Below are 106,652 nucleotides of genomic sequence, written 5' to 3'. Positions count from 1 at the left end.
GGGGACCTTTGTCTATGTGTATATGCGCGCACCATTCCTTTAACCCGTGGTGAATATTGCGCTGGAGCATTCCTCAATGTGACACGTGCCGTTCAAACAACTCGTGGGCCTAACGAGCTGTTCTCGGAAAGGGCAAGTCCTCAGAGAGCGCGCGACAGCGTGCGTGCTACGCTCGGCCGCTGCTTGCACGGCAGAGGGCCCTCTGTAAATCACTCGGCCTCTGGCAGCCGCCACCGGGAGTAGCGTTGTCCAAGTGGTTTTTTTTCTTCCTCGAGCGAAGCCCATAGCCCAGCTGCGCGGGTCGCCTGACAGCAGAGCGGCGGAGGACCGGGTGACTTGCCAAACTTGTGCGATGGATCTCCTTTTGTGTTTTCTCAGCTTGGCGGATGGGGTGTGGGGTAGAAATGACGACCCAAATGTACGAAGCTTTTTGTGTTTTAAGTGCGGCTATGAAACGCAGCAGTCTTGTGTGGACAGAGCTCCCCCCAAACCCCTCGCGAGAGTTGACCAGATGACACGGACCCTGAGGGAGGAGGCAGATTTCTTGGAACCGCGGGAGTTCACAAGAAGCACGTTTGGCTGCGGGTTTCGAGAAACTCGAACAGAAGTAGAAAATGAGTGTCGAGTCAAGCTGGGCAAAGTGGTGCGCGACACAGTTGAACAACACTTTTATAATAATGTTGTTGTTGTTGTTCATAACGCTTGGGGTTATTTTTTCCCCACCCAGGAAGGTCTCACTGAAATCTGAAAACTATCTGTCAGAAGAGTCCTGCCACGTTGTTGTTGTTGTTTACACTTGTAGTGTGCGATGCCGCTGTGTGACCTCCATGGAGTTATTCGCAGGTGGCTTTGTTTTAGCATTCGGATGTTTGGCCAATTACCGGTAACATGTTATGGGTTTTGTTGTTGTTTAGTTTTTGGAGGAAAACGGAGAACCCAGAGGAAACCCATAGAGAACAAGGGGAGAATGTACAAACGCCACTCCAAAAACAACAGCCGCCATTCGCCGCTAAGTTCAAGTTCAAGTTCATTTATTTAGGTATAGCCCTGTGAGCCATTCAGCTCTTGAATCGGGTGCAACCGCAACAAACAAAAAACAAAAACATGAACAAAAAACATCTTAAAGTGAATATGTGACTAAGTGCAAACAGAAAATTCAAGAAAAGACAGCAAAAATATTGCAGAAAAAACACCGTACACCAACGCTGTGTGCAAAAATCTCAGTGGGATGCAAGTCAAACAACAACAACCACAAGACAGCTTAGATTAAGGCCATCAGTCTAACTCTGTACTACAACAAACAAACATGGCTAAACCAATACACTTTTCGAAATCACCAAAATAAAGCCATGAAAGCAATGAAAAAGCAACCATAGGAACTGTGACGGAATTTTCACAATGGCATAAACAACATCTACTACCAAAACCGTGCAGCCATAGCTGGCTGCATGAGTCACTCCACAACAGCAGGAGCATCAATCGGAGTATTGTAATTTTTCAATGCACCTTTAAGATCAGCACACTAAATCAAAACACAGGTCATACTTTGTAGCGATCATCCGGAGCGAAACATTTAATTTTAGGTCACTGAATAGCACTGGCAGCTAGGGGTGTACAACTCCTCTAGAGCAGTTTTGAGTGAAGATCTCATAGGTAGTGACTCAAGTTTCAATTTATTTGCAACAGCATTCCAGACCCTGGGGGCATCAATAGCAAAGGCCCTTCCTCCAGTATATGTACGGCAATAGGGAATATTAAGCTGGTAAATGAGTGTAGACCTTAGGTCAAATTTGTTCTTTGAAACAGAGACGAGATTCAGCAGGTAATCTGCAGATTTTTTTGCAAGTACATCATGAATAAATAAGATCTGGTGCACAAGCCGTCGAACATTCAGAGATGTTAAGTTTGACCCAATGTAGAGATCACAGTGGTGAGTCCTATATGGGCAGTTCAATGCAAATCTTAAGGCCGAGTGATACATTGAGTCAAGCTTCTTCAGTACAGTACTTGGGGCTGATTTATACACAATGTCACAGTAATCAAATAGAGGCAGTATGGTAGCTTTAATCAATTCCAAACGGAACATAGGAGGGAAGCAGTGCTTGTGTCGATATAGAAAACCAATTTTATTTTTTGTCTTTTTCCCAATATAATCAATGTGATCTTCAAAATTCAGTTTTGAATCCAGGATGACCCCAAGATACTTATAGATCTTGACTTGCTCTATTTGATCATTATTTAAGGAATGTAATTGGGGGAAAATAACTTCCCGCTTTAGTCCTGGTGAGAAGCATAGTACCTTGGTTTTGGCAGGATTTAAGACTAGTTTAAGAGCAACTAGCTGATGTTGTAGTTTGTTGAAATCACTCTGGAGCTTAGCAATCACGTCATCCGGAGAGCGGCCAGCAGTAATTAGTACCGTGTCATCTGCAAAAAGATTTACCCTGGAATAATCCAGTTTAGTGCCCAAGTCATTTACATAAAGAGAGAACAAGAGGGGGCCGAGAATGGAACCCTGTGGAACCCCTTTTGTTATCTTAACACTGTTTGACCTCCAACCCTCTGTGAATACAGTTTGGGTGCGAGAAAAGAGGTAATTTTTTAACCATTTTACTGTGTTTTCGGAAAAACCGAGGCAACTTATTTTACTAAGCAGGATGTTGTGGTCTACTGTATCAAAAGCTTTGGACAAGTCAAGAAAAAGACAGGCGCAGTACTGCTTATTATCAAGGCTACTGTAAATGTGATTCAGAGAGTCTAATGCAGCAGATGTGGTGCTGTATTTTTTTCGAAACCCAGATTGTTTTAGATGTAATAGATTGTTGGCGGACAGGAAACTGCTAATTTGGTAGGTCAATAATTTTTCAAAAATTTTCATCAACGGGGACAAAATTGAGATAGGTTGGTAGTTATTTGGATCATCTTTAGGGCCCCCTTTGTGAAGTGGACGAACATAGGAATGTTTCCATTCTAGAGGAACTGATGCTTCTTTGATGGACAGGTTGAAAATATGGGCTATAGGTTTGTATATTAGGTGACCAACACTTAGTAGAGCAAAGTCGGGAATACTAGCTGCTCCGGTAGAGGAGGACCCTTTGAGGTAGGACAGTTGTTTCAGAACATTACTTTCGTGGATTGGCTGAAAACTAAATTCGCTTAATGTATGGATAGGGGTGTAAGAATTTGCATGAGCAGGGGTGACTCCCAATACATTATCAAATAGGGTACCAGCTTCAGAAAAATGAAGGTTAAAATTGTCAACTATTTTTTGGGGATCTGAAAAATATTCCCCATTTCGGTTAAGCTGAACGGGCAGATGATCTGTTTTGGATGCCTTTTCGATACATTTGATTGTTTTCCAGAAAATCCTGGCATTTCCATGAGATTCAAGGAGAGTGGAAGAGAAGTAGTTATTTTTTGCATGTCGTATTTTTTTGACGCATCTATTCCTTAAAATCCTGTATTCTAGCCAGTCATTGACCAAATTACTTTTCTGAGCACATGCCCAAGCCTTGTCCCTAGTTTTCATGAGCTTTGTAATCAAAGGATCAAACCATGGTGGACGGTTGCCTTTAGTTTTAAATTTAACCAACGGAGCATGTTTGTTAAGAATTTGGAGAAACGTGTACCTGAAGATCTCCCAAGCCGTAGTCAGGTTTTGAATATCACAGACCTTGTCAATATCCGAGTGAAGCACATCATTAGTAAATGCCTGAGTGCTGAAGTGTCTCATGGAGTGCTTCTCAACCAATTTAGGGGGGGCTTTGGGTCTGGCTGATGATCTCACCCCAAAAATGAAGGAGTGATCACTAAGGTTATTACCTAGAACACCAGTCAGTGCGAAATTGTGAGGGGCATTTGTCAATAGGACGTCAAGCAGAGATGACTGTCCCGGATTTTTTAGGTTGGGTCTTGTGGGGACATTTATTAATTGAAACAGGTTAAATTCATCTGCAAAATTTGTGGCCACGGCCGGCGGGTTTAGCCAATTCCAATTTAGATCACCCACTAAAACTATTTCACCTTTAGGGAGGCCCCCAAGAAGCTCTCTCAGTGCAGATGCAGCTTCAACATCCTTCCCACTAGGCGGTCTATAGCAGCACACTACCAATATGTGTTGATTATTAGGGAGAGTTATTCTGAGAGCCATACCTTCAAAGCAACATTGTTTAAACAAGGAGTGAGCTGGTGAACATGCAATAGTATTACGAACATAGATGGCAATTCCACCTCCTTTAGATCCTCGGTCAAGCCGAAAAAGATTGTAGTTGTCAATCGTAATCTGCAAGTCATTGACGGCAGGAGTGAGAAATGTTTCTGTTAGGCAAAATATGTCCGGGTCAAGATTTGCTACTTCTAGTTTTAGTTGACTTAATTTAATCAAAAGCCCTCTGATGTTGACATGTAGAACACCAACACCTTTTCTGCCAGAAAAATCTACAGAATTATATGAGTTCTTTACATTTGGTCCAGGATGAAGCTCAATACCACCCAGAAATAAGAAAAGTAGAATTAATAGTTTGCACAGGACATTTTCTGTGAAAGGATGAAGAGCGACGAACCTTGGACGAATAGCAGCAGCTCGCAGATGGTGTTATTTTTAAGAGCAGAATGAAGTTTGGAAGGAGTGCTGGTGAAGTAATGGGACAAAGATAGGGTTTAAAAGGATATAATGATGGAGTGTAGAAGTGTCTATAAGTTGTTTCATTAGCAGGTGTAGTTGCAAATTTAGCAATAAGTAACGCGGGTAGCCGTTTGTAGAGTTGAGTGTGGCACTAGATATGGCCGGGAGGGACAGTAGTAAGATACACAGCAGGTGAATTGACATCTTTAAAACACTAAATTTAAACACACACACAGCTCACTCACACGCAGCTCACCCTCACCCACTCTCACGCACAGCCCACACCCATGCAGCACAACGCACACGTGGCCGCACACGCCGCCGCCATCTTGCTGCTGTTGTTGTTGCAGCTGCTGTTGTTGTTGCAGCTGCTGTTGTTGCTGCAGCTGCTGCTGTTGTTGTTTCAGCTGCTGTTGCAGCTGCTGTTGTTGTTGCAGCTGCTGTTGTTGTTGCAGCTGCTGCTGTTGTTGCTGCAGCTGCTGTTGTTGCTGCAGCTGCTGCTGCTGTTGTTGCTGCAGCTGCTGCTGTTGCTGCTGCAGCTGCTGCTGTTGCTGCTGCAGCTGCTGCTGCTGCTGCTGCAGCTGCTGCTGTTGCTGCTGCTGCTGTTGTTGCTGCAGCTGCTGTTGTTGCAGCTGCTGTTGTTGTTGCAGCTGCTGCTGTTGTTGTTGCAGCTGCTGTTGTTGTTGCAGCTGCTGTTGTTGTTGCTGCAGCTGCTGCTGTTAGGTGCACTTTGAGGTCCCGTAAAGTCTCGAAGGCTCGCTGCGGGCAGGAGGTGACGGGACAGACCCAGGTGTTATGGGTTAACTGCCTGACGTGATTTACAGACGGACCTGCTGTGCCAACTTGCCGCTTTTTACCCGCCCGGTGAACTGCTCGTTGTGGGCGTCTCGCCTCTGCCCTCCGTTGTTATTGGAGGGAGACTGCCTCCAATTGCCCAAGTAGCGTCTTTCACGAGCCTCTACCTCCAATCTCCACTCACACATTCACAAAAGACAAAGATCCCCCGTATAGCCTTAACAGACTGTTGGGGCAAGTACTGTTAGCGAGCACTTATGAAGGCCGACACGACACTCGAGGGGGTGGGTGTACAGCAATACGCCCGGTCGCCTTTGTCTCCCGAGTGGCGATGTTTAGATACTGCACCAGGTACTCATTTGCGTACCTCGGGGTACCGGCCCAGGACCGGTTCAAATAATCGTCACTGGTATTGACCGTGGTCAGGAATGGAATTCGGGTCGCTGGGGTCATCGCGCAGCGTAGCGCTAACAGCTACACGACCGCTCCCCACACACACTCACACTCTGCAGGACAGCGGGAAACATAAATAAAACTACGCGCGAAAAGACGCCCTTTGTAGGGCATCAAACCCAGGCTCTTCCCGCTGTGAGGCACGAGTGTAACCAACTACACCGTCACTCTGCTGGACCTGGTGGCTCACGCCGGTGCTCCGGCGCTTTCAGAAGCAAGGATTTGGTGGATCACTTTGGGCGCCTCGGAACTCGCCAAGCTGCTGGGCTCCGAGCCGGCCGCCAGATTGCTGGCGTGCATCCCCTCGCATGCCCGGGGAGTTCTCTCGGCTCTCCAGTTTCCTTCAACATGAAGCCAAACGCTCGCTCCTGGAATTTGCCAAACGTCGCAATGCAGTCCTCCCTGAGTATCGAGACTCGGGGTAAGGGGTTTTATGAAACAATAAACGACACTTCGTGATTATATATACGAGAGGGCTTAAGAGTATCCTTCTGCTCTGGCATATACGTTCTGCGCCAGCACATACATTATATATATTCTTCTGTATACACACGCGCGGCACTAAATGTAGACATCGCTCAGCGGGAATCAAAATAAACCACTGAGCCCAATTGTGGATTTGAGAAACCACGTGCTGAGCGAGGGGGCTCGTATGGCGCGTGACGGAGCACGATGAGAAAAAGCCCCCCCTCCCCCGCTGTGAGTGAAGCGTTCCGTGGGTTGATCCCCCCCCCCCCACTCAGGAGTTGATTTGTTATTTTGCTCCGTTCATACTTTAAAGACAATTACGGCGGCGGCGACTCCTTCTCAGATCCCCGTGCGTGCGTGCGAGCGAGATCCGTGGTTTACTTGACTGCGAGCCTTAGCCACACAGATATGAGACGAGTTAACGTGGCGTGTGTGGTGCTGGCCACCCACCCACTCGTGTGTCCTGCCGGCCTTCATAGGTGCTCACTGACAGCACTTGCCCCAACAGTCTGTTTAAAAGCTATTCGGGGGATCTTTGTCTTTGTGTGGGGAGCTGTAGTGTAGCGGTTAGCGCGCTACGCTACGAACGCGGCCACCCGAGTTCGCTTCGCGCTCACGGCCAACAGCAGTGACGACAGGGGCGGTTTCTTCATTAGGGCGATTGGGCGACGCACCACCAATGTCATTCAACCACAGAGTCACGCTAGCCGTCACTGTCAGCCTCTGGATATAGTCCAATCAGCGTCATGTCACGTTCTGTGGAGTACCGCCTCTTTTTGGGCGATTTCACTCCGGCTGAGAATCGCCCCGAGTGGCCCCATAGACTTACATTCAAAGATGTTTTTTTTCGAACGGGGGCGCTGCAATGCATTCTCTATGGCTTCCGGGAGGGCATGCACTAACGTGCTTACGTCATCATACGTGCTAACGTCATCATACGCAAGCACGTTTCATCCAACAATATAATTTATTGCCACCTAGTGAAATCTTTAATAAAATAAACTTGAGTGGTTTGTTTTAATAGTGAGTATAGAAACAAACAAGATGTATTGTAAGAGTCACTTTATTTTTCATTAATATTAAAGAAGTGAAGTTGCCTTTACATGCTTAAGCTGTTAATTTATCCATTGCATGGGTGGACCTTATCCTTATCAATAATCCAGACATTTGCCCCCCCTGAGAGATTTTGCAGGAGCCGCCACTGAGTGACGATTATCTGAACCGGTCCTGGGCCTCCCTTAAGTCGCCTCAGCCTCAAACGAGTACCTGGTGCGGTGTGTAAACATCGCCCCTAGGCAGACAAATGCCAGGCGTGGTGCTGGCCACCCACCACCTCGTGTGCCATGCCGGCCTTGATAGGTGTTCGCCAACAACACTTGCCCCAACAGTTTGTGACGGCTATAAGGAGATCTCTATCTTTGTGCTTTCCCGATCTGCTTAGTCTGGGCTAAGTGCACATTGAACTAGAGACACACACACACGTGGCTTATAGGGTGGTTGTACACACGGCCGCCCACGTGTAAATACACGGATTAGGAATGCGCACACACAGCAGCAGATCGTCACACACAACCGTCCAAGTAAAAGAGTCTAAAGAACCCAAGACCAACCTTTGTTCCTGAGTGGTAATCTGGCGCGTGGGCTCAGGACAGTGAATGCATGATTGACGGTGACTTTGTTTAAATCTCCACCCGGCGTGGCACGGCTGGCTCTGGTGCAGGGAGGGCGCCGTCACGCGGCGGCTGTGGAGGCAGCAGCGTGGGGGTGGTGGATCGCCGCACAGATGGGCTGCACGACTCCCGTCCCGTGGGTGCGGAGGCGCCATGCCCTGGCTCGCGAGGAGAAGGCGGCACGGCAAGTTGACTAATCGCCATCTGTTTCCATCTATACGGGGACGGGCGTCCCCCCCCCCCCGTCCCACGTGTACAATACGCACTCTTCATTCATTGGCTGAAAACTTCTTAAAATGAAAACCCCAATGCCGTACCCTCGTGATAAAGAGTGCTATGATACAGCGTGGCTTTCCTGGATAAATGAGTAAATTGTTATCATAAAACATGGATAGTAATCACTTTAAGCTCAGAGAAATTGTCAAACAAAGTTTGGATGTAACATGTTTGGATGTAACATATATGTATGCATGTTGAATTTCTTTCGCACCCTACGTAGCCAACCGTGCTAATCGGAAGTGAGGGGAGTAAGACAACAAACTAAGCACTCAAAGCAGGCGTTATAAAGCACTGCAATACCATTTGCATTGCCGCACATATTGGATTAATGTGGCAGCGAAATGCGAAATCATTCTGCAGAACCCCTCCTGAAAAAGAGTCCTTAAATAGGTAATATTATTATATTTTTTTATCATAATAATATTCCAGCCGATGAATATTGTAATGAGGGTGAGTCGTTTGTCCTGAACTGGCGACCGTCTCCAGCGAATCTCGCGAAGCCGCTCCCGGGGTGGGAGCGTGTGGGGGGGGTCACGAAGCCAAGGCCCCCGTCCCGGCGGCGCCTCGACCCTCTCGACGCCGCGGCCCAACCGGCGGCAGCAAATCGTTCACGCGCAGCGCGAGCCGTGCCCGCCTTTTATTGACTCTCAAAGGCAGACAGGAGGGGCCCCTTCGTCATACCCCACCCCCCACCGCCACCACCAGCTTTGAATACATAGCACAGCACTGGACGCGTCAGGAATGCTCCGTTAAACACTGAGCTCTTAGAGGTAACTGGGTGGCTGGGTGACTGGATGTCTGGGGGACTGGATGGCTGTGTGACTGTGGAGCTGGAAGGCTGGGTAGCAGGATGTCTGGGGGACTGGATGGCTGGGTGGTAGGATGGCTGGGTGGCAAGGTGGCTCGGTGACTGGGTGGCTGGATGGCTAGGTGGCTGGATGGCTGCATAGCTGGGTGGCTGGTGACTGGATAAATGAGTGGCTGGGTGACTGGGCTGAGTGACTGAGCTGCTGGGTGGCAAGGTGACCGGGTGGGAAAGTGACTGGGTGGTTGGGTGGCTGGGTGGATGGTGACTCGGTGGCTGGGTGGCTCAGTAGCTTGGTGGCTAGGTGACTAAGTGATTGGGTGGATGGGTGGCTATGTAGCTGGATGCCTGGGTCGCTGTTGGCCGGGTGGCTGGATGGCTCAGAGCACTGAGCCAGTAGATCCTGAATTCAAATCCAGGTAAACCGGGCTCTCAAGAGTGGCAAGTTGATTGTCTCAGCCCAATCACCGATGACTAAACAACAAAATCACGTTCAATTGTATAAAAAAAATTTGGATGATAAATTCCAGCTCTAATAATTAAATACATCAGTTAGATTTCCATACAGTGAACATTCCTCTGTGGTAGGGCGTGTAGGAAATTACAGGACATTGCTCCCTAATGCGTGTGTAAAGTAGGAGCCGACACCAGATTGCAGGGGTCTCGTCCTTTATTCCTTTCCTTCCATCCACACCTGTCCCCAGCCGTCCCAATATCGTTCCCGCCAAAAGGCCCCTTCTTCCCGCCCGTTCTCTCCTTATATCTCCTCGATCACCCCTCCCACTAACCCATCTATTGGTGGGAATCCTTCCCCTGACACCCCTACATCACCCCCCCCCCGGAGAAAAAAAAAATAACCGTCCTCGGTTCTGCCTCCCCCATGGACCATTTAAGTCTCCCCATGCCTCCCATCACTGACAGTGACGACAGCCCTTACCCCCCCACAACCATACAATGCAATATAACACAACGAAATCAATTGCGCGGCCTGCCCAGGTCTCCAGCCAGCATCCCGTAACAGCCCGGACATCCACAGGCAGCAGATGACCGTGGCGGCCCCCTCCTTCGAAGGCCCTCTCGTCGCGGTCCCTGGTTCGGTGGTGCCGGTGTCGCCTTGCCTGGCGCCGCTGTCTCTCCGGCCCCCGCTCGTGCCGCCGCTCCGTCAGGCCTCACATGGGGTGCTGTAGGTGACAAGGGAACACAGGGCACCGAACCCCCTGCCGGTCGGCGCGTGGTGGTCGGCGACCTTGGCCTGGGTAGGGATGATGATGATGTTGGCAGTGATGTTGGTGGTGATGTTGGTGAAGATGACGGTGGAGAGATGTATGGCTTAAGGCGGGTGGGGTGTACAAACCATCGTCGCTTACCCAGTTGGACCTGGACGCACTGCGGTCGGAGTGCTTTAATGACCTTGACCGGCCCTTTCCAGGGTCGGTGCAGCTTTCGTGAGAGGCCAACCGGCACCTGAGGACAGTGTAGCCATGCCTGGTCCCCGACTTTGAAGGGCTTGGCTGTCACTGTCCTCTCCCGTATCCGTACATTACTCTCTTGGCTCGTGGCCGATGCGGCCTCGGCTGCTTGGCGGGCCTCTCTCAAATAAATGAGGGAGGTCTTTAGTGTCTTCGGCCATGCGTCGGCTCTTGCAGGAATGTCCGTCAGCTGCACCTCAATAGGCGGAACGAGATCCCGTCCGTACATCAGGAAAAACGGCGAGAACCCCGTCGCCGCGTGTGGGGCCACCCTGTACGCCGCTAAGACCGATGGAATGTGGAGGTCCCAGTCGGAATGGTTTCCGTCCACCACTTGGGACAGCATGGCCGCTATGGTGCGGTTAAGCCGCTCTACCATCCCATCGGTCTGGGGATGGTATGGAGATGTTCGGACCTTTTTAGTGCCCAGGATAGAGCAGACGTCCTTCAATAGCTGTGAGGAGAAATTCCTGCCCTGATCCGTGAGCAACCGCTCCGGTGCCCCCTTATCAAGGACATAGCCTCCCACGAAGGCATCGGCGATGGTCTGTGCCGTTTGGTCCGGGAGGGCCCACGCCATCGGCCACCTCGTGCAGTACTCGACTCCGACCAACAGGTATTTATTTCCCCGTGGCGTGACCGGCAGCGGTCCCAGGATGTCCAACGCAACCAATTCGTTGACCCTGGTCACCGTAATGGGCTGTAGGGGCGCCCGGCTTACCCGGGGTGGCGGCTTTCGCCGCGCACATTCGACGCAGGTAGCGACCCATCGATGCACGTCAGCGGTCATACCTGGCCAAAAGTACCGACCCTGTAATGTGTACAGTGTCTTCCACCCCGCCAGGTGCAGCAGCTGGCGGCCGTGTACGTCCATAACCAATTGTTGACGCAGCGACTCTGGAACTACCAGGCATCGCCGGCGCCCTGTCAGGTCCCATCGCATGCGGAGATTCTCCCATACGATGTACTCCCCCCCCCCCTGCCTCTGCTGAGGCGCGTAGTGTTCGCAGTGGGGCTTCCTCCAGCTGTAGCCGTCTCCAATCGTCCAAGGTCAGCCCCAGGTCGTGGTCGGCCAGCTGGACCTCACCCTGTGCGCCCTCCGCCGTGCGTACGGGAGCGATGACCGTCCCCTCCGGCCTCGCCTCCTTGCAGCGTGCCCCGCCTGTGGTGCATGCACAAGGGCCCTGGGGCGCCAGTCGGGACAATGCGTCTGCGTTGGCATGTCTGGTCCCTTTGCGATGCACTACTTGGTACCTGTACTCCTGCAGGCGCTCTATCCATCTGGCCAGCTGGCCCGAAGGCTGGTCGATGCGGAGCGAATACTGCAAGGCCGCGTGGTCAGTGCGGACCGTAAATTTGCGACCATACAGGTAGGGTCGGAATTGCTGCACGAAGTGAACGACTGCCAGGAGTTCCCTACGTGTGACGCAGTAGCGCTGCTCCGCTGATGAAAGCACGCGACTACCATAGGCGATAACCACCTCCCGACCCTGCTGGACTTGCGACAAAACACTGCCGATGCTCACATCGCTGGCGTCCGTGTCCAGGATAAAGGGGAGGCCAAAATCCGGAAAGGCCAATGGTGGTGCATCTGTCAGACGCGAGCGCAGCTGCTGGAATGCCTCTTCCTCCAGAGGGCCCCAATAAAACCTCTGGTTCTTCGCCGTCAACACGTGCAAGGGCTTGGCAATGGTTGCGAAGTTGGGCACAAACCGGCGGTAGTAAGAAACGAAACCCACAAACCGGCGTACCTCCGGAACCGTTGTGGGAACAGCCCAGGCCCTCACACAGGCCGTCTTTTCCGGGTCTGTAGCCACTCCAGACTCACTGACGACGTGGCCCAAGTAGCGTACCGACGACTGCATAAGGTGGCACTTCGACGGCTTGAGCTTCAAGTTCACGTTCCGGAACCGCAGGAATACCTGACGTAATCGGTCAATGTGTTCCTCGAATGATCGGCTGAAAACAATGACGTCATCCAGGTAGATGAGGCACGTTTCCCATTGGAGGCCTGCTAAGGCCAACTCCATTATGCGTTGGAACGTTGCCGGTGCAGTCTGGAGGCCCATAGGTAGGCAGTTGAACTCGAACAGGCCCTGTGGTGTCCGGAACGCTGTTTTAGGCCGGGAGTCCGCGTCTAGTGGGACCTGCCAGAACCCGGACAATAAATCCAGCGTACTGAAAAATTTTGCTCCCGCCAGTGCATCCAATGAGTCGTCGATACGTGGTAGGGGATATGCGTCGGCCAGCGTGACGGCATTTAGGCGTCGGAAGTCCACACAGAATCTCAGTGACCCATCTGACTTCTTGACTAGGACCACCGGTGCCCCCCAGGGACTCGAGGATGGAGAAATTATGTCGGCCCGCAGCATCTCCTGCACCGCTTGTTGAATGTGCCCTGTTTCCATTGGGCTCATTCTATATGTGTTTTGGCGCAGGGGTGCGGCATCTCCCGTGTTGATGTGGTGTTGCGACAGATTTGTGCGCCCTAGGTCGAACGGTCCACGGCTGAACACGTCCGAGAACTCCTGCAATAACGAGTGCAGCTGCTGTTTCTGGTCGGGCGGCAATCCCGGCTCAGGCCCCGCCAGCTGGTCCATCCACGATTCGGCCCCTCTGTCCTCGGACTGGCTGATGCTGCCTACAAGCTCGGGCTCTGTCCCTGGGGCTCCTAGTGACAAGGGATTAACGTGGGCCAGAACTGTTCCCTCCTGCACCGTCGCTGTTCTATCGGAGGTGTTCAGCACCTGAATGAACAGATGCTGGTTCCTCTGTACAATAGTTTCGGCTCCCACCAGCGCATGGCGATCCATGGCAGCTGACGCCGGAGACACCAGGATGGGTGAGTCTGGTCGGGCTGTCACGAGGGGGGACCGATATTGCAGCGGAACCAGCATCTGGGCTGCCGGGGGAATGGAGACAGACTTACTGACCAGAGCCTGCACGTAGGGTACACCCCGGCTGGCCCCCTCCGCCTTTAGGAAATGGAGATGCGTTCCCTGGACTTCCACCCGCCCATTGGCCAGATCGATTTTCATTGGCATCCGCCTCAGAAAGTCCGTCCCCAACAGGCAGGGTACGGGCAACGTTGCGGAGACAAGGATGGGTCCTGCTACCGAAAGCTGCCCAATCTGTATCGGGGCTTCAACCTGGCCCAGGAAGCCCATGCTGCCTCCATTTGCTGCAATGAACGTTGTCTTGACAGGGACTAAAGATCGGATTTTATCCGGCAGCATCTCGTGCATGGTGCTCGAGATGATCGTGGCTGATGCCCCCGTATCCACCAAGATACGTGCCGACACTCCCGCAATTTCACCGACCAGGACCGAGGTTCCTGACGTGGCCGCTACCACCCGCCTTGCCAGCTTCCTCCATTGTGTGGCTGAGTCCGGCCACTGACCAGGTGGCGTCTCGTTATCCTGTGGTGCATGGTGAAATGATGGGGGATGGATGTGAATGGACTGAAGATGGGGTTCCTCCCTTTGGAGTGCGTCGCAGCAGGGTGAACGCGCCCTTGTTACATAGTGTGGGCTTACCCCTGGGTTTCGGGCTGGGCTCTCTATGTGGTGCAAATTGCCCCCCCTTGGTGACGTAGGATGGGCCCCCCTTGTGGTGTGGGGGGCCCCCCCATTGTAGGGGGCAGTGGGGACTGGGGGGTGGGCCTTCCCGTGAGCCCCTCCCTTCTCCCCTCCCTTTCCTTTGTCACGGGGACGTGGTCCCCCTGGTTCCGTCTCGCTCTGCCGCAAAGCGGTGGTGAGGCGGGCCGTGGAACTGCTCCAGGGCGCAATGTCAATCTTGTGGGCTGCCTCCGCCCCCGGGCCGTTGCCCCTGGCAACTCGCCGGCGTCGCAGGTAACTGGTGACGTCACGCCCGCTGGCGACGTCACGCCCGCCCGCGAAACCACGCCCGCCGGCGACTTCACGCCCGCCCGCGAAACCACGCCCGCCGGCGACGTCACGCCCGCCCGCGAAACCACGCCCGCCCGCGACGTCACGCCCGCCCGCGACGTCACGCCCGCCCGCGACGCCACGCCCGACCGCGACGTCACGCCCGCCCGCGACGTCACGCCCGCCCGCGACGTCACGGCCGCCCGCGACGTCACCTCCGCCCGCGACGTCACTTCCGCCCGCGACGTCACGTCCGCCCGCGACGTCCCTCCCGGCCTCGGCGTGACTCCCGACGCGGTCCCCGGCCTTGGCGCGACTCCCGACGCGGTCTCCGGCCTCGGCACGACTCCCGACACGGTCCACGGCCCCGGCGCAATTCCCGGCGCGATCCGCGACACCACTTTTGGCCGCGACGTCACTTCCGGATGCAACGTCACGTCCGTTCGCGACGCCACTCCGGGTCGCGACGCCACTTCTGGTCGCGACGCAATCACAGGCCCCGGCGCTATCCCCGGCGCGATCCCCTTCCCCCGACCCGGACAATGGGGACCGGGGAACGACACCGATGGCGCCCACCTCGAGGAGACTCCCGGTAAGTTCGTGGCGTCGGAATTGTAATCGCTCGGCCCGACCGAGAGGCCGGGCGGGACGGCGTCACTCGCCTGGATCCTGTCGGCGTTCGGCCCCGGCGGGTTCCAGGTGACGTTGGCGGCCTCCGGCTCCGTGCGGCACCCCCTCACCACATGCCCCTCTCAACCACAACGGTGGCAGACCCACGGGGCATTCCGTCGGGGGGGCTCGGCGCGATGTTGTAGAGGCGGCTGCCAGCGACGCGGCGGCTGGTCGCGCCCCTGGTCCCTCTGCTCCGCCAGTCCCCGGATCGCCGCGTACACCTCCCGCAGCGATGGCTCCGTCTCCGACGTCGGGGGTCCGTCCCCAGCTGCTCCATAGGCAGCCTGTGGCGACGGTGCAGGTTCGGCGGTTGGTGTCGCTGGACCCAGTAGCGCCGCGGCAACGGCTCGGCTGTTCCCCCCCGCCGCGCCAGCCACCGGGCCCACGGGTGGCGCCCGGCCCATGACCTGTTCATGGGCTTGGATGGTCCGGGCAGCCCACAGCGAGGTGCGTTCCCCCGGCGTCACCACGGGCATTACAACGCCGGCGCGGCAAGCGTAGGCGATGAGGTGCTTGACCACGAGGTCCTCGAGCGCTTCTTCAGCCAGGCGAGGGAAAGCTCTCCTCGCCAACACGAGCAGCGCACCCCTGTAGGCTAAAGGGGATTTTTTAGCCCCTCGCTGGCGATCCTGGAACCGTTTAAAGGCTCCTTCCGCCGGGCAATAGATCTCCCCCAAAGCCTCGTAGGCCGCCTGTAGCGTGGTCTTGCTGTGCGAGGGAAGGGAGGTGTAAGAGGAGAGTGCTTCCTTGCCCAGAACGGATGGCAGCGCTCGTAGTGCCTCTTCGTCTGTCCACTCGAGAGCGTGGAAGGCAGCCTCGAATCGGCGGACAAACTCCTCCCAATCTTCTTCCTCAGCCACGAATTTGTCGACGGGCCCCAGCCGACGCGGCCGTCCGGCCACCTGCTCTCCGTGTTGGGTGTTTAGCCCTGGGGGTTTTGGCGGGAGCGGCGGCGGCTGGCGTGACGAGGTTGGTTGCGGCTCTTGCCTGGCCGGCTGGTCGGCCTCCGGGTCCCGTGGCCTCTCCTCCCGTAGTACGCGTGGGGGTGGGGGTCCCGGTGCTGGCGGGCCCCCCATAGGGAGCCTCTGTAGTAGCTCCTGGAGTGCCCTCTCCACGCGGGCCATGCGGTCCTCCACGGGGTCCTCCAGGCGATCCGGGCCCCCTGCTGCTGCTTCTGATAGCAGGCCCCCTTGTTGCCCGGGATGGGAAGGATCCCCGGCCCCTGCTTCCTCCTCCCTTGGCTCTTTCCCGCGGGGATTTTTCTTTGTAGCCATTGAAATCCCACCGCTGCCACCAGATGTAAAGTAGGAGCCGACACCAGATTGCAGGGGTCTCGTCCTTTATTCCCTTCCTTCCATCCACACCTGTCCCCAGCCGTCCCAATATCGTTCCCGTCAAAAGGCCCCTTCTTCCCGCCCGTTCTTTCCTTATATCTCCTCGATCACCCCTCCCACTAACCCATCTATTGGTGGGAATCCTTCCCCTGACACCCCTACACGTGGATAAAAGTTCACTTGAACGGAGTTTTGTGATATCTCCTTCTGTGGGCCGTTCTCTGAAACGTCGCTGCTCGGGTTCTGAACCGACGCTTCGGGTCGTGACAGGACGCCGACAGAACCACTGGAACAACAAATCATGGCAAACGCACTCAGTTCGTTGTGAATTTCCCTGGCTCTGCGATGCTCTCTCTGTCTTGGACACAAAACAGCCTCCTCTCGGGTCATCACCACCACCACCAACAGCAGCAGTAGAATGACAACCATCGTCATCACATTTGTATACACGTATGTTGAACTTCCTTCGCACCGTACGTAGCCAAGGACAACAAGTGAAACACACGTTTATTTAATGTACAAGTCACAATCCGATTTAAACAACAACAAAAAGCCACACGTAAAAAAAACAGGCACATGTTGTGTATTGAGTGTAAACCCGTTGAGATTGTTGCCAAACAAATGCACGGCGAAGGAGGCGTCAAAGTGAGAGCACCAACAACGCTCAGGGACGCTCTCACGACAGGGCACACGCGTGCACAAACAACAGTTATGGGTGATTCACGGTGCCAACGCCTGTGGGATTGGCCCTAACATTGAATAAGTAAATGTTTCGCTTAGTTTCTTTTTTGGCTATCCAGGCAGGCAATGGAGTCAATTCCACGGGGCGGGGGGGGACAGCATTCCACGCTTATGCAGCTGCTGGGATGGCTGGGTGACATATGTGAAGAAGAGTTTCATAGCTCATCGGATTCCTCCAGTATGAATACAGATTCTGATGATGTGGGTGCAGAAGGGGAGTTGGCGATGGTGAGGCCCCACAATGACATAAGCAGGGCCCCGAGACGCCGTGACCTTAGCCCACGCCTGGCCTCCCTGCATATAAAAACCCCACGTATCCGATTGCTTGGCTTCTCAGCCCTCTGACGCTGATGTTTATAGAAATCCGTGCCCCGTTAGAAAAAAAAGACTCCACGCGCAACCCCCAGATGGTCGAGGTTCCCTGATCCCAACAGCGCAAGGACTTCTCGCCACTGAAGGCGTGAATCCAGAGCGGCTTCTCTCTGCACCCCACCACAAACCCCTTATTGTTGTTGTCACCACGAACCTCGCGGAATAAACGGGCGCGGCGAATGCGCGCGCACGCCCGCGTGCGACGAACGCCGTGCCGCACACCACGTGATCTATATTTATACGCACCCAGTGATTCCCCCTCCCCCCTGTCCTCCCACCTCCCCTCGCCCCCTTTTTGCAAATCGATATTGAATTACATTTCATGTGCAGAAGGGAATGGATTCCTACCCCCAACGCCCCACCACCCCCCACGTTACAGCTGCAGCACGGTGTAATGCAGACAAATACGCTGGTGGCCAAGATAGCGATCTGTCGAGAGTAGCATGTTTACCCTGAATAATTGCTCTTTATTTTAGCCCAAAAGCGGCACCCGCGGCGCTAATTCATCACGATAATGCCCTTTATAGATTATTCCACCTTTCGCGCTGCCGTGACCTGAAGGGAGAGAAATATGTGGGGGCCATCTGTCGTGGCCACGCCGCGAGTTTGAGAAATGCAACCCCGGGTTATCGCGCCGTTATTAATGGGGCTGTCTGCTTAGCAAACATCGCGGTGCCAATATCGCGTCGCGGGATCGCTGGCGAGCCGGCGTGGGCCGAGCTGCGGGGCCCGCTGCACTTGATCGGAGGGGTTTCAAGGCGTGTGCGTGCCCCCGCCTGGTCAAAGGAAACTAAACTATTTTATTTCATTTGACCAGGTCACGGCCCACTGAGCTATGTAGATATTTTTCAGAAGCGACCTGGTTATCACAAATTATCGATCAACGAAGTGGGCTTATCATGTGGAGATGTATAGCAACCGGAGGACCCGGAGAAAAATCCACGCGACCACGGGGAGAGAGACACGCAAATTCCAAATATACTGCAGCAGGCGTCAGGGTCGGGATCGAACCCATAACCTCATGTATACCAGGCGAGGTAGTTGACACGTTAAGAGTGCCCAGACCTCCTGTATACCACGCGAGGTAGTTGACACGTTAAGAGGGCCCAGACCTTCTGTATACCAGGCGAGGTAGTTGACACGCTAAGAGTGCCCAGACCTCCTGTATACCAGGCGAGGTAGTTGACACGCTAAGAGTGCCTAGACCTCCTGTATACCAGGCGAGGTAGTTGACACGTTTAGAGTGCCCAGACCTCCTGTATACCAGGCGAGGTAGTTGACACGCTAAGAGTGCCCAGACCTCCTGTATACCAGGCGAGGTAGTTGACACGCTAAGAGTGCCCAGACCTCCTGTATACCAGGCGAGGTAGTTGACACGCTAAGAGTGCCCAGACCTCCTGTATACCAGGCGAGGTAGTTGACACGCTAAGAGTGCCCAGACCTCCTGTATACCACGCGAGGTAGTTGACACGTTAAGAGGGCCCAGACCTCCTATATACCAGGCGAGGTAGTTGACACGTTAAGAGTGCCCAGACCTTCTGTATACCAGGCGAGGTAGTTGACACGCTAAGAGTGCCCAGACCTCCTGTATACCAGGCGAGGTAGTTGACACGCTAAGAGTGCCCAGACCTCCTGTATACCAGGCGAGGTAGTTGACACGTTAAGAGTGCCCAGACCTCCTGTATACCAGGCGAGGTAGTTGACACGCTAAGAGTGCCCAGACCTCCTGTATACCAGGCGAGGTAGTTGACACGCTAAGAGTGCCCAGACCTCCTGTATACCAGGCGAGGTAGTTGACACGCTAAGAGTGCCCAGACCTCCTGTATACCAGGCGAGGTAGTTGACACGCTAAGAGTGCCCAGACCTCCTGTATACCAGGCGAGGTAGTTGACACGCTAGGAGTGCCCAGACCTCCTGTATACCAGGCGAGGTAGTTGACACGCTAAGAGTGCCCAGACCTCCTGTATACCAGGCGAGGTAGTTGACACGCTAGGAGGGCTCCCGGGTTTGCTGGGAGAGTTTGAGAGTGCGCGGTGGGCTGTGATGGTGCGGGCTTGGCGGTGTTAGGCGACGTGACTTGGGGATTACTTGTTTTTGCTCGCGGCTTTAACGCCAGGCTCGAGAGGGCCGTTTTTGAATGAGCATTTGTTAACATCGTCGCGGGAGGCCACTCAAAAACGATTAAGTTGCAATGGACAAATGTGGCCGGAAGCCACAATGTTTTCAAAATAAACTTTTGCAGAAAGTTGACAGGCGCTCAGGGGACGCTGCCGAAACTCCGTCCAGAAATTGCAGCTGTGGCTCGTTTTGTATTCGTTTTTTTTTGAGTTCGCTAATTTGCCTTAATGCTCGATTTGTTCCGAGGGTGTAACGGATAGCTTTTGCAGTTCACCCGTAGAATGTTCCAGACGACCCCTGTAGAATCATAATTAGCCCCAGCGTGTACGAGTTGAGGTAACACACCGCACACGGGAGTGACTCCCGTTGAGCTGGGAATGAGACGTCATGGAAAGTCCCTCCAAATGATGACGACGGAGATGGACCACTGAGAGACACGTGCTCGTACAGTCAAGACACGGCCGCACGACTCCGCCGCCGGTTTTTCATCAGTGCCGGATTTCCCTCGTAGCAGAAGTAGCTACACATGTGTAGTAGCTACACATGTGTAGTAGCTACACATGTGTAGTAGTACATGTGTAGTAGTACACGTGTAGTAGCTACTACACATGTAGTAGCTACTTGGACCCCGCACTTTCAAGGGTTCCGCGCTAAATGCTTTTAAGCTTTCAATTGCGGTTCAGTGATTCTGCACTTGCTCTATTACTATAGTACTATACTGCCTTCAACTTTTATGAACGACTGGGTGTTTAAGGTTAGCGATTTGTCGTATTATCTGGCTGTATTGCAAATGAAAAAATACAATTACTTTACTATACAAGTAAAACATGTGTTTTAAGATTTATGTATTTATGCATTTATTTAGGGCCCCTTTATAACATATTCTACAGGCCCCGCACTAGCTTAATCCGGCACTGTGTTTCATACATGTATGTACTGTACGTTGAACTTCTTTCGCGCCCTACGTAGCCGACCGTGCTAATCGGAGGTGCGGGGGAAGGACAACAAACTAAACACAAAAATGCGTTCGAAAGAAATGAGTTTTCAATCTAGATGATAGCTCCAGTGGCTTCCAAATATCTGAAGGAAGAGCGTTCCAGACGGCTGCGGTGACCGTCTTTGTTCGATGGTTCGCCAAAAGTCGCTACGAGGATGACTGGAGTTTGCGTGATGGTTTATGCCAGTTCAGAGAGGTGAGTTTTCAAAATAAACTATCAATGTAGCTAACGACTCTCATTGTCTTATTAGCCAAGGCAAAGCGTTCCAAAGTTTAGGAGCTGCACTGACGAAAGCTACCCGACCAGCCCAGGTGAGCCCTGACCTCGGAGTACTGAGCAGACGGCGATCCAAAGGGCCCGCGTTGGGGATCGACTCAGCCCGTCATCCCTCCAGGGTCACCAGAGTAAGTGTCATTCTGCAGGAAGTCAACAGAGGGTCACCAGAGTAAGTGTCATTCTACAGGAAGTCAACAGAGGGTCACCAGAGTAAGTGTCATTCTACAGGAAGTCAACAGAGGGTCACCAGAGTAAGTGTCATTCTGCAGGAAGTCAACAGAGGGTCACCAGAGTAAGTGTCATTCTACAGGAAGTCAACAGAGGGTCACCAGAGTAAGTGCCATTCTACAGGAAGTCAACAGAGGGTCACCAGAGTAAGTGTCATTCTGCAGGAAGTCAACAGAGGGTCACCAGAGTAAGTGTCATTCTACAGGAAGTCAACAGAGGGTCACCAGAGTAAGTGTCATTCTGCAGGAAGTCAACAGAGGGTCACCAGAGTAAGTGTCATTCTGCAGGAAGTCAACAGAGGGTCACCAGAGTAAGTGTCATTCTACAGGAAGTCAACAGAGGGTCGCCAGAGTAAGTGTCATTCTGCAGGAAGTCAACAGAGGGTCAGCAGAGTAAGTGTCATTCTGCAGGAAGTCAACAGAGGGTCACCAGAGTAAGTGTCATTCTACAGGAAGTCAACAGAGGGTCACCAGAGTAAGTGTCATTCTGCAGGAAGTCAACAGAGGGTCAGCAGAGTAAGTGTCATTCTGCAGGAAGTCAACAGAGGGTCACCAGAGTGTCATTCTGCAGGAAGTCAATAGAGGGTCAAGGCTACTTTGTTTAGCCAGGCGAGAACTCAAGAGACCAGTATGAGCCTCATTTGCAAGAGTCACTTGGGTCACCAATGTGTCGTCTGGATTCAACATTTTCTATATTTTTCGGGTCAGATCACGTAAATGAAATGTATGTCTGTCCATAAGTTGTCTTATGGGTAGACTCGCCCTCACCATGCGAATGTGTAATTTCCACCACTGGCTCAAGACTGTAAACAGGAGATAAGCGCCGATGCCTCGATGCTCATTGCGCAGAGAGTCACATTGATCACGAAATAAAATAGTGCGGATGTGCAAGGCTTAACGCAACAATTCCTCAACGTAGAGCCTGTGTATTATGCCTTAAAGTATTAACATACCCTCATGCTCAAACTAACTAAAACTAAACTAAATTGTTTCATATTACCATGTAGAGTCCACTTCGCAAGTAACAATCTGACCACACTAGGTAGCTCGTCGAAGCGGCTCGTATCGTCACCACACGTGGGAATTTATAGCAGCAGCCAAATAATCTATACGGGTGTTATTTATAAATGTGGAGGGCTAAACCGAAGGAGCCCGGAGAGAGAAAGAACACGCGGTCTTCAAATGACTATACCAGTCATCGCCAGGGTCCATGATCGAACCCACGCACCTCCTGCATAGCAGGCCAGGGCGATCACATCTCGCACAAACAAGCAACGACCAAAGATCAAAATCAGACCACGTGTGCGCATCGTGTTCGCCGGTGCTATTTTCAACGTTTTGGCGGCGAAAGCCCTTGCGGTACGATTGGGGTCACTCGGGAACATCCGCGCGTCCATCACACAGGAAACTAACGTGGGTTGTTTTTAGCCTCTGCATGGGAAAAATAAAACCCATAAGCACACACGGCCCAATATGAGAACTCTGGCTTCCTTGAATTAACTTGAGAATTTTTCATAGAGGTTTTTTGTGATTGTATCGTATAAATATAAATGTGTCGTTCAGCCCGCCACCACCCGACAGTCAATTAGTAAGGTTTGTCGCATAAACAAAACGTACCAATTCGTTACTAGTTCAGCACACCGGAATGTTGCAGAGTAAACCCACAACACTGAATTAATTGGCATGTTTTGTAGAAGTGACAAACCTTACTAATTGGCTGTGTCGGGTGGTAGCGGGTTTAACGACGCATTTATATTTACGCAATTTAATCTAAAAAAAAAACTTATGGATAATTTTGTTCGCGAAAGCCCTACTAGGTGTTAAACTAACTTGAGAATGTCCAGTGTGGTCAAATTGACGATGGCGTTGTAGAATAAATATTTGAGGCTGCATGTTGCGGGTAAAATTGGTGTTCACGCGCATTGTACAAAGCTAAAGGAAGCAGCCCAGCCATTGCTTGTTCGTGCCAGTGCCGGCAGAAGAGCCTCGACGAAAAGGAGTTTCTTGAAAGTCCCACTGGAGGGTGATTGTTTTTTTTAGCCGACACTTCCATGCACGCTGACCCCCCCCACCACCCCGCACCACTCCCCCCCACCACCCCGCACCACCACCCCGCACCACCACCCCGCACCACCACCCCGCACCACCACACCGCACCACCACTCCGCACCACCACTCCGCACCACCACCCCGCACCACCACTCCGCACCACCACTCCGCACCACCACCCCGCACCACCACCCCCCCCCCACCACCCCGCACCACCACCCCCCCCCACCACCCCGCACCACTCCCCCCCACCCCCCCGCACCACCACCCCGCACCACCACCCCGCACCACCACCCCGCACCACCACACCGCACCACCACTCCGCACCACCACTCCGCACCACCACCCCCCACCACCACACCCCCCCACCACCCCGCACCACCACTCTACACCACCACCCCGCACCACCACACCCCCCCACCACCCCCCACCACACACCACCACCCCACACCACCACCCCACACCACCACCCACCACCACCACACCACACCGCACCACCGCACCACCAAACCGCACCACCACACCCCCCACCACCCCGCACCATCACCCCACACCACCACCCCACACCACCACACCACACCGCACCACCGCACCACCACACCGCACCACCACACCGCACCACCACACCCCCACCACACCGCACCACCACACCGCACCACCACACCACACCGCACCACCACCCCGCACCACCACACCGCACCACCACCCCACCCCGCTGATTCCGTGCTCTCGTTACGAGCGGACAGTCGCCGTCCCACTGCTGCAGCCGCTCACGAAATTCAGGGCAAGAATAAAACAAGAGTCGAAATGTCAAACGGGCAGCGCGTGAAGCGCCAGTAATAAATCAATAGGGGTTGCGGTAATAAAAAGAGAGCCCCGCAGACAGAAAAAAATGCATATTTCATGAGATCGGCTCGACCATTTTTTTTTCTCAGCGTGGGCTTAAGACGATGCCCGAATTATTCTGCTTCGACTTGGCCAAACGCCGCTGTCGCGCCAGTGAGTGATTGTGGGGAGCGGTAGAGTAGCGGTTAACGCACTGCGCTATGAACCCAGCGACCCGAGTTCAATTCCCACTCACGACCGATAAAAGTGGGCGACTATCTGAATCGTTTCGTAGACCGACTCAGCCTCAATTGAGTCTACCTTGTGCGGTGTGTAAACATCAGCACTTCGGAGACAAAGACGGCCGTGCGTGGTGCTGGCAACCCACCCTCTCGTGTGCTGTGCTGGCTTTCATAGGTGCTGTGCTCGCTAACAACACTTGCTTCAACAGTCTGTCAAAGGCTACATGGGAGATCTTCGCCTTGTCTGGTGCCGCGCCACACCGGTGACGACGTTGGGCACGGTGGCGCGATGTTAACTACCTCGCCTAGCATACAGGATAGTCGTGGGTTCGATCTCGACCCTGAGGGCTGTATATTTTAAGTTTGCGTGTCTCTCTCCGTGGTCGCGTGGATTTTTCTCCGAGTCCCTCCGGGTTTTCCCTCCACATTTAGAAACACGCGTTTAGAGTATTGTGTTTCTATAGCTTTCCACATGATAAGCCACTTCGTTGAGCTATAATTTGTGGCCAGGTCGCTTCTGAAAAAGAGCTACATATCTCAGTGGGCCCTACCTGGTAAAATACATAATTAATAAATAACGCATTGGTAGTAATACGTAGAGAGAGAGAGAGTTAGATACAGATTTACTTAGGGTCTCAAAAATAGTGCGTGGGTTAAACCAACTACACGTTCTTCATTAGTCTACATTGTTACGCATTGTTACGCATTTGTGCAGTTATACGCCCAAGTGAACTGAATAAATCGCCAGCATCTGTAAGTTTTCTCGAGGACTTCTCTGCCAAACCGTGTATTGCGTGGCTGCGTCTGCACAATGTCCAAGGTTCACGTGGGCGAGCTCATGGCCGTAGCTACGTCACGTCAAGGCCACATGTGTAACCTGTCCTCCAGTATTATACAAATGTAGTGAGTTCAACTGAGTCGCAGACGTACTCTTCAGGGGCAACACATTTATTGATACTAACACAAAGGGGTAACTGCCCCTTAACCAGATAACAACCTATGGTGGTCGACCACCAGGCTAACTATACACTATAGTGGTGGACCACCAGGCTAGCTACACACTATAGTGGTGGACCACCAGGCTAGCTACACACTGTGGTGGTGGACCACCAGGCTAGCTACACCTTATAGTGGTGGACCACCAGGCTAACTACACACTGTGGTGGACCACCAGGCTAGCTACACACTGTAGTGGTGGACCACCAGGCTAGCTACACACTGTAGTGGTGGACCACCAGGCTAGCTACACACTGTGGTGGTGGACCACCAGGCTAGCTACACACTATGGTGGTGGACCACCAGGCTAGCTACACACTATGGTGGTGGACCACCAGGCTAGCTACACACTATGGTGGTGGACCACCAGGCTAGCTACACACTGTGGTGGTGGACCACCAGGCTAGCTACACACTATAGTGGTGGACCACCAGGCTAGCTACACACTGTGGTGGTGGACCACCAGGCTAGCTACACACTATGGTGGTGGACCACCAGGCTAGCTACACACTATAGTGGTGGACCACCAGGTTAGCTACACACTGTGGTGGTGGACCACCAGGCTAGCTACAAACTGTGGTGGTGGACTACCAGGCTAGCTACACACTATGTTGGTGGACCACCAGGCTAGCTACACACTGTAGTGGTGGACCACCAGGCTAGCTACACACTGTGGTGGTGGACCACCAGGCTAGCTACACACTGTGGTGGTGGACCACCAGGCTAGCTACACACTATAGTGGTGGACCACCAGGCTAGCTACACACTGTGGTGGTGGACCACCAGGCTAGCTACACACTATAGTGGTGGACCACCAGGCTAACTACACTAGCTACACTGGGACTAGCTACAACAGACAGGACCCCAGCTTGGGTCCAGCTCCACGTGTTGGTGCCTCTTCTTGGACGTAGAACGTAGACCGAAGATTCTTCAGGATAACCACAGCAGCCGGTCCCTCTCGGGGACCCGGCTTATATCCTCTGTGGCGGGGCTGGCTCCGCCCTTAGCCACAACCACCTTCGAGAACCCTCGAGCAGGATCTCGACCCTTACACGTGACCACCCCGAGCCTCCACCTGGGGGCCCTGTGGAGACTTTTATGGTCACGTGTCCTTCGGGGTCAACCAGAGTGCCATGGTTCTTAGTAACCCCATTCCCATGGCCGGCACTCTCACACCCAACCCTGGAGGGGTTGGCACTGCAAGCAGAGCGTGGTGCCATCCAGCACTGCCAGTCAGCGCTCACCGAGCCCCTCTAGGGCCGCTACTGCACCCACATCCACGTGGTGCCCGCAATGTCAATACACAGCACACCGTGCCTCTCTAGGGCCGGCCTCACACAGTGACATCCGCGATGTCACTACACAAACTATTACAACTCTAAACTGTTTTTTTATTTAATTTTACCAGGTAAGGCCCACTGAGCTACATAGCTCTGTTTTAGAAGCAGCCTGGTGATCACAAATGATAGCTCAACGAAGTGGCTTATCATCTGGAAATGTATTGCAGCCATATACTCTAAACGCATGATGTTGATTCGAAATGTGGAGGGAAAAACCGAAGGACCCGGAGAAACATCGACGCGACCACATCCTGGTAGCATCATGGTCCCTTACCTTGGCGATCCACTGGCCTCACTGAAACTTGCCACCGCCACCTCTTTTAAAACTTACTTCACCAACGAGCTGATCACCATTGCAATCTCCTGCACGTCCCTCACATCGCACCATTGTACCTCGCTCCCGTTTCTGAAATTGTATTGCACTCGCCCAAACACCTTTCTAACCACGTTCAAGCCGGTGTCTTCAAACGACGTTTTCTCTTTGATTCAACCACTTCACACGAAGTCATCTCCACTCGGCGTCCTCCCAGGTTCCTTTTTCAAGCAATGTGTTCCAGAACTCGCCATCTTGATCAGGAACATCGCAAATGCCTCATTCTCGATGGGGTGTTTTCCGTCCAACCTCAAATCTGGCCTGGTTTTCCCCCTGTTAAAGAAACCAAGTCTCAACCCTGATTACCCGTCTAGTTATCGTCCCATCACTAATCTCTCGAACCTCTCTAAACTCCTCGAAAGACTCGCCCTCGCCCAGCTCAAACCCCACATCACATCCTCCCCAAACTACTGCTCCTTCCAGTCGGTTTACCGTCAAAACTACTCCACAGAAACAGCACTCACCAGAGTGCTCGATGACATTTTAACGATTATTGACTCCGGCTCCATCGTTGCACTTGTAAGTCTGGACATTTCATCAGCCTTTGACACCGTCAACCACTCGCTCCTTACTTCCCTCCTGAAATCCGACTTCGGTATATGTGGCTCAGCACTCAAGTGGATACTGTCGTATCTTTCTGATCGGCAATCCTCAGTCAGGGTGGGCTCGTCCACATCTCCTGAAATAAAAGCATTATGTCGCGTCCCCCAGGGCTCCGCCCTCGGTCCCCTGCTGTTCACAGCCTACACTTCGCCGATCGGCCGCCTCATCGCAAGCTTCGGTGTTAAGCACCACTCATACGCGGACGACACTATTCCGTTCACCGCCATCAATTCTAGCAATGCGTCTGGATTTGAGAGGCTCTCGGAATGCACCACTGCCCTGCAACAGTGGTTCACTGCACACAACCTAGCTTTTAATCCGTCAAAGTCAGTGGCCATCATGTTAGATACGAGGCAACGTCTCAACTCATCCGCGCTCCCAACACACAGACACATCTTTGGTCACAGCATCAGGTTCACCGATCACTTCAGCTACCTCGTTGTCATCCTATATTAAACTTTATCCCTGGACCGTCAAACCAATCATATCATCAGTTCATGTAACTTTCACCTGAAGGCTCTCAGACACCTACGTCCTCTCATCTCCACTGAAACTGCCTACACATTGGCATGTTGCATAGTTGGGTCTCGCCTAGACTATTTCAACTTCATCCTAGTCCGGTCCTCCTCTGGCAACCTCAAAAAACTTCTAAGAATACAAAACAACCTGGCACGCGTCATCATTGGCCGCACTCATCCCCGTCTCGACTCACTTGCCTGTCTCCATGCCCTCAACTGGCTACCCGTTGCCAGCAGGGTCATATACAAGATCGCCTGCCTCTGCCACCACGCCTTCACATCTGCCTGACCCCCGTACCTCTCTTCATTATTGACGACTTGCAGCTCAGCACGCGGTAGATGCCTGCGCAGCGCGACTCACGACCTCCTCTTGATACCAAGATCCAGGATGGTCGTGTCTATGCGCCGCTTCTCGGTGGCTGCCCCATCAGTCTGGAACACAATCTCCTCTGCACATTCGCAGCATCACCTCAATCGTCTCCTTCAAGAGACACTTAAAAACTCACCTCTACAACCACGCTTTCGAGTGACTCTGCGCATGGCTCTGCGCCTCTGAGTTGCGGCCGTTACGTCCGCAAATTTCTGCGCGTTATAAATTGCATTATTATTATTACTAGAGAGGGACATGGAAACTCCAAATATACAGCAGCAGGTGTCAGGGTGGGGATCGAACCCACGACCTCCTGTATACCAGGCGACGCAGATAACATCTCGATAGTCACTGGTAGGTCTGCGCAGTGGGCGAATTTGCCCCCGGAAACCCACACACAAATGGGCCCCTTTCTTTTGGTCCGTAAAAAAGAATAATTTTACATTGCGTCGGTCGTTCCTGAAAATTTGCATTTCCCATTCTTATTAGGAACCACGGACAACGAGCCGGCAGGCAGCAGCCAGGCTGTGAACCAGCACTACCAACAATTGCCCATGCTCTGCAGTCCTCTATATGTTAAGACATTTTCAGACAATTCATGAGCGCTTATCTATATATATGTAAAAGGGAATTCTAGATTTGAAGCTTTCGTGACTGCAAGGATTCATACCCTTAGTTATTTCGGTAAAGTCACGTAGGTAAAATTAATAAAAATAAAACAATAAAAATCACGACGTTTCGGAGGCAACACAAGCTTCCGTCTTCAGGTGAGACCGTCACAGCAAAATATCTGTACCTTATATAGTGGTTAAGGGGGGAGGAGCCAGGAAGGGCAGCGGGGGAGGAGGAGTTGTGAAGTGGTCAATTACTGCTTTTGTTATACTGCTGGGTGGGTAAATGAATTAGATACGATTAAGCCGCTCTTTGTTATACTGTTTGTGCGCAAGTCACTGTGGGATGAATGGACTCGTGGTCAGGGACGTGTTGCGCAAGTAACTGTGGATGTACATAATAGAAAAGGGGCGGAAATGCCCATGTTTATACCAGTGTTGGCTGACAATAAAGAGTACTGTTAAACGTTAGGGATGTTAACACTCGGTGAAGTAAAATAGTGCCCGTCAGATAAGATGGTCCAAAATGTGTAATTAAATCTTTTTTGCATGGTTGATAACATCTTTCCAATGATTACTAAGTTTGTACCCATCATCACGGTTGAAATTATGTCTGTGTTTGTATATCTGAATGGCTTCGTGTACAAACCTTTGATGGTAGCCAGAAGGCTTGCAGAGCACCTTAGTCTCGGAGAAAACAATCTCATGAGAGCCCACCGAGTTGTAGCAATGATCGGCAACGGCGGACAACTCAATTTTGCCGTGTTTCAAATCTGACTTGTGCTCGCGGCCACGATCAGAGACATGACGTTTCGTTTCCCCAATGTAACAGTCTCCACAGCTGAAACTCAGTTTATAGACTCCAGGGTATTGCAAGTCAGGGATTACATCCTTCTAATTCCATCTGTGAAGGTTTGTACACGAAGCCATTCAGATATACAAACACAGACATAATGTCAACCGTGATGATGGGTACAAACTTAGTAATCATTGGAAAGATGTTATCAACCATGCAAAAAAAAAGATTTAATTACACATTTTTGGACCATCTTATCTGACGGGCACTATTTTACTTCACCGAGTGTTAACATCCCTAACGTTTAACAGTACTCTTTATTGTCAGCCAACACTGGTATAAACATGGGCATTTCCGCCCCTTTTCTATTATGTACATCCACAGTTACTTGCGCAACACGTCCCTGACCACGAGTCCATTCATCCCACAGTGACTTGCGCACAAACAGCATAACAAAGAGCGGCTGAATCGTATCTAATTCATTTACCCACCCAGCAGTATAACAAAAGCAGTAATTGACCACTTCACAACTCCTCCTCCCCCGCTGCCCTTCCTGGCTCCTCCCCCCTTAACCACTATATAAGGTACAGATATTTTGCTGTGACGGTCTCACCTGAAGACGGAAGCTTGTGTTGCCTCCGAAACGTCGTGATTTTTATTGTTTTATTTTTATTAATTTTACCTACGTGACTTTACCGAAAGAACTAAGAGTATAAAAGGGAAATTTGTGAATGTGTCTGTTTGAAATGTTTAGCATACTTCCCGACATGCAACAAACTTAAAATTTGGCATGTGGGTAGCTTCCAGACTGTACACAATGCACAAAGTATAAAAATAGACTTTTGTATTTTGGAGTGGGGGGGGGGCGCAATAATAGATATCCTTTGCACGGAAAGTGAGCGATGACGTCAGATCTGTGATGTCGCCCGCATGCGGAAGCGTCACGCAGTGTCTGCTGACCCCCCCCCCCCACCCTCCGCGTAGGCCGTATATTAATCCAAGATAAGAATCCAAGTCTCGGGCGAAGCCGGGTAGTAAAGTTAGGACATCATAAATGTGGATGTCCCACGCGAATGGCATTCTGCTCAGGGTAGTCCCAGAAGTGGTGAGGCTACAGAGGTGTTGCCTGCGAATGGGAATCGTCTTTACAGCAGCGGCTCGGCTATAGGCAGTGACGGACACGGTCGGTGAGTGTCATGAGCGGCCTTCCGACATGCGACGACCGGTCCGTATCACCGACGCGTTCGTTATCGCTGGATGGTCAACCTCCACAGTAGCGCCACAGTGGCGAGATGTTGACTACCTCGCCTCGTCTACAGGAGGTCGTGGGGGTTCGATCCCGACCCTGACGCCTGGATATTTGGAATTTGCATGTCTCTCCCCGTGGTCGCGTGAAAATTTCTCCGGGTTTTCCCCCCATATTTAAAAACATCACACATTTAGGGTATAAATGTCCACTTCGTTGAGCTGTCGTTTGTGATCGCCAGGTCGCTTCTGCAAAGGAGCTACATAGCTCAGTGGTCCTTACTTGGTAAAAACAAACAGCTACTGTACTTAGCAATAGGGTTTTACACTTTCAACTGGTACAAAAACTGACCAGTTGAAAGGGTAAAAACCTATTACTATATTTTGCCACTGGTAAAGGAGGTCTCCTAGTGTAGCTACTGTATTTGTATAAATAAATAATGAATAAGGAGCGCAACAATCGCAAAGGCATCATCATGACCACCTCGTGGCAGCCGCACCGGCACTGCCTCTCCTCGTCCCCTTTCGTATCGCCGAGCCTCGGGGTCTCGCCGCCTGCGTGGGACAGCCAGCGAGCAGGGCCCAGGTCCTGGCCCGCCTCGACCCTGCGTGGCCATTGGGGTGGAAGCCGTCGCTAGCTGGGAGCCCTCGGCCCGGTAGGTGCCGTCTGCCCGCCCCTACCCCCCTGTCCCCCCAACCGCCTCCCCCTCCCGTCCTACACAAACTTATCCTTCACTTGGGAATTTCTAACTTCTCACATTTTTTTTCACGGCCTCAAGTTTCTGTTAACAACTGAACGATGTGTTCCAGAAGGGCCTAGCTGTAATAGCGCCATGTTCCAACACTATACATTATTTATATGCGGGTCCGCTTGTAAATTTGAGCAATGGAGATGAACATGACAGATTATTAACACACGCACCGTACGCCGGGAATTAATCCGCCGCGAGCGCTGGCGAGAAGCTGAAAAATTAATTTGGCGGGCGCACGAAGAAGCCAAACTGATCGCTGAGATTCAACGTTTTGAGATTCAATGCTGATATGTTTCATTTCGCCCCGTTCCTCCGCCATCCTTTCTTGTTTACCAACCCCAGCCACCGAGCCAAACCCACCCCCCATTTAAGAGTATTCCGAGAGGAATCTCGAAAGCCGTGGGTGGTCCAGAGCTCATTTGCATGAGATGGAGACTTTATTTGTTTTTATTGCTGCGGACTGACAGGGGTGGAAGAAGCAGTTCTAGCGCCCGTAGCTCTTCTATTAAACCCAACAATTTTTATTTTACTTTACGAGGTGAGGCCCACTAAGCTATGTAGCTTTTGTCAGAAATGACCTGGCTATCACAAATGATAGCTCAACGAAGATGGCTTATCAAGTGGAAATTTATAGCGGTAGTCAAATAATATAAACGCGTGACCTTGATTCTAAATGTGGAGGGAAAAACTGGAGGACCCAGAGAAAAATCCACGCGACCACGAAGAGAGAGACACGCAAACTCCAAATATACAGGGTCGGTATTGAACCTATGTGCCTCCTGCATACCAAGCGAGGAGTTGTGAACAGGAAATCTAATCTCGTTAAAAATTGTCCACAAAAACGCAGCCGAAAAATTCGAAGCTGTAAAAAATCAGCCATCGGCGCAGGCGCAGGGGGACTCGTTGCCAACGAGAAAATGGCCCCACGCAGCCGTTCGCAATGGCCGTGAAAAAGAAAGATTATGAAATATTAACGGGAATTAATGCGAAGCGAAAGTGGCAACGTTAACCACCAGACTTTGTAGTTTTTTCTCTCTCGTCACCCATCCCATAAAATGTCAATCGGCGTTCGACATTTGCGACTTATTTGCTCTTTGTTGTCCGCGACGCTTTCGTGCAATGTGCAGATCTGCCTCGTCCGCGACGCTTCCCTCTCGACGGCCCCGTTGAGCACGACGGGCGTCGTCAGCAGCGCGCAGCCGAGACGAAGAAAAAGAAGAAGAAAAAATCCACGCGGATTGTTGGCAGCGGAGCGCCCATCTCAACCGCTCCGATTCCTCCCGACAAAGCGTCCGGCATCGACGAGGGCGACAGCCGCTCTCGCGCGAGATGAAGCGGTGAAATGAGACCCACGAGCGCAGCGCACAGCAGCGCGGCAGAGCAACGCGCGGGCTCCACCGCCTCGCGCAGTATACCCTGGGGGGGGGGGGGGGGGGGGGGTTGTCTCGTCTGGGTCACCCACTGACGTGCCCCAGGCTTACGCAAGCGAGCCGGGCAACGTTCAGCGAGAGCTTTTTTCTTCTTCGTCCTCTTCTGGCTGGCGAGCACTGTGGAGTCCCGCGGAGGTTCCAAATAGAAGCCTCATCGACGATCCCGCAGTTGCCCCGCACGACTTTGATCTGCTACGAAAACTAACGGTGCTCCATCTACCGCTTCAGAACAGCAACCGGTCGCTACTGCGCCCCATACGCCTCCTCCTCCTCCACAAGTGGAGAATTAAAGGCAACCCACACGGTGCGACTGCAGCCACCCGAACCAGACAATAGAACCGCCGTATCGTGAACCACTGCATCATCCGACGCCCGCTCTCCGCCACACTGAGCAGTATTAGTCGCGATACCCCCGAAGCTATCGCACGGCTCGCAGACTTGAACTTGTACGTGAGGTTTGTACATACAGTACTTGCCATACGCGAGCAGCGTTGTTGATCACTGCGCGTCGCTCGGCATTACATTATTATTGTTGTTCTTCTTACGCTGGTTTACCCAGGTAAGCCTCGCTGACTCTCAAGTGCCTTTTTAGGAGGGCCCTGCCAAGCTTTTGCAGCATCTCCGATGGTGCAGTGTGTAAACATGAGCAGTGGGGAGACAAAGGCGTACGGGCGTAGTGTTGTGCCACCCACCTCCTCGTGTGTTATGTTGGACTTCACAGGTGCTCGCTAACAACACTTGCCGCAAGCATGTTGGCCTATATGGGGGATCTTTGGCTTTGGCATGTCTCCGTGCATGCTGTGTGCGTGCGTGAAGTTTTCAAGGTGGTCGTGCATGTCCGATTAGCACGGTTGGCTACGTGCGGTGCGAAAGAATTTGAAAATACAGTACATACTAAAAAACACTACTTTTTATTTCACCAGGAAAGGCACACTGAGCTACAGAACTCGCTTTCATAAGCGAACTGGCCACAAATGATCGCTCAACAAAGTAGCTTGTCACGTGGACATTTATCGAAGCCAAATACTCTAAACGGGCGACATTCTAAATACTCTTTGGTTCTTTCGGTAAAATCATGTAGGTAGAAAATAAAATAGATCACGACGTTTCGATCGCAACACGAGCAATCGTCTTCAGGTGAAAAAACACAGCAGCGAAACTGCTGATACAGGCTGTTGTAGTGTATCGCAGTGTAGTGTATGGTAGTGTATAGTGTAGTGTATGGTAGTGTAGTGTATGGTAGTGTATAGTGTAGTGTATAGTGTAGTGTGTAGTAGTGTATAGTGTAGTGTGTAGTAGTGTATAGTGTAGTGTGTAGTAGTGTATAGTGTAGTAGTGTATAGTGTAGTGTGTAGTAGTGTATAGTGTAGTGTGTAGTAGTGTATAGTGTAGTGTGTAGTAGTGTATAGTGTAGTGTGTAGTAGTGTATAGTGTAGTGTGTAGTAGTGTATAGTGTAGTGTGTAGTAGTGTATAGTGTAGTGTGTAGTAGTGTATAGTGTAGTAGTGTATAGTGTAGTGTGTAGTAGAGTAGAACCCCTCTTAACGACCACCCCTGTTAAGAACTAATCGCTTAACGACAGGTCTCCAGAGAGCCCAATGTGTAGTGTATAGTAGTGTAATGTGTAGTGTATGGTAGTGTAATGTGTAGTGTATAGTAGTGTAATGTGTAGTGTATAGTAGTGTAATGTGTAGTGTATAGTAGTTGTAATGTGTAGTGTATGGTAGTGTAATGTTTAGTTTATAGTAGTGTAATGTGTAGTGTATGGTAGTGTAATGTATAGTGTAGTGTATAGTAGTGGAGTGTATAGTGTAGTGTGTAGTAGTGTATAGTAGAGTAGTGTATGGCAGTGTAGTGTATAGTGTATAGTAGTGTATATTGTGTAGTGTAGTGTGTAATGTATAGTAGTGTAGTGTATGGTAGTGTAGTGTATAGTAGTGTAGTGTATAGTAGTGTAGTGCCTCCATAGAGCCTAATGTATTCGCTTACCGACAATTCCCCTGATAACGACGGGCTGTTGTAGGTAGAGTAAATACTAATTAATGCATTGATTTACTGTGTTTCTTTTAATATTATGTGTTTATAATGGTGTTAGTATCTTTATATATTAATATCCATTATTAAAATATTATAAAGTGCGTTTTTTGGGTGCAAAATGGGGTAACTTTCGATGGAACGATTGAAGCCTTTAACGCGCATTTTCTACACTCGCTTAACGACCAAATCACGTATCGACCGGCTTCGTGGAACCAACGACCGTCGTTGGGAGGAGGGGGTCCTGCGGCATTGCCACCGTCACCGTGAGGGGCCCCTCCGCGTAAGTCTGTCCTGAAGCGCGCGTGAGCGCCTGGCCGCCCGGGACATGAGCCGCCGCGGTCAAAGCCGAGTCGGGAACACCGCACGGATTCCGTGACGCTTCCCAAAACGCGGTTGTCGACAGAGTTGTTGAGTGAGCATCGTGGCAGGCACCACGGCTCGCAGCAGCTGTCAGGGCTAAACACTTTTGCTTATTTTGAGTCGAGGCATTTTTGGGGCATTAAAAGTATTATCCCCTTCTTCGATGTTGCTTGTTGTGTTTAGTTTGTTGCCCCCCCCCCTCCTCGCACCTCCGATTATCACGGTTGACTATGTACGGTGCGAAAGAAGTTCAACATACAAATATATACACGTTCTCGGTTATCTCCAGGGCGAGTGAGTGCCTCTGAGCAACGCGAGTTGACCCTCCAGCCGCCTCCATACTCGGGGCATCTGAACGCGCGGTGTCGTGCCCCCCCCCCTCCCCCCGCTAACCCCCCGCCCCCCCCTATCACCACCGCGTTACAGACAGACGGACGGATCCGCTGCATTTACACTTTCAATGTCAAGTTGACAAAACGTGAAACATCTCCGGAGCGATGAATCCGCGTGGGTTTTAATGAACGTAGCTCAACACGAGCCCAGTACAGAGCACGAATTGCGCGCAAACTCCGCGAGCCACGTCCTCGAGCTGAGCGCCCGTCCTGTGGTGAGCGGCGGGGAGATCACGAGGCGCTCATCGCCCACGTGGGCAGGAGGACCGCGAGCGGGACGGAGGCGACGGGGTGTGAATCTGCATCGTTACAATGAAAGTGAGGATCGGTGGAGCGCGTGAAGAAGAGCAACGAATGTGGCTGCGTCTCTTCGCTACCGGCGCGGGTGGGGGGTAGTGGGGGGGGGGGGATTCCGCGATGGAGACGTCTCACTTGCTTGGCGCATTCACGACGGCCGTACGATCGATGTTTACGCACCGCTGCTGGCTCGCCCCGATGGGGGTGGGGGGGGGGGGTGCCCTCGACCCCGGAACCCACGAACCAACGCCGCTCATCGCAGCCGCAGCCGCGACGCAGTTGGGGTCCACGTGGCCGGAGCAGGAATTGGAGACGCCCCAGGCGACAAAGACGTCGAGTGGCACTGGCGAGCGAGTGAGTGACAACGTTTTTAATGGGGCTTTCTTCTCTTCACCTCCACACATCCTCTGTGGCTAGAGACCTCGTCAACAACACAGGGATCTGCCGCTGTCTCAGGGGGCAGTGAGAGGGGGGGGGGGGTAGCTGCTCCAGTGGAAGTCGCTGATTCCTGCCTGTAGAAAATACTTCGAGCGGGAATATCCCACTTCGTTTATAATGTAGGGAAACATATCACCGAAGATTTCGCATATTTTAATTACCTTCGAGTAGCGGTCACTAGGTCAGGTCCATGCACTGGTGGTGAGCATAAATACATAAACTAAATTCAACATTTTAACATTTTCACCAGGCAAGACCCACTGAGCTACATAGCTCTGTTTCAGAAGCGACTTGGCCACAAATGATAGCTCAACGAAGTGGCTTATCATGTGGAAATTTATAGCAGCCAAATACTCTAAACGCGTGATGTTGATTCTAAATGTGGAGGGAAAAACCAGAGGACCCGGAGAAAAATCTATGCAACCACGGGGAGAGAGAGAGAGACACGCAAACTCCAAATATACAGCAGCAGGCGTCAGAGTGGAGATCGAACCCACGACCTCCTGCACACCAGGCGAGGTAGTTGACATCTCCTAGCCACCGTGGCGCGTGGTTGCCACGAGAATTAAATACGCGGGGTTGGGGGGGGGGGGCAGCTGAGCTGTGGCCCAGCGCCTGGACCCCTCGCGCCCCGCGGGCCCCAGTTCAGTCTCAGGCCCCTGCGCCCTCGATAGCGACGCCGGCGGCGTGAACGCGCGTGGGGTGGTGACACACGGAGCCAGCTCAAGGGGACAGCGCTGTCTGCTGAAGACTTATTTACCTGCTTGCAGGGCTGCATAGCTGGGGGTGGGGGCGAGGCGGGGTGGGGGGGGGGGCAAGAGAGGCAATTTACCCCTGGGGTCTCACACAAAAGAGGGTGGCCAGAATGGGATGGTGTTTTGTCGCGAATGAATGAGGCGCCCACCCACCCACCCAAGTGGCGTCCAGGCCCGCCCGGGCCTCCGCGTGGGCACGAGCCGTGTTCGAGCGACGCCCGATCTTGCCGCGTGAACCCCTTCGCCACGGAGTCGAGCGAGCGTCGGGTTGGGGTCGCCGCTCCCCCCACCCTCCCCCTGCTCTGGGCTGCTCCGTCACGCTGAGCCAGGAGAAACAAAGGCGGCAGGGCGGGTCGCAGGTGAATGACTGCGACACGGGGACACGGGGACGCGTGTTTGTGTATTCTTTTAGCCTCGCCAGGAATAAAGACGGCGACGACAACAAAACATCGAAAAAGAAAACTATTTTGGTCAGCGCCAGGGTCGTTCGTTATGATAAACATTTGTCTTGACTCCGAGCAAGGGGGGGGGGCACGCACGCGCACATCCTGGTGGCGTTCGCTCAGCCCGGATGCTCCGACGGTCTTCACTCAGCTTCTCCCCGATGAGACGGCTCAGAGCTTGGCTCGCCTGGCGCGTGTGCCGCTGACTTGCCGATGTGAAGGGCCGAGCCCAGGGGCGGCTGCGGAGCCGCGTGCGGTGGCTCTGTAAGGGCCGCTGCTTCGTGGCCTTACTCATTCAGGACCCACCGTCTCGTATTCACCACAGTGCACTGCGGCGCTTGCACTATTCATTCAAATGTTGACTTAAAGCTTTCGTGACTGCAGGAATTCATATTCTTGGGTCTTTCGGTAAAGTCACGTAGATAGGTTCAAAGAAAATAATAAAAAATAACAGACAATGCCGTTCGCAACACCGTAGTTTTCTGTTATTTTTGATGATTTTCTTTTAACCTATCTACGTGACTTTACCGAAAGACCCAATAATAAAAATATTAAATGAGTTTTTACCGAATAAAAAAAACGGATCTTCCTGTTATTTTGGTTGCTAAGCCAAAACTCGACTCAAGTAAAAATGTCTGTCCAATCAAATCGATCACAGAGCGGTGCACCTCTCTCACGCAGCCCCTGTGGCCTCAGTAGAAATTCCACATTCCCACGAGGAAGGGGTCAAGTACCTCCACAGGATGACCAGGTTGATTCCTAAGGTGGGTGTTGACTCATCATCCCTTGAAGATCGAATGGATGCACTGGTCCCCACCGTAGGAATGTGGAATATGCTCTTCTGGTTCAGGGTAGATTGCTCATTTGAGTGGGGAGGAATGTTGATTTTGTAAATATACATCGTTGGTGTCAGACGGCGTGGCAGTAGTTAGCGCAATGCGCTATGAACCTGACCGCCTGAGTTCAACTTTCGGCAATGGCTAACATCAGCGTCGAGAGAGATCTTCACCAATCCGCGATAATGAGCCTGGTGAAGTATGGTCCTCATCCAGCAGTGGCAGCTGGCGACCTGGCCGAGGAGAGAACATCTCCAACTCATTTTCCTCCCCCCTCTCTCCTTACTCAAGGCAAAGACAAAGTTCCTGAACAGACTTTGTGGCCAAGTGCTGTTAGAAAGCACCTATGAAGACCAGCACGGTACACGTGGGGGTGGGTGGCCAGAACCACGCCAGAACGCCTTTGTCTCCCCAGTGGCAATGTTTAAACACCACACCACGTACTCATTTGAGGCTGAGTCGACCTAGGGGAGGCCCAGGACCGCTTCAGATAATCGTCACTGGTATTGGCCTTGAGCGGGGATCGAACCCGGCTTGCCGGATTCGTAGCACAGCGTGCTAACCGCTCCGCCACCGCTCCTCACGCACACTCCTTGTTTACGCCGTTCGCATGAAAACGGCAATTATAAATTAAGAGTGCTACTTTTCTTCATACCACAAATGTAACGTGGTTTTATTCACGCGCCCTCGCTGGATGATTTGTGTCACGGACCAACGTCCCCATTGGTGACCCGGTCCCCGAAATCTGACGCCGAGCGCGGGGACCTCTCAAAGGCGTCACCTGGTGACGCGGCCATCGAAGGCCGCCGCGGGCGTTCGGGGGACGGCCGTGAAGTCCCGCAGCTCGCGGCCGCCACTCGTCAACCTCGCACCTGAAAGAGGTGAAAGCGCTCTGCGGCGATGGCGAGTGATGTTGGCCGCTGGTCTGATCTTGGCAGACGGGGGCTCTAAACGATTCAACAGTCGGCACGTGACAGCTGACGACCGGAATAGCGGCGTCGTCACTGCGCGCGAGTCGGCCGTGCCAGAGCGGAGGCGGGCGAACCAAATGCGCGTGTGGCCTGCGCGAGCCGTGAGTATCGCGTGGGGAGCGGTGGTGCAGTGGTTAGCGCCGCGCTGCGATACGAGCCCGGCTACCCGAGTTCGATTCCCGCTCACGGTCAACACCAGTGACGATTATCTGAGCCGGTTCTGGGCCTCCCCTAGATCGATTCGGACTCAAATGGGTACCTGTTGCGGTGTGTAAATATCTTCACTCGGGAGACAAAGGCGGCCGGGCGTGGTGTTGGCCAACCACCCCTTCGTGTGCCGTGCCGGCCTTCATAGGTGCTCGCTAACAACATGTGCGCTTAAGGTCTGTTAAGGCTTTACGGGGGATCTTTGTATTTGTATAGGTATGTGTCTCCGTGTCTGTGTGTGAATGCAATTATGTCTGTCTCTGTGATTGTCCCCTTGTCTGCATGTGTCTCTGTCTGTGTGAGTCTAATCGTGCATGTGTGTCTCTGCGATTGTCTCCGTGCCTGTGTTTGCCCAACTGTGCAGTGTGCGACCGATGGAGTTGAGAGGGCCGGCGGTGGTGGTTGACGGCTGGAGAGAGAGAGTTTGGGGGCTGGATCGGACACTCAACAGCTGCTGCGACTTTGTGGCGCACCTCCACAGTTGCTAGGCAACCATCTACATCGTCAGCTATTGATCTTCAGTCGTTTTCTCCGTCGTATATCATCCATCGCACGTACATTTTGTTTTATATCGGGGGACGTGACGTGACCCGGATTCACCGGCTTTACTGCACCTACGAAGACAACTATTTATTATTGTTTACTCCAAATTTTTGTTACATTTTATATGAGCAGGTAAGGCCCACTGAGCTGTGTAGCTCTTCTTCAGAAGCGACCTGGCATCACAAATTAATTATAGCTCAACGAAGTGGCTCAACACGTGGACATTTATGGCAGGAAAATACCATAAATGCGCGTTGATTCTAAATGTAGAAGAAAAAACCCGGAGGACCCGGCGAAAAATCCATGCGACCACGGGGGGAGAAGTAGAACAAACTCGAAATATACAGCAGGCGTCAAGGTCGGGATCGAACCCACGATCTCTTGTATACTAGGCAAGGTAGTTAACATCTCGCCACCGTGGCGCCAATAACTCCGTGGCCTTACAGAGAAAACGTATATAACTCGTGATGTTTTGGGCAATACTACTTATTCAGAGCACATAACTGGCCCAGAAGGGAGACGGAGTGGATAATAATCGGAGTTGGAGACCACACTTTGCACCGTGGCGGCCTCGTCAAAATGACATCAACAAATTTCTTTCCGATGACCAGTTTTATAAATTGGCATGCGGATAGTGCCCTAACAGTAGCTGTCGAGTCACGGAAACACACTTCGATAGCCAACAACTATCTCCAACAAATACACAAATTTAATATTGAAAGTAACATTATGAAACTATATATTAAACGTTCTTTATTCAACTCGACATTTCACCGTAAACCCTCGCGCCCAATCAGCACGGGCATCGACCACAAGGCTCGGCACCGCTGTCACCACCACCAAAGATAAAGGTCCCCCGTCTAGCCTTAACAGATGGTTGGGGCAAGTGTTGTTTGCGAGCAGCACCTATGATGGCCGGCATAGCACACGAGGCGGTGGTTGGCCAGCACCACCACCAATGAAACCAATACCGAAGTGACGGTGACGTCACCACGGCGCCTGTGCCAGCCGAGATGCACTTTGAGGCCACGTGCCATGGGTTGCCTGATGCACTTGCTGTAACCCCCTAATGTGCCAACTTTCTGCATTTTAGCTGCCCGGCGCTCTGCTCGTTGTTGTGAGCGTCGCTCCCCTGACCTCCGTTGTTGCTGGAGGGCGACTGCTTCCAACTGCCGAGTAGCAGCAGCGTCCTTCACGAGCCTTCTCTATAGAGGCCGATCTTGACACCGAAATAAGCTCGTGCACCACCACCGTCACCACCACCACCACACAGCAGCGCTCGCATTCATCATCGGCTAACGGGCGCCGTGCATCCGTCACCCAAAGCCCACCAACTGCTCCCCCCCTCTCCCCACTCAAAATAAAAATCAACACCTCCCCCCCCCGCAAAAAAACCCCAAACCATCCATTTAACGATCCGTCACAATCGCAATTTCCACCGTGAGTTGCAGGCGGGTCCGCTCGGTGTTTAATGCGCGGAGCCAAATCAATAGTGGGTTTTTATTTATTTTTATTGTATCGATGCTGGAGGGTTACGGAGCCGTTTCAATCACGGCTGCATTGACTTCGACTGCACCGCCCGGGCGGTCAGGTTCCTCTGGCCGCTGCGAGGATGTAAATCTCCACTCGCAGTCTCATTGCCCGCAGGCTGTGCTCTAGACGCGTGGGTTATTGCTGCCAGCGCTGTATATGGGGGGGGGGGGGGGGGGGGAGATGTGCTCCGAGCGGGAGGCAGTGCAAATCATGGCGCGTGCTTGGGTTTACATTCAATGCAATCTCCCCCTCTCCGCCGCCGTGCCTCTCCGCCGTAAAAGACGTCGCCGGGCCGTGCCGCAGCGAAGTCGTCCGGAGTCGCGGCGCTCGCACGGAGGTCGCGCGACGAGAGCCATGTTGCGAACCTCGTTGTTGTCAATGACGAAGACGATGACGATTTGTTGATTAATGACGGCGACGATTAACAACAACAACGACGACGACTGATCAGCGGGGCCCCTGCACACTCCTCCACGTTCATTCGACCAACGCTGCTCATTCAAGGCACTACGCGGCAAATTAATAACTGGTGCAGTGTGTAAATATGACCATTGGAGAGACAAAGGCGGTCGGGCGCGGTGCTGGCAATTCATCCCCTCGTGTACCGTTCTGGCCTTCATAGGTGCTCGCTAACAGCACTTTCCCCAAACAGTCTGTTAAGGCTATACGGGGGGCCTTTGTCTTGAGTGGTTGTGGGGAGCGCTACGAGCCCTGGCAAGCACAGAAAGGGGCAACACGTGGAGGTGCCCAGGCCTGGCAGTGGCTCCAGCTGCTGCTGCTGCCCGCGTGCTGCCTGACCCCTGCCCCATGCCGACAACCTCCCATTGGAGAATATCTGCCAAGTGATCATTTGGGATGACATATGTGAACGTTGTACATGACTACAACATCTCATCAGGACCTTGTTGAAACAGAGTTTTGAGACTCGGAGAGGCTTTCCTCTGTGAACGAGCACAATGATATGAATTAGAAGAAAGCTTCAATCATCCATCACGTCTAAGTTTTCATCTCGGTGGGGGCTCCACTCGGTTCGTGTCGACCATCCCTCCACGATAAACACAAGTCCCGCTTTGTGGGAATTTGGCAGTGGTTGACTTGACGAAAACGCTGGTTTCTGCCATAGTGACGTGGAATTTCAACCAGTGGTTCAAGGCCATCACAGTTAGACGCGCAATGCCCCCCCTCCCCTGTGTTCGTTTTGCGGAGCGAGACCTTTGGACTTTTGATTCGCAGCTCTGCCCACGGTCTCCCCGCTCCTACAGCTGGTGAGCTGCACAGCCTCACGACTCCGCGAGGTGCTCAGCTCTGAGCTTGGGGTGGGATGGACCGCCGCGGAGCCTGCCTCCCACGCTATGGTCCCAATGCACGCCCGCCCACTCGTCCACCCACCCGCTCGTCCACCCACCAAACCGCCCGTCCATTCGCCCGCCCGTCCACTCGTCCACACACTCGTCCACCCACCCGCTCGTCTACCCACACGCTCGTCCACCCACCCACCCACCCGCCCGTCCACCCACGTACCCACCCGCCCGTCCATTCGCTCGCCCGCTCCCGTGCCGTGACGTTGACTTATGAGTTGCAGCGTCCGCGGCAGTGCGACCCTAAATAATGCGTTATCGAACGGGAGTTAGCGAGAATTCAAATGCACTCATTTTTCGCTTTTATTATTTCTTTGTCTTTACGGCGTCGTACATTCTGTTTTCGTAAAGCACCTGACAGCCTCATTAGAGGTAATGGCCTCATCTGTCCAACTGACTTGCCCTTAAGCATGTGCGTTAGCACGTGCTCGCGCGCGCGCGTGTATGTGAATGTATGTGCGTGTGGTGAGGAGCGGTAGTGTAGCGGTTAGCGCTACGCTGCAATACGAACCCGGTGATCCGAGTTCGATTCCAGCTCACGGCCAACACAAGTGACGATTATCTGAACCGGTCCCCTAGGTCGACTCAGCCTAAAATTAGTACCTGGTGCGGTGTGTAAATATCGCCACTGGGGAGACAAAGGCGGTCGGGCGTGGTGCTGGCCACTAACCCCCTCGTGTACCGTTCCGGCCTTCATAGGTGGTCGCTAATAGCACTTGCCCCAACAGTATGGTAAGGCTGTACGGGGGATTTTTGTCTTGGTCTTGAGTTGGTGTGGGGAGCTCTACGAACCCTGGAAATCTGAATTAGAAACCCGCTCACGGTCAACACCAGTGACGATTAACTGAACCGGTCCTGGACCTCCCCTGAATCGACTGAAATGAGCACCTGATGCAGTGTGCAAGCATCAGCTCTGGGGAGACAAAGGCGTTCGGGCGAAGTATTGTGCCATGTGTCCGTGCATGCTGTGTGTGCGCGTGTGTGTCCGTGACATTCCCAAGGTCGTCGCGCACCTACGTACGGTGCGAAAGAAGTTCAACATACACATACATTGTTTAGTTTGTTGTCTTTCCCCCGCACCTCCGATGAGCATGGTTGGTTACGTACACTGCGAAAGAAGTTCAACACACACAGATTTGCACGGTGGGGATTATTCCTCAGCACTCCGACGCAGTTGGGACATAGAGCCGGGTCAGCCAAAATTGCCATCGCCCCACCTGCCAAGGCACTTCCCAGACAGAGGGGGGCCCTTTTAAAAACATCACTAATCAGCCATAACGATCGATCATTCGTCCTGGCCAGGGCCAGCCAAGATCATTAACCGTGCAAAATTTGGGCTCTAAAATTGGCCAAAGGCCTGCCAAGCGTTCTCTGTTCAAGCGGCCCGGACGTGAAGAACACTCTTGACGGCTCGGGCGTCATTTGTCGCGCCAGGACTGATTCCGCTGTCTGCCTGCACGGAGCGCGCGTGTCGGCGCTTGTTTTAGCCGCGCGCGCGGATTGCGCGGCTCAAAACACCTGAAATGAACGCGACTCGGTGAGAATATCGTAAAGGGCACCCGATCGCCCACCCGCTTGCTCGCCCGCCAGCTAGCCCGCCCGCCTGCTTATTTATAAACTTATTTGGCGATTTCGCGTGCTGGAGGTGATACATTAACGAGATGGGGTGCTTGGACACGGTGGGGTCGGTGAGGAGGGAGGGGGGGGGGCATCATCCGCTGGGAGAGGGTGCCCCCTCCTCTAATTGCTGACTTAACGAGGCCGCAGACGCGCGTAATTGATGCTGTGACCCCCCTCAGTACCCCCCCCCCTACGCGATCCAGAAGCGGCAGGGGGAGGAGGGACACGCACTGGACGCCGGCCTGCCCGGCTCGCTTCTCTGACCCCACAGCTGCTTAGACATCCCAGTACGTGGCACTCGGGTGGTGAACCCACGACCCCACGTGAAAACGGGATGAGACCACGGCATCACAAACACAAGGATGAGAGATTGCATCTCAAAGCCTCTAACGAGACACCTCGTCTCATCCATTCAATGTCCCTACATGGCGATGTGGCCTGGGGACCCACAGGGTCAACTGACCCTACGTGGCACAAGGTGCGCGCAGCACCGGCCTGCAAATGGGTAAACGTCTGCCATCATCATATGCGCTCATTTTGAGGAGCCTCTTCCTGGGAAGACGTTGAATCTCGAGTCCCATGGAACACGACCACCACCAACCACCGCCATCTCCATCCCATAAAGCAGCTAATTTACATTTTAATCAGCACGCGCCAGGCAGCGGGGGGGGAGTGGGGGCGGGAAGGGATGTGGAGCGGCGCTTGAGAGGCCCATGTTCTATGTTCATGAATTACACCCCCCCCCCCATCATTCCATTAAAAACGCCGAGATTGCGATTTACTAATTCATGAGCGCGCATCACTCTGCGGTCAGCCGGTAATTTATTTTGTTCCCCCCCACCCGGTGCCGTCGCTGTGGTCGGTGGGCGGATGAGTCAGTCCCGAGCTGAGTCCCGTGGCCCCTCGGAGGCACCGGGGTTGCCGCTGCTCTGATAAAGCTGCACCGGCGGTCACAATTAGGGCGATCGATTTCGGCACGGCGGGGGGGGAATTAAGAATGTGAATAAAGCTCGATACAATTCTTGGCAATGGCTGTAGAAGGGTAGAAGGGGTGCAACTGCCCCCCCGCCACGTTATTCCACCACCTTTGGTCGGTGACATAGGCTGGGCTGGGCACGGTCGCCGATGGTTGCAGAATTTCCCAGTTCGAATCCAACAGCCACCCTGATTTATCACTGCGAGTGAAATAACTGCAATAAAACAACACGCCCGGTGGTTCACAGTGGATTGAAATGTCGCCGCTAAGTCATCCGCGAGAGAGGGCCCGTTGTGTGCCGGGATCAGGGCCTAAATTTGCCAAATTCCAAAATTACACCGCAAATTACTCAATTGGGATTACACACACGACAAACAACGCTCCCTACAGGCGCACAGATGCCCCTCCCAGGTCACTCTAATAACTGAGATTCATCCTCGTGCCTTGAGGTCTCACCTGGTTAAATAAAATAAACTTGAAACCTTGGATCTGACCGTCAATTAGTATTGCTAATTTCGCACCCCTCAGCCATGGATTTCACTAAAATGAAGCTGAATGATGACGCACGCGTTCAACCGAGCGACTCCGAGGTTGAGTTGGTGGATTACACAGGGATGAGTCATGAATCGTGGCTTATATCGAGTGCCGTCATGATGAAAATAATTACGTTAATGTATTTACCCAGGAAAGCTTAACTGAGCCTTAATATTTTTTTCCAGGAGGGTCCTGGATTTGGATGTTTGATCACTGCCATTCGTATATTCTCTTTTATATGCGGAAGTAAACTGAATTACTTAATTGAGTAATTTGCGTAGAAAAACTAATTCCAGCATAGAAAATTTGGGCACACAACGGACTACTTTTTTTGGAATGACGTAACGCGATCTTTAACATCCACTCTGAAGCAGGCGTCGCATAGTATTTCTGCATGCATACACCCGCGGCATTTACCAGGGTGGCCTGCCCGGGTGCGAACCGCGAAAACCTTATGCAACTAAGGGGCTCCGCCGGACACAGGCGGAGCCAGAGGATCTGTCGAGGCGCTGGAGACGCGCGGATTTTTTCAGATGTTTCCTCTCGTCACGGCAACATCCCGAAAGCGGCGTCCCAAGAGCAATGGAAGGTGGGGGGGGGGGGGGCGGGATGGGGGGGGCACCGTCAGCGCCCCCCACCACAGACGCGCGACGCTTTTAACACAAAACTCGTGCACATTTAAAGTGCGTCGCCAAAACCACTTAATATTACAGCGATTCATTTTAAGGCTGCAAGCTTTTTATGTTATTTCGAAATCCCATAAATGTCACGGATTGCTTAATTATGAATTAGGGAGTGGAGTGGCGGCATTGGGGCCCCTCTCTGTCCTGTCTCTCAGTGGCAGCCGTGACGCTCAACTCCTCGCTCCTCCATCTCTCTCTCTCTCTTCCCTCTCTCCGCTCTGATGAATTCCCTTTCTCCAGGGCTGGGGTAATGAGAGCAGAGGGGGCATCTGTCAAAGGGGACACCTCGCGCGCACGCACGCATGCATGCACGCACACGCGCACACATGTACAAGCATACACAAAGACAAAGATCCCCTCGTATAGCCTTCACAGACTTTTGGGGCAAGTGCTGTTAGCGAGCACCTATGAAGGCCGGCACTGCACACGAGGAGGTGTGTGGCCAACACCACACCCGGTCGCCTTTGTCTCCCCAGTGGCGATGTTTACACACCGCACCAGGTACTCATTTGAGTCTGAGTCGACCAAGGGGAGGCCCCGGACCGGTTCAAATAATCGTCATTGTTGTTGGCCATGAGCCGGAATATTTCATGAAAGGACGCAAATAAATGTTGGCCTCCTCCTGTAAAAACTTAGCAGGACAAAGAATCTTGAGACTCAATGTGAGGCTTCTTGAGTAAACAAAGCATAGCAACCACAATCATGATGATACCACAACGTTACCGGCCTGCAGTGTTGCGGTATCATCAGGGTCGCCTTCCATCATCAGCACCATCACCACCACCATCAATTAACAACATCATCGTCATCATTGCTGTCACAGGCGTCATTATCATGGATTCGGCAAAATGGTGAAAATGATCTCGATGTGAATCTCGCGACTTTCTCTCTTTACCACTCCTGACCCGAACCATCAAAGCTGACCCTTACCATGCCCTTAGCCCTGACCCTAACCATGCCCTTAGCCCTGACCCTAACCATGCCCTTAGCCCTGACCCTAACCATGCCCTTAGCCCTGACCCTAACCATGCCCTTAGCCCTGACCCTAACCATGCCCTTAGTCCTGACCCTAACCATGCCCTTAGCCCTGACCCTAACCCTGCCCTTAGCCCTGACCCTAACCATGCCCTTAGCCCTGACCCTAACCATGCCCTTAACCCTGACCCTATCCATGACCCTAACCCTGATCCGAACTCTGACCCTGAAAGTGGAATCTACCGAGGCGCGCCTTTTGCTCTGCTCACACGCGGCAGCTCGGCTGAAGGGACATCTGATCGGGAATTAACTCTTTAATCAATCTGGCTCTCCGCGATCAATGAGTCCATTAGTGATAACGAGACAACGAGCAAGCTTAATTCAGAAGTAATTAATTGATGGTTTGTAGCTTTGTGAGGGTAAAAAAGAATAGCGCCCTCGATTTAATATCACGGGAATTATTCTATATCACCGATAAATACCGTAAGAGAATGGATTTGCACACAAACAATAACCAAAGGTGATTTGTTTCCATTGAGTGTGCTAATCATTGCACTGGGGGTGCAGTATATGATGACAAATGCTTCACTGTGTATTGAAAGAGACATACGGATGCCTTCCGCTTTTTATGATCAGCTGACAACTTTTGGGTTTACATAAAAATTAAACGAAACATTTTACTGACGAGAGGGCGATTGAAGAAAAGCAAACCTCAAAAATAGCATAATGTCAACTTGTAACACGCCGCCGCTGCACAATATTCGCCCGCTCTTTAAGAGAGAGGGCGCCACGGTGGCTCGGAGATGTCAACTACCTCGCCTGGTATACAGGAGGTCGTGGGTTTGATTCCGACCCTGACGCCTCCAAATTTTGAGTTTGCATGTCTCTCCCCGTGATGGCGTCCTCCGGGTCCCCCCCTACATTTAGAATCAACCTGATTAGAGTATTTGGCTGCTATAAATTTACACATGATAAGCCATCTTCGTTGAGCTATCATTTGTGGCCAGGCCGCTTCTGAAAAAGAGCCACATAGCTCAGTGGGCCTTACCTGGTGGAATACAAAACAGTAGTAATAGTACAAGAGAACGAGGCGGGGATGCAAGGAGGAACCATCGACGACCAGAATCGGAATCTTTATTCATTCTGGAGGAATCCGATGAGCTATGAAGCCAGGCGGTGAGCTGGCGTCAACAGGTCACTGGATTACAGGCAGCCGCGTGCAGCTAAATCCTTCCAGCATATAATCGGGTTTTTTAAAATGGGATTTTTATATTATTATGTAAAGAACATTTTTAAACTGCACGTAAAATTAATACGGGAGGAACACGCGGCAGAGACAGCGTTTGGGATACAAGAAAAACAAAGGAAATACAAACTTTACACATGTTTAATAATGACAGCCACTTACAAATTAACAGCATGGCAAGAATTGTTCTCCTCTGTTGCAAGGGTTGTACCGGTTCACCAGGTGACCCGGATTATGGTTTATAATTTTATTTATTTATACATTTTCAATCGGAAAAAAACAATCCTGGCCCGTTATTCATTCAGTCGGAGTGAAATCATTTGCCGGCTGATTGAAGCTGAGATTTCAGCTGGGCCAGTGCTGCGATGGCCCAGCCCGCGGGTCTGGCTTCCCAGGGAACAATTCCCGGCTGCCGGATGGCGACCACCTCGTTTTGCCTGCTTCCCGGCCCCGGATGAGAACTCCCACGCGCGGCCTGAAACGTCGTCTCCGCTGGGGTGAGAATCCGCTCAATTCCAGCCATCCCTCCAAGCCGCGATGAGCCGTGAAATTATAACTGGGGGTGGGGGGGGGGGGCACAACCCAAAACTCTCGCAGCTCTCCTCACAGTAGCGCCACACTCAGGGAGTGTGTGTGGCCGGGCGTGATGCTCGCTAACAGCATTTGTCCCAGCAGTCTGGTACAGGCTATACGGAGATATTTGTCTTTGTTTGGTGCTGGTCATCCACCTCCTCATGTGCCGTGCCCGCCTGCATAGGCGTTTACTAACAGCACTTGCCCTAACAGTCTCTGAAGGCTATACGGGGGATATTTGTCTTTGTTCTGGCCGGTTGTGGGGAACGTCTGAGTAGTGCTTAGTGCACTGCGCTTACGAACCCGGCCACCCGAGTTCTCTCCCCGCTCACGACCCATAACGGTAGTGAATTTTTGAACCGGTGCTGGGCCTCCCCATAGGTCGGCTCAGCCTCAATGAGTACCCGGTGTGGTGTTTAAATATCAGCACTGGAGAGACAAAGGCGGCCGGGCGTGGTGTTGGCGACCCCACCCACTCGTGTGCCATGCCGGCCTTCATATGCGCTCGTTAACAGCACTCACCCCAACATTTGCCCCACCATAGGAATGTGGAGTTTCAAACACTGCCTTGTAATCTGTAAACAGGGGATGGGCATCAATGTCTCAATGATAATTTGAAGAATTCATTTTTGCTTGACTCTCACCCTGGGGTTGGTTAAGGACCACCATCTCGTATCCACGACCACCACCACCACCACAGTGCATTGCGACTCTTGAAATAGAGATATCTCCTCGTGCTGCAAAGTCATGAACTTATTTCACACCATACGCAGCCAGCCGTCCGAATCGGAGGTGCGGGGGAAGGACAACTAAACAGAAAAATCAGCTCTAAAGAAATGAGTTTGCCAATCTCGATTATTTAAAAGTGCGTAGCTCCAATGGCTTTCTAACATCGGAAGGAAGAGCGCTCTGAAAGGGCGCAATCACTGGCGGAGCCAGTGGGGCTGGGGTGGCACGTGCCCCCCCCCCCCCCCCCAATGATCCGATCGAAATCCCTAATTTCGATCGGATCATTGGGGTTTATTAGTAATAAATCGGCATTTTGCGACCCCCACTGCCACTGTGTAGCATATTATTATGTGCCAGAGACTCTGTGAGATGATAGGACAATCTGAGCCAATAATTGGCACTAAGTAATGGCAAAGCGGTTGCGTATACAGTACACGACTTCCCTGAAGGAATTCACCTTCAGCGAGCGCGATGCCGATCACACGACGCGGTTCGAATTCGACCCTCGATCGATGGCTGCGCCATCGCCGCACACACGTCGAATAAAAATCAAGGGACAAGTCCTTACTTACTAACAACTCCTTACTCACTAACAACTCCTTATTTACTAACTCCTTACTAACAACTCCTTACTTACTAACAACTCCTTACTAACAACTCCTTACTTACTAACAACTCCTTACTTACTAACAACTCCTTACTAACAACTCCTTACTTACAAGCAACTCCTTACTAACAACTCCTTACTTACTAACAACTCCTTACTTACTAACTCCTTACTTACTAACAACTACTTACTAATAACTCCTTACTTACTAACAACTCCTTACTTACTAACAACTCCTTACTTACAAACAACTCCTTACTAACAACTCCTTACTTACTAACAACTCCTTACTTACTAACTCCTTACTTACTAACAACTACTTACTAATAACTCCTTACTTACTAACAACTCCTTACTTACTAACAACTCCTTACTAACAACTCCTTACTTACTAACAACTCCTTACTTACTAACAACTCCTTACTCACTAAGCAACTCCTTATTTACTAACAACTCCCTACTTACTAACAACTCCTTTACTAACAACTCCTTACTTACTAACAACTCCTTATTTACTAACAACTCCTTACTCACTAACAACTCCTTACTTACTAACAACTCCTTATTTACTAACAACTTTTTATTTACCAACAACTCCTTACTCACCAACAACTCCTTACTTACTAACAACTCCTTACTTACTAACAACTCCTTACTCACTAACAACTCCTTACTTACTAACAACTCCTTATTTACTAACAACTCCTTATTTACTAACAACTCCTTACTCACTAATAACTCCTTACTTACTAACAACTCCTTACTTACTAACAACTCCTTATTTACTAACAACTTTTTATTTACCAACAACTCCTTACTTACTAACAACTCCTTATGTACTAACAACTCCTTACTTACTAACAACTCCTTACTGCACTAACAACTCCTTACTTACTAAAAACTCCTTACTTACTAACAACTCATTATTTACTAACAACTCCTTACTCACTAACAACTCCTTACTCACTAACAACTCCTTACTTACTAACAACTCCTTATTTACTAACAACTTTTTATTTACCAACAACTCCTTACTCACCAACAACTCCTTACTTACTAACAACTCCTTACTTACTAACAACTCCTTACTCACTAACAACTCCTTACTTACTAACAACTCCTCACTCACTAACAACTCCTTACTCACTAACAACTCCTTACTTACTAACAACTCCTTACTCACTAACAACTCCTTACTTACTAACAACTCCTTACTCACTAACAACTCCTTATTTACTAACAACTCCTTACTTACTAACAACTCCTCACTCACTAACAACTCCTTACTTACTAACAACTCCTTACTTACTAACAGCTCCTTACTTACTAAGAACTCCTTACTTACTAACAACTCTTTACTTACTAACAACTCCTTACTTACTAGCAACTCTTTACTTACTAACAACCCCTTACTAACAACTCCTTACTTACTAACTCCTTGCTTACTAACAACTCCTTACTTACTAACAACTCTTTACTTACTAACTCCTTACTTACTAACAACTCCTTACTTACTAACAACTCTTTACTTACTAACAACTCCTTACTTACTAACAACTCTTTACTTACTAACAACTCCTTGCTTACTAACAACTCCTTACTTACTAACAACTCCTTACTCACTAACAACTCCTTACTTACTAACAACTCCTTACTCACTAACAACTCCTTATTTACTAACAACTCCTTACTTACTAACAACTCCTCACTCACTAACAACTCCTTACTTACTAACAACTCCTTACTTACTAACAGCTCCTTACTTACTAACAACTCCTTACTTACTAACAACTCTTTACTTACTAACAACTCCTTACTTACTAGCAACTCTTTACTTACTAACAACTCCTTACTAACAACTCCTTACTTACTAACTCCTTGCTTACTGACAACTCCTTACTTACTAACAACTCTTTACTTACTAACTCCTTACTTACTAACAACTCCTTACTTACTAACAACTCTTTACTTACTAACAACTCCTTACTTACTAACAACTCCTTACTTACTAACTCCTTGCTTACTAACAACTCCTGACTTACTAACAACTCCTTACTCACTAACAACTCCTCACTCACTAACAACTCCTCACTCACCAACAACTCCTTACTCACTAACAACTCCTTACTTACTAACAACTCCTCACTCACCAACAACTCCTTACTTACTAACAACTCCTTACTTACTAACAACTCCTCACTCACCAACAACTCCTTACTCACCAACAACTCCTTACTCACTAACAACTCCTCACTCACTAACAACTCCTTACTCACTAACAACTCCTCACTCACCAGCAACTCCTCACTCACCAACAACTCCTTACTTACTAACAACTCCTTACTTACTAACAACTCCTCACTCACCAACAACTCCTTACTCACTAACAACTCCTTACTCACTAACAACTCCTTACTTACTAACAACTCCTTACTTACTAACAACCCTTACTCACTAACAACTCCTTACTTACTAACAACTCCTTACTAACAACTCCTTACTTACTAACAACTCCTTACTAACAACTCCTTACTCACTAACAACTCCTTACTCACTAACAACTCCTTACTTACTAACAACTCCTCACTTACTAACAACTCCTTACTAACAACTCCTTACTAACAACTCCTTACTTACTAACAACTCCTTACTTACTAACAACTCATTACTTACTAACAACTCCTCTATCATTTTTCATTGCTGGAGAGGTTTCCCCCCCCTACCTGAAAATCCTGGCTCCACCATGGGGCGCAATGCGGTTACCACCGTCTTTGTTCGATGGTTAGCTAACAGCCATTGCGCGGATGGATTTCGCGTGATGGTTGACGCTCCTTGATGAGTTCAGCAAGGTATTTTGTTTCATTTGTGGCAAGCACTTTGTGTGTAATGAGTGTAACCTTATTAGGCATTCGTTCGGCAACCGGAAGCCAATGCAGCTCGGATCTTGCAGTACCCGTCACGAGGCGTGCCAGAGATATTTGGCACGTCATGTGGGGGGGGGGGGGGGGACAGGTGGGGGGGGGGGGACAGGTGGGGGGGGGAACAGGTGGGGGGGGACAGGTAGGGGGGGGGGAACAGGTGGGGGGGGGGGGGGATGGACAGGTGGGGGGGGGGCAAGTGGGGGGGGGGGGCTCTCTTCCTCTTCCCGGCCACGTGGTCTCTGCACCACCGTCCATTAGTGGCATCGCTCCACACGGGGGGCGTTGCACTTGTTTCTCCTCCGGTGGCCAGGACGGAGAGACACCGTGATGATGGGTACAGCTCAAGGATGCTCACGTGCTTCTTTGTGTGTAGAGTTTAATCACTCATGGCTTGGCTTCGCGAACGAAGATCTAGGAAGGACATCCACGTCTTCAGCAGGCACGCTGGTGGCTGACGAGGCCTCTGCGGGACAAGCAGGTCCTGCCACAACGGCTGCAAGTATAGGTCTGATCTGGGATGGGTGCTGTCCTCCATACGGGCCCTGCAAGTATCTTCGAAGAAGGAGGTGGCCTGGCGGACTGTGTGCTGCCAGGAGTTGCGATCAGCTGCTTGTGTTGCCCACTGACGGTGATCGATGCAGAAAGCAGTGAGGGACTTCTTCAGGGAGTCTTTGTATCGCTTTCGTGGTGCCCCTATGTCGCGATGGCCAGAGGACAGTTCCCCATACAGCACAATCTTAGGTAAGCGGTGGTTCTCCATCTCTGTGAGTCTGTCAGTCTCTTTGAGTCTGTCTCTGTGAGTCTGTCTGTCTCTGTGAGTGAGTCTCTGTGAGTCTGTCTCTGTGAGTCTGTCTCTGTGAGTCTGTCTCTGTGAGTCTGTCTCTGTGAGGATGCCTCGGGCACTGCTTGCTGCTCACGTGCCGAACCACACGAGCACAGCGAGACACACTTCCCGGCTCCGCAAATAGCGATGTCCCCAGTCTATTGCCAAAGCAGTCCCTTCGTATCCATAATAAAGGTTTTTATTTGGGTCAGATCGCGTAAATGTGTCATGAACCCACCACCACCCGACATAGCCAATTAGTAAGGGGAGCACAACAAAGACAAAGAACCCTCTCCTGGCCCCGCTCCTTTAGCCTTAACAGATATTACGGGGCAAGTGCTGGTCGCGAGTAGCGCGTACGAAGGCCGGACACTAAACTGGAAACTAAACTATATATTTTTCCACCAGCTAAGGCCCACTGAGCTATGTGGCTCTTTTTCAGAAGCGACCTGGCCACTAAAGTGGCTTATCTTGAAATATGTATAGCAGCCAAATACTCTAAACGCATGTTACTAAATGTCGAGGGAAAATCCCGGAAACAAATCCACGTGACAAAATGGGGAGAACATGCAAACTCAAAATATACAGCAGGCGTGACGGTTGGGATCGAACCCATGACCAACCTGTAAACTAGGCGAGGGAGTTAACATCTCGCCAACGTAACACACGTGGAGAGGTGGGTGGACAGCACCACGCGCAGCCGCCTTGTTTCCCCAGTGGCGATGTTTACAAACCGCACCAAGTACGTACTCACTCAAGGCTGAGTCGGCCTTAACGGAGGCCGAGGACCCGTTCAGATTGAGCGTCAACGTTGTTGGTGGTCATGAGCGGGAATCAAACCCGGGTCGCCAGGTTGCTAACGCACTGGCACTAACCACTGCGCCACTGCTCCCTCCAGACCACACAGACACGCGCACGCGCGTGAGCTTATTCCAGCGTGTTTATGTACATTTTGTTTTTACATAAAAACCGGCTCCAAAAACAATAAACAACGGACGAAAAGTTTGGGCAATCACGGTTCACACTATCAATCATACAAAACGGCACGCGCAGATCAAACGACAACATTTGTTTTAAAAGTCGAGTTAAAAGGATAAAAAATGGCCACCACCACACGGGCCACAAAGACTCTCGAGCCAAGACAACCGACCTCCAACCCGCCACAAAAAACCTGCCACAAGGCCGCCACGGTGCCGAGACCTCGCCCGGGGCAGCCGGCGTCCAGGGGAGATGGCGTTTAGAAAGTTGTATCGGCCACTCCGGCTCGCCGACCTGCACGGACGGATTCCGTTGGGACGGTGGACACGGCAAACGCGTTCCTTGGCAGAGCCAATGGCAGGAAAAGTCCCGACGGTGCCTCCGGTTGAGCCGGCCATGGCCGGCAGGGTACAGGAGTACGAGGGCGGAGCCTGGCGTGGTCCTGTCACTGTCCCTCCTCTTCCTCCGCCACCGCGGGTTTGGGTAGGCAACCGCCTTCTTCGTCTTGGGGGCTCGGTAATCAAGAGGGGCGTGAGAATCGACTGTGGGAGGTGGAGACGTCGCTCGAGAGCGGGGGCACCGGGTGAGAAGGGAGAGGTGGGTGTAGCGGAGGGGTGTGCTGGGTGGTCGGCAGAGCGCATCGCGGTTTTAGCATCGCGTGATGTCCGGTGACGACGAGTCGGGCCGACCCCTGATCCAGCGTCGCGGGCAGCCACGGGTCGCGATCGCTCCGTGGGCGAGAAGCAGACAACAGGTGAGTGTTGGGGGGAGATACAGAGGCAGCGGACATCTCCCAGCTCCAGCCTTTACACCGTGCGGGAACTACCGCAAGCTGCAGCGGCTGCCGACGAGTCGGGGGGGGGGCAGCTCTGGTCCTGTTCGCCGACGCCCTCCCCACACGGTGAGGAGGAGCGTGCCGGACAGCCGGTTGGCTGGGAAGGGCGGGGAGACCCGGAGGGCCGGGAGGGCCGGGAGGGCAGCTGTAGCAGGCAAGCAGGAGGCTGTCCCTAATCCGTCTCAGTAGATGACCTCGTACAGGGTGGCCTTCTTGTCCCCAGAGCCCGTCACGATGTACTTGTCATCCAGGGAGATGTCGCAGCTCAGCACGGACGATGTTTCCTTGGACTGAAACGAAAACGACGACAATGACGGCGGTGAGAGGCTCGGGTCTGGACTGGTGTCGGGGTGTGCTGGACAGAAGGACAGATGGACAGGTGGAAAGGTGGAGATGCAGGCGGGTGGTTCGGTGGTTGAATGAGAAGGTTGGTGAGGTGGCCAGTGAAAATAAGCAGTGGGTGGGTGTGATTTTATTTGTGTGTGCGGTAACCAGGTGACCCAAGTTTAGTTCCCGCTCACGACCAATAACAGTCACAAATAAATGAAACGGTCGTGACCCTCCCATAGGTCGACTCAGCCTTAAATTAATAGCTGGCGTGGTGTGTAAATATCACCACTAGGGAGACAAAGGCGGACGTGTGTGGTGCCGATCACCCACCCCTTCGTGTGCCCTGCTGGCCTTTTTAGGTTTTTGCTAACAGCACTTGCCCCAAAAGTATGGTGAGGCTATATGGGGGAGGGAGGGGCACGGGGGAGGGGGGGCACGGGCGAGGGGGGGGGCGCGGGCGAGGGGGGGGGCACGGGCGAGGGGGAGCATGGGCGAGGGGGGGGGGGCACGGGGGAGGGGGGGCACGGGGGAGGGGGAGCACGGGCGAGGGGGGGGTCATGGGTGAGGGGGAGGCACGGACGAGGGGGTGACACGGGCGAGGGGGGGGGCATAGGCGAGGGGGGGGCACGGGCGAGGGGGGGCACCGGCGAGGGGGGGGGCACGGGCGAGGAGGAGGCATGGGTGAGGGGCAGCATGGGCGAGGGTGCGGCACAGGCGAGGGGACGGTAAGGGTGAGGGGGCGGTATGGGCACTGCGTCGTCACCTGGAAGATGCTGGCTCCGTACGGGGTCCTCCACGCGTTCAGCATGTTGTCCTTCCCAGTGGTCAAGAACCACTTCCCTGGTGAGGGAGGGGGGGCGGTCGGGTGGTTGAGAAGTCAGAGCGTTGAGATCCTGATTTCAAATCCAGGCACCGTAATTAAAGTGGGTTCTTAACTGTGATGAGGTTGATGGTCTCGGCCAAGTCATCCCACACCCCAAAGATTGTACACATGTAGTGGGTTTTATTGAGACGCACTCTTGAGTATGGAGGCAACACATTTTATTTACTAACACAACACAGGCAAGTCTACACTCAACGGGATAATGACTAAGGGTGGTGACCACCCTGGATAGCTACATGACACTCACGGCGCCCCTGCCGGCTTCTCCGTCCCGCTTATATCCGCTCCGGCGTGGCTGGGCTCTGCCCCTGGCCGGGCTCTGCTCCTGGCCATACCCCATTCCAGATTCTTCTCGAGGGCTCTGGTTTCCCATCACGTGTCCTTCTCGCCCCCCTTGGGGGGTACCCCCTTCCACCTCATCCGGTCACTTGTCCACCCAAGTTCATCCAAAGGCCACGTCCTCAGGCACTCTGTCACCGTTGCCAGGGCCATGCCCCTACAGCACCCCCGTCACTGGGTACTATGGCTACCCTCTAGTGACGTCTAGTATGTCCCTACATCACCCCCCCCTTCGTAAAATACAGCCGTCCCAGCTGTCACCATCTGCAAAAAGATAAGAGTGTGCCTCCCAACAACAATTAAGAACAACCGACGAGCGAACAACAATAAATAACCACAGTACACACAATAATCACAAAGCCGAATAACAACAAAGCAAGGGAAAGTTAGCAATATACAAGGCCCGGTTCACACCCCCTCCCACTTCCAGCATGACCCTATGCCCGCATATGTGGCAACACCCATGAGCACACGAAGAAGCAGGTTCAGCCAATGAATCCCCTGACTCGTGAGTATGGCAAAAAGCAGGCGGTGCAGGGGAAACAACACAGTGGAGGAAAGTAATTTGAACCGGTTAGTCTTTGAACGAGTTCCCGTTGCCGGGCCCCCAAGTGACATGGGCTTGAGCTCCTTGGAGGGCCCGGGGGAAAGTGAAGAATGGCCTAATGGGCGCGGCCCCTCCTGGGAATAAATGACGGCAGCAGGAGGACGAGTGGGCGATGGTTGCTTCCCCCTTGGTGGTCCGTCCGTGGCCGGCGCAATCGGCGACGGCAAGGGCATCAGGTGCTTTGATCCTGGGGGTGGAATCACAGAACTTTCCTGAGGCACAACCTCAGCGGATGCCCACCCCAGCTCGTTGGACACACTAGACACTTGACACTTGAAAGGTGAAGATGAAGGGAACGCGCGAGGCACAACAAATGGTTTTAGGCATGACAGGTTTACGAACCAGCGTCGACGACCGAACTGAATCTGCACACATTGTGGCCTGTTAGCTTGTATCACATCGACCGGGCCTCGCCATGGCTTGTATAACTTTGGGGACGTACCCACCGGTGCCTGAGGACAGTGCAACCAGGCTCTGTCCCCCGGGGTCCACTCTGTCCCCTGCACACGTAGCCCCCTTAACCTCTCATTTCCCGATTGTTGTAAGGCCGAATTCTCTCTGGAAACTTCCCGTGCTTCCGACACATGCTGAAGGTTAAGGCGCATCGGGTCAGACATATTACTCTTCGACTTAGACCATCCCGTCTCAAGCTGAACAACAATCGGAGGATCCTGTTCCCTCCCTACATAAAAAAAAATGGCGAAAAGCCGGTGGAAGCGTGAGGAGCCATTCGATAGGCTGCGAGAACCCCTGGGACATGCAAGTCCCAATCACATTGTGATCCGTCAACCTGCTGACTCAAAATAGACGTCAGGGTCCTGTTTAGACTTTCCACCATCCCGTCAGTCTGGGAGTGATAGGGCGACATGTGAACCTTTTTGGTGCCCAACAGATCGCACATTTCCTTCAGTAATTTGGACGAAAATGTTTTGCCCTGATCCGTCAGGAGGCGATCCGAAGCCCCCTTATCCAGTACATATCCATTAAAGAATGCCTCAGTAACAGCCGTAGCTAACTGGTTTAGAAGCAGCCAAGCCATCGGCCAGTGAGAAAAATATTCAACCCCCACCAATAAGTACTGATTACCTCGCGGTGTGGTTGGAAGCGGTCCCAGGACGTCATGCGCAACAAGTTCGTTTATGTGGGACACAGAGATCGATTGCAATGGCGGACAGCCCAATTCCGGAGGGGGTTTCCGATGTGCGCATTGCACACACCCTTTCAGCACGTTGTATACATCCCCCGACATGCCAGGCCAGAAGAAATCGAGCTTAACGGTCGCAAGCATTTTCTGCACGCCAAGGTGCATGAGCCATTCATGCACCGTCTAAATTACTCTGCCCCTCAGGACATAATATTGTAGTGACGCAACCCGCTGTCCCAGTGCATCAACAGACCCCCTTTCAGGATCACCAGGACCACCCCACGTCGGTCCACACCCTCAACAGCGTTTGTGACCCGTCACCTTAGCCTCAACAAGGAGAAATCCTCCACCTGGAGGCGTCCCCTTTCTGCACTGGTCAACCCCAGGGTGGTATCACCCGCGTCCGACATGGCGGAACCATCAGGGGGTGGAGCGTCCACCAACGCCACGACAGGGGTAATCCCGCATCCGCCAGCTTACAGCGCCCCGCGCCCATGAGACATGCACACCCGATACCCGGCGGCAAGCGTGACAAAGCATCGGCATTTACATGACGAAGACCCTTTCGATGTGACACTTCAAACAAATAATCTTGAAGGACTTCCAGCCATCGAGAGAGCTAGCCAGACGGCTGATCGACACGCAGCGCATATTGGAAGGTTGCATGGTCAGTGCATACCTCAAAGCTCCGACCATAGAGGTACGGGCGGTATTGTTGGACAAAAACCACAATAGCCAACAACTACCGGTGTGTCACACAGTAACATTGTTCGGCCGGCGACAACACTCTGCTTCCGTAGGCCACGACGCTCTCCACGCCCTCCACGACCTGGGACAACACGGTGCCAATACCAGTGTTGCTGGCGTCTGTGTCCAGAATGGAAAAATCGGGATATCGAAGGGGAGGTACATTTACAAGACCGTCCCTAAGCGTGACAAAAGCGGCCTCCTCCTCTGCCCCCCATCAAAACTTTTGCCCCTTGGCCATCAGAGCGTGAAGAGGTTTCGCGGTAGTGGTGAACCCGGGCAAGAAACGGCAATAGTAAGAGGCGAATCCAATAAAGCTACACACGTCCCCCACCGACTTGGGTGTGGGCCAAGTGCGCACACACGCCGTATTTTTCGGGTCCATCGCTATCCCCGACGCACTGACGATGTATCCCAAGTATCGCACCGATCATTGGAGCAGGTGGCATTTCTGCGGCTTAAATTTCAAGTTCACGTCCCGCATCTTTAGCAAAACTGCACGCAACCGTTGCAAATTCTCTTTGAACGTACGGCCAAAAACTATCATCTAGGTAAATCAAACAGGAGTCCCACTGGAGCCCCGCCAACACCAGCTCCATAAGCCTCTGGAATGTGGCTGGCGTGGAGTGGAGCCCCATCGGAAGCTGGTTAAATTCAAAGAAGCCACTCGGTGTCCAGAACGCGGTTTTAGGTTTCACGATCGAGTTGCTTCCGTAGTTTCAGGGGCACTAGTATCTGCGCCCCGGGTAGAATTTTTACAGTCTTACTCGCCACAGCCTAGACTGTGGCGTTAGCTGTGCGCAATCGAGTTGGGGAAGAAAGAAAAGCCAATTGGCGGCCCGATGGCAACTTGATGCAGCCCTGATCTATAAGGATTTTCAGGGGCAATTTTCCTAAGAACCAGTAGGCAGGGCACGGCCTAGGATTTCGAAATTAGCACCGGCCCGGTCAACTGGATGTCACCGATACCGATACATACTGTCATGGTAATTTGACCGGTGATCCTTAGGGATCCCCCCGTTCGCGGTGAAACACGGAACGGCGACAGGTTGAAGAACGCAAGAGTGTTTGGGCAAGATGTTAAAAATCAACTCAGAGATAATAGTAGCGGACACTCTGGTGTCGATGAGCACTCTTAACCTTGGACTGTTCCTACACTCGCCGATGAGCCTGCCGCCGCGGCGACAACCTTGATGTGCCTACTCCGACCATTGACGAGGTCGATGTGGCCAAGTATTACACGGCAATCCCGGATGCCCACGCTCTTTGACCCGATCTGAGCCGACACCGCGCGAACCCGCACCGACGTTCGAATTAGATGAATGAGGTGGCGTCACGACTTGCCTGGGGGCCCGGTAGAGAGGAGGACGACCGGGTGGAGGACGATGGTGGTCCAGGGAGTCCTCCTCGCACAGAGAGGTAGATGACGGGGCTGCTCCTTGGGCAAAAGAAGGTCCCTCTCCGCTGGTCTCGCCCTGTTCGTCGCCCCGCGTCGACCCTCCATCGGTCATCGTTGCTCGACGTGCATACTTGAGAATCTTCCACATCTTCGGGTGCATCCAGAGCAAAGAAAGAACCGGTGCACGCCGCCACCCCCACTCAGCGTTGAAGACTAAGATGTGCTTGGAGGCATCGTGCAATATAAATAGAAGATAAATTTACGTCCTCTGTAACTGGCAGAACAACATGAAGTTCCTGAGCCAATGCCAGCAAGTGCTCCAGCACTAGTGAGTCCAACCCGTCCTGTTCCATTCTTGGAAATGCCGCCTGTGCCAATGATAGCAAAGCGCTGCGGAACGCGAGAGGCGTCTCGGATTCCCCTAGAGACCGCGCGGCAAATTTCTGATGAACGTTGGATGATGGATAAAAAATCACTGCCATCTGCATGAAGGCCCGCAGCAACGTGTCCCTGTCGGCGGATGGAATGGCGTAGAACGCCGCCAAGGCGTTGTCATCCAGTGCGGTGGGGAGCGCAGGGAGCGCCTCCACCTCCGTCCAACCCGCCAACTCACAGTTCGCCATGAAGCGCCTCCTGAACGCTTCCCTGTCGCCATCCGACGCCATAAACTCTTTGATGAATGGAAGTCGTCGCCGAAAAGGTGGAACCGCAATCGTCGCCGGTTGTGGAGATTCAGAGATGGCGGGAAGATCTTCCTGCCCGACCGCCAAAATGGCGGTGACGCACGTGGGCTGCTCGTCTAAAGATTCCCGCGCGTGGGAAATGGCGGCTCCGGCGTCGACCACTCTCAGCTTCGGCGCTCCGGTCTCTGGCGGCGGCTCCTCGTGGCCCAGCTCAAAGACCAACACTGCCGCAGTCTCTCCCCGACGGCGGCAAGGCTGCGGCGTAAAACTCTTGCCGCTGCTCCGCCGGCAGCACCGCCTCACTCTCTCTTTTTTCTGCAATATTTTGCTGTCTTTCTTGGATTTTCTGTTTGCACTTAGTCACATATTCACTTTAAGATGTTTTTTGTTCATGTTTTAGTTTTTTGTTTGTTGCGGTTGCACCCAATTCAAGAGCCGAATGGCTCACAGGGCTATACCTAATAAATGAACTTGAACTCTCTAGGGCTGCAACAGCATGGGCTGTCTGGGGCATGATCCCTTCTTCATCCTCTTCATCTGACGAAGTCTTCGTGCGTTGTCGTCTATGAGTAAACATTTTCTCCTAGTCTAAAACTATCACTTAGTATGGTTAGCCACTTCTGAAACCAAATGTAGTGGGTTCTATTGAGACGCACTTTTGAGTATGGAGGCAACACGTTTTATTCACTAAAACAACACAGGTAAGTCTACACTCAACGGGATAACGACTAAGGGTGGTGACCACCCTGGATAGCTACATAACACTCATGGGAGCACTATATAACCTGCCGGGGCAGCTAACACGTTGCCCGGATCTTGATGACTACTCTCATGCCCGAAGACCGAGGATCCAAGACTTGGCGGGCGGGTCCCATCTCTCTTCAACAGCACTCCAACGATGGCGCCCCTGCCGGCTTCTCCGTCCCGGCTTATATCCGCTTCGTCGTGGCCAGGTGCTCTGCCCCTGGCCACGCCCCATTCCAGATTCTTCTCGAGGGCTCTGGTTCCCCATCACGTGTCCCTCTCGCCTCCCTTGGGGGGTAGCCCTTTCCACCTCGTCCGGTCACGTGTTCTCCCGAGTTCATCCAAAGGCCAGATCCTCATGCGCTCTCTCACCGTTGCCAGGGCCATGCCCAGACAGCACCCCCATCACTGGGTACTATGGCTGCCATCTAGGGACGTCTTGTATGTCACTACACACACGTAAAAAACCCGACCAAACAATATTTGGTGCTGAAAATTTTTTTGCCAAATTCTAGCTCTCATCCCAAATAGACGATTCTTGGATGAGACGAATAAGTAAACAAGACAACAAAAAAGACGAAAGAAGTCAGGGATAGCGATGTCAGCGACGACGACGCTCACCGCAGTGGGCGAACTTGAGAGACAGCACGCAGCTCTCGTGCAGGTGCAGCTGGTACTTGTCAGGCTTGCTGTTGTGCAGCACCTCCACGCTGCTGCTCTCCATGCCCACGGCCAGCCACTCGCCCGTCGGGCAGTAGCCCAGCGAGAAGATCTGCCAAGGGGCGGCCGGTGCCGGCGTGAGAGATTGACCGGGGCGGAGCGGCTGTGCCAGCCGTCTGAAAACTTACCGACTCTGCCGCTAAAACATTAGCAAACATCCGGCTGGGTGATGCCCCAAGGTTAAAGTGATGGGTGAGCAAATGGGTGAGTGAGTGAATGAGTAAACGGGCGAGTGAGCAAATGAGTGGGCCAGGGAGTGGGCAGGTTAGTGGGTAGATGAATCAGTGGGTAAGCGAGCGGGCCAGTGAGTGTGTGGGTGGGTGGGCGAATGAGTGGCCGTATGAGCGATTAGCCAAGTGAGTGTGAATATGACCGAGTGAGCGAGTGGGCAGTCGACCATGGCCCCGGTTGCCCCTCGTTACCCCGGCTGTCTTGGTTACCCCTGGATACCCTGGTTACCCTTGTCCATGGTTACCCAAGTTGTCCCTAGTTACCCTTGTTGTCCGTGGCTACCCTGATTTCCCTAGTTATCACTCATTACGATTGTCCCATTTACCCTGGTTAACATGGTAACCCTGATTACTCCTGTTACTCCTGTTACCATGTGCACCCCAGTTATCCTGGTTGTCCCAGGTAACGCCGGTTACGATGGTCACACCCCGTCCCTACCACAATTACCCCCAGTTACAGTGGCTCTGGTTGCCACGGCGACCCCCCCCCTGCCTGCCCCGCCCTGCGGGCGCACCTGCGAGGTGAAGTCGTGCTGCTGCAGCTGCCGTCCCTCACGCAGGTCCCAAGATCGCACCGTGTTGTCCAGGCCGCCCGTCCACAGCTTGGCGCCGTCGTGCGAGATGTCGATGCAGCTGGCGCCATCCGTGTGGCCCTGGAACTGCCTGCGGGGGACGGGCCGGAGGAAGCGGCAACGGGTGTCCGTGCGGACGTGATGGTCATTTCGGCTGGTGTGTAGGGAGGGGATAGTGATGAGGATTCTGGCACAGAGCTATCACCACCATGGGGGTGGGGGGGGGGGGGGTGCCTGACCCAACAACAAAACGAGTGAGGATCGTTTTCAGAATTTGGTTTCCGGTTTTTCAAAAGTCGGGAAAGCCCGAAACGGATTGAGGAGGAACGTTCGTAAGGAACGCAACCTCGAGACCCAGGAGCCTTCAAACGGTTCGTTGTTTCCCTTTGCGGGCGATGGGACACCAGGTTGAATCAGGGCGACTCAAGCGCGGTGGTGGCGAGATGTTAACTCCCTCACCTAGTATACAGGAGGTCGTGGGTTCGATCCCAACCCTGATGCCTGCTGTATATTCGGATTTTGTATATCTCTCTCTCCTCACGGTGGCGTGGATTTTTCTTCGGATCCTACGTTTTTTCCCTCCACATTTTGGAATTAAATTCATTTCGAGTATTTGGCTGCCGCTATAAATTTCCACGCGATAAGCCACTTCGTTGAGCTATTATTTGTGGCCAGGTTTTCTTCTCAAAAAGAGCTACATAGCTCAGTAGGCCTCACCTAGTAAAAATAAAAATATTTTAGTTCATAGTTTAGTTTTACCCGGTGGTGATGAAGGAGTCACACGCGTGGTCGCACTAGAACCAAGTTAGACCGTGAATCCTACCCTCACCCCACACTTCCGATTAGCGCGGTTGGCTACATGCGGTGCGAAATAAGTTCAATATGCATACGTATTGCCCACGTATGCATGCATGTTGCGGGGTCGCGGGGGTTAGAAGTCATAAGTGGGAGCGGTGGGACAAACCTGACGAGTGTGTGGTTGTGCAGGTTCCACACACCGAGGTGGGGGAGGGGGGTGGGGTTGGGGTGGAGGGGTGGTCCTGGTCGCGAGAGGGGGGTGGGCAGAGTTGGGGGGCGGGGGGGTTGCGGGGCCGGGGCGGGGGACAGAGGTCACGGGTGGGCGGCGGTGGGAGCGGTGAGACGAACCTGACAAGCGTCTGGTTGTGCAGGTCCCACACGGCGACGTTGCCGTCGCTGCAGCAGGAGAAGCACACCTTGGAGTCGGGGCTGATGGCGAGCGCGTAGCACGCGGGCGCCGACGACGTGAGCTCCGCCTTGATGCGCGGCGTCGGCGCCGCCAGGTCCCAGATGGAGATGGTGCTCGCCTCGCCGCCCACAATCAGTGTGCGCTCGTCCGGCAGCAGCTTGCACGAGCGGATGTAGTTGTCGCGGTTCTGTGCGGCGGCAAAGGCATCGCGTTCGTGGACCGGACGCAGTCCAGATTAGCGACACGTTCGCACCAGATTCGGGAATGATTTGGCCAATATTCGTGACTGATTTGGCCCAGATTGCTAACCGATTTGGCCAAGATTAGTGATGGATGTGGCGCAGATTACTAACTGATTTGGCCAAGATTAGTAACTGACTTGGCCCATATTAGCACAAATTCGACCAAGATTATAGCGAGTGAGGCAGTGAGCGGTCAGTTGGAATGGGGCTGTGGGTAGTAGTGGTGAGCGGGTAATGAGGGCAGCTCAGTAGCGAGTTGGGAATGAGGGCATGCGCGCGAGGAGTGGGTGAGCTGCTACAACGACGAGCGAGGGGGCACGAGGACAGGAGCGGTTGACTGGTGGACCAGTGATGCGGCCGTGTTGGTGGATACGAATGCCAGCACGTGGGTATTGGGGGGGGGGGGGGGTGGCAACAGGGCGGGTGTGAGAGTGAGTGGCGAGTGGTCACGCGGGCGGGGCGAGCGAGCGCGCACCAGGCAGTCGAGCTGCGACACGGGCGCTGTCTTGCCCCCGTGGTGCTGCTGCTGCTGGGCCACGTCCCAGATTTTAACGCAGCCCTTGCCGCCGGTGAAGACGCTGCGTGCGGCGCTGCCGATGGTGACGGCGCACACCACCTCGCCGTGCGGCAGGGCGCTCACGAGCCGCACGCGCCGTGGCACGCCGGGGCCCGCCAGCGCGTCCCCGGAGAACGCCACCGGCTGCATCTGCCCGTCGGCGCTTACGTGGAATGAGTAGGCCCTGCTGGCACCAGCAGGGAGTGGGTGGGTGGAGGGGGCAGAGGGCAGGAGGAGGGGGAAAGGGGGTGGAGGGCAAGGCAGCACACGTGTGGATCTAGAAATGTCTCAAGGCCGGGGGGTGGTGATTCATAAATATCAAATGAGTTGAGAGGGGAGATGTAGGAGGGGTGTAGAGTGAGATGAGAGGACAGAGGGAGGAGGGGAGTAGAGTGAGGGCAAGTCCATAGGATGGTGAGTGGAGTAAAACAAGGCTGCAGTGACCGGGCCGTGGCCATGGTGGAGGAGGAGTGGAGGAGGAGGAGTGGAGGAGGAGGAGTGGAAGAGGAGTGGAGGACGAGGAGTGGAGGAGGAGGAGGAGTGGAGGAGGAGTGGAGGAGGAGGAGTGGAGGAGGAGGAGTGGAGGAGGAGTGGAGGAGGAGTGGAGGAGGAGGAGTGTAGGAGGAGGAGTGGAGGAGGAGTGGAGGAGGAGGAGTGGAGGAGGAGTGGAGGAGGAGGAGGAGTGGAGGAGGAGGAGTGGAGGAGGAGGAGTGTAGGAGGAGGAGTGGAGGAGGAGTGGAGGAGGAGGAGTGGAGGAGGAGGAGTGGAGGAGGAGTGGAGGAGGAGTGGAGGAGGAGGAGTGGAGGAAGAGGAGTGGAGGAGGAGGAGGAGTGGAGGAGGAGTGGAGGAGGAGGAGAGGAGGATGAGGAGGAGTGGAGGACGAGGAGTGGAGGAGGAGGAGTGGAGGAGGAGTGGAGGAGGAGGAGGAGAGGAGGAGTGGAGGAGGAGTGGAGGAGGAGGAGTGGAGGAGGAGGAGAGGAGGAGTGGAGGAGTGGAGGAGGAGGATAGGAGGAGGAGTGGAGGAGGAGGAGGAGTGGAGGAGGAGTGGAGGAGGAGTGGAGGAAGAGGAGTGGAGGAGGAGTGGATGAGGAGGAGTGGAGGAGGAGGAGTGGAGGAGGAGTGGAGGAGGAGGAGTGGAGGAGGAGTGGAGGAGGAGGAGGAGTGGAGGAGGAGGAGTGGAGGAGGAGGAGTGTAGGAGGAGGAGTGGAGGAGGAGTGGAGGAGGAGGAGTGGAGGAGGAGGAGTGGAGGAGGAGTGGAGGAGGAGGAGGAGAGGAGGAGGAGTGGAGGAGGAGTGGAGGAGGAGTGGAGGAGGAGTGGAGGAGGAGGAGGAGGAGTGGAGGAGGAGTGGAGGAGGAGTGGAGGAGGAGTGGAGGAGGAGGAGTGGAGGAAGAGGAGTGGAGGAGGAGGAGGAGTGGAGGAGGAGTGGAGGAGGAGGAGAGGAGGAGGAGTGGAGGACGAGGAGTGGAGGAGGAGGAGTGGAGGAGGAGGAGTGGAGGAGGAGTGGAGGAGGAGGAGTGGAGGAGGAGTGGAGGAGGAGGAGTGGAGGAAGAGGAGTGGAGGAGGAGGAGGAGTGGAGGAGGAGTGGAGGAGGAGGAGGAGGGAGGAGTGGAGGAGGAGGAGGAGAGGAGGAGGAGGAGTGGAGGAGGAGTGGAGGGGAGGAGTGGAGGAGGAGGAGGAGTGGAGGAGGAGGAGTGGAGGGGGAGTGGAGGAGGAGGGAGGAGGAGGAGTGGAGGAAGAGGAGTGGAGGAGGAGGAGTGGAGGAGGAGGAGTGGAGGAGGAGTGGAGGAGGAGTGGAGGAGGAGTAGAGGAGGAGGGAGAGGAGGAGGAGTGGAGGACGAGGAGTGGAGGAGGAGGAGTGGAGGAGGAGGAGTGGAGGAGGAGTGGAGGAGGAGGAGTGGAGGAGGAGGAGTGGAGGAGGAGTGGAGGAGGAGGAGTGGAGGAGGGAGGAGAGGAGGAGTGGAGGAGGAGGAGTGGAGGAAGAGGAGTGGAGGAGGAGGAGGAGTGGAGGAGGAGTAGAGGAGGAGGAGAGGAGGAGGAGTGGAGGACGAGGAGTGGAGGAGGAGGAGTGGAGGAGGAGGAGTGGAGGAGGAGTGGAGGAGGAGGAGTGGAGGAGGAGGAGAGGAGGAGTGGAGGAGGAGGAGTGGAGGAAGAGGAGTGGAGGAGGAGTGGAGGAGGAGTAGAGGAGGAGGAGAGGAGGAGGAGTGGAGGACGAGGAGTGGAGGAGGAGGAGTGGAGGAGGAGGAGTGGAGGAGGAGTGGAGGAGGAGGAGTGGAGGAGGAGTGGAGGAGTGGAGGAGTGGAGGAGGAGGGGAGGAGGAGGTGTAGGAGGAGGAGTGGAGGGGAGGAGGAGGGAGGAGTGGAGGAGGAGTGGAGGAGGAATGGAGGAGGAGGAGAGGAGGAGTGGAGGAGTGGAGGAGGAGGAGTGGAGGAGGAGGAGTGGAGGAGGAGTGAAGGACGAGGAGTGGAGGAGGAGTGGAGGAGGAGTGGAGGAGGAGTGGAGGAGGAGGAGTGGAGGAGGAGGAGGAGTGGAGGAGGAGTGGAGGAGGAGGAGGAGGAGTGGAGGAGGAGTGGAGGAGGAGGAGTGGAGGAAGAGGAGTGGAGGAGGAGGAGGAGTGGAGGAGGAGGAGAGGAGGAGGAGGAGTGGAGGAGGAGGAGAGGAGGAGGAGTGGAGGACGAGGAGTGGAGGACGAGGAGTGGAGGAGGAGGAGAGGAGGAGGAGGAGAGGAGGAGGAGTGGAAGAGGAGTGGAGGAGGAGGAGTGGAGGAGGAGGAGGGGAGGAGGAGGAGAGGAGGAGGAGGAGTGGAGGAGGAGGAGAGGAGGAGGAGTGGAGGAAGAGGAGAGGAGGAGGAGGAGTGGAGGAGGAGGAGAGGAGGAGGAGGAGTGGAGGAGGAGGAGAGGAGGAGGAGTGGAGGACGAGGAGTGGAGGACGAGGAGTGGAGGAGGAGGAGAGGAAGAGGAGGAGTGGAGGAGGAGGAGTGGAGGAGGAGTGGAAGAGGAGTGGAAGAGGAGGAGTGGAAGAGGAGGAGTGGAGTGGAAGAGGAGTGGAAGAGGAGGAGTGGAGGAAGAGGAGTGGAAGAGGAGGAGTGGAGGAGGAGTGGAAGAGGAGAGGAGGAGGAGGAGTGGAAGAGGAGGAGTGGAGGAGGAGGAGTGGAAGAGGAGTGGAGGAGGAGGAGTGGAGGAAGAGGAGTGGAGGAGGAGGAGTGGAGGAGGAGCGGAGGAGGAGGAGTGGAGGAGGAGTGGAGGAGGAGGAGTGGAGGAGGAGGAGTGGAGGAGGAGTGGAGGAGGAGGAGTGGAGGAGGAGGAGGAGTGGAGGAGGAGGAGTGGAGGAGGAGTGGAGGAGGAGGAGGAGGAGTGGAGGAGGAGTGGAGGAGGAGGAGTGGAGGAAGATGAGTGGAGGAGGAGGAGGAGTGGAGGAGGAGGAGTGGAGGAGGAGGAGTGGAGGAGGAGGAGGAGTGGAGGACGAGGAGTGGAGGAAGAGGAGTGGAGGAGGAGTGGAGGAGGAGGAGTGGAGGAGGAGGAGGAGTGGAGGAGGAGGAGTGGAGGAGGAGGAGTGGAGGAGGAGTGGAGGAGGAGGAGTGGAGGAGGAGGAGTGGAGGAGGAGGAGGAGTGGAGGAGGAGTGGAGGAGGAGGAGTGGAGGAAGAGGAGTGGAGGAAGAGGAGTGGAGGAGGGGGTACGCACGGCTTGGTGGCAAGGCCAGCAGTGAGGCCCGGGGTGGCCGCCGCGTGGACCCTCATGTGTGGGTGCGGATCAAACCCCATCTGCGTGCGACAAACGGGAGACGAGCACCAACGAGAGTCCGCGAGGGACCGCGCACCGCTCGGTCGCTCGCGACGACGACCTCGTACAACCGGCCCTCCGCCCCTCCCCGGGACACCGACCCCACTGCTCACGTGGCCTATGGACGTGCTTGACGTTGGTGAATTTAAACGGCCGTGAGACAGACAAGGGAGGCCGGATCCGTCCGCCGTACGGACCGCCCCACTACCGAGAGCGGAGGAATCGTCAGCGTGTGGTGGAGTTGTGCGTGTGGCGAGGAAAAAGCTGCACACACGCACGCACACACACGCACGTGAACGCACGTATAGACATGAGCTGGATAGATGGCGGGGTGGCGGCGGGAAGGGGCGTCCTACGCCCCCAAAACTACACACTGCTCAAATACAGCAAGCAAAGCAAAGCTCCCCCGTATAGCCTCAACATGATGTTGGGGCAAGTGCTGTTAGCGAGCATAACACACGATGGGGTGGGCGGCCAGCACCACTCCCGAACGCCGCATTTGTCTTGCCAGTGCTGATGTCTTTACGTAGCACACCAGGTGCATTTTAAGACTGAATTGACCAAGGAGAGGCCTTGAACCGGTTCAATTATTCGTCGCTGATACTGGCTGTGAGCGGGAATCAAACTCGGGTGGGTGAGTTCGTAGCGCAGTGCGCTAACCACCGTGCCACTGCTGCACACACAAAAAAAGACAAAGATACCCCCTATAGCCTTAACATACTGTTGGGGCAAGTGCATGTGCACGCACACACAAACACACACACGAGCACCACCCCACACGCGCACACAGCAGCACACTCGAATGCACGCACGCTCAGACACCCGCACGCACGCACGCACAAACGCCCGGGGTGCGATTTTTAATCTCACGCCTCGCCGATCAATTACAGCCTCACGCTCGGGAGACTTAAACCCTCGTCTCCACCGCGTGCCCCCGCCCCCGCTCCCTCCCCCGGCCCCTCCTCCCCCCCAAACCCCCACCCCACCAGAAAACCCATCGGTGCCGCGAGAATAACCACCGCTCGGCCCTGCGGGTGGAAACAGCGTGTGGTGCGATAAGACTCCTAATCGCACCACCACGGGGGTGGGGGGTGGGCGTGGAGGGAGGGGGGGCACCAAATAAATTATTCACCTCCTTAATTACCGGCTTCCAAGCCGGCGCTCCGGTACCGGCGGCACACGGAAAGAGGCGCGACGACGCGACGGTGGTGAAATTGCGCGGAAGGTGCCGGTCTCACCACGGGCGAGCGGCCGTAGGTGCCGGCCGTGGCAGCGGCGAGGGCGCTCGTGTGTGGGGCGAGGCCGTGCAGATGGACGCCGGGCGGGCCATAATGGCCGGGCCCCGGCGCGCCCGGCTCCCCGTTGGCGCCCGGGTAGGGAGCAATCCCGAAGGGGGCGCCGACGCCACCGACCCCGACGAAGGGGGGGCCGCCCCCCCCCGCACCTCCTCCTCCGCCTGCCAGGGGGACCCGGAAGCCACAGCCAGCTGGGGAGGGGGAAGGAGGACACGTGGGTTAGGGTCAAGAGGTCGTCACGGCCACTGCTGGCGAGGCCGCTGGGCCTCGCCAGGGGGTCAGCAACCAAAATAAGATCCGTTTTTTTCGAATCCCGTAAAAAATGCCCTGTGGTGAACACAAGCCGGTAGGTCCTTAATGAAGAAGGTCACGAAGGAGCGGTCCTTAAAGAGCCACCGCACGCGGCTCCGAAGCCGCAGGTTGCCGACCTCTGGGCTACGCCATTTGGCCACGTGCTGACACTGATGCGCAGCAGGCGTGCGATGTTCAAGGTGTGCTCGTGCAGAATGGCACACTTGCATATTCACGAAGTGAATGACGGCACTGATTTCATAATGAATAAGTAACGCAGTTATTTATTTATTCAGGGAAAAGACTCGCCGGAGTTTAATGATTATTTTTTTTCAGGTGGGTCCTGCTTGGATTTCACCGATCATCTAGTTGTGAGCGACACGTGGCAACTTAGATGTTAACTTCCTCGCCTGGTATACAGGAGGTCGTGGGTTCGATCCCGACCCTGATGCCTATATTTGGAGTTTGCATGTCTCTCTCCTCATGGTCGTGTGGATTTTTCTCTGCGGCCTCCAGTTTTTCCATCTACATTTAGAGTCAACATCACGCGTTTAGAGTATTTGGCTGAAATAAATTTCCACGTAAAAAGCCACTTCGTTGAGCTATCATTTGTGATAGCCAGGTCGCTTCTGACAAAATGCTATACAGCTCAGTGGACCTTACCTGGTTAAATAAAAATAGCTTAGTTTAGTTTCACTGGTAAGTTTTAATTTTTTTTTTTTTATACTAGGTGATAACTCAAAGAGACAAGGAGATGGGGCACTAGAGTGATCCGGGTCACTGAAACGAAATAGAGATCCAAATAGACACAGAGAGACCAACAGAGACACGAAGGAATACACAGAGATATGTAGAGACTCACAGAGACACAGAGGAGCACACAGACACAAAGAGACCCAGAGAGACACAGAGGAATACACAGAGATACAGAGACCCACAGAGGAATACACAGAGATCCACAGAGACCCACAGAGGAATACACAGAGATACATAGAGACCCACAGAGGAATACACAGAGATACATAGAGACCCACAGAGACACAGAGGAATATACAGATAAGTAGAGACCCAAAGAGACACAGAGGAATACACAGAGATACATAGAGACCCACAGAGAAAGAGGAATACACAGAGTTACATAGAGACCCACAGATACACAGAATAATGCACAGAGATACATAGAGACCCACAGAGACACAGAATAATGCACAGAGATACATAGAAACTCACAGACACACACAGGAATACACAGATACAGAGAGACCCACAGAGACACAGATGAATACACAGAGATACAGAAAGAACCACAAACACACAGAGGAATACACAGACTTTCAAATTGATTTTGTTGAACCAGGTGGGTCACCAAAAATGACAAAAGTAAAATAAAATAAACAAGAACAGTAGAATACGATGATGACGTAAACATAGAAATCGGCACAACTGTATCACACGAGAAATCGAAAATATTGGACAAACATAAATTAACGTTGAATAACAATATTCCCTGCAGTGCAAGTCGGCTCAGGCAGATTAAGGTTAGACTGATCACAGCACAATTAGACTAATTGAGAGAGACATTCAAACAGACACGGGGCGACTGTGGCACTAACACATAAGCGGACACGGATATATGATGCCAAATGATGTTAGCGCAAAGAATCGACAGCTCGGCATTAAATTGTAACTGAGATGGGAGAGTAAACAATCCGCAAGTGGGCCAATCAGAGGGAATATTGGGCACTGGCCAGAACAGTGTAGACCAACACACATTCCCCCAACCGTATCTAATTTCACTTTATATTTATAGAACGCCTTCACCGGAGGCGCTTAACACAGCTTAAAAGAAATGGCGAATGATTTAGATGGCAGGGGCGTGCAAAAATTGAGGAATGAGCGATCGAGCGGTAGTTAGGGGTCACGAAAGGGCTACAGAGGAGAGACGGCTTGGCGTGGAGGGGCGAGGAGAGGGAAGAGGATGGGCGAAGTGTGCCAGCCACCATTCGCCGTGTGCACTACCAAGCGGGGATTCAACGTCAAACTCCGCCGGGAGATCAGTGGCGGGGGGGAGGGGGGATGAGGCGGGCACAGCGGGGGTCTTGGTAGGGGCGGCCACGGCCCTTACCGAGGGGGATGGCGCCAGGCGGTTTCCCCAGGAGAGGCCTCAAGCTGACAGCGCCTCCTCCTCCGCCGGCGCCGGCGACCCCAAGGGAGTCTCCCAGCGCCGACACCGGCGTGATGGCCTTCTCCACCTGCCGGCGACGACGACAAAGCAGCCGCGGCCGAGGTTAACGCCATCGTGGGTAACGACATCATTGTCATCGTCACCATCACTGTCATCATCGTCGACGGCTCACATCCGGACTGCGCCCGGAATGTAGCAAACGTCTCAGGGAGTAGAGAGACAACGCAAGAACCGGAAGGGAACCGGGAGGGAGCGAGCGCGGAAAGGAGAGAAAAAGGGATAAATCAAAGTTGTGGATGAAGAGGCCTAGTGATAGATAGATGACCAGAACGTTTCCTTCATCAACCCACACTGACCAGAATGGTCAAGTATGGTCAAACAAACCCCATGACCTCCATGACTGACAGGAAATGGCGAATTAATGGAGAGAATAGTGAGATAGGTGGGGGGTGGCGTGGTAGCGGGCGGCACCTGGCCAGCATCTTTGCAGCGTGACGAGGGGGTGCTGCTGCTGGATGCCACCGAAGCGGGGCTTTGGGGGGGTCCCCCGCCGCCACCGCTGCCACCGCCGCCCCCCTCCTTCCGGCCCCCGGGAAGCCGATCGAGGCCGTTCTCCTGCGGAGGTGCCACGCTGACGCCCATGCTGCCGGGTCCCGGGCTCCCCACCCGGGGAGAGGCAGCCTCCTGAATGGGCCGCAATCACGACGTTGCCACAACGTCGCCACAACGTCGCCACGACGTTCCCGGGCCCAGAGATGGAGTCAAGTTATTTTGGCGTAAGGTCTGGTTTAATGTGTGGTCCGGTCCTGGGCTTTGCTTTATGGGGAGGTGACGGAGGGGAGCACGGGGAGGTGAGAAGGGTACCAGTATGGGAGGGGGCTACGGGGAGGTGGGGCATGGGGGGGCAGCAGCTCACTTGGGCAGCGTCCAACACCAAACCCCGCTGCTTCTCCACAATGGAATGTTCCAAATTCAATGTCCACCGTGTGGATTCTGATCTCAAAACGGACTGTTCTAATAACATATTTTCGTGGGTCAGTGTTGAAACAAACCAGGCAGGTGTGTGTCCGGGTGGGTGCAGATGTAGAGGTGTAATTGTGCATGGCCACGGATGTTGAGGTGTAATTGTGCATGGCCACGGATGGCTAACAAACACAAGGGGCGGGGTTACGGCCGTACACAGGGGAGGTGCTCGCACCGACGTCCGCACCTGCATCCCCCACGGGCCCCTCCCGGGGGCCGAGCCCTATAAAAGGTGGTGAGCCGGAGGGCTCGAGGTCGGAGCTCAGCTTTAACCAGAGAAGAAGGAAGACCTGCTAGAATAGGCCCCAGAGCTCCCCTGGCTCGCTGTCCTTATAAGGGCCGACCAGGGCAAGCCGGTGGCGTGGCCCCGAGAGCCCAGACCGACGAGCAGGTCTGGAGACTCAGGGTGCCGGGATCCCAGCTTGACCAGGGCTGGGATAGATAGCCTCCCCTAGCTCCGTAGTGGAGGACTTGGGCATAGGTTAGCGGGGTTAGCTGTTGTGTATCCCTGTAGCCAAGTAACCCGTAATTACTGTGTATGCACAAGTTGGTGTAATAAACGAGAGTGCCTCCGATCCTGTCGTCAAGCCTCCTACATACTTACTACACATGTGTGTTTTTGAGTTGGTTGAGTAAGTGGCTGTGTGGTTGGATGGTTGGCTGTGCAGTTAGGCGAATGACGAGGCAGGTGTGTGTTTGGGTGGTTGGGTAGGTGTGTATTTTAGAGTGAGATTGGGTGAATGGCCAGGTGGTTGGGTGAGTGGGTGAGTGACTTGGTGGTTGGGTGAGTGGCTTGGTGGTTGGGTGAGTGGCTTGGTGGTTGGGTGAGTGGCTTGGTGGTTGGGTGAGTGGCTTGGTGGTTGGGTGAGTGGCTTGGTGGTTGGGTGAGTGGCTTGGTGGTTGGGTGAGTGGCTTGGTGGTTGGGTGAGTGGCTTGGTGGTTGGGTGAGTGGCTTGGTGGTTGGGTGAGTGGCTTGGTGGTTGGGTGAGTGGCCCGTCCCCACGCAGTGCCTCACCTCGTTAGAGATGTCCACCACGAGGTTGTCGTCACTCCTGGCCGCGTCGCTGTCCTGAAATACACAGTGGTGGTCGCACAACAGCCACTACAACCGCCATTCGCCACTAATTGGTGGTGACATCCCCACGGCGCTTGTACCAGGCTATGTGCTCGTTAAGGCGACATGAAGTGTCGAGCGCCTGCTGGCAGAAGGTCACAGTACAGACTCAGGTGCCTTGCGTCAACTGACCGAGATTACAGGCTGATGCACCACCTGTGTCCCCTACTGTGCCACACACGCACACACACACGTGCTCACACCCACGGACGTGCTCGCCATTCATCTTCCCGCCCAACACCCATACAGGGTAAAGGCGCAGCCCTGCAATTGCTTACTCACGCCGCTGCACCTGGCAGAAGGGCTTCCACTCGAGAAGAGAGAGAGACTTTGGAGCTCCATGCAGACAGTATTTTTCCTACTCTTCCAAGCCGGCCAGACGCCTTGGAACTGTTGAAAGTTACCCACGCTTTACCCCACCGCACGCAACCTGCCGATCGCCTGCGCGTGCCGAGGCTCATGAATGATGGTACCCACGTGACCGACCGCGCCGCGCTTCGGTGAGTGCGACCGATCGCCCGGGGGACGTTTGAACAAATCATCCGCGCTAAATTATTCTCTTCGTGTTTCGTGCGGGTGGAGGCAGCCCCCCGAGGTTTCGTGGAAAAAGCCAAGCACGGGACAGGCGCAACTGCACTGAACTCCCCACAAGAAAACGGCCCATGTGGAGCCCGCCCCTGCCCCCCGCACCACCCTCCCACCCCTCACCCCCCCCAGCACCTCACTCCCCTACTCCTCACCCCCCCGCCCCTCAACGACCACCACCCCTGCCCAGTGCGCGGCAAGAAATTGGAAAGCGCGCCGCGTGGAAGCGCGAGCTGCGGGGGAAGGGGGGGGTAATGACACTGAGGGGGTGGGGGGGTTGAAGGAAGGGGGGGGGGGTGTTGCAGCCCCTGGGTCAAGTTCCTGCCGCTTGTCACTGGGGTGACATTTTTACAGAGGATACGTTGAGATGTTCATCGCGAGCGAGGCGGCTTCAGCGGTGGCTGCCAAACTCAGCGAGGGGTGAGTTGGGGGCTCGCAAACTCACGGCCGAGCCGACGTCGAATCGTGCGCTCCATAAACAATGATGATAACAACAACACACAATCAACAATGACAACAAACATCAACAAGAACGCCGATGAATGACAACCGAACGACAACAACCATGATGACATCATCATCATCACCAATAAAAATTATTATTCATAATTCGTTTATTTAGAGTTAGATCAGAGTGAAGGTATAATGGCAATTTTTCAGCTGTACCCTCCAGCACCAGACGGAGTCAATCAAATTAATTTGAGGTGCCATGGTGGCGAGATGTTAACTACCTCAGCTGGAATACAGGAGGTTGTGGGTTCGATCCTGGAGCTGTATATTTGGAGTTTGCATGTCTCTCTCACCGTGGTCGTGTAGATTTTTCTCCGGTTTTTCCCCTTCACATTTAGAATCAACGTGCATTTTGAGTATTTGGCTGCTATAAATTTCCACACAATAAGCCACTTTGTTGAGCTCTCATTTGTGGCTATGTCGCTTTTGAAAAAGAACTATGAAGCTCAGTGGGCCTTACCTGGTAAATTAAAAAAGAATATACATCCATAATAGAGGTTTTTTGGGTTAGATCGCGTAAATATATAAATGTGTCATTAAAACCCACCACCACCCGACAGCCAATTAGTAAGGTTTGGTCACGTAAACAGAACGTGGCCAATTCGTCACTAGTACAGCACTAACTGGTGTGTTGGAGAGCCAAGCTACAACATTTACAATCTGAGTACGACGTTTTGCCAGTAATTACAACCAGCTTCATCCAGCGACAGCCAGATTTGTGGAGAAGTTAACCAATTCCGTTCCTTAAATAGAGGTGTAGAAGCCTATCTGTTAAACCAAAAAATATATAATTTCGTTGGCGATGACGCCCAGCGTCATCGGGTGTTCACGGCAGTTCGGCTCTCGCCTTTTCACAAGGACAACAACAAAACAACAATATCAACAACAATGTCCTCAAGGGAACATGCCCGCGGGTGGGCGGGCGACTCACATAATGGTTGGCCGCCGGGTCCTTGATGTCCACGCGGTGCTTCTTGGCCTCGCCGCCGTAGTCGGCCGAGAGCCGAAACTTCTCCGCGTCCCTCAGACTGCCCGACGGCGAGATGGATTTGCTCTGAGACGTAAACAAAAAGAACGCATGCACACGGACACAAAGACAAACACACGCACAAATAATTAAAACTCCAGTCTGCTTTCGTCGCATCAATCGGGGCAGCTTGCCCTTCACGCCTGTGTCTCCCACGCTCCACGACGATTGGCCAGTGAATGAGTTGCCTCTGAATATTAAGAGTTGCCTCTGGGTAATAAGAGTTGTCTCTGGGCATTAAGAGTTGCCTCTGATACGGGGTGAGAGTGTTGGCGCCGCCCCGCGTGACTGCGAGTGAGGAGCGAGCGGTGTGCGACTCTCACCACGCGCATCTCCCGGTCGCTGTCGCCTTCAGCGGATGTCAGAGGCAGCGGCGATGCGGCAAGGGTGGGGGGATGGGGGGCAGACAAAACAGTGGGCGGGGTATAGACAGAATAGAACCACCCACACCGTCACCTTGTCCATGCTGGAAGCCAAGGCTCAAGCTCCCCTGTCATCATCACACTCGGTCCACCCTTTCTCCCCCTGTTCAACTTTGTTTTATGGCTGAGCGAATACAGTGACGTCATCGCTTTAAATGCGTGCGTCCCCGGGCGTCCGACACGACCGTTTGGGGGATTCACATTCACGACCTCGCCCCAGTTGGCTCGCCGATCACTTTGACTCCAAAACGGTCCTCGGATTTCCGACGGCGATCGTTGCCCACCCCCGTGCCCCTCCCCCTCACCCCCCCTTTCATACTTCTTTCGTACCTCACGTAGCCAACCATGCTAATTAAATCCTGACTGCGGATCGATTGATGCGGCTCTGCCCCCCTCCCTCTCCTCCTCCGATTCCCCTCCAAATGTTTAATTCCATTTTACCGAGCTGCAATATATGGCAATGACTCTCCGTAAATTATAGACGGACTCAAGTGTCATACTCCTATTATATTATACATATAATATCTAATTATATAAATAATCGATGCCTCGAGTTTACTATCTGGCTTCTGGCTGGGCTCCTGTGACTCCGTTGTTGTTAGTGGCTGCTGGCGGGGCCGTTACCAGTGAAGCCTGCTGGTCACCTGACGAAAGGAGATCGGCGGAAGAAGTTTGGAAGACGTATAATTGATTAAGTCTATTATGATTTGTTATGTGGATGAGCACCTGTTTAGCCAGTTGCCCGGCAGCAAGGGAGTCGACCGACATTGCCGAGGCAATAAACAGCATCACCGACTGGCACGGTAATTATTTCACCAGAATATTCTTTAAATCCTCCAGAATATATATATAAACCCTCACAATGCATATCACCTTGGCATGTTATTGTGACGTAACAGAGTGGATTACTGTTCGTGCTCTGAGTTTAGGAGGGTCTCGTGAGAATCAGAATAAAAATATTTACTCATACTGGAGGAATCCTATGGGCTACAAAGCTCTTTTACACAGATGTCCAGCAGAGCACAAACACGACAACCGTGCCTTTGGATGCAGAGCAACAACGCAATCTCTACTCGTTGATATATAAAAAAAAGATGAGATACTTCGTTCCGAATTTCTTCCCCCGCACAGGCCCCCCCCCCCTCCCACCACTGCAAGCGTTACCACCGTGCCACCGTCCTACCGCCCGTCAAGGGTTATTTAAACGGCGCTGTCGCCCGATTCGACTTTATTCGCGAACTGAAGATATTGCCCCAGCCTCAGGTGGCAACAAGGTCAGGATTGGGCCGGGCACCCACAGACTAAATCCTCGGGTTTGGGAGCTTCTGTTCTCACGATCGCGGCTTGAGTCCCATCTCACTAGTGTTTAGCTTCCAAATCATACCTCGCTGGCCACGCTCTCCTTGCTGTTGCTGCTGCTGGTGGTGGTGCTGCTGCTGTAGGTGGAGCTGTCCCTGCAGGAGGCCATGGTGGCCCTTGTCGGCAGGTAGCTGGTGCAACAACGAGGCTCCTAGCGGGCCCGACAGCACCATCAGTCCACCTCCACCACCGCCGCCACTTCCGGTACCGTTGGCGCCGGCGGGCGGCGTGGGCATCGCCGGGGGCGGCAGCGGCGACGCGTGGTGCTGCGGGAGAGCGATGGCGCCGTGGGCGTGGACCAGGTGCTGCGCCTGCAGCTGCTGGTGCTGCGGGGAGGGCGGGGTGGGGGAGGAGCCTCTTGAGAAAGAGCCTTGAGACTCAGTGGAGGCTTTCCTGGGCAAATAAACGACATCGTTACGACCAATTACTACCGCTGCGGTGAAAGGTGCTGGGTGAACGATGGCGGTGGAGATGGCGGTGGCAGGAACTGTGCGGTGGTGGTGGTGTTGGTGGTTGCGGCGGCACGGTCAGCAGTAGTGGTGGTGATGGCGGTAAGGGCGCTGATATTGATGGTGGCAGAGACAATGCGAGTGCAGGTGGCTAGGAGGCAGCGGCAGATGTTGCAATCGGCTTGGTGGTGTTGTTGGGTGTTGGTTGTAGGGGCAATTGCAGTAGTTGTGATGGGGTTGAAGGCAGTGGTGGTGATGGTGGCGGTGGCAGGGATGATGGTAGTGGTTGTGATGAGGTTGACATTATGTGGTGACAGTGGTGGTGGTGATAGCAGGGACAATGGTGCTGTTTGTGTGCCGGGGTTGAAGGCAGTGGTGGCGATGGTGGTGGTGGTGTGTGCTAAGGGGGCGTGCGGGGAGCTGGGCACGTACTCCGATGGCGGTGTTCAGCTCCGCCATGGTCACTTGCTTGGCCCTGTCCACCGCCTGCAGCACCTGCTGCTGGTGCTGAACAACGCACACGCGCACACATCAGTACAAAGATCCCCCAGTGTAGCCTTAACAGACCGCTGGGACAAGTGCTACTAGCAAGTAGGCCCGGCCGCCTTTGTCTCCTCAGAGGAGATGTTTACATCCTGCACCAGTTACTCATTTGAGGCTGAGTCGACCTAGGGGAGGCCTAGGACCGGTTTAGATAATCGTCACTGGTGTTTAGCTGTGCGCGTGCACACATGTGGATGCACGTAAATGCACACACACACAGAATCATCATGTTCCCATTATGGTCTGTGGTTCTCGTACGTCCATGGTCTGTGTGTAAACAGCAGTTCACGCCATGGCAGGTGCTGAATGCTCTGTGTGTGGTTCGTGCTGCTTGCCGTGAAAACTTTTCCACAATAGTCGGCTGGCCAAGTAAAAGGCTGTTATAATTATGTATCAACTAATCAATATCAAAAAGACAAAAATCCCCGTATAGCCAACACTGGCTTTTGGGTCAAGTGCTGTTAACGAGCACTGATGAAGCCAAGAATGGCGCAACAAGGGGTTTGTGTGGTATCGTGCCCGGCCACCTTTGTCTCCCTAGTGCTGTTGTTTACACATTTTTAAGGCCGAGTCGACCTAGGGGAGGCCTGCGACCGGTTCAAATATTTGTTGGCGATGTTGGCCTTGACCGGGAGTCGAACGTGGGTTGCTGGGTTTGAAGCGCAATGCACTAATCACTGCGCCGCCGCTCCTCACTACACACGCGTCGTGGAGGCAACCCCCACACACTTTCTGGTGCGGTGCACCAACTCCCTGCGCCTTCTCTCCACCTTCTAGCAGCAGACAGAGGCTCTTGCCTGTCCGAGGTGTTTAATGGGTGACAAAGAGCTGAGGGTGTTTGTGACCCATGAGGGGACTTGGGGGAAGGGCCTCTCTCCACAGGTCCTCACGAGAACTCGGCACTGGCTCGGTCCTGGCACAACAACAACCGCCATTCGCCACTAAGTGGCGGAGACGTCACCACGGCGCTTGTGCCAGGCTATGTGCCACGTGAAGTGTCGAACGCCCGCCAGCAGGAGGTCACGGGGCAGACCCAGGTGCCATGGATCGACTAACTGAGATGACTGGCCGATGCACCACCTGTGTCCCCTACTGTGCCACCTTGCTGTGTTTTAGCCGCCCAGCTCCTCTGCCCTCCGTTGTTGTTGGAGGGCGACTGCCTCCAACTGCCCAGGAGCATCCTTCACGAGCCTCCTCTACAGAGGCCGATCTTGACACCGCTGGTACCAGTTATTGGCAAGTCCACTCAGCTCCACCGCCACTTGTACCACATCACTCCACTGATGGGAACGGGTCCAGATCTTTCAATGATTTGTGAGCTCCTCACACAATCCAGCCTGGTTAAACCCAGGATGGGTTGTAGGCAGGCCAGCCTGAATTTTCTCACCGGCGAAGATGTCCCATTAGGGGGGTCCACGTTTCACAAGCATAGAGAAGGGAGGGCATGACCGTGGCCAAGAAGACCCGAAGCTTTGTGTTGAGCGACAGACCAAGTAGCTTCCACACAGCATTGTGCAGCCGATGAAAAGATGTTGCCACTCGACTGATTCGGAGTGAGACTTCTGCTCTCAAACTGGAGCTGGTCATAAGCACACTGGCGCGCGCACGCACGCATGCATGTGTGAGCGTGCATGCACACGCATGCACGCGCACCCACACACACGCTCACACGAACGAACACGCATGCACGAGCGCACACACACACGCTCACACGAACGAACACGCATGCACGAGCGCACACACACAAGCACACACGAACGAACACGCATGCACGAGCGCACACACACACGCACACACACAAAAACATACTGAGCAACCCATCCATCCCGTCGCTTGTGCCGCTGCCAATACCAGGGGCCCGACCCCCCGCTTCCCGCTCGTCAGAGGGAAAGCACTTACTTCTGGAGCGAGGAACGGCATTATCTGCGCACATATCGCGTTGAGCCTCTTCACGATCTCCATCTGAAAGAGACGGAGGAGGCGAGCCTGGCGTGAGTGCTCACGCGAGGCGACACACGACTGCCAGGGGAGGGCGGGGGGGGGGGTTCGTTTGTTTAACCAGCAGAAGGAGGATGTTAGTGATGATGATGCCGGGACTCAGGGAAGTAATGAGGTTGGCGTGACCCGTGCCGTGGCAAGCCTCCACTCGTGAAGACGTCCCTCGGGGATGGCTCGCCACCGCCGCTGCCGTGCCGTCGGGGTCATCACCGCGCGCGTCGCGAAGCGACGACGGCTCGCCAAATTACGCTCCGTGCTCTGGAGGCGTCTTACAGGAGATGAATAGGGTTTAAAAAAAAATTGGCTCGGATCTAATCGGTTCACGAAAAAATTGTCGGCAGCAGTGCTCCGAAACGTCGGGGGCGCGCCGCGCGTCCCAACGAGGTGCGGTGCGGCGGGAGAAAAAAAAAACCCTCTAAACCTCCGTACGCCGGGGTCCGTAATGTGCGCCAGTGTGGAGCCAAGGAGTGAGTCTGCGAGCGCCAGCGAGGGGCGTAGAGCTTAAGAGTGAGATATCACTCTGAAATATCACTCCACCGCCCCACTTAACCACTTTTCGCTATACTACTGCCTAGCCACTTAACCCTATTAATGCCTTTTTTTTTGTATAACCCACACAAGACGATCGCGGAAACTATATTTGAGCAATCGCGTGTTTTTCTGTGCACGAAATGTTAATGACAACCGAGGATAAACCTACTGCCCGAAACAAACCCTAGGGGACCCACTCACCCCTCTTAGCGGGGAGACACCGACACCCACCCCACAGCCCCCCACCCCCACAGTCCCCAGCCCCACTCACCTGCTTGTGCATTTCGATGTTGAGGCCGTAGGACATCTCGTAGTACTACCGAATAAAACACAAACACACGCAAAGACAAAGATACCCGGTGTAGCCTTAACAGACTGTAGGAGCAAGTGCTGTTAGCGAGTAGCACCTATCAAGGCCGGCACTGCACACGAGGGGGTGGGTGGCCAGCACCACTCCCGGCCGCGTTTGTCTTCCCAGTGGCGAGGTTTATACACCGCACCAGGTACTCAATTGAGGCCGAGCGGACCTAGGGTAGGCCCAGGACCAGTCCAGATAACCGTCACCGGTGTTGGCCATGAGCGGAAATTGAACCCGGGTCACTGGGTTCGTAGCACGAACCCTCCCCACACACACGCGCACACGCACACGCGCGCGTTTGGCACACAAGGGGGGATGTTGCGGGCATCCCCGCAGGTGGCCGCCACGGCCCCGGCCCCCTGAGCTCACCCCAGACCCATGTCCTGTTTGCGACGCTCGCTCGCTCGTCTCCCGACACGGGACTCACGCTCCCTTCCTGCTTTGGCAGCAGAAATCGGTGCCGAAGTCAAAGGGAGCGCAGAGCGCACGCACCCCCCCCCCCGCAGAGGAGTTCGTGCGAAGCTGGTTTCGCTCACCGGCTGAAAGCCGGGCGGCCCATCAGTACCATCACAACCCCACCGTGCTTTACTTTTTGAAGATAATCATCATTTGAGCGCATTTTCATCGCAGCGGTTGATTCTGAGGAGGGGTTGCCATTCCCAAGGCCTCATGAAATAAATCACGCGATTTTATTTGACGTGATGGTGAACGGTTTGGTCAAATCGTGCTGTGTCACATTTACCGCCCGTACCTTCACCGTGCCCATCTTGTTGTTTCACTGTGGAGCTGTCAATACTTTTTTTTTCATCAAAATGCGAATTGCAATTGTTCAGCATTTTGAGACGTATACTGCACAACCGACACCAGAGTATAAAAAAAACGTAATTATTCGTACGTAAAGAGTTTTTGTTTATTTTGCCTTTGCGAATAAAAGGGAACGGTTCATAATGGGCAGCAGCAGCAGCGGAGTGGCGCTGCTGCTGCTGCGCCGTATGATAGCAGATACATCTCCGGCTCCAGGTTGACTCTAACGGCGGGTCACGACCCACAGGGTCAGGGCTAAGCTGTCCTGGATCAGTGTCAAAAGTTACAAATGGTCAGGAGCTGAATGCCAATGTCGAGGTCTGCTGGCCACGAGAGAGCTTCGGGAGAGACTTCGTGCAGTTTTGCCATTCCTCCTCCGTTTAAGGAGTGTAGGCTACAGTGATTTACTGTGCGGTCCACAGTTTGGGTTGTACGGTTAAAGAAGCACCGCTGTGGCTGGTCTTCATTTTTGCATTTTATTTATGAAGCGGATGTGGGCAGCGACCTATTGATGTTCTGATGCGGTTGATGGTTCCACCACCGGAGTCTTCGAGCAGAAATGTCAAGGCCCGGAGGTGCGATGTGTGGATATCGAATGAGGTGTTTATTCGGGACCTCCGTGTTATTCTGCGTTGTTCGCCAGCCTTCTTCCAGATCTAGGTTGAGATTCTAGGATGGTAACAGCAGCGCGATGCCAGCAGGGGGGTCGTGAGGTGTACAGTCAGTCCTCTTTGCGTTCCTGAAAATGTCGCGTTGCGTGAACACGCGACGACTTGGCCTGAGCCTGAACATAATGGGTTGATGAGCATCGTGCCGATTAGGCGTACGAGAGAAACGGCATCTGGTGATTTTTTGACAACTTCAGCAGTAGGCCACGACGATCAAATGGAGTCGTAGGCAGCAGAGGGCAATCGCTGCTGTTGCCAATCTTCTGTTTGTGACGCAGGAAACCAGTTTTTGAGGGTGGCGAAGGCAGCCATCCGTTCGCAGCAGCTATGGGCAATTGGGAATCTGGCTTGTTCGGGAGGCAGTTTCATCAGCTTGGAGGTGGAGGACCAGAGGGATATCGTGACCCTGTAGCTGGAGTGCAAGTCTTGCGGCTTTCTGCGTTTCAGAATTACGATGCCTTTGGCTTGCTTCCAGTAATAAAATAACATAAGAACTATATAAGCGCCAGAACCAACAATTGTGCCCGTGGCTTTGTGTGTCCTACGCTGCTGTAAGCTCACGTGAACACACGACAAGAGCCCTACAGCCAAGTGTTTACATTTCCTGAACTAGGCTCCTCCAAGTTGCACGCCGGCTTCGGGAAATACGTGTGAGCTGTTCTCCAACACGAAGGGTTGATACCGCTCATCGAGAGATACGAAAGGATGCTTATGTCTCGTCACGTGATGGCGACGGTTCAATTGGGATTTAATTTGAGGAAGGGGGGTCGGGGGGGGGAAGAAAACGAGAATGTGCAGGGCTGGCAATGGCGCCCGCTCAGCGCGTGGCTCCGTGGTCTCTTGAACTCACGCTACAACGACTCTCCGAGCGCCGCCAATCTAAACTAGAAACTAAACTATGTTTTTATTTTACCAGGTAAGGCCCACTGAGCTGAATAGCTCATTTTCAGAAGCAAACCTGCTTATCACAAATGATAGCTCGACGAAGTGGCTTATCGCGTGGAAATGTATAGCAACCAAATACTCTAAACGCCTGACATTGATTCTAAATGTGGAGAGATAAACCGGAAGACCCGGAGAAAAATCCACGCAACCACGAGGAGAGAGACACGCAAACTCCAAATATACAGCAGGGGTCAGGGTCAGGATCGAACCCACGACCTCCTGCATACCTGGTGAGGTAGTCAACATCTCGCCACCATGCAAACTCCAAATATACAGCAGGCATCAGGGTCAGGGTCAGGATCGAACCCACGACCTCCCGCATACCAGGCGAGGTAGTCAACATCTCACTGGATAGAGAGACCCACGACCTCCCGCACACCAGGCGAGGCAGTCAACATCTCCTAGCCACCGCGGCACCCAATCTCTCCGCATCCTGGCAGAACGCGACGCCAATCACGGCTGGATGTGGAACGCGTGCGTGGCGGTGGGGTTTGGAATCATTTCTTCGTGCGACCCCACCGTGACGGCGAGAGCCGGAGGCGCGACGGTTTGGGGGGGGGGGGACGACGTCGACGGCGTGGAGACCACGGCGGCGGTGGCAGCGGTGCCGGCGTGTTTGAAGGCGAACGTTGCCGCCTGAGCACACACGCTTAACGGAGCGTCATCTCGAGTCAACCCGCCCCAGCAAACACTCGCGGACGCCTTCAAAGTGCCCCTCGGGTCAACCCTTGACAAACGTTTCAAAAGGCAAATGGCGAGAACCGACTGCGACCCGTTGCAAATCCGAGTAAAATTTACGGGATAACGGCGACGCTGTTCAAGATACGCACGGCCAGCCTTCCTGGGGCACAAACAACAAAGATCGATTGGATACCAATAGAGGCGCTGCCACGCAATCTTCTTTTGTTATGTCGGGTTGTGGGGGGGGGTTGGTGGAGAGGGAAATAAAGCGGAGAGCAGCTCACGAACCTCACGTCGCCCTTGCAAAAAGGGGGCGGCATGTCATGGGCCTGAGTGTTTAAGCTGATGTTGACTCGTTACGCGGGTGACGATCCCGTTAAACCGGTTGCCCGCCTGTGATTCGTGGGAGATCCGTGGTGCAGCAACAACAAAGACAAAACACATCGACGTTGCAGAGAATGGGCCTGTCATTTCATCTTCTGGTAAAGTATTGAGCACCACTACTACTTGTTGATATTTATTTTACTTTAACCGCATTTCAACCCAAAGGTTCGTTTACTCCACTGTGACAATAGTGTCCTATTAAACCAGGGGTTGTGAACCTTCACTTTACTGAGGCGGCCGAATAGGATATTTTAAAACCAATGGTGAGCCACACAAAGTCAGTCACTGCACGACGCTGCGCTTTCAGATACGCTTCTGCGGCCGTCTGGAACACTCTTCCTTCAGATATTTGGAAGTGACTGGGAGCTATGCACTTTTAAATAATCTAGATTGAAAACTAATTTCTTTTGAACTGATTTTAGTTTGTTGTCCCCCCCCTGCACCTCCGATTAGCATGTTTGGCTACGTACGGTGCGAAAGAAGTTCAACACACATACGCATATTAGTTGACACAAAAGTTTAAACCAGGTGGGGATTCGCATGCATTCACCGTGAGTGCACCACAACCGGGAACACGAGAGCTGACTGAGCGCAGCGCTATCAACATGTCAAAAAATATTCCCCACCAGTGCCCGATTAGTGCGGCGAAGATGCTTGTGGTGATGGATAAATATAATTCTCGAGCCGTTTCAAATTGGATGGCCTCACGTGGCTGCGGGCCACGTGAAAGAAATTCGCGGTCCGCGTGAAATTCATTTGCGGTCTGCGTTAAAGGAATTTGTAGTCCATATGAAATGAATTTGCAGTCCATGTGCATGTGAAAATGAATTTTGGGGCCCACGTGAAATAAATTTGCGGGCCACGTGAGACAAAGTCACAGGCCTGATGTGGCCCGCAGTCCATAGGGTCCACCCCCGCCACAACTCCGAACGCCCACACGTGGCCCAATGCGTTTGTAATTGGTCGCCATCCGCAGAGCAGCGAGTTAGGCGTGGCGGTGGCAATGACGAGCCTCACGCAAGGGTTCACTGTTGGGTAGACGCCACGCGGGGTTGTGTGGATTGACGCTCTCACCATCACGTAGTGCCTCTGAATCTCCGTCTTCTCATTGCTGAGCTTCTCGCATTCGAGCTTTAGACTGCAGGAAGGACGCGGTCGGCAGGGGTGGGGTGTGGGTCGGGAGGGGGGGTGGAAGGGGGTGCAAGACAGAGTGTAACCCCCCACACACACAATCACCGAGGCCACCAACATCGATCAGCACCCTCCGCCACGCGAGCGTCACCGCGCCCGCCGCCTTTAATTAAAATTAAGTGATTACGCGCCGTCCTGCCCATGCGTCTCTCTGGCACGCGGCTGTGCCGAGAATCTTAAATGTGTGGAGCCGCGGCAGCGCCCGAGCATGACCGACCCCACAGGGTGGCACAGGGCGGCACAGGGCCGCACAGGGTGGCACAGGGTGGAACAGGGTGGAACAGGGTGGCACAGGGTGGAACAGGGTGGCACAGGGTGGCACAGGGTGGAACAGGGTGGCACAGGGTAGAATAGGGTGGAACAGGGTGGCACAGGGTGGCACAGGGCCGCACAAGGCGCACAGGACGGTGTTTCACCTCTGACCGTCACCTGCAGCAGCGCACGCGAAGCTAACGATCACACGTGTGGAGTTGTGCGCAGCCAGCCACTGAAGGGGGAGGGGGGTGTTGTTTTCCAATGGTGGGGACCCCCCCTCTGTTTTGTCTCCTTTGTACTTCATGCTTTGTTTATTTTGTGCTCCCACTCCCACCACAACCCCCGGGTTTGTGTATTTTCGTGGTGCAATTACATGAAGAAAAACGTCCATACTGAACACTTGAGAATGGCCGACAAAAGTAGATATCACAGAACCACTTCTGAGAACCCATCAGGTGACCTCTTATCCACATTCCTCCCCTCTTGAATGGCAGTCAAACCGATATATTTTTACAACTCTCAGAACTTGTAATTTTGGCCAAGAAAGTGAAAAAACTAATTTAGGATGATGGTTTTCTTTTGGAGCTGATGGCCATCAACTCACTCCACAAAATCCGGTGCAATCACAGGCTTAGACCTGGACTCGAGCACATTGTCTCAGTGGTGCCGGCTCAGCGTTTTATGAATTGGAGCCACTCGCTCATCTCGTGCTCTTTAATGTATTTTTTTAATAAAAGAACATACGGTGATATGATTGGCGCCATGCTGACACGGCTAGTGAGGCTGCCTCACATGGACACTGTGCTCGCCAAAAAGTTCACCCACGTACCGCGCCTCCCCTGGGCCAGCACGGTGGCGCAGTGGTCAGCGCCTTACACCACGAACCCCAGCGGTCCGAGTTTGATTGCAGGCCTCGGCGAACACCAGTGGCCAGGGCCGGATTAATATTTTGTAGGCCCCTGGGCTACAGGTACTGTGAGGCCCCCAGCAATATTTTCAAAAGGAAAACAAAGTAAAAGAAAATGTATTTTTACAAGGCTAACAACAAATGAAATTCAGCATTCACAAATGAAAAAACTTTTCACTTAATCTCTGCCAGTGGCGTGTGACCTCTGAACCGGTCCAGGACACCCTACACCCCTTCACCAACCCGCACTGACAAGGCCTGGGTGAGGTATGGCTAAACAAACCCCATGACCGCAAGGCGTGGCGATGATTAGACGTCCATGTACGATGCACCTCCTGGGTAATGTCGTATGTGGAGGCATCGCGGTGGCTCGGAGATGTTAACTATCTCGCCTTGTATACAGGAGGTCATGGGTTCGATCCCAACCCTGACGCCTGTATATTCGGAGTTTTCAGGTTCTCCCTGTGATAGCGTGGACATTTCTTTGGGTTTCCTCTCCACATTTATAATTAATAAGTGGTTAGGGCATTTGGCTGCAATGTGATAAGGCACTTCGTTGAGCTATCATTTGTGGCCAGGTTCGCTTCTGAAAAAAAGAGCTAAAAAGCTCAGTGGGGGCCTTACCTGGTCAAATATAAATGTTTACGTCGCGATTGCCCACGCGGCAGGAAGCCCACGATCCAGCCCTCCGTCTCCGCTATTTGGCGGAAATGTTCTCGAGATTGTTACAACTCACACTGCCAGGAAAGTAGTAAGTGTCTGCCCATTATTATTTTTGAAAATGAACCCCCCACTGCCATTAAAATGTTCGCTGTAACATGACGAATAATGAGACTTTTCTTAAGTAAGGCACGAACAAAACAATTGCAAACACAGCCGCAATTTTCCTTTCAATAATGCCGATGAATATTAATTATTAGCGCGTGACATATTTGCGTTTGGGATTATTCTGTGCATGTGAATTCTGGCGAGGCCGCGCTAATGCCATCTCCCCGGTTGAGAATGCGTCTCGGGCAACTCCCGCTCGGGTATCGTACGTGTCAACAACCAGTAAGGGTTCAAACACAGTGAAACTCCGACTGAAAACCCTTGGGGAAAATCCCAATAAACTGAGGTAGAAATCCAAGAAACCAGAAAGGAAAACCAATAAACCGAGCGGGAACCTCTAGAAACTGGGAAGGAAACATAATAAACCGAAGGAACCCAAATTAACCGAGAGGGAAACCCAAATATCCCAAGAAACTGGGAAGAAAACCCAATAAAACGAAGTTAACCCAAAGAAGCTGAGAAGGAAATCCAACACATCTCAGAGGAAAAAACAAATAACTGAGGCACAGAAACGTTTAACTTTGATGCAGTAGGCTCTTTAAAAAAAACGAGATTGTGCACCAATAGGGGGCTAATATCCACCACTTAGTGAACATCCCCACGCGAAATGAAATAATAATAAGACAACCCTTGGATAGTTACTCTTTGGTTATTTGGGTACAGTCACGTAGAAAGAAAAGAAATTAAATAACAGAATACGACGTTTCAATTGCAACACAAGCAATCGTCATCAGGTAGAAAACAAACCTAGTAAACTTAGAAATGTAATGTAATGCAACAGAGAGTCGGTTAATACACAGTTAACGAATAGCCTGGTTGATTACGTTCTTCCTAAGATTGCTAAATTAGAAGTTAAGTGTGATATTTTACTAAGTTTGTTTTCTCAAACTTCCTACTTCTCTCTCTAAAATTGACCAGACTTCGAAAGGTCCATTTGCTCTTTCTCTCCCATGGCCGCTACGGGGTGGATTTCCACACAACTCTCTTGAAAATTTACCAGGCTTGTATAGGTCCATTTGCTCTTTCTCTCCCATGGCCGCTATGGGGTGGATTTCTACACAACTCTCTCATTGAAATACTAATTTCTCTACTCCACCCCACCCCCTCTCTCTCTGCCCGACCTCCCCTCTCTCTATTTAAGGCCTCGACACAGAGGCGTTGTTTCTCTATGTGTCTATGTGTTGTCTCCTCTTTGCTTGTGTGTGTGTCTCTCTCTCAAATTTAGCAATCTTTGGAAGAACGTAATCAACCAGGTAGGGTGTTGACTGTTGTGTTAGCCAACTCTCTGTGTTGTATTGCATTATATTTCTAATAATTGGTTCTTTACCCTTCTATCTGGCAACAAAACTGACACCTTTTTGCAAGGAGTCATGTTTGCATAGACCGCAATACCTGCAGTCATAAATACAAACAAAAGACATAACTCTGATAATGTGCACTGTCCTTGAAGTTGATTGGTCCACACCCGAGACAGCTTTCCTTCGAGCCTAGTCTCATATGGGTTGGACCAGATGACGCCAAAAGGCGCACAACTCAAGGACAATGCACCATCAGAGTATGAGAGCTCGGGCAAGCATCTACACTATGGGGACCTCATAGTGTAGATGCTTGCCCCGAGCTCTCATACTCTGATGGTGCATTGTCCTTGAGTTGTGCGCCTTTTGGCGTCATCTGGTCCAACCCATATGAGACTAGGCTCGAAGGAAAGCTGTCTCGGGTGTGGACCAATCAACTTCAAGGACAGTGCACATTATCAGAGTTATGTCTTTTGTTTGTATTTATGACTGCAGGTATTGCGGTCTATGCAAACATGACTCCTTGCAAAAAGGTGTCAGTTTTGTTGCCAGATAGAAGGGTAAAGAACCAATTATCATATTTTTACTGGCAAATGAGGTCCTTATATTTCTAAGTTTACTAGGTTTGTTTTCTACCTGATGACGATTGCTTGTGTTGCAATCGAAACGTCGTATTCTGTTATTTATTTTCTTTCTACGTGACTTTACCAAAAGAACCAAAGAGTAATTCCTGCAGTCACGAAAGCTTCAAATTATCATTGGATAGTTGTCATTAGTTTCCTGCTGTTTCCTTTTGGAGCCGACCCTCACAAGATAAGACCAGAACCACGGTCGGCAGCAGCTGGCCGTGCACCGCTGAGTGTTCGTCAGGTAAAAAACAATTTCCGGGTAAACAACAATTGTCAGCATCTACATCATTAAACCTCCTTTGCCAGTACCAAAATATAATAATAGGGTTTTCCCCCTTTTTTGGAAACAAAACTGAAACCTTTTTACAAGGAATCATGTTTGCATTAACCACAATACTTGTGGTCATAATGCAAAAAAACACACTCTGATAATATATGCATTGTCCTTGAAACTGATTGGTCCACACCAGAGACGGCTTTTTCAGCCTCGTCTCAATTGGTGCTCGACCAGAGGACGCCAAAAGTAATTCAGACTCGGGATAACCCCGAGCCCTCCTCTGGTCTAGCAACAATTGAGACGAGGCTCAAAAGAAAGCCGTCTCTGGTGTGGACCAATCAGTTTCAAGTCAAGGACAATGCCATATACTATCAGAGTGTGTTTTTTGCTTGCATTTTGACCACAAGTATTGTGGTTAATGCATACATGATTCCTTGTAACAAGGTTTCAGTTTTGTTGCCAGAAAAAAAGGGGAAAAACCCTATTATAACAATTGTCAGGTAAACAACAATTGTAAAGTAAACAATAATTGTCAAGTGGCCAAGTAAACAATTGTCAGGTAAACAACAATCATCAAGTAAACAATTGTCAAGTAAACAATTGTCAGGTAAACAACAATCGTAAAGTAAACAACAATCGTCAGGTAAACATAAACATGAAAATCCATGGCGCAGCCGCGAGACAACTTGGCACCGTCAGAGCCAAGCGTGGAATCGTTGGTGAGACGCGACGACGCGTGGGAGGGGAGTCGGTGGATCATCGCGCGCTACCTGCGCCGTCAACACCAACCCGCCAAGACCCCGAGCGCCAAGCTGAGCGAGCGAAAGTAGCGCGGAGGTTCGTGGTTCAAGCGCACGGCCACCCCTGGTTAATACTACAGGCGTATTAACCGTAAATACTACTACGCCGTTGGCATCAGAGTGGACATTATCAAAAACCCGAAAATTACTCGGTTGTAATCCCGAGTTTACCGACCAATGCCCACTATTTAGGCCAGTGCTGCATCACATCTTGGCACACAGGGACAGCTGCCATACGCTTGGGGGTCCCCGAGGATCAATCGAGAGAAAAACTACAGTTGGGGCATTGAATGATCTAGATAGTCAGTTCTGCTATAATGCTGCGTGTTGTTTTTATTACGCGAATTGGATATAATGCAATTTTTCCATAACGCGTATTCTTCGGGAATGCAAACTATCGCGCCATGGGGGAGCTGACTGTATTTAATAACTGCTTTTAGAAGCTGGGGGCATTTCAGTGCCGCACAAATGCCAATCCTTATTCCCCAACTCCTTATCTATCGCGACCTCGTACCGTAAGCGCTCAACCCGCATATACCAGCAACGGCTGTTGACGCCCTCGCTGGAACCAAGTTGAATAAGCGCCACTGGTGTTCAACATTGCAGGCACATTTACTGACTTGACGGGTAAGAACTTACAAGATGGGTCTAAGCCATCAGCGTGAAGGGGGGGTGGGCTTAGGCGCATCGAGGACCCCTCTCCCCACCCCTTATTCCCAAAACCCCGGAGATGTGAGGCCACACCAAGTCGTGGGTGGTACGGGCAGCTCAAGCCACGCCGGTCACTGGGAAGGGCCTTGCGCAGGTCGACCGCCCGAGCGAGACGAATCCAGCCAATGGGTCGGCACCTGGTGGGGGTGCCCCCGGCAGGTCACCTGGGCGTGGGCTCTCACCTGTGGTACTGCGCCTGCAGGAACTGGAACTCCTCTTTGATGCGGTCGCAGGCCTCGTTGATCGCCGCCTTGAAGGGGGGCGCGCTCTGCGGGGGCACCTGCGGAGAGCGTCAACGATAACTCTCAGCATCGGACCTTGCCTGGTCGCGTCGGTGAAAGTCGATCGAGGCTCGCAAACGAGATTACATTTAACGACGCGCTCGGGTGTACAGCAGTGCGCGTGGTGTGTAAAAACCCTCGGCCTTATCCAGACCACCAGCTCAAAAAGGACTGAACGTGCGGCAATTTTGTCGTTTAGTCCATCGCGTGGACATCATTGATTGCACTGTAGTGATGAGTCCGAATGAGGATGAAACCGGTCTACATTTGTGTCTTCGTTTCACCAGTTGCCTGTCACGATGGCATCTAAACGCTGTTATTAAATACCTCAATCATTCAACGTTAACCACGCTACGCCACTGGCCGGCGACAGTCCACTTCACGGCGACAGAAGAAGCTGAGGGACCGAGGCGGGGATGGCATTGCCGGGCGGTGGCGCGTCTGCAACCTGTTGCAGAGGTTCGCGGCTCGAACCCAGTGCCCACTCTGGTCATCGCTGCGGTGCGCATTAACCTAAAATAAACAACACCAGCCGTCCACTTCACGGTGGAGGTTTGAGATCCCGCGTGCGTGGGCCTCGTGTGCCAACGCCAAGGTCAACATTCGGCACTTTTGAAAAATACACCTTGCAAGTTTTTTCACTGGGTCAAGCTACGTACCGAATCGTCGTTTCCCCGACCGTGAAGGCTTTTGGCAGATGGTTACAACCGTCTGTGAAACAGCAAACAGCGCCACCGTGACGATAGCCTCGCGCTACAGGAATGGCGCGAATACCAGCCGTACCAAATAATAATAATAATTGTTGTTGTTGTTGTGCGAGCCTCCAGGGCAACAGCGCAGAGAGCTCGGGGGGTGAGTTCACAACCCCTGGTGAGCCGGCCAGTGTTCTCGCTTAGCACGGCCGCACGCATCGGGGCACACGCACAAAGGGGAATTAAACCCCGATTGTGCGGGTGTCAAGAAGGGACTTAGTTTGCGTTTTTTTCCCCCATCCTTCCTCAATGAGAATTTCTAGATTTTCAACGACCATGCATGCACGCGTGTGCCCGTACAAGCGTGTGCGGAGAGCGGCAGCGCAGTAGATTGCGAACCCAGCGACTCGAGTTCGATTCCCGCTCACGACCAATAACAGTGGGCCTCCCATAGGTAGACTCAGCCTTACATGAATACCTGGTGACGGTGTGTAAACATCAGCACTGGGGAAACAAAGGCGGCTGGATGTGCCGTGGCGGCCTCGATGGCGCTTTTCTGTGGCAGATTTGTGTCAGAACAGCGCCACGTGTTTAAGCAAAATAAATAACATTGACTTGACTTCATAGGCTCTGGCTAACGACACTTGCACGAGCAGTCTGTTAAAGGTCTGGCCGGGGGATCTTTGTCTTTGCATGACGAGTGAGTGTGTGTGTGAGTGTGAGTGTGCGAGGGTGTGTGAGTGTGTGTGAGAGGGTGTGTGTGTGAGAGGGTGTGTGTGTGAGTGTGTGTGCGAGTGTGGGTGAGTGTGAGTGTATGTGTGAGAGGGTGTGTGTGAGTGTGTGTGTGAGTGAGTGTGTGTGCGAGGGTGTGTGAGTGAGTGTGAGAGGGTGTGTGTGTGAGTGTGTGTGCGAGTGTGAGGGTGTGTGTGAGTGTGTGAGTGAGTGTGTGTGTGAGTTAGTGTGTGCGAGTGTGTGTGAGTGAGTGTGAGAGTGTGATATCTGGCGAGATTTGCACTTCTCAAGTCCCTGAGTGAGTAAAACATCGAACCGGAAAGAAGCGAGGGCTGAGCGCGCCAGACGTAAACAAGCCCTCGCCCTCTCGACTTTCTTTCAGGAAACCGACATCGATTTCCTAACGATCGGTCTTCTTCAGTCTGGGTCCAACGACATCCGTCAATCTTCACTCAGCACGTGGGGCCGTTTGGGGGGTGAAGTCTACGAAGAGACAGCAGTAAAATAAACGCCGGAGAGAGCGGAAGGTAAACAAACATGAAACAAGTCGGTGGTCGCATTCACAGCGGGCGAATGGAAAAGTGGCGAGCAGCCTTTGGGAGCTCCCGGAGGGGTTCGCGAGTCGTGCCGCGTTTCTCTCCGGCCTCGGTGAACGAGACGTCAAGAGGTCGTCGCGGAGCCTTGCCGGCGATGCCGTCACACAGCTTGGCCATTGCTTCCTTCTTGCTGCTAGATCCTGTCGTTGATGTTGCAAAGTTGGCACTCTGACCTCAGGAGGACGGCTCTTCGCAGTTTCATCATCACCACCGTCTGTCTGGCTTTGGGTGACACTCTGCTGCTGATGTCCAATTCACCCTTGAAGAAGCGTTCTATATAGCTCAACGGGCTTCACTCGGGAAGTAAACTTCTGATTCTGCGGTCTTCTCCCATGGTCACCAGCCTCTGGGTGCCACTCCGATGCCCGTATCGACAAAACCTGCCCTCTGTCTTCACCATGCACACCACGCGTCCCACCAATCACCCTCCACACCACGAGTCCCACCAATCACCCTCCACACCACGCGTCCCACCACTCACCCTCCACACCACGCGTCCCACCAATCACTCTCCACACCACGCGTCCCACCAATCACCCTCCAAACCACGTGTCCCACCAACCACCCTCCACACCACGTGTCACACCACTCACCCTCCACACCACGCGTCCCACCACTCACCCTCCACGCCACGTGTCCCACCAATCACCCTCCACACCACGTGTCCCACCAACCACCCTCCACCCCACGTGTCACACCACTCACCCTCCACACTACGTGTCCCACCAATCACTCTCCACGTCACGTGTCACACCACTCACCCTCCACACCACGCGTCCCACCAATCACCCTCCACACCACGTGTCCCACCAACCACCCTCCACACCACGTGTCACACCACTCACCCTCCACACCACGCGTCCCACCACTCACCCTCCACACCACGTGTTCCACCAATCACCCTCCACACCACGTGTCCTACCTATCGCAAATACCTCCGTCTCCCCCCATTTACACCTCCAACCCTTTCGAGTTGCGTTCCAATCACGGCGCCACCCAAGTTGCTTACCCTCTTGCCCTTCCCGAAAAGTTTCCCAGCCGCCTCTCCGCATGTAAATTAGATGGAGCTCATTCGGCACTGCGGGCGAACGCGGCCCCCAGTGCTGGTAAATTCAGCCCAGCGCCGCCGCTCCCCCCCATCATCACCATTCACACAACCAAGCGAGATCCATTGATCACGCGGCTGTCCTTCAACCCGCAGAGGGTGAGAGCCCTTACCCTCTATTGCAACAGCGGTTTGTCCGACGGACGCGATCGCCTTCCCCCCCCCCCCCTCCGGCATATGAACGTGGAATTTACACCACTGTGGCCAAGATGCTGTGAACGCCGACGCATCGAAGCTCACGTGAGCCTGGAAAATAACGTTTCGACTTTGCAACGGAGACGCCGGATGACGGAGCATCCGTTCATGTCGATCGTGAAATTAATGAGCACCGAAACTGCACTGATGTTAGTAGTAGTGCGGTACAAACTGAAATAAACGAATCTATTTTTTCTATTTTACCAGGTGAGGCTCACTGAGCTATGTAGCTCTTTTTCAGAAGCGACCTGGCTATCACAAATATTAACGAAGTGGCTTATCATGTGTAACTGTAAAGTAGCAGCCAAAGACTCTAAACGCGTGATGTTGATTCTAAATGTGTTGGGAAAACCCGGAGGACCCGTAGAAAAATCCACGCAACCACTAGGAGAGAGAAAAACACGCAGACTCCTAATGTACAGCAGGCGTCAGGGTTGGGATCGAAGCCACGACCTCCTCTGCATACCAGCTGAGGTGGCTTTGTCGCTCGCTTTGTCGCTCGCTTTCCCCAAGGAGCTCTTGGGCACGCGGAGCGAAACTCGAACGCCGTGGCTTCTGAGCGAAAGCTCTGGCAGCATGTCATGATCTTTGTTCACCGACCGATTGAGTGCCCACTGAGAATACGCGTTTTTTTTTGCAAGAGGCTGATGGGAATGTGATAATAAATACATTTTAAAACACCCCACCACCTTTGTTAAACTACCTCAAACATTAGTCAACTTCATAGTATCCCATCACAAAGCAACGTTAATAAATACTGCCCAAACATATGAAAAATTATTGGCTTTACCCTTTCAATGCCGGAGAGGGTAAGGACCAAATATTGTGTCACCATAGAGAGTACTACTGCCCAAACAGTCACTCACACTTAAATTTCGATTTAAAGCTTTCGAGACTGCAGGGATTCATCTTTTTGGTTCTTTCGGTAAAGTCACGTAGAAGAAAAGTAATAAAATAATAAAAATAAAACACACTAAAATAATTATCACGACGTTTTGGCTACAATGCAAGCAGCCGTCTTCAGGTGAAGAATGAGACACTGCCAAGCTAGGAGCTTATATATAAGCTGGGTTGGAGGTGGAAGAAGAGCGCCTTAACAAAAGAATGTGCATATCAATAGGAATTTAGCATATTCATGGGAAATGCGTAGGAGGTGGGCGGGGGGGTTTCAAAGTCATATTATGCCCATGCACTATGCAGGATCAGCAGCACCGAAGGGAGGGGGGCAGGGGGTAGCATTGACAAAAGGAGGGAATGTTAATAGTATGTAGAAGCAATGAAACATGTGAATGGGAGAGCGGTGGCAGGAGACCCGCAGCGGAGCAAATAATGCATTCCCTGTGGAGAACACAAGATACACAGTTAATGCCAGTGAGTGGACTGCGGTCTGAAAGTCACCGTAAACGTGAACAACAATCAGTTAAGATCCGAAATGGTTTATTACGTCCTTCCAATGATTGCTGAGCCAGAATCCATCTTCTCGGTTGAAATTGTCTCTGTGTTTGTATATGTGGATCGCCTCATGAACGAATCTCTCATGGTAGCCAGATGGCTTGCAGAGAACCTCTGTCTTGGAGAAGTCAATGTCATGTGAGCCCACTGAATTGTAACAGTGATCTGCCACGGCTGAGGTGTTTGTCCTACCGTGTTTCAGGTCTGCTTTATGTTCACGGATGCGGTCCGAGACATGTCGTTTGGTTTCTCTAATGTAACTGCTACCACAGAGGCAACTTAGTTTGTAGACGCCAGGGTACTGTATGTCTGGAACCACGTCTTTTACAGACGGGACCAGATCACGGATTTTATGTACTGTGTTGAATCGGACCTGAATCTTGTGTTTAATCAGGATTTTGGAGATCTTTTTTGTGACCCCAGCAATGTAGGGTAAGGTGATGGTTTTGAAAGGCTCCTCAACAGGGTCCTTCTTGATGGTTGGAGTGATGGCTTTACGGATTGTGTAGTCGGAGTAACCATTAGCCTTAAGAGCTTGGCGTACGTGTTTGAGTTCACTGGCAATGTGTTCCTGGTCGGAGATGCATTGGGCTCTATGGTATAGAGTCTTGATGAGGGAGTTCTTCTGGGATGGATGGTGGTGGGAATCCGGTTTTAGGTAGGCATCCATATGGGTGGCTTTCCTGTAGACAGAATGGCTCATTGAACCATCGGGTCTCCTTTTAATTAGGACATCCAAAAAGGGTAGCTTGCCATCTTTTTCGACTTCCATGGTGAATCTGATGGCTGGGTGTATGGAATTGATGTGGTCGAGAAATTGGTCTAGAGCAGGCCGGCCATGTGGCCAGATGACAAAAGTGTCATCTACGTACCTCTTCCATAAGGTCGGGTGTAGAGTGGCAGTCTGGATGGCGTCAGTTTCAAATTTCTCCATGAAAATGTTGGCTACAACCGGAGATAGGGGGGAGCCCATTGGGGTGCCCTCAGTTTGCTTGTAGAAAGTTCCATTCCAGGTGAAGTATGTATTGGTTAAGCAGTGTCTCACCAGGGGGGGTACCCCAGTATTCAGTCCTTGATGAACCAAGTCTTCAATGATCATCATGGACAAAATAGAATACAACAACAAGATTCAGGAACTACTCAACGATGGCAGCTATACAAAAATAAAAAGAGACCCCACCAACAGCCTCGTCTCTAAAACCAACAAAATCATTTCTGCTTCAACCGCATTAATTGATCAGACCAAACAGTTCTCGTTGAAACCTTCTGCAGCCAGGCCACCAAGATTGTACGGCTTGCCAAAGATACATAAAGAAGATACACCTCTTCGTCCCATTGTCTCTACTATTAACTCCCCCACCTCCAAACTGGCTCGTTTTTTGTCTGAAATCCTACGGCCTTTCACTGGAAAAACCACCTCTGCGGTACTAAACTCTACTGACCTGGTATCGACAATCAAGGGGATTTCCCTGTCCCCAGACGACCTGCTTGTAAGTTTTGATGTGGTTTCCTTGTTCACCAAAGTTCCTGTGCCTGACACCATCGCAATCATTGAAGACTTGGTTCATCAAGGACTGAATACTGGGGTACCCCCCCCTGGTGAGACAATGCTTAACCAATACATACTTCACCTGGAATGGAACTTTCTACAAGCAAACTGAGAGCACCCCAATGGGCTCCCCCCTATCTCCGGTTGTAGCCAACATTTTCATGGAGAAATTTGAGACTGACGCCATCCAGACTGCCACTCTACACCCGACCTTATGGAAAAGGTACGTAGATGACACTTTTGTCATCTGGCCACATGGCCGGCCTGCTCTAGACCAATTTCTCGACCACATCAATTCCATACACCCAGCCATCAGATTCACCATTGAAGTCGAAAAAGATGGCAAGCTACCCTTTTTGGATGTCCTAATTAAAAGGAGACCCGATGGTTCAATGAGCCATTCTGTCTACAGGAAAGCCACCCATACGGATGCCTACCTAAAACCGGATTCCCACCACCATCCATCCCAGAAGAACTCCCTCATCAAGACTCTATACCATAGAGCCCAATGCATCTCCGACCAGGAACACATTGCCAGTGAACTCAAACACGTACGCCAAGCTCTTAAGGCTAATGGTTACTCCGACTACACAATCCGTAAAGCCATCACTCCAACCATCAAGAAGGACCCTGTTGAGGAGCCTTTCAAACCCATCACCTTACCCTACATTGCTGGGGTCACAAAAAAGATCTCCAAAACCCTGATTAAACACAAGATTCAGGTCCGATTCAACACAGTACATAAAATCCGTGATCTGGTCCCATCTGTAAAAGACGTGGTTCCAGACATACAGTACCCTGGCGTCTACAAACTAAGTTGCCTCTGTGGTAGCAGTTACATTGGAGAAACCAAACGACATGTCTCGGACCGCATCCGTGAACATAAAGCAGACCTGAAACACGGTAGGACAAACACCTCAGCCGTGGCAGATCACTGTTACAATTCAGTGGGCTCACATGACATTGACTTCTCCAAGACAGAGGTTCTCTGCAAGCCATCTGGCTACCATGAGAGATTCGTTCATGAGGCGATCCACATATACAAACACAGAGACAATTTCAACCGAGAAGATGGATTCTGGCTCAGCAATCATTGGAAGGACGTAATAAACCATTTCGGATCTTAACTGATTGTCCACTGCGGGTCTCCTGCCACCGCTCTCCCATTCACATGTTTCATTGCTTCTACATACTATTAACATTCCCTCCTTTTGTCAATGCTACCCCCTGCCCCCCTCCCTTCGGTGCTGCTGATCCTGCATAATGCATGGGCATAATATGACTTTGAAACCCCCCCGCCCACCTCCTACGCATTTTCCATGAATATGCTAAATTCCTCTTGATATGCACATTCTTTTGTTAAGGCGCTCTTCTTCCACCTCCAACCCAGCTTATATATAAGCTCCTAGCTTGGCAGTGTCTCATTCTTCACCTGAAGACGGCTGCTTGCGTTGTAGCCGAAACGTCGTGAGAATTATTTTATTGTCTTTTATTTTTATTATTTTATTACTTCCCTTCTACGTGACTTTACCGAAAGAACCAAGAAGATCACTCACACTTGTTGACAAGTGATGTGACAGTACGTTCAGGCGATCCACTTACAGACACCCCACTACACTCACACACTGTAGCACAGTATCCACATCAGCTGCAGGCCTCCCGTAAACCACGCGACTCCTCGTGTGGCCACTCCCAGTCTCAATCCCCTCCCTCTCCCCGCCGCCCGCTGTGAAAACAGACGACGCTCCATGACGCATCGAGGCCCTGATGTTGAACTTTTTTTCACACCGTGATAATCAGAGGTGCGGATGCAGCCTCTTCCTTCCGATCCTCGTCTCTCCTGGCTCGTTGGTCCCGTTTTTCAATTCCTTTAACATCCTTTTCCTCTCGTTTCCCATTCCTCCTCTACTCCCTTCCCCTTCCCGTTCATTGTTCTTCCTCACTAAATGACATCCTCGGCTCTGCACACAATCCCGCGGTGTGGTACAACGGGGTGCAACGTTTTCTCTTTTGATAAATGACCGTCGAGAAAAAGCAGTGTGTTATCTCGGAGCCTCTGCCAATCTCAACACACGTGCACACCACGTCCTCTGTGAGAAATTGGAGCCACCACTTTCACAGCGTTCAATCACCTGTTGAGGTCGTTGGAAATCGGTGGGGTATCTGTAAATTGATCGCCGTGCACATTTGCAGTTGTAATTCAGGCCGTGCTCATGAAGCCATTCAGTCAGCGGCGACTTCCTCCTCAAATGAGTACTGCCATTGAGACATCGGTGCTCGCCTGTTAACAACTCTGAGCCAGTGGTTGGAAAACCACGTCACTATGGCGGGAGCGAGTCTCCCCATGAGACAACCGTGGATCACGTCGCTGCAATATCAAACCTCTCAACCCACGCGGTTTACCCCGGATTCTGCTACAGGGAAATAGAGTTTTCAGATCCATACGGCGTACAGCCGTTTCATCTATACGGGCAACAAAATATTCATTGTCTATTTGTTTGTGTGTCTCCCTTGTGATGGGACTTTGTAGGATGAATGCTGAGATTTATAAGGGCACGGGGTGACCAATAAGGTCTGAATTGGTCTGTAATCAGGTAGGGCACTGATAAGGGATTGACAGGAATGCAATAGTGGCACTCAATGTAACGACCTCGATGCGATGATGGGGCCGAGTCAATCCTCTCAACCGGGATTTGAATTCGTAACTTTCCGATTGGCTCCACAACTGGCGGACATGGCGACGTGAGGTCAACGTTGGCACGTGCTTGGAACTGTTGGAACAATGTTGCACCAACGTTGTTCCAACGTTTACAGGGCCGCTGAGTCCACCGTGCTCATTAAGGGATGGAGGTGGAGTAGGGTCGCCACATGCCCGGGTGCCACCAGCAAAGTCCGTGAATTGGCATCCGTTTGCGTTGGGTGGCACGACTTGATTTGTACCCAGATCTGGGAATCGTGATTGCTTGGAACTCCAATCACACAGCAGACGGTGGAGTGACGTTTGATGCCGGGCCGAGCTGTGGACCGAGGAGCACGTCCCCCGGGTTCGCTCCGCGGGAAGGGGGCGGCGACCCTTGCGCTGATGAATTAGTGAACGAGTAGTTACGTAACTGAGTATGTGAAGGACTGAATGAGTTAATGAATGAGTGAATGAGTGCATACGAAGAGTACATGGCTAAGTAAATGAGTGAGTGAATTAGTACGTGACTGAGTACGTGAATGACTGAATGAGTGAATAAATAAATGAGTGAATGAATTAATCAGTGATCTGGACCCCAGCTTAGGTGAACCCCGGCGTGCCGGTGCGATACTCACGGGGTGTCGACCCTGCGAGAACATCCTCCGACTCCTCCACCACCTTGTCCACCGCCTTCTCCACCACCTCCAACTCCTTGTCCACCTCCAACTCCTCCACCTCCAATTCCTCCACCTCCAACTCCTTGTCCACCGCCTTCTCCACCACCACCAACTCCACCACCGCCTCCACCACCGCCGCCGCGCACTCGCGCCGCCCACACAGCTCCGCGTTGTTCAGCAGGAGACAGAAACTCCAGACGGAGACCAACAAACAAACTCCGCGGCGTCGTCAACGACTTCGCACGGCGGCGCCAGCGGTGACGACGACGGCGGCAGCAGCAGCAGCCATCACCATCCGTGCCTGTGAAGCAGCCAGCCACCGCTGTCAGTCACCCTCCTCCGCGTGTCACCCTCCTCCGCGTGTCACCCTCCTCTCCGTGTCGCCCTCCTCCCCGTGTCACCCTCCTCCGCGTGTCACCCTCCTCCCCGTGTCACCCTCCTCTCCGTGTCGCCCTCCTCCCCGTGTCACCCTCCACCGCGTGTCACCCTCCTCCCCGTGTCACCCTCCTCTCCGTGTCGCCCTCCTCCCCGTGTCACCCTCCTCCGCGTGTCACCCTCCTCCCCGTGTCACCCTCCTCTCCGTGTCGCCCTCCTCCCCGTGTCACCCTCCACCGCGTGTCACCCTCCTCCCCGTGTCACCCTCCTCTCCGTGTCGCCCTCCTCCCCGTGTCACCCTCCTCCGCGTGTCACCCTCCGCCCGTCACTGGCGCGCGCGCACGAGGAGTCGGTGGGGCGCCGTGGCCCCTGAGATGACGAGTCGACGAGACGAGGTCGACTGGAAAGAGATGATGGTGATGATGGAGGAGGAGGTTGACTGGACAGAGATGATGTTGATGATGATGATGGAGGAGGTCTACGGGAGAGAGATGATGTTGATGGAGGAGGAGGTTGGGTGTGTGGGGAACGCGCCGCGGGCTCTCGATCGGCTCCTCTGCCGCTCTCCGTGCCGACAACGCAGACGCCCCCCCCCGCCCCCCTCCGTGTAGCCCACAGCAGGACTGGGTGGGGGCAAGCGCTGTTAGCGAGCACCTGGTAAGGTCGGCACACACAAACACACACTCAGCACACACACAAACACACACACTCGCAGCACACACACCAACACACACACTCACAACACTCACACACACAAACACACTCTCACACATACACTCACACACAGACACTCACACACACACACTCAGCACACACACCAACACACAGCACACACAGCACACACACACCAACACACACACTGGCAGCACACACACTCACACACTGTCAGCACGCACAAACACACACTCACAAACTCACCCGCAGCAAACACACCAACACACACACTGGCAGCACACACACACACTGGAAGCACACACACACACTGGCAGCACACACACACACTGGCAGCACACACACACTGGTAGCACACACACACACTGGCAGCACACACACACACACTGGCAG

At 52.9% G+C, this 106,652-nt stretch overlaps 1 protein-coding gene across 4 annotated transcripts; it reads right to left on the bottom strand.

The window, feature by feature from the left end:
- Window positions 1-56,119: 56,119 nt before the first annotated feature.
- Window positions 56,120-105,601, bottom strand: LOC133354065 (transducin-like enhancer protein 4). Of its 4 annotated transcripts, XM_061570617.1 has the most exons (21): window positions 105,171-105,601; window positions 96,194-96,245; window positions 95,436-95,533; window positions 89,435-89,498; window positions 84,792-84,836; window positions 83,891-83,953; window positions 81,881-81,955; window positions 81,025-81,325; window positions 79,542-79,567; window positions 79,123-79,245; window positions 76,998-77,051; window positions 75,431-75,643; window positions 74,900-75,026; window positions 72,427-72,674; window positions 71,090-71,169; window positions 67,330-67,594; window positions 66,552-66,799; window positions 65,349-65,496; window positions 64,505-64,655; window positions 58,101-58,177; window positions 56,120-57,297 (listed from the first exon to the last, which is right to left on the bottom strand). In XM_061570617.1, exons 4-21 carry the CDS (start codon window positions 89,435-89,437, stop codon window positions 57,190-57,192), a joined length of 2,355 nt encoding a protein of 784 aa, XP_061426601.1. In that variant the 5' UTR covers window positions 89,438-89,498; window positions 95,436-95,533; window positions 96,194-96,245; window positions 105,171-105,601; the 3' UTR covers window positions 56,120-57,189. The 4 variants fall into 4 exon arrangements, with proteins under 4 accessions (XP_061426601.1, XP_061426600.1, XP_061426602.1 ...); XM_061570616.1 differs by lacking the exon at window positions 96,194-96,245; XM_061570618.1 differs by lacking the exons at window positions 75,431-75,643; window positions 96,194-96,245.
- Between the last annotated feature and the right edge of the window lie 1,051 nt (window positions 105,602-106,652).

This window comes from Lethenteron reissneri, chromosome 46 (assembly GCF_015708825.2).
Source record: "Lethenteron reissneri isolate LAM-NWPU_2019-01 chromosome 46, ASM1570882v1, whole genome shotgun sequence".
NCBI classification, from domain to species: domain Eukaryota; kingdom Metazoa; phylum Chordata; class Hyperoartia; order Petromyzontiformes; family Petromyzontidae; genus Lethenteron; species Lethenteron reissneri.
The sequence above is the reverse complement of the archived record's forward strand: the minus strand, read 5'-3'. Positions and strand labels throughout refer to the sequence as shown.

What these genes read in the sequence shown, in the direction of transcription:
- LOC133354065 (XM_061570616.1), bottom strand. Translation starts at nt 105,194, where the DNA reads ATGTTCTCGCAGGGTCGACACCCC. An exon ending in TGCCGTTCCTCGCTCCAGAA is followed by an intron (nt 81,956 to 83,890) that starts GTAAGTGCTTTC and finishes TGCGTTGTTCAG; the next exon opens with CACCAGCAGCAGGTGCTGCA. An exon ending in TGTCGCAGCTCGACTGCCTG is followed by an intron (nt 66,800 to 67,329) that starts GTGCGCGCTCGC and finishes GCCGCCGCACAG; the next exon opens with AACCGCGACAACTACATCCG.